The following is a 144179-nucleotide window of genomic DNA, read 5'->3' on the forward strand; positions in this document are numbered from 1 at the left end:
ACTATTTTCGCGGAGTTCTTTGAAGCGCGTGGAGGGATAATGATCGCAGTGACACGTGGGCCGAGGAGGGAAAACGACCTGCTCCGCACTCGTCGGTTATATATATATAATCCCATAATGGTTTTAAATTAATCGAACATTAACACGCGCCCTTTGATTAATATACTCACTCTTCACACTGCAATGTGTGTGTGTGTGTGTGTGTAATATTACGCATATATTAAGCAGTACGTGTTCGCATAGATTCACATACTACATCAGCAGTTATAAACGTATACGCGCGTTGTTCACTATTATTTGTAACGCGTGCGTCTTTGATCCCTAAAGTCTCCCCTCGCACGTAGGAAAAAAAAACAAAATTAAATAAATGAAAAAAAAATGGCTCACACCACGTGGCCGCCACACGCGCCACCCTTTTCGTCGTGTTTTCATCCCTTGGGACATTGCGGACGCGATACCCGCACGTATCACTGTGTTATACACACACACACACACACACACACTATTATATATATATTGTACATCGTTCTCGTTTTGCGATGAGTCAGATATACGCCGTCGTCGTGTTTGTTTTTCATCTGCATCGACCAAAGGTCCTTCACTGTAACTATATATATTTATATAAATATTATGTATTTATAGGGGAGATTGAACCCGCGGACGAATTCGCTTTTGATGTTTCCGTCGATCTCTTAACTGCGCCGCACACAATGATCGTCATCCCGTTTTCTTTTTGATCATTTTCAAACAAACACATAGCTTCGTGGGCACCACAAGGGGGGGGGTTGCACTTTTACTTCAGTGCATTTTTAAAAATAAAAACCAAATTCAAAAATCTAAGATAGAGGCTGTTATTATCATTATCGAATTTCAAATAGCCCGCATTATTCTGTAGCCGTCGAAAAAACTATTATAACTTTGCACTGTCGTAATAGCAAATATTCTCCTGCAACTTACATAATTTTATCATAATTTCGAAATCAACGTATACGTTATGTAACCTCCAGACGAAATTCCTGATATCGCCAATGCTTAGCCTAGAACCGTACGCACAAGTCATTGCATAAATCTACGTTTAACATTAGATCTACGGTTCAGGGCGTATTTTAGACGCCGATCGTGTGCTGGCTCACACCTCGTGGCCCGACGACGAGCGGTTGGTTTTAACGAAATAATACGTATTATAGTTATACATTCATACGATAAAATTTATAATTATACATTATTTTATTTTATGTTGATCCTCAAAAATTTGCCGCACCGGGGGGCAATTGTCCTCCCCTTGCCACACGTTGAACACGGCTCTAACCACATGTTACGCGCGGATTCTACACAAATGGTTTGCCACGTCGATCGGAACGCGTTCCGCGGTACTGACTTCGCACGCCGCCACGTAAACGTAATCGAATGCATATATTAGATTTTAACACGAAATGAAACAGACACGTAAACGAAGTTACCTACTGCGCTGAGGTTGTTGTAGACCAAGAATACTTGTCAAAAACAAATCGTAGCCCGTAGCGACGAGAAAAAATAAACGTATATATAAAAAAAAAAATACTTCTCGTGCTCGTCCCTCGGGTCGGTGTAATTTTATTCGCGCGATTTCCAAATCGTTCCCGACGCGCATTCCTTATTTTTTGAAAGTATTTATAACGCGTGGAAAAATGATTTCAATGCACAGTTCGTCCGCGTGCAGCACGTAGATTACAGGAGTAAGACTTATGTTTTATACACCATGCATGCAATACCAATTTTGTCCATGACAAACAAATTGTTGATATTCATACAATAAATCATATGGTATTATAGTAATCTCGTGTTCGTATATGTAATTCAATTTTTTTCATTTTTCCCCCCGACATTTTGGCAGTTGTATCACGAATTTTTGCGCACGAACGGTTCTTTTATTGAATCGCTAAAAAACCAACAGGATACGAAAAGACGAATTTCCCGCATTCGTTCCTGATCTGTACACATATATACGAGTATAAATACACCTACACGTTATAAATGTGCGCGTGCGTGCATATATTTACGATGGAAACGTAAATACATTCGGAATCCACGCCAAATATATGACTTATTTTATGAAAACGTCTTTGTTTGCGTAAAAATACATAAATGCAAACGACGTGCTTTCAAGTGTATTCCATTCTGTACAAACCGCAAGCTTGTGAATGTTAGGGTGTGGTAAATTATCGCCACTTGTTGTTCATTATTGTTTCTCCTTCGTGCGGAAAGGGTGAACTAACTCGTACGCATCTTAATGTGCTGCCGGGAATAGGTTAAGGTCATAAATCCGCAGTTATCGCACATCGAATTATATAATATGTGTGTAACGTACATTCGGAAATATAAATTAGAATATTTCTGCTTCAAGTCGCTTCTGCTGTACATTTTTTTGACGTTCAAACATATGTTTACAACCCTCTAGCTGTAGTTTTACGTAAATATGAAAAAACATAACTTCTTGAACGGACAGTTTAAGCATTTAATCTCTTCCTTTGACTGAATTTTTTTCCAATGCGATTGGTATACATCTTCATTTTTCTATGTCTGTTCAAAAATTACCATTCAACTCTATCATTTCATATCAATTCATATCCAAAATATCAGTTACTACTGTACCAAAATAAAATAAAAAAATAATATATTTTTACGCTCATTTAATATGCTAATATTAATTACATTTTAACTTCGTGTAACAGGCTCTCGTGCACGTACGTTTGCGTACTTCATACAGGGTATAATAAGGTGGTGTCCGATGCGACATCCAATTATTTGAAAAACATAGGCGCGGAGGTAATTTCGGCGCATCCGAAGTTTTACTCGCGAAGCAAAAACCCGTTAAAAGTTCGACGCGAACCAGAGTGTAATGCTCGTCGGCGGTATTCGTCGCACACCCGTCCGCGGGATTATTACCCGTAATATATATTATTTATATATATATTTCGTACGTGCATCATATATATGCGTGACGTGTAGTATCACGGAGGCGTGTGGTCCGTCCCAAAAACAACGTACATTTTTCATTACCCGGCACACGACAACAACCGCCGTTAACTCTTACCGGGTAACCAGTAATAACAAAACAGTGTACGTACGCGCGCGCGCGCGCGCGCGCGTGTGTGTGTGTGTGTGTGTGTGTATGTGTGTGTATACGTATCACACACGCATACTCGCAACAAAATATTTCGTACGTATACCAATAATATCGTGTACGTGTGTATGCAGTTGTAGTGGTGGGTAAGTTCATTTCGGTTTCGGACCGACCAGACGAGAAGAGTGTTGGCCGGAAATTAGAAAACTTGTACGAATGCACACGCATTAACCGTGCGGAATAGTTCTGCGGGACGAACACGAGCGCTCAACAATCACCTGCATGCATCGCAAGACTTTACCCGTGTTATTTTTCACATGATTTCTTTATTACCCGTTCGTCGGCAGTCGTCGACGGCTTACGTGACAAAAGTAACCAAATGCCCGTGTGACGTTTAACGATACATTGAAATGTAAATGCCAAACACGCGTAATATAAGTAATAAGTAATATATAAATATTTAACTTGTGTAGGAGATTTTATTACGCGTACGGGTACGCGAAACCTTTGTGCGCTGTACACGCTACCTGCACGTGTTGTACACTACTACGTGCCCGTGGAGTTATACGTTCGATGACTGCGACGAACGGTCGTGATTGTGTTATTATCATCGGTAAACATTTGCAAAACCGTGGTGCACAAAAATCAAAGGGATTTATTGGTTCCGCAAAAATTCCGGTCTCGAAAAGAACTGTCTATCGACTCCACCGGTTACAGTTCGTAAAATTAGAACATATAAGACCGAATAAAAATTGTCAATAATTAATCAATAGTAAAAACATTTCTATGTTAAATATGTAAAAAACGTTTTTATATACTACCAAAAGTAATTTATCATTATTAAACTATAACATTTTAGGTATTATTATAATTATACTAAACAATTTTTAAATTTTTTTCGACGTTACAATATATAAACATTTCATAAAATTAGGTAGATCGATTTTCTACAATTTTGTATTTATTATTTTTTCCCTGTAAATATAATCATGTGAAAATAGAAACCGCCGGAATCGATAGTTAATTTTTATGAATATTAATCGACGGAGTCGATATTTAATAGGCGAAATCGATATATGCTCATATTTCAGTACCTACCCGTCCACTTCTTTCTTTATCAAACCGTCGTTGCAATTTTTTCAAAAAACATTAACTGAAAAACTATTTAATATTAAACTACCTATCCAATTATATTTTACCAACTCAAACTAAGAATTAGCAAACTCTAAGAGGCTTTTTTCTCCTTTATGTTATAGTTAACTAAAACTAGTGTATGTCATTCTTATTTTAGTATTATATTTTTATCAGCTATCGTGTTTTGTGTTGGTGATATGTTTAAACTTAGAAGTTTGCTATGTGTTTATTCATCCAAAATATTTACATATCTAAATCCAACCACACACCCACCATACAGTTTTCGCTATTACGCCATAAAAACCTCTTCACCACACCATACCACTGATTATCATTATCATATCACGTTTTATATTTTGTCATATTTACGTATTATCGCTTCATTATAAAAACGCAAAGTTATTCGTTATTCGAAAATGCGGCCATTTTCTCCGCGATTACAAATTATCTATTTCTTCGATCTCAATTGTATAGTAATATAATAAATAAATTATAAGATCAGTGATCGACTTGGCAAAATTAAAGAAGGGGACTCTGTTTACTTTTTAAAAAAAAAGCGTCTCCAAAAAAGCTTTATAATTATAACGTAATAATAATAGGGGGACGAAATTTCTGAAAATTAGTTAGGATACTCCGTCCCTCTGCATCCTTTCACAAACCGAGAACTCTATCGATATATTATATTATGTGACACGAACCGGATTTCTTATTCCAAACACTGTGGTCAGATGGATAAGCAAAAATTACATCGAATGATAAATAAAAAGAAAACACTGACAGGGTAGAGTAAACGATTTTGAATATGTTCATGTTATTGTGTAAAGTAATTAAATTTTTAAAATCGATATAAAACATTAAATCATTGTTTAGTAAAATATTTTTGGAATATAAATTAATCAAATCCGCAAAGATTTTTTATACATTCTGAGTGTTTGTGAAAAAATAATCATTAATTACGATATATTTTATTATGACAATTAATGAACAACATTACTGGAACGTGAAACGTTTGTGCAATTCTATCTAAAAGAAAAAAAAAATGCAATTTATTCATACTTCAATAACAAATACATTGTTCATCAAGATGAAAATATTCGCTCGCAGTTCAAACTGTTTTATATTATAATTCTATAATAAAAATAATACAAAAAAACTATTAGATTTGCAATAAAGTGTATATTCTCATCTTATTTACATTATTTTATCACTCAACGAGAGAACCTCGGCATTTTGAACATTTGTCATAATTTATTATACTTCACTTGGTACCAATTAGCCTAGTTCTGTAATGATCATGATATTAATCCTTCGGGATGGTGCACTTTCACTTTACAGGATTATCTGGAGAATATAATTGCAGATCTGTCTGTCCTTTATACATAAAATAATCAAATTTTCAAAATCCAGATTAATCGTTATGGTAAAATCAATTTTCAGAGATTGCACAGCAGATGCCAGCAGCAATATATCTTTAGTACAAATTACCATATTTCGTTTTTATGACTATTATTATTAATTATTATAAATTTGATAATATGTATATTGAATTCACTGAGCATCGAACAACATTATTTTCCAGATGATGGATCCGATGGATTGAATGATAATCATTTTTGAGACCGTTCGACTGCCAATGGTGAAAGTCTGTTTATAATACTTTTATTACCAACAGCAATGAGTTATGGCCCGATTTAACTATGTCATTTCTGATTTTGTTGCGTACAAATCGTTGTTGATAAGTTAGTAGAAAAAAATTATTTCGCATCACACGATAAGACCAACGCACTTGTCCGGTTTTAAGTAGACGCCTATGCGAAGGCGTTTACTATTTACAATATATATTGAAATAATGATGTCACCTATATGTACATAGTTTATGACAAAATCGTAAACATGATTTATGTCTGAGACCATAAGGACGCAGCTCGCCTTAATAATTCTCCTGAGTTTCACAGATTGAACTGTAGAGTTTTGCCATATAATCTCGCTAGAAGCTTTCACCACTCAACGCGTCTAATATTCATTCCGTATTTCGCTCTAATCAAAATGAAAACACCATTTATTTTTAGAGGACTTGAGTATATCTCAAGGACCTAATCTCTTGACACAAACCCTAAATACACCTACGGCTAATATAAATTGCGTATAAATAAATATATACATATATATTTGTATAAATGAATACATTTGGATACAATGTAAATTACCATATATGATAGTCGAAAAATATGTAATATAATTTTTTTTTTTTTTTGTTATTGGATACGATCAGAGTTACAGGAAAAAACACAATGACATATGTGCGGACATGCAGACATTTTCCATGTTATTATAGATAAGAGCGTAGCCAATTTAAATAATACATTTTTATAATTCAGTACGAACATATTATCTCCGATCACAAAGGCCATAAAAATACGAACGGTATATTTTGATAGACGTCAGAAGTATGCGCTTGATTGTATCGACCATTTTTATTTTATTTTCAATAACCGCGATGACGGATCGAAATACCCGATTGTTGATTTTTTATAACAATATTATGTCATTCACGGTACCTACTTGTTGGGTAGCTGCAGGTGATTGATTATCCAACGGAATAAAACTCGCATCGCAGTATTATAATATAATATACGTATAAATATTAAATATCCTCGTGTATTATGAAAAAAAAAAAAAAATAAATGAAAAATAAGCTATTCCGTTTTAATAATATGTGATATATCATTACTCGTATGAGTTCTGAAAAATAATTCGCCTTCTGCTACTTTTCGCGTTCCGTCAAAAACGTCATAAAATGTAAATTACTTTGATCCGACCGTTTTGCCATAGGTGTTCGTATAATACGTGTACACGTTCATACGAGTACGCGATAAAAGGGACGCGCGCGTATTCTTTGAAACTAAAATAGCAAGAGTGAGTATGAGTAGTGAGGGGAGAGAGAGGTGGAAATGCGTTATGTGAAAGACGTCGCATATGTATGATGATACCGAATCGTGAACAGCCCTGTAAGTGCTTTGTTGACGATTCTAAATTAATTACTGAAAACTCTGTGTACACAATAATAAACTACGTCGGAGTAGATTCGCATAAGTTTAATCGGATTGACTACGCACTAAATGAAATTGGTATTTGACAATGGTCGGAATATACTGTACCGTTCGAACGTTATGGAAAGGTCTCCAAAAATGTCTAGAGCGTTTTTGGTACACATGTTATTGTTTCGACCTCATACATAATATATGCACACTGTTGTATACCGCGGTACCTATGTAAACAATATTTATATGGTTGCGAAATCTGTGTTAAAATAATTGTACACCGCGATGTTTATTTTGGAAATTTTTCTCGGACCGTGCACCTGAGTAATAAGACATAATTCTATGATATAATGTAATAAATTAGTGTTATGACGCATTAATATGATCACGAACGGAAACATTATTGGCTTATCAAAAAATTAATTAAAAATTCGTTGAAAATATTTAACGTTTTTTTTTTTTTTTTCTGACCGTTTTCTTAATTAATAAAAAAATTATATTGCAACGTTCATGTTGTACGATGCTGCGTTCGATTTCTAATACCGATCATCGATTGGACCAAATTGAAAATGTGTTCCCAACCGTTTTTACTGGCTTGAAAAAAGTTTTTCGATTGTAAAAATTGGAAAATTTAATCGTAAATAGCCGCAACAGCTCCGTTCTGAATCTAATAAACACAAAAAGAAATGCGGTTCGGTAACAATGTTGTTATAAAATGTTGAAGAATGACAAGATAAGAAACGCGAAAGTGCGGTTTAGAATTTATCGCATTTCCATTCCAGTCGGACGCGGTCGTCGACTACGCGTATTGTGAATCTTGTTTATTCCGAGACGCGCGAAATCTGCATTACGGGTCGAATACGATAAATGAAAATTAGAGTGGAGTTGATGAAAATTAAAATGTCTGTGGAAAAAACGGAAACGTAATTGGATTTACGCCGATTTCGATATATTGTTATTTTTGGAGTTTACAACCGTATATATATATATATATATATATAACGTAAAGATTCTGCAGGTGTATACGGTGTTGAAGTGTTGAAATTATTCGGCATATCATTATTTCGTGACATCGACGACTTACAGATAATCGATTTATTGGTATCGTCATTCTTAGCGCCTATCACTTCTTAAAATAAATAAATCCTGATGAGTTATAGTAAAAACAAATACTCCTCGTACGTTATATCGAAATTGATATTTTCCAAATCATCGCGCCTATATAGAGTTGGAATCCAGAAATATAATAGTGCAAATTGAAATATTATTATTATTACTCGACATACATACAAATCGTCATTCATTATTATAACATAGGATATACAAGTACGCCACTGTTTAACGCACATCATCGACGTTTGATATTTTTCAAACGGTCACGATATACACAAATATTATATTTTGGACACCCGATCGGTGTACACATTAGTGATAGAAAAAACACGGGCTTCCAAAAGTTTGAAATATTCTGGAATTCGAAATCCGAAATCGGAATAGTACTCTAAAATCAGATTTCGGTTTTTGAAAAATTTGATTAGTATTCTTTTGCGTATGGCTTATAATAAAGTTTTTTCATACTTTGTAATAAATTGATTTTTAATTATAAAACAGAATTCCACAATGTTATATATTCGGATGTTGAAATCCGTAAATCCGCAAACCTGGATTTCGGATTTTCAATTCTGAAATCCGAAATCCTGATTTATCGTATTTTTGGACAATCCGGATTTAATTCTCATCACTAATACACGCTACATCATTACCATTTCATTATAAATTATCATTATTATATGTATCATTGTATATTATGCACGTGTGTAACACGTACAAATTTACACATTCATATTACGACATGACCACATTTCTATGTATACGCCCATTGTATATCTAATGTAATGCAATTCTACTCGTTCACTAGACACGCGTCGGTATTATTATTCCGACGACACGACTGCGACGTGTCTGCAGAGTGCGTTTAACGTCATCACAACAACGAATACATTATTAAATAATAATAGTAATTATTATGCGTTTGTTGTTCGTTTATTGCGTGATAATTATTCACCGTACAACAATATTTCCACGCCTGAATTTATCTCAGCCTCGGGGCTGCAGAAGAGACCAAAAATCTAGCGCTTTTACGCGATATCCGAAACCGCGCTCTAACTTCTATATCCTAATGTCCGTCTGTGTTGATCGCGTGGACTTGTGGACTTAATGAGGGCCCGTCCATCTTTCAAATCATTTACTCGTTTCGTTCGCATTATTGATCTGGCCACGCATCGGTCATTATTACAGCCTTAGTGACCGTCCCATCCCGCAACTGCAGTGACAACTAGAGCCTGGAATTTCGGTACGAATTATATTTTATCCAACACGAGTACCTATTTAACGGTTTGTTGAGTTCGTATAAAAATGCACGTGAGCATGAGAAAATTGAAAAATAAAATTCCAGATTGTGATTTTAGATCCAAAATTTTTTTAAAAATGGTAAAATAAAACGGAAAAACGTAATACAAAACCGAGCATTGTATTAACAGGTACACGGAACAAATTCGTAACGATACTAACGTGGCACGAAAAGCTTAGTCGAACAATATGGAACACATAGAATCACAGCCGGTGGCGTGACCAAGGGGGGAGAGGGGCGAGGGGGTTAGTCCATATTTATTTTTATAGCCCTTCCAGATTAAAAATAATGAATCTCAGAATATTGTGTTTAAGATTGAGATAAAATCCATGCCTATAATCTCAACACGCGAAATAACTAATAAGTATAACAATCCTTGTTGTTCAGTGTGTTATGGCTTTACTAGTAAACATCCAAAATAAAAAAAAACGGTTCACGCTTTTTCGTCTTCTTATTGTTATCGTCTTGGTAAAATCCGAACCGAACCTTATAGTACATAAGTATGTACAGTGAGTTAGCGACGGGTGTTGTCTGCGTATAGATTAGTAGATGCGGTTTGGATTCACGTTATCTAGGCGCTTATAACACCGTCACCTCCCGAAACGTAAGCTCTGTCCGCGATGATAAGAGAATAAATGTGTTGATGACCGCCGCGGTATAGCGATGCCGTACCGACGATAGTAGTACCAATATAATAACGGTAACACGTGGTTTGATGCAGGTAACCAGTTCGAATGCGACTGCGATCTGCTGTGGATGAACCGGTTGGCCGCGGAGACGATCAACGAACAGGTGAAACGGGTGCTGTCCGAGGCGGAGTGCACGATGAACAGCACGGCGGCCGACGGCGACGACGGGTCGGTCGAACAGCAGTTCGGCAGCGGCAAGCAGCGGAAAGCGTTCGAGAACGGGCTGGACGACGGCGTGCCGGGCGTCGGAGTGGGGGGCTACGGTGAGCAGGCCGGCGGGACAGGATCAACTGGTGCGGACGGTGGTGGCAGCGGCGGTGGAACAGGAACCAGTGATGGTGCGGACGCGGTGCTTATGAGGTCCGCGGACGAGTCGCAGCTGACCAAGGTGAGCGCTTTGGACGAGGATACGTGCCCGGGCAAGGAACCACCGGTCGTGGACGGGGCACCGGACGCAGCTCAGAACTCGGACCGCGTGCTGTGGGAGTCGACCAAAACGTCCGGGTCGGCAGCCGCCGCCACCGCCGCGCTCTTCCGGACGCCATCGCCGTGGTCGTCAGTGTCACCGCTGCTGTTGCCGGCTCTCGTCTTCGCTCTCCGTTCCCGTTGCTGTTAAGCTGACCCGCGTTCCCGTATTTTACATAATAATAACGATAATAACGATAACAATAATAATAATAATGATATTGTTTGATACGTACCACTACTCAGATGGATTACATTTGCATATGTATTGCACGGTGATCAAAACGATCCATTGGAAATGTGTATGTGTACAAATTCGTACTCGAGCGTGCGCACACACTCGCACACACTCGCATACACACGAATACACACGCACGCACACGCACACACATACACACACACACATACACATACACACACGCTCGCTCGCACGTACTCGTCTTACGATTACGCGTGTGCAGTGGTCGCGTTTCTTCAAAACCGGCCCGAAACGAAAAATCCTGACCGTCCCCGAAAGCTACCCCGATTCCAAAATCTCTCAAATCTCACGAATATTTCACCGGCAATCATCGCGCGCTGTTTCAGACGTATCCTCCCCAGGACGCCGTACGCGTAAGCTACTCTCTCCCCCCTGTCACCCTGTTCCCTCTTACTTGTCCAACAGTACGATACACGTGTCGACGGTGTAAGGCGCCAAAAGATTTTCACCCCGAACGTTTTTCTAATCGATCCGAACGACGAACCGCCAAAAACGTTGGTCCTCCGTTGCCAAAGTGTCGCGAAGTTGCGCGTCACTGCACACACAGTTTTCATTGCGATAGATTTACTAACGATTCATTACTATTACTATTATTATTATTGTTATTATTATCATATTCCGATACCATCGTTTCGTCAAGTAACGTATATATTTATCGATTCATACGTAAGTCGTATGAAAGCGAAGAGTACCGTTCGCCTATCGAACACGCACGTCTACGGCATCGCATTTTATAGCCGTCGCGCGGCGCTCGATTTGCGTGACAGTAAACGGATCCCGGAAGTGACGAAAAACGGCACTGAGCGCGACCGGTGAAGTTTCGCGCGGTTATCGGATTACGGCGATATTGTAATGTTGTTTCCTGACGAAAACGCTGCAAAAACATTCCGATTGAAAGCAATAAAGACGATTTCGCGCAGAGAAGTCGTTATTGGTTGTTGTGCAGTAATTGGCTTAGGGATTCGACTTCGCGGTGGCCGTACGCTGTATTATTATGTATGAGTAATATTACTGTAAACGTTCGTTTTCGTACAGGAATGTATCCGGTTGCAATTTCTTTTTTCCCGCGTCATTTTCCTTCGACTTGGTTTTACATCGCCATAATATTGTATTCTATTGAAAACTATATCCTAAGCCACAAACATAAACCGATTATGATTAAGTAACATAATCAATCTCGCATAAATCATGTCCGTAAAGTTAAAATGTCTCTTACAAATATAACATTTATTTAAAATAAAAAAAATAAAAATTGAAGAAAAACTTTATTAATATGTATAAATTATTAATATTATAAAAGTATAAATAATATATCAAATATTATTCATGTAAAAATTATTAATTATAAAAATACTTTATTGGTGTTGTTTTAAAATATTTACGTGGTAGAAAAAAAACCGATGAGAATTTAAATCAATATTCTAACACGTATAAAAATTAAAAAATTTGTGATTTTTTTTTTTTTAAATATATTTAAGCTACTAAAAATAGAGATTAGAACTGTAATTATATTAGATAACCAATACAGTATTTTTATCTGCCACATAATGTGTACTTATTTGTGTTTGAGTTATTTTTTTTTTTTTTTTTAATTACAATTATTCATAAGGTTAATATACGTACTGTGTAAAACATATTATTATATAAATATTGTATCACAAGTCTTACATTCATTCACTGATTTTATACTGTTTAATTTTGTACTCGTGTACACGAAAACTTAAAACAAAACAAATATGTTGGAATTGCTGCAAATTAAAAAAAAAAAAACCTTTATATCTCTATATATTTAGTAAGTCGTACATTGTTTTAGTTTCCAAAACACGTAGTATACGTACCAAGCGCTGTTAAGAACTTAATATCCGTTAAAACCTATTCTTTTGTTATGTATCAAATAAAATCGTATATAATAATATATAAACACATATATCTATACATAATTCACCGTGTTTACATTCAATCGTTTCTCCTCGAGCACAATACTCTTGCACGTTGGAATACAATCGCCTTCATATAATCATATTTATAAGTTCATCAACAACCGATCACCGTATCCGATAAACTTATACCCTTTTGGTAAACATTTGTCTGGCAGTCATTTCTTACTCGACGTTTTATTCGCCGTGATCGTTGTTCCCGAAGGGTGTAATATTTGACTAGATTTTACAGTTATATGGAAACAAACAAACGTGTAAGGGTTGCAGACGGCGCATAAGTATACGTAACCCTTTCGTTTAAGATTTTCCTTTGCGGCGATAAGGAGAAACGCACAGAAACGGAGCGAGACGAAGTAGTATACGAACAACACCTTTATCATAATACTTCTCGGATGCACTACCAAGTATTTTGTATTTTGTATTTGATCACAATGAAATGCTTGGAGTCTTATTATAGAGTCGACTGTGAAAAACTGCGCACAACATTACGTTATTAATTTATATTGTTTATTCTAAACAGTTTTGACGTAATATAATACTACAATACGCACTTGTATGATAAACGATTGTCCGAAAATCGAACGGTGGGGATGCAACGTCGTGATTTTCACATTTCCTGAACTTTATTTCACGGCAGCTGCGGTGCGTTAAAGTTCGTTCACACGATCCCGAATGGGCGGTTTTGCTGTATCGGTGATTTTACCGTATAAAGCACGATTCACACCAGTCGGACATCGTACCGTACCGTTCCACAAAATATTTTATCATGTGTTTTAATTAAGGTAAGTAATTCACATTTGAACGTTTCCGCTACATATACGTTCATATACGTACCGCGATCCGACAGAGTCCGTCTGGCATTCCTCGCCCAAACAGACTGTATGAACAGTGTGAATGAACAACAGACATATTATGTCCGTCTGCCGTCATACAAGCTGGAACACCATTCGGCGTTCACATTTTTTAAAAAGTTCCTACGTGTAAAAAAAGCATAAACTTTTAATTTAATTTTAATTTTTATGGACTTAAGAGTCATCAATTGAACTTGTTAGAGGCCGAGAACGCCTCTATGCATTTTCGCACAATATCTGTAGACATACCTGGTAATATTAACTAATTGTTATTGAAACTTATAAAAGTTTATTGTTGAAACAGAAACAATGTTGGAGCGCAAAAGTGAGTATGGGAACAGAACAGTTTGTCTGCATCGAGACGAAACTATTCGATATCTGTATGCACGTCAGATTAGTGTGAATCATCCTTAAACTATTGACAATGAAATTTGAACAAGCATATTCAGGCGACACGGTATCGTACTTTGTTCGGTAAAATTATTGATTAGGTCGATTTTGTCATTCGGTTGTATCACTACAGATTGTTTTCGATCGTACGGCAAAAAACCCGATTCGGTTTATCGAGAAAATGTATTCATATAAAACATACTATTCGGTATTTTGACCGATAGCTCAGGCATTTTTCAAATTTCCCATCTGCCCATCAACATTGTTGTATTCCAAGTGAAATTTTTATTACAATTAGTATAATAATTATACTAATTGTTATAAAAATTATTAACAGTGGTGATAAAAAAAAAAAAAAAATTAATATAATTTTATTACAATTGCACAACGAATGGTATAAATACAGAGTATTTATGAGTAACGTAAATCCTTACGTCATTTATTCAAGCAATACCCAGCAGTACCGTGGGATAAACCGCGTTAAATGAGTACAAGGACAAAACATTTGAAAGAATCTGCACGGAGGAAAATATGTGTACCAATAACAAGTATAGTTATATCGTTATAAATATATTCGGATCCATCTTGCGCGTCTACGTCTACGTGCCATTGCGCTACAAACAAAATCGAAAACGAGCGCGTGAAAAAGACCACGTGCACAGCTAATTATTAAATAATTTTAACAAATTTTGTTGAAAAACTATATACAATTTTTAATAATTTTCATTTCGATATTATTGATTTTACTTAATGTACACTTATGATAGATTGTAATTCTCAAAATTAAAGCTAATTGAAAAAAAAAATACATAATTTACGAAAATCTATCTTTTCGAGCGAAATCTTAACCACCTCGAAACACGTCTTAGTGTTAGGGTTAAGGTATAGTTACCAAATTTTCAAGATATTATTATTTTATAGATTATAACCGAATTTTAAGGTGGCACGTAAAAAATTATGAAAAAAAAAAAAAAAATGTCCTCCATAACTAAGGACCACCCTAGTGCGCACGTGGAGTGGCAAGAATACCGTACCGTTACTGTTGTGCGGCAAGACCGAAATTCACCGGTAAAGCATCCGGTGAAATTTTCGAGTCGCGCGAACCGCATTCGATCTCCGGAAAACGCGTGAAACCGCTCGACCCGAGAGATTAACACCCCCTCACCACAACCACTCACCCGTATTCATTCGCGTATTCACCCGCTCGCATTATTTTGTACGTTCGAAAACGGATATAATGCACGTACGGTATTACATTTGTACGCGTACGGATAATAATTTTGCGGAAATTTTTTTTTTTTTTTTTATTCTGTTTTATTCGTACGGCCAATTATACGGGAATTTATTACGTTCGCGTTCGTTTTAGAAACAACGGCGTTCATTAAAACATTTACCGCACACGAGGCCTAACGTTCAGTGCGCGCGCGCTCGCGTTTTATTTAATCGTGTGATATTACGCATCTGCCATACGCCATAGTAATACGGTGCGTACACACGTACGTATCGTATTCGCACGGCTAGTGTATATGATAACGATAATAACAACCCGTACGGAGGATTATTTTTTTCTTTCTTAAAATTCAAAACCATAAAATAAAGTAGATATTCATTTTTATTGTGCTCCCGTCATAAATCAAAAAAAAAAAAAACATAACGTACACATAGGCACCTAACGTGAATGCGAATTGTTTCTAAAAATTCCACTCGAGTCGGTACGCATAACTTCGCAAACATACTGAACAATAATTGTATACGTTTCGTATATTATATTTATTTAAATTCTCCCGGTTTCCCGACGTTGGTCCGTGGCAGGCTGTAAATATTATTATTAATAATATAAATATTATGAAAATTACTTTGCAGTTAATGAACCAACTGAATATTGTACCTGCTGTCCCGTTCGTGTAGAGTAGATTTTTTTTTATTCTGATTTCGTTGGACTGTTGAAATTTAAATTCGAACTGTTGAATATTTGATTTTACCAAATTTTTTAGTGATTTGTTTTAATTAATTTGCTTTACTAGGTGGGTAATACGAAAACCAATCTAAAATTAAAAAAAATTTAAATACAAAATACATAAATCAAAAACATAACTGTTCTGCATTAATGCACATAAATATTATTTGAATCATATAGATACGTAAAAATGCACAAAACAACAATACACATATAACCTATCTTATGTGAAATTGCATAGGTTCAAAAAAAAAAGGTTCATTTTAAGCAGATTTTCATATAACTGAATAAAAAAGATAATTTTAATTTTCTTTTTCGTTATGTTATAAATTTTAATTTTCTCATATTTAAAAATATTAATGATTTAACGTTATTTACTTTTTCACTTTCATCTATAACTTTCATTTGCACTTAAACAAATCTTAGCATATATTGTGAGAAAAAGTAAGACGAAACGTATCGACAGGAAAACTACGACTGCGGTGATTATAATAAAAACTGTTAATATTTATTCAAAATAAAATGTAGCGATTCATCGATGACCTTAATAATTGTTTCATAGACAAATAAATCTGGGTACTAAAAATATATTTGTTCATATTATGCTATGTTTTCCGTTTGATTAAGGTTTATATGATTTACGGGACCAATAGTTTTCCATTTTATTAATGCATGGTTTAATCCTATGTTAAATTATAGAAATCTGCTGGGACCATAGTAAAATTTCTGTACGTAACAAGATTTCGTCTTATCAAGTATTTGGATAAGACAGAGTTTACTGTATGTTTACCAATAATACGTTATCAATATAATATAATATATTTAAAATATAATATAATATAATATGTGTTGCGTTTAAATATTTTTAAAAGAAAACACAAAAAATACAATTATTAAAAGCCTACCGCGATAAAATCATCGACGTATATCGCAGTTCGATATCTTATCTTCAATTGATGTCTACTAAAATTAGAGGAACTGATTATCTTTCCAACAATCTAACGGGGATTTATTGATCCCACCGAAACTTCCGGTTTCAAAAAAAACTCTCGATTAACTCCGTCAGCTATTGATTCCACCGGCTACTGTTCATAAAAATAGAGCTTCTAAAGAAAAAAAACAAATTGTTTGATAATTTATCAATCGAACTAAATAATAAAAATATTTCTACGTTTACGTATGTAAAACACGTTTCTAAATATTACCAAAATAAATTTCTCATTATTAAATTATAATATTATATTATTATTATTATTATAATTATACTAAACAAATGTTTAATTTTTTTCGACATTTGAGTATATTTATATTAATTTATATTTTATAAAATTAAGTAAATCGATTTTTTACAATTTTATATTTATAATTTTTCCCCCATAAATATAATGTAAAAATAAGAACCGCCGGTAGTTTATTTTTATGAACAGCATCCGGCGGAATCGATATATGCACAATTCGATGCACTTCGGAATATGATTTTAATTTGTATAAATAATTTATATTATATTTATATTTAAATAAATAATTTAAAACTATTACTCAATTTTCGATTCTGAATAATTACTGATATATTTGATTTAAAAATAGTTAAAACTCCAACGCGTGTTATCTGCACGCTATATACAAAATAATTTCAACTGCTATTTGCTCCGATCTTGATAATAGACTCGTTTTTGTCACGGATCATTGATTTCCAACCTTATTTAAGATAGATACAGTATCGGAAATCTACATCGCCCGGCAATATATTTTTGATTCCAATTGAACTATATGTTGCGTGCTATAATAATAAGTGCCAAGTAAAATAAAGTTTTATTTACCAGATAAAGAACTGCATCTGGACACGTAAGGGTTGTTTCTTCCCTCCTCCCACGAAGACAAACAACAGTTACCGATAATATTACTATAATTTTAAACTTAGAAGTCAAATATATTATATCACAAGTAGTAGGTAAGCACTTACTCTTCTGTTCCTGCGATACATAAACGTCACTATGTTCTACATATTATACCATTGCTACAAACCAACATTAAGTTTTCGAATTTTTAATTAATAACATACATATATATTAACAAAGAACGTAGACAAAGTGTATTTGACATTCACAAAAAAAAAAATTATTCGATTTATTTGCTTTTTTTTATGTTGTAACACAACGGTATCCAAACTTTTTTTTCTGTGGTGCCTTTTTTTGAACACAATTTAGCCATGGTGCCCTGCTGTAAATAACATGAAAGACAGGACAAAAAAAAAAATATTCATTGATAACCAATTTTATTAATTTTATTAAAATTTAACTTAATTATAAATTATTAAATTTTTAAACTAAAAAAAATTAATAAATAAAAATTATTTTTATCATTATTATAATTATTAAATAAAAATATTTTAAGGTTAAAATGAGAATTTCCGAATATACAATAGAAAATATTCCAAACAATTAGGAAAAAAAATTCCATACATTTTAAAAGGTGCATGTAATCTCCGCCAGAAAAAAAAAACAGGTAAAATTAGGTGCATGTTAACTCCGCCAGTGAAGAAAATCAAGTAGTAATGTAAAATTAGTATGATATATTATTAAAAAAAAATTATAATGTAATATAATATCATATTGTGAACAATAATAATCGTTATACCTAATAATCCAAAAATATATAGTTATGTCAAGTATATAAACAAAATTATGTGATACAATTTGTAAATATTCTAAGTCTTATATTACTCCATTAGTGTACCTATTTATAGTATCCTGTAACACTGTCATTTTTCTTTTATTTCAAATTTTTTAGTTTATTTACTTTAGATAGGTACCTATGCTATTTAGTTTTATATTAGTATGGGTTTGAAATTCGGTAAGAACTTTACTAAAAATATGAACATTCGGTTGACTTCTATAAAATGAATTTCTTAGATGACCATGAAAGGATATCCATGAAGTTCCCCCCCCCCCAATTTGACCGATTGACTTCCAAATACCGTCAAGTAATTGCAAATAATTGCAAATAATTGCAAATCATATTTTAAGAATTACAAATTTCTCAAATAACGTCAGTACTTTTTTTTATTTGGGGCCAACTTCATACTGCCCCCCCCCCCCATCTTGACCGATCGGCTTTCAAATTCCATCAAATAATTGCAAATAATTGCAAATCGTGTCTCACTAATAGCAAATCTATCGAAGTATTTTTCGCCAATTTTTTAAAGAATTTTCCTACCAATGTCAATAAATATTAAATAAATACAAAATAATAAAAATTAGTTTCCATGATTAGAAAACATATTTTTTATTGTTGGTGAATATTTTGCAAATCATTGTCAACCACTCACTAATTCACTCAATTTATCCTAAAGGCTTTAAACAAATTGCAAATAATTGTAAATAAAATTATAAATAAGTAGTTTCAAAATTTGTAAATCCCCAGAAATTTTTTGAAAATTGAAATCAAATAATAGTTAGCTAATAATAGCATTTTATTTTTTTTTCCTATAAAAATGTAAATAAAAAGTTTTACTCATATAGTATTAAACATAGTTAAGTAATTATTAACTAATAATGTACATAAATTTTTATATTATAGCAAGAATTTATAATTTATACTAATTTATTTATAGTTTAATATTATCTGTTAGTTAGACTTGTAATATGTATGTAGTATAGTTTATTATATGATTATAATTATAATAATAATCTTATTTCATGTTTTCACCATTCAGAAAATATTGGAAATATTCATTGTGACTAAAATAAATTTTAAGTATATTCCTTCCACATATTCATTTATTCTAATGGTTCTTTGCTTTGTTTCTAAACTTAGAAATTATTTAATATTAAAATATTTATTTAAGTTAAATTTGATATATTTCGAATTATCTATTTTGATAATAGTTATTCGGTGCTCTGTGTTTCTATTGATATAGTCGTGTCCTATCTTCTGTAAGTAAAATAAAGAGTTTTCTTGATTTATTTGACATGTGCCTGCGAGTGCGTATAGTGACCCATGCTGCATTCTCAACCATCGTGTCGCCGTCCTCCGATGTTGCACAAGTGAGCCGTAGATAAGGATAAAAGATATTTTGTAATTTGTTGTACTTTGTATTTTAAAATTCTAAAAATTTAATAATTATCGTTTATACTATCAATGATTATAAAAATGCAGTCCTTGGACAATCGTCCAACGTAACGGTCTTCACTGTTTGATAATTTTAATTTGTAAACACCAATATTACTTTCTTGTGAAGTTTTGTCCATGTGATCTTTATAAATTAATACATTTCGGAATACAATCTATAACATAAATAGCAAATATAAACCTAAGTATAAAAAATTGTTATCCAACAAAAAAAAAAAAAAAAAATAAAGGAAATCTAAAGACATTTACTAAAACTACGTAAGTTGCTATATCACTATTCTAATAAAAAATTCCTAGGTCGGAAAACAAGCAAAAAGGTAACTTTTTAAGCGGGAATCCCTATACAAAATATTAAGTATTGATTGTTATTTTATCTAAATTTAAAATATCTATAAAAAGCATAAAAATGGTTGAAATATTTTTTAATTTACAAAATCTTTAGATAATTTGTATATGAGTGTTCTGTAAAATGTTCAAGTCCCTTCTACTATTATATCCCCTAATATTGATAGTATAATTTTTACTAATAAAAATCATGTTCACATACACAACAAATAAAAATACGTTTATTTAAAAAAAAAAAAAATAAACAAATAATCAACTTTTAAAGTCACAAAAAACAAAAAACTCAACATGATATACATGAAATACATTCCTATTTTCACGTTAATGTTTATGGTACTATTATATTAGTATTAAAAATCATTATACATATTAATTTGTAATATTTAAAAAAATTTCTTATTTTTCAAAGCTAATCATAAGTATTATAATCTATATCTATATCCATATATTCTATAAATAAAATAACAAGACTTTTTTGTGTACCAATTTTGTACCAACACTAATTAACATTTTTCCAATTTTTTTTTCACAAAGTTATTCCAGATACCCTCCTGAGTGTCACTTCGTTGCTCGATTTTTAATTTTTTTGTTGTCAAAGGAGAAGAATAGGAGGGATTGTATTATTATGTTCCAATTTTGTGACGACACTTTATAACAAGTTTAATATTATGAGAGTTGTATGGAAAACACAGATCATTTTACCTTTACACCATGACTAGCTCAAATATAACAATTGCATTATCAAAAAATTATTAAACTCTTTTTATCGATATGCGAACAATAATTCAATGTATTACAATTCGCCAGGTGCTGAACGCGCGCCTATCTATTTCCAGTTTTAGTTCTCAGTTTTAGTGCATCTACATTTGCTGTAGGTGCACTAAAACTGAGACACACCTATATAGCGTTTATACTATATACAAAATTCCTATAGAGTTTTAGTAGTAAATAATCTATAGTTTGTGAAGTAATTTCCCAACAGTTATCTTAATAATTATGTAAAACTTGGTCATCGAAAGTGAAAAAGAGGACAAAAAATAATCTGAGATGGTTTGGGCATGAGATGAGGCGAGAGGAAACAAAAGCAGTAAGAGTGGTTATGAATATGAACGTTGAAGGGAGAAGAGGTAAAGGAAAACCAAAAAAGAGATGGTTGGATACGATTGAAAATTATATGAGGATTGTTGGTGTTGACGGTATTTGAAAGTCGATGGGTAAAGATGGGGGCTGATCAAATTTTTTAAAAAATCGGTAAAAAATACTTAGATAGATTTGCTATTAGTGAGACACGATTTGCAATTATTTGATGGTACTTGAAAGCCGATCGGAAAAAATGGAGGGGAGGGGCAGTATTAAGTTAGCCCCCCAAATAAAAAAAAAGTGCTGATGTTTATTTGAGAAATTTGCAATTCTTAAAATATGATTTGCAATTATTTGCAATTAATTTGCAATTACTTGACGGTATTTGGAAGTCGATCGGTCAAGTTGGGGGAGGGGGCCAATTTCATGGACATTATGAAATGATTCACAGACAAAACACAAAAAAACTGACAGAGTTTACATTAAACCTTTTATTAACTTTTTATTTTAACCGATTATTGGCGGAGTTTACAACCGATCATTTTAAACTATTTATTATGAACCGTAAACCATGGTCCCCTTAGAAAGTGCCTGCGGTGCTCCTAGGGCAACACGGTGCACAGTTTATGAACCACAGAAACCGTTTGGAGATCTCTCAATTCTTGTCAGAATCAAAATCTCAGCCAATCGAAAATTTTAACAATGTCTTTCGTTTCTAGGTCAATGATTTCAATACGTGTATGTATGTATCCATTTGTTTTTTTCCATATTAATTTTCTTCTGAGGTAATTTAATGTTACATTGAAAAATAAATGTATACATACGCGTATTTGAATTCTTTCAATAACATGCATGCCGTTTTGTCGAACGAGATCAAAAATAGGATTGACTTACACACCATACTTAATCTTTGTTCTATGTAATATTATTAACATCAAAGACCGTTCTTCTGAGTGCTTACAGCATATGAACATATAGTAATTTGCTGTCTGCTGAAATGAAAATTAATATGAGTATGTATACCGATACGATTGATGAAATTATCAAACACAGAATCGTACTTATTCGTTTTAGTATCATACATATTTTAATTGGAATAATGATTTTCGTTAAAAGATGACATTATTAATTATTAATTATTTCAATAAAATCAATTAAAATAGTATTTTTTCCGCAAAACATATTAGAATCGTTCACTGCGTGAAATGAACCGATTCCAGGATAATTATATATATTTAATATATGAAAAAAAAAACTATTGATGATAACAAGTTAAGTAACGAGTAGGTAACTGAATAAAATATTTTAATTTCCTAGCATTGTGGTTAATTTTCTTTTTTAATTAATTTCAGATTTATTATTTATTTTCTTTTGATTATATGATTAATTTATAGACTAAGTCACTTAAAATGTCCACAATGAAACAATAACCATGATTTTTATATATCGGTGTTGTAGTTCATAAATTACATCCCCGTGCGCCATATAAATTACATATTGTATACAGTATAGGTATATACAACTACTTCATTACAAACTTAACTTCGACATTATTATTATTATTATTATAGCGAGAAACCCTATTTTTATATTGGCGCAATTCCACGACACATAATAATCTTCCATACGGGTAAAATGTTTTCTGACGTTTTCAGAAACAGTCTTTTGTAAACACAAGATAAGACTTAGTACTCCAAAATTTTTAGTTTAGAGAATAACTCATTTTCTGTCATTGAACAAGCGTACAATAAAAATGCAGTACATGAACACTTCTGAAATACACTCCCTCCGGTAACTTTAAGTGAAAACTCCAACTAAATATTGTACAAGGAATTGTTAAAATACATCTTATACATCGTATAAGTGCACATAAAAAATGCAAACTCATTAAATGTGGTTCTGCGTTAATTTTTTATTATACTTTCAACAGGCTAAACGTGTAAATAAGATGTAATTAAAACGGATTGTACACCTCAAAAATAAAAATAGTAAAACTACGTAAAAAAAAAATTTTAAACAAATGACAATATTTTTAAATAATAAAAATTTTAAAACGATTTAAATATTATACACTTATTTTTCTAAGTATGATCTGTAACATATTGGAAATTTTTCTACTTATTTTTCTTAAATAAAATGTCCATACCCATTTTTCATTTTTACACAATATCTTAACGTTTATAATTAATAAAAGTACTATTTGTTTTTACGCGTTTGCTAGACATTTTTAAAATGTTTCACTGATAACTCGAGGTTGAATATAGGTGTACTTTAGTGACTTCAAATCAAATGTAGTCACAACTATTATACAATCGCATCACTTGAACAACTTTAACCCGGAAATGATAAAAAGAAGAACTTGAACAACGAATTCCATTTCACTTAAAAACGTTCGAGATTTTGTTTGAATACGGCCATACATTTTACATAAATATTCTTCCACTGACTAAATAATATTTTTAAATGTATAGTTGAGTCGATGATAAGGCCACATCACTATACCGAAGTGTCACACGTAATGTATTCAAATATTGTGGGAAAAAATGTATACGGAAAAAAAAAAGTAACCGTTCGCCCTGCATTTCATAACTGATAGTATTCGCTCATCGTTCAATTCGAAACCAATTATAAGTTGATTAAATCAAATATTGGCCCAATACCCGCGGTGTATTGGTTCAGTGAAATGTAAATTTGCCACGTTTCGCGCGTGATAAACGCAGATAATAAATCGTTACTAGACGTCCTCTTAATTAATTATTTTACCGGCACTAAATCGATCCAATCATCGGCTTTCAGCTATTGTACTAATTGCGGCTACTATTATATTATAATATAATGTCTATATAGGCTATATTACATAATAAGCTTTTTAATAATCACGCGTATTGTTTTTTCTATGCGTTTTTTCATTTACGTAACGACAATAATGTTGATTTATTTATTTCAGATTACATGTAATATAATATAATATAATATAATACGTTTAACTAGAAATTTAGGTCCCAAACCTGCAGTGACTGTTCATTTGATTTAATTTTTATCGGACATTTTTGTAATATTCTTTCCCCAAGAGTATAAATATTTATTAACGGTGAAGAATTGTTCTTCAAAATTTAAGGGATCGTATACATTTTCTTTACCATTTATGAAAATACACGATTCCGCCAAATGATATATGAACGAATCCACATGATTTTCCACTTCCAACAATTCTGAGAATCGCCTTATTATCTTTTTTTTTTTATTGATAACAATTCCTCGGCGACTAGGGCCATTGGTTACAAAAATACTACATAATTTTGCATTAAAAAAAGGTTACATATAACATTAACAAGAATACATTAAATTTAATTATATTCAATTTTTTTATGAAGTTCTGTACCCCTTAGGAATTTCTGAATATTGTGTCGATATTGAGGTTTTCAGCAAGATGGTGAGTTAAATTATGCTTTAGACGTTGCATTTTGTACTTTCTGTAATCCGTAAGGATGTGTTTAACTGTCATAGGATAGTTGCATGTCGGGCAATTTGGTGTGGCCTATTCTAAGCATATTGACCGTATTATCTTTATTATTGGAATATAAATATATATACTGGAATATAAAAACAGCATAGTTAACAAAACTTTTCAAACACCTATCAATATAATTATTTAATCATCGTAATATTTGTATGATTGTATATTTTAAGTTCAAAGCGTAATAATGAAACTACGTTTACAAAACTTCTATTACATGTCATCAATAATAAAACAATTTTTTTTTTTTTTTTGGCCCTGGGGGTTTTGAACCCGGAACCTCCCCCCCCAACCTTTATGTATGCCACTGATTAGGCTACATACCTATTTTCAATATATTTTATAATCTGATGGTTAATTTTGTGTTTTTGATACTAATGCTTAGCTGCTCTGCAAAACACATTTTTGGTACATGAGAATACGAGTCAAATCCATGCGACGTACAAAATCCTGTCATCTCTCGTCTGTATACACTTCATAAGCATTTATCGAAAACATGGATTTTAAAATTATACAGAATCTTGTACAAATACGCGAAATTTATGGAACCGTATATACGTTTATAAACGATTGTAAAAACTTACACAATCCCGCATATTTTGCGTAATCGTGTTGTAGCCTTTATTGTAATACGTAAAATATGTAAATACGTTTAACTACATAATTATTTCAACGATGTCGTTGAACTAAACGGAATGATTTGAAAAATGTTTTAAATTAATTTAAAAAAATATGAAAAATATTAGTAGATCATGATTGAATAATTTATGTTATAACAATGATTAATTGTTTCTTTTGAAAACGAAAATTCGTTTTTAGCTATTTACATGATAGATAATCTATACTTGAATAAACATAAGATACGGATACATCAAGTGAACGGGAAAACGATTTTTGATCCTTTTTTCTTGTTTATCTTAACGAAATTCCGGTACAGAATGAACTTTCAAAACCATTTTCTTGTAAACATAATATTTTTTAAAGATATTTTACAAATTTAACAGCACCAAAGTAAGTTGTGGGATATTTATAAGTATACTTAATACGTGTATGTAATACATAGCTATTCTATAGTCGTTTATGAATTAACTGTACTGTACAAAAAACATTGGAACACGTTCTGAGAAAAAATAAATTCACAGCATTAAAAATAGCATACACGTCGTGTTTAAAAAAAAAAAAAATAGTTTTTCGTTTCGCAAAATATATCAAATATTATTATGGTAGTGTGGCTCATATTTCTTAATTATATTGCAGTATTATGTTTTAAGTATTTATACCTCGATATTGACTACTGAATAATAACTAAAGCAATCGATATACAAAAAATAACGTGACGAAATGTCATAAACGAACATATGGTAAACATAAATACACACATTTTTCCACGGTAAGTTAAAAATTTCAAGTTTTACAAATTTATAATCGAACTAATAAATTTTTAGGCTTACATTTTTATATTTTATTGCATACCAATGTTTCATTCATAAAAAGTAATAATTTAATAATAATAATTTTTCATTGTACTTTATTCACGCATTTATTTTAATTTCTAGTTACAATTTTCCCATGGAAAAAGATTGTGTTGTTTTTTTTTTTATTTATTTCTATTGTCTATACAAATTGTTGATAATTTCATTTTTATTTTTTTTTCTATTGTAACAGTTTTGTAAATAAAAAAAAAAAAAGTTAAAAAGTTTAACCTTTTTTATTAATTTTGTTAGTGTAGGAATAATATAAAGATTGAACATTTTTTTTCTTTTTATGTACACAACTTTTAATTATAATACGGTAAACAAAACTATAAAAAAAAGTACTATAGTTATGATATTATATCTAATGTTCTACATGTTCATATACAATTTCATAAATTTAAAAACACGAACATTTTACTATGAGGAACGAGTTACAAACTTTATGACAAGTAACAATAGGTATTAATAATTGATTTACGGTTAACACATACAATATAATACTATAACTAGATATTTCTTGAGAACAATGAAATATTAGCTACAAACTAGGACGAAATATAATTTTTTAACTTCTGTTGATGAGTTTTTATATTTTTGCCATAGTAAATATTTTTTATCAATTCATTCCATAAATTAACAATACCATTATAAAATGTGAATGATAAAAATACTACTCTACTGTAGAATCTCTACATTTATTAATATCATCTAGATGTATGTATTATAAGGCTTCATAATTAGATTTGTTTTTATAAACTATCAATAAATTATTATTGAATTTCCTGGTGTATAATAAGTGTAAACCGATTGAACGAAATTATCAATTTAATAATAGTTTCATAAACATTATCCACCTTTACCAAAAAATATAATTGTGCCTTTTCCACTAAAAATACCCATGCTTGATTTCCTTCCCATTCTTCACAAAACAAGAAAAGCGTGGGCTGACCTTTGGTCTTTTCTTCCCCCTAACTTCGCCTCCTGGCACAGATCTATATCCACTTCCATCCCCAACTCCCTTTGATTCCGTGATCTGGACCTATCCCGATCCACAATCTCATATTTGTCTTGTGTTTGCTTTAGACATGATCTTCTCCCTCCTCATTAATGTCTCATTTCACTTAGTTCCTCTTCCCTTTTTATTCTCCACAGCCACGAAGTCGTATGTGACCTTCATTACATTTTCTTCTCTTACTTAACCAGAGGTTTTGCTTATCACATGTTAGGTTTAACTCTGCATGAATTAATGTGACAAATAAAAAATATATGATCTTCATTAGATAACACCTACTGCACTACTGTTCTAGTGATCCATGGTGGATAATGAGTAGTTGCATGAATGACCTCCGAGGAATAATATATGGTACGGGAAATACGTCAACTATTTATTTTGTTTATAAGCTACCAATGTGTAAATTATAAGCATTATAAGTAGGTGCACTGCACACACGTATTGAGTTGGGTAGGAATAATATACGAGTAACATCATGGCCGGTGGGTATTAATATAAATAAATTATTTTAAATATCATAATCACGTATTGAATTATTTTGTCTTTCAAAATAAAAATCATTATATTTTCTTGCAAATTGCTTTGAATTATTTATCGTTTCACGTTTCGTTGTTTTTTGTAGTGAAAGAAGTTAATACTTGTTCATCACTCCACTCAAATACCATGACGACAACTAATTGACAAACTAAATTTGTAAATGTGACTCAACATGATTTCGATCATTGTTGATAACGATGAGAAGTATCTATATATATTATCTAATTGCATTTATCGAAAAAAAAGTAATATCCTGTTTACGAAAATATACGTGACGCGAAACTACATGAAAAGACAGGAAACAATAAGAAATTATTTTTCGTGTTCCTTAATTTCATCAATTTATTACCTCAGCCACAAAACAACGCGAAACAGTTTTCACAAAAAATTGTTCGTGAAATAGTCATTCACGAAATTACACGAAACGCGAAATACGCTTAGCGTGGAACGATCTTTACACGTACCTACGTAATCTTTTATGATTTTAGCACATTAAAATAAATTCAGTCGTTTCGAAGATTATCCGGACCAAAAATGCAGGACATTTTCTTTTATAAATATGTATTATAAAATAAAAATATGAATTTATTACATTAAAATGTGTATTTCTTTATGACGATAGTAAATAATAATAAAGTTTTAAGCATAATCACAAGTAGGGTAGAAAAGTTAGAGAATTCTTGTGCTTTCTTCAGAACGTGCGATTTATAGTTGAACACGTAGATAGAAATTTGTTTCACGCTCTCACGAACATGCATACGTGTCATTGATTCGCACGTTTATCAAATATAAGTGCATACTTTCAATTTTGATATTTTCAAGAAACTTATTCAGAACAAATTTATGTATTAAACTAGAAAACTATGCACGATAGAAAACGCTCTAGATATTGAGATAATGGTGCCTATGTGTTGAAAAAAGAATCATTATAGCCACCCCAAAGGATAATCACATGTGGAATTACAATAAAACGTATTCTGATTAGAAATTTGAAAGTATTTTAGATGGACATGAACGGGTAAAAACTATATAGGATAGTTAATATTACCTGATGCGTAATCCGAGATAAAAAATCAAAATAATGGACATAGGCAACGTAATAAGTAGACAATATCTCCACAGTCCTGTCTAGACCGGTCAGGTTCTTCGGTTTTTTTTTTTTTCTCCAGACTTACATAATGGAGAAGCTTGCATCCGTCTTATTACTACAATAAATAGTTCTTCATTTTACATCAGTCTAAATTCACAGTAAATTGAGATTATTTATTATACATATATCATTATTAGGGCTAGGATTTTAATGACCCAAAAAACCTAAAAAAAAATGACATTAAAATAACCTAAAAATAACCTAAAAAAAATGATCTTAAAAAATGCACAAAAAGGTAAAAAATGATTTTAAATTATTATAAAAATGCATTATAATTATTAATTGTTATTTATTAATTAATATTTCGGTACAAAATTACTAAAATTATTAAAAAATAGCAAAAAAAAATGTTAATTTAGGATTTTCTTGATATGAATACTAATGTTTGAAGTTTGGACTTATCATGCAATGGCCATCTTAAAATTTTCTGAAATAAAAAATAAAAAATACTATAAAATAAAAAATATATAAGTATATTTTTTTTATTTTGAAAATTACGTTTGTGTTAAAGAAGTCGTTTGCTCGTTTCGTTTTTGAATACTACGTAAATGTGTATCGCATGTAATATGTTGCTGAATTGTATATCTTTTATCTGCTGCAACTTCTACCAAACCATCGGTAGAAAAGACGTCGGCGTCGAATGTCGAAACATAAAGCCACATACGACTCGATTGCGATGATTTTTGTTTCGGCATATTTCGGTACAATCATGAAACGCAATCCCGAAAGTAAAGACACTAACTAAATAGGTATTTAACAAAACTCTACGTAGGTATACTCCACACCACTGTCATATAATTTAACGATTAAGATAGCTCATGGTATCGAAATTTAAAGTTGTAATATATGTGGTTTTATTATCGATAGCAAGTATTAACACACTATCTCTATAATTGAAATATTGAATATAATATTATTTCTGTTACAAATTCAAAACTTTTATTGAGAATATCTAGTGTAAATGAAAATGTATAAAAATATTACCTAGATTTCAAAAAAGTATAAAAAATGCCCGTAAAACTAAAAAAATGACCTAAAAATGCTACAAAATGATCCTAAATCCATAAAAGTACAAAAAATGCAAAAAAAAGCAAAGTAAAAACTATATTTTTGGACTCGTATATGACCAAATCACATTTTGTACTTGAAAAACTATATCCTGTAAATTCTCAAAAAAAAATGCAAAATCCTATACTATCCTAGCCCTAATCATACAATCAACAATAATTAAATTAAAATCCGTGCCTTTATTTTTCAATTAAATAAATAAATTAACCATTATTTTTAATATATTTTATTTTAACGATCAAATTATTTATTGATTGTGTTTAACTTAAGGTACATCATTTTTGTACTATTAATAATATTTCATTTCAATCTCATTCTAAAATTAGTTGTTATTATGTACATGATATTTATCATATTTAAATGATTCATTGTCAACCTCTGTATTTTACTACAAAACTGTATGAAAATATATTTAACAGCTCATATGAACAAATATGGTTTGTCAATGAATCTTAATAATAATTTTGTTGTTGGATCAAATGGTTTATTTGGGAATGTACAAAGGAAAGTTGTTAAGTCAATTGCCTTAATTTTCTAAAGTTAGATAAATCATGAAGTAATTACTTCAACTGGTTATATATAATACATAATATAACATAAAATAACTCAGTAAGGTACGCATTAGCAAAATATAATAGTTAAAAGCCGTACGTAATATTGTTTTTAAACCTTTGTGAAATCATAAATTTAATTTAATCCTATCTGAGCGTACAGGTTAAAGAAGTTGACTAAATTATTATTTATATGAAAATTGTTCCTAAGCTTAATCTCGATAAAATTTTTATTTTTTTAAATAAAACTCATTTTTTAATCGATATCGAATCTCTAAACATATTTTTCCTTTTCATCCCTTTAAGCCAAAGGGTCTACGAATGTCTTTATTCGGTCAGTAACTATTTCTACAACAAATATAACTTGTTCATAGTATACATACTATACCTTTTTTGATTATACGGTCTAGAATAGTTCATCGTCTTCGTTTCTCAGTCGCTTCGTCGTAAAACTAGTTCTCTGTTGCTATTTTCGACATTATGCCATTTCACCGTTAAACATTTGACTCACTAATGTTATGATTATTATAATCTTTAACAAAATAGAAACCGTTGTATATTTAATTCTGTTTTTAATCGTACAAATCTAATGCAATAATATATTGGAAATAATTTTAAAACCAATTTAATGTTAAAATTTAGTAAAAAGGTATTTATAGGTAATAATAAAAATTAATGTAATATTTTAATTATTATATAATTGACAAAATTAAAAAAGTTTTACGTATGTATTAATATTAAAATCATGACAAAAAAAATAATACATTAAAATTACATTTCTAATATAAAAATATAAAATGTAATTTTAATGAAATATTTTGAAAGACATTCCTTAACCTAAATTTAGTTTTAATAATTTGTACGAGTAATTAACGGTCTTTAAAATTCTACAATCGACATTTAAATACTTATTAAAATAGTAACATTACCTGAATTTGAATAATATAATATAATACAACTTAACAAATATTTATTTTCTCACACCTACCAAAGTTGGTTTTTTTTTTCATCCGCCATGAATGCATTGAATGCGTAAGTATATATCCATTGTCATCAACAAAAAAATCACGACGGCGTATAATATTTATGCTTGATACATTGGTACTAATGTCTCTATGATTATCAGCACATCAACAATAATCATTATGGAGGTATGACGTATTGTTAAATGGAAAAATTTAGACACAAAAATTGTAGAATGAAATTTTTAAAACATACATAGCACAGAAAAAGTACAGGTTAAATTACTTTGATAATCGGAGACGTCGGTATTATATTTTTGGTTTGATTTTTCATGCTGATTTTCCATATCATTGTATTAGATGCATGTTGTTCTTATATCATTTTAATTTCATAGATAATATTGTTGTGCTTCATTTTTCACATAATTCTTAATCAGTCAACAACGGCAGAGCTGATTTCATTAAATCGGCAATCTCATGAATCCGACATAACATAACGATACAATTAGAGTAACAACATTATAAGGTTCAGCATCATTATATCAGGATATCAACTGTCGTTTTTATTTCCTTCCGTTCGTTCTTAGATTTTAAACAAATGACAAGACCTGTTTAGGTAACATTTTTATTTTTGAGCAACAAAACCGTCGATAATCTCTCCGCTAGAAAACATTTCTACATCGATTGAAAATCTAACACAGAATCGCGTTCGATGGTTGTATTTTTCGACGAGTGTCCCCAGAACCGAGGTGACCGAAAGGATGGGTTTTATTTTCATTTTATTTTTTTTCCTTCCCGTTTGAACCCTTATAACCCTAAAGTCTCTTCTCCACGAGCTAATATCATAGTCGCGTCGTGCCTGTAATGCTGCTGTGTTTCAAAATATAAAACGATTTATTAGCGTATTTCACAAGAATTTTCGAAATATGCAGAAATCCAATCGTTACGTGCCGTCGCAATGTTATATTATACGCTAACAATGTGAATGCCATCGGGCTGTAGCAATAAGCGAGCAAATATTTTCGAAGGGCAATAATTGTCAACCGTTCCCAATCGCGGATAAAAGCTACACTCGGAACGGGCTCCCGTGTCACCGACCGAATACCGAACTCGAAACTTTTGGTACCGGAAGAATTTCCGGGGCCCACTCCTCTCGAAGTTCGGAAACCCGATCGCTGAAACGTACGAATCCGTGTATATATTATACACGTTGAATAGGCATGTAAAAACCGTCGAGTTAGGTTTTACGAGCGTTGTACACTTATTCAGGGGGGAAGGGGTAGCCTAACTTATTACTGTCACGCCTTCGGGGAATTTCTTTCGATTAAATCCGCACGAACATTGTTTGCTCGCGATCGTGAAAAATCGCGGGTAATATTAAAATTATAGTCGAACCCACGTATTGTTACAAAGTAATATTACTATTTCGATGACCTAAGTTCGTCTGCTCTGCGCGTGACATGACGTTATTGAAATATAATATCGATTGGAAACCGTATATTATTTTACAAAGAACTCGCGACGAACGTTTTTACCGTACGTCTGTGTGATCAATTATAAGTAAATACAAAATACATGGGTATGCTTCGATACGGTTGTACATCGTTGTATGGTTCGTCTGTAGATGCTGAACGAGCATAAATGGGCCACAACCTACGTGGGCGTGTAAATCATAATACATTCTAATCACCGAGATCGTAGCTCGAGATTGTTTAATACGTATTATACGTATTGGTGGGTATAGTATAAGAGAGTATACGCTATGTATATCCGTAATAAATTTCGTAAAGGAATACGTGTACATAAAATAAAGTGCTGCGCATGTCTCAAAATCCCTTTCCCGTATGAATTGCATCCCAACAACGTTTAATGACTACAAGAATTGCATCCAAACATAAAAAAACATTGTTTCACTTCCTATTCCATACAGATTTAGAACTGTCAATAGCATATCATGACTATCGATAGGATAAAAATATTTATTTTTATTGTTGTTATGCTGTTAGAAATAAATAAGTAAAATTAAAATATGTAAGTTTTAATTATTGAAGTGTAATATAACAATTAAAAAAAATAATAATAAAAAAATATATAAATATAAAATTAAAAAAAAAAACTGGTAAAAACTTATATATATTATCAGTATATCAGCATAACTAAATTATATACTAAATAACTACTAATCTACTTATTGTTTTTTTTTTCGGGGGAGGGGGGATTTTATTGTAGAATATGATGTATACCCAAAATATTTTTTACTGATACATCCTAATACGCCCGACGATGTGATCCAAAGGTCGGTCATCATCAGCTATACACTCAATACATTTAAAGTTTGTAACGATCGACATTTAACTCTATTATATTTTATGGCACAAGAGGGAACGAGAAAAAAAAGTTGTATATTATTATTAAGCTGTATTCGAGAAAAAAGAGAAATCTTGGGTCCAGAAGTTTTTAATGGTATAAATAATCGACAGAATAGTGATCCTCGGCATAATACGGTGTAGTACGTTTGTGATGGGCTTTGCACACGACGACTACGACGTGGACTATGCGCGTACCTACACGATTCAATAAAAACGAACGTATGAGCAGAGGTGGAAGTAGAAAAGTTCATGCCCGAGGAAAACATTAAGATTACGCCCTATCATAGATCAATAATTAAATACACTTAGCGATAATTTTTTTCTAATAATTAACATACAATCATACTTATTGAGTTTTGAACCTAATATCAGTACTGAACAAAGTTAAAAAAATCAAACTAGTTGTTAATAACTACAAAAATTACACCTTCTAAAATTGTACACCCGGGGATGAATCCCCGTCTTCCGCTCCTGTGTATGAGAAATTACACTTCGTGTTCGTGGACTCGATAGACGTGTAGTGTTTTCGCGGTCGGTACGTTTTCGCCTCGGAAATTCGTCAACGCGTTCGGTTATTGAACGGACGAGTTTTTCAAGAAGAGGTTTCTATTCGGCAACGGGCGCAGCAATATATATACAATCGCCCTCGAGACGCATTGTCGTGTCCATTTTTCATGCTCTGTGGGGAACGCGAACGGCTACCGTCTAATTTATCAATTGTAGCCGAGAAATAAAAATAAAACGCGACGTATTATTTATGCCTTGTCGCCGGTACAGCTTCGGCACGGTTATAGTGGACCAAATAAGAATTGATCTGAGCGGAACCGTCGCGTACATACATCGTGTACACATTGTACAAATACTCGCACACAAATGCTAAAACACACCCCGTCCATTGGTGTGCCACGTTCGGGTTTTCTCCGAACAAACGTATAATTTATACGGGCGGTTAGATGTATTTTTTTTAACCGTTGGGCATTCGCGCGGTTGGATCGAGAAACAAATTGTTCGCCGTACAACCTCAACCGGGATTATATTTATAAGGGATTTACCACCCTGAGACACGTCATGCAATTAGTAGCTCCAAAAATGTTACGATCGTTGCACAGTAGTGAAATTAAAGTTTAGAGTACGTAGGTATAACGCGTTGTGTGGTACGTTTATATGGAAAAAAAGAAAAATCTAGACTTTTTCTTTGTGGATCGCTTGTACTCCATATTCGGTTCTAAAAAATATTTACGATTACTCGATTGCCATTGTATAGCTTTCGTCAAAAAAGTTAAGCCACGCTCAATGTTCGACATCGCGAAACAATTCATACGCTCGGTGAGCAGGTGAAAACGGTTAACATTCAACTGAAAAGTAATATTCAATGGAACAATATATTTGTTTCTGGCGTACACATAGTAAATTAGCGAGACAATGTCAACATAAAGTATAATGCCTTAAAACTTTCATATTTGTTTCATGGGCATTCAGTCTTTAATAATTCACATAATGATATAACATTGGATATATACCTTCAGAACATTACTTTTCGGTATAAATATCTCGCGAGTTGTATCTATACAAATACACAATATTATACCACACTTATGAATATTTGGTATTATTTCTGACTCGAATCAATGTCAAAAAGCTGCTTTTGTTTATTCAACGCTTAAAGTAGTTTTTACAGAACCACAAGATATGTGTTTACCAAAAATAAAATTCTTACAGTAATATTAAGTTCATCTGCTTGCATAAATAACTTCATAACAGTGTACGAAATAGTTTTATTTTATTCAGTTTTCTTATCTGTTTTATATTCTACAACTCCGCAAATGTTAGGGTGGCACAACATTCAAAAGTTTTAAACATATTTTTATTTTTGAAAATCTGTAGCGCTATGAGTGAGCAATTCATACAGTCCAAATGACAACCACTACGATATACCTATATATATTGATGCGTTGTAACTTTTTATTGATAACATTAAACCTCCTGAGAAGACCGTCCTAGAATATTTGATACACAAACTGTTTGAAAATATGTTAATTCTTGTTCGAAATTCTTCTCTTTATCACCAAGGTTTTTTTTAGATCCATATTTTTTCCCCTCGTTTCACATTCCAAACGTATGGATCATTATTTTATTTATTTCTGTTGAAGCATATTAATTTTACGACATTTTTCCAAGTTCACGTTTGACCGTCGATAAGTTAATGATAATAAACGATTCCGATATCGTTGGACTCGTGTCATTCGATGTTTTATTTATTGGGATAACCATCATTGTACAGTTAGCTAAAAAATAAAATAAAAATAAGCAATAACAGCTACTAGTTGGATCTACGAAATAACAAAAACATAAAATCAAGTCATACTTTATGAACTCGCATGCATACAGGACTGGACGACTGGCTTGTCATTTTCCCGTGCACAACAGAAAATCGAGAAAACACGACTACCCTTCTTGTACGGTAAGGACCTCGTTTAGTGGAATCATCCGTAAACGGTCGTAACAAATATGATAACCGTATGTACAATCACGTATTTTACTTGTTCACTCGTGTCGTTTATCATGAAAAAAGAAAAAAATAATAATAAATATAGCTATAACTTGTGTATAAAACTATAGCTGAGACGTCTATATATATATATATATATATATATATATACTGAAGGATTATTGTACATACATTCATATTTTGATCGAAAAGACTTTTGGACATGTGTGCAAACAACGCACCACCGCCACCGTCGCGTTCGATAACGAAATACAAACCAATATGGAATACGATAAACATTTCGATATGTACGACGATAAATTATTTATATACAATTTGTGGAATTGACACATAAATCTAACATGTGTTATATTACTTTAAGCGCACGCATCTCCTTCTCAATACCAATACCCATAATAATGATATAGTTTTATATATCATTATGTCTGTACACACGCCATTCCCTGATGTGTCGAACGTATCGTTATAATCATAGAACAATATTCCATTATTATTTATAAGCATATAATATCATACACGTAATGCACGTTCTGCAAATAGATAATATAGGTATAGGCGACGATAATTTATGGTGGGTCTGTCTTAGCTCACAAACGGGCGTTTCGAAAAAAATATAACATATTACTATAGGTGCACGCCGCATACAATATTATAACGCCATTTATTATGCCCTCGATATCATAATATAATAAAATATCCTCTTGACGGTATCCGGAATAACACAATTTCCGTTCAGTTGATAACAGATAGCGCCACGAAGTCTAGATGAGACTTTTTACAAAATCCATTTCTTTGGCGCCCATCTTCCGAACTTTTAAACAAAACAACAACTTCTGTTTGTGTCAATATGGTTCCAACTTTTTCGCTCTCAAATTTCATAACATATAAACTTATAATCAATGCTAAAAAGTTAAACATTTGTTCCAGATTAAAACTACTATTATTATTTATATTTATTTGTTTTAAATACAATTCATTCAATTTGTACACCAAAATGTCAGCCAAAATATATAAATTAACAATAAAATTATTATTTTATAAAATATTATGTTTTAGATCAAACAGTTGAGGTTTTTTTACCTTTCTTCTTATTCAAATATCTTAGCTGACATTAATGACAAGATGAGCAGTGTTCAAATAGCTATTGCTATATGGACTCTATTTTCTTTTAAAACAATAGTTTTCTTAACACATTTTATACACGTTGATAAACTGTGAGGGTTTATATCCCCCCCTCGCCATCATATTATTGTATTAATTTTGTAAACAGTTATTAAGTTATTAGTGATGATTATTATTTCATTAAATAAATAAATAAGTATATATATTATAATGGACCATAAATAATATTATAGCGAACTGAAAAATAAAGTAAAATACCCCTTATCTATTTTAATTATTTTTAGGCCACAAGTTTTTTCCATGTCTATTTTGTCATGAATTATCAATGATCATTATGTAATTATTTGGAATAAAACTAATTGTGGCCCCACACATCTTATGAGTAATAATAATGAATTATGTTTTTTTACTCATAAAACGTGTATATGTATGTATATGATGATACATTTTAAGGCGTTGATGTGTTTCTTTTTCAAGTAACTATGTTATTCATGATGCTAAAACTTCTCTTGAAATTGCTATTGGATTAATTGCAACCAATTATGTTTTTATGATAACAAATCAACTGGTGATAAATATTTTAAATACCTTAAATTCACGAAAACCTCGAACTAAAGATGTTTCATTGACTTCAAAAGTTGTAGCTAACCTCCTTTCACTCTTGTCTCCGTAATGAATATCAGACTTGCTAATTTTGCATATTCGGTATCTACATCCAAGTCTCATTAAATATTTCATTGAATATATTAGCTAATGTTGTTGAATGAGATGCTTTAAAAGTAAGTTAAGAACATTTTAGAGTTAAACATATATCCGTAAAACACAGTAATCATTTACAGAACTAAAATCATGATTGTAACCAATGTTTATTGATTAGCTCACGATCAATCACGATTTTTTGTACACAGTGTCGATAATCATGGATTTAAGTTATATATATATATATAATTAAATATATATATATATATATATATATATATATTTAAATAAACCAGAATTTATATTTATGCATTTAAATCATTAACAAAAAATCCAAATAAAATATTGAAATTCGATAATGGTTTAGTATTTAAATATCACTCTTTGAGTAAAATATAAATTTATAGAAACACAAAAACCAAAACTGTTGGCACAAATAGTGCAAAAACAAAAACTTTGAATTAAGCTTATACATTTTAAAGTGAGGGTGTGAGCACTAAATAAAAATCTCATATCTTATAAATTTGGAAATTATTAAAGTTACAACTATCGACACTAATAAGAACAAACGACCCACAAATAAGGCTCTTAGTTTCATTTTAAAATAAATGGTATGTTGACAGGTAAATAAAGCTTCTTTTTATATTCTTCACCGTATACTATATCATAAAACTTAACTATTGTATTCACTCACATTATTATTAAACTTACGAGTGCGTTAAGTCATTAAATCGTAGAATACCATCAACGCACAATATGATTCTTGGTTTATTATTACATGATTATTAGTTTAAAACTTAAATATACCTTAAGTGTTTTAAATGCATGTCCATTTCTCATAATGTCTAGGTTAATTATTATTATTATTTTTATTACTACAACATCTTCAACTAAACTTTTTGCTTAAATATTCTACTCCTCATTCGATTCTTTCCCGAATACTGTGAGTAATATTTTTTACAGTTCTGATACCCAGAGTTAAGTCCAACAGAGTCCTTAAGAAGTTTTAGTCTACTTTGTTTCAGGAAACTCTTATCGATCATTTCATGAATAATATATCGATCACATAGAGTGAAATACACATTTTTGACAGCTATGGTAAAAGTGATTTTATTGTTTTCGAATAACAAGGCTCACATGTCAAATAATAATAGTTATAATTCTATACACATTTTTTACAAAGAATCTCTTTAATATTTTCATCTTGAATACAACTTAACAGCACAATATCGATCGATAAGAAAACGTAATTATTGTAGTGACTGACAAAAAAACTTAGCACAGATTTAAAATTGTTTCACGAATAATTTTCTTTTAGCGTTACGTTAACAAAACCAAACCACTAAAAAATTATCTCTTCAATGCATTTTTCGTGTCCGATTTTTGAAAAATTTATACTTTTACCTAAAAGTTTGATCACAGAAAATTAAATTAAATATCATGGGATATTCGATACATTTTTTCGCTTTGTTTAAATTGTAAAAGGTTAGGAATATCATATAACACTGTACAATATAATTTTTCTTTTGTGTTGATACAATATAAAAGATACTAGATAATATTCAAGTTTAAAAATTAGAATTTAGTTAATCTAACTTATTTTCTTATGGTATATTAATCTCACTCATTAAATTAATTTAACATAAAAATTAACGTAATATTTTTTAATTTTCTCAAAGAATTATTGAATTTTTAAAATTAGAAAAATATTTTTGTCCAATACCAAGATAAATTACAATTTTATTAAATTTATAAAATTACCAAAATAATAGAAAAATATTTCGAAGACATTTGTATTTTTATTTTAAGGTACAAATATATTAACTATAGTAATAATTAATAATAAGGTCCCGGGAAACAATAGTCGAACAATCTAAAACCTATTTAAAAATAACTATGGTTTTTTATAAACTATTGTTGTTTAATTGGCCACCTATTTTTAGACTTTAATACTTTAATACATATTATAGATAAAAAATACTATAGTGTAATTTAATCTATGTTATAACCTAATATACGCTATATGTGATTAATATACGTAGAAGATTAATTTTATAAATTTCAATTTCTAAACAAAAAAAATACAGATTTATGAATACTTAAATGTACTCGTATATAAAAGTTTTCTTTTACCTATATATTTTATGATGAGAAACATAAAATACATTAAAGTTCTGATTGATTTTCTCTTGTTTTATTACACAATTATTTATTTAATTATAATCGGTTGATTCTCAATCATAAAAGCTATATTCGAGAATCATTAATCAACGAATAGTAATTAAAACTCAATAATGATACCTAGGAATTGGCTATAAATCTTCTAAACAGCCTCAATAAATTTCCTAAAAAATAACCGAAATTCCCTTAAAAAAAAAAACCCCTTAGCGATCCGTTATTATACACAACATTGCCTTTACACCTCCAACGTTGACAATTTTGTTAACTTTAGATATTTATTAAATACACAATTAGTGTAAATTATTATTCTTGAACATAAAACTAGTTTTTAAATTAATACTTTACAAATTTCACACACTTACAATATTTGAAAACTATTTAATGATAATATAAAATATTAATCAGATTAAAAACTTAATAATTTAGTAAATTAAATATATTAATTAAATTGTGCGTACGTATAACTTATTTTGGCGCTGAATAAAAACATTCTTTTGTTTTTTTTTTAATTTAACTTTTTAATTTTAACTTATTAGTTGAAGTTAAGTTAATAATATTTATTAAATTAATATCAAATATAATTAATATTAGTAATGTGTGAATACATTGAATTTTAAAATGTATTAGAATAAAATAATTAATTGAGTAAAAGATATTATTACTTGCCCTGGCTTGATAATATTCGATATATTGAATGAGAAATATTAGAAAATTACCAAAACGGCGTAATGTATAGGCAAAAGTGAGACATAACTGTGAGGGAGGACAATAATATATTTTATTTTATTTTTTAATAATTCAAAACAAATCACATTAATAAACTAAAGATCATAAAACATACAGCTCTTATCATAGATACCTCTATTAAAATAGCCATGAGGCATATCCACCAACACAAACAATTATAAGTTAATTTATCGAGACCACTAAAACATCCTTAAACTTTTCAAGAGCACGGACCAGTACAATGTAATCAACTTTGTAAATCATTCGAGTAATCGTATTGAAGTATAAGTATTTAAATTGTTTTAATACTGTTTTCAATGTTTTAATAGAATGACTTTCGCAAAAAAAAATCCACCATCGACCACAGATGGCAGCGAATGTTCTAAATTTTTTCTTATTAACTTATGGCCCAAACAGTAGAATATATTATGTGGAAAAATACATTATAGATACCCGTGTTGCGGTCCTTGCGTCAGATTTCAATGCGTAAATTACATATCGAGTCAAATGCGAGAGTTTCTGCATTTTACTATTCGATAATATGCGTTTAGAAAAAATCACAGACGAGATGTAAGTACTGGTATTCGGTGAATTCGTATCGCTTTTTCTCACTTCAATGGAAAATTGCGCGGTGGCGGCAGCGGCAACGGTATCGCAATGTTATTAATTATTATTATACACATTTGTAAGCAATGATAAATGTTTAATCATTAATACAAGAACGTTGTACCATCGAAACAATTTCGTGAACACTGCAAACGAGCCGAGAGGCAATCGAAACAACGACTTGGCATTAATAACAATAATAACAATGAGAGAACCAATCTTTTAGGTGGGAAAAAATTGTTTGCTCCTTACTTGTCTAATCGTTTAATACCACTATTATTATGTAACACTGTATGAGTTTTCAGTTTTGCTTTCTGAACATTGTTCATGTATACACGAGAGCTTTGAACGACGATAAGAATGATACTTGATAGTATCTTCGGGTAAAAATATTAGCTGAAAATTAATTTCTTCTCCCCTCGCTCTACTGATCATAGTTTAATTAATAATAAATACGAGTATTAATAAAAATAATATTATATACATAACTTGTGAATTGAATATTTGTTAAGGCTCTCGTAGTTTCTTATAATTATATTTTTTTTTTCAGATTGATCCAAGTATTTTCAGTGATTTACTAACGTTTCGGAACCCATTTTCAATTTAGTTTATGAAAAGTAAGTTTACAGAATCGCTATTGTGAGCATACAATAATATAGATGCACAATTTTCCAACAGTTAAGGTAAGACAAGATTAGTTAGGTAAACAACAACAAAATTGAATGTGCATTATGTCACCAATATTTCCAATTTAGTAGAAGACTAATAATACAAATATAAAAGTACGGTGAGTTCTAATAATGACGGTTGTATTTTAGAATTCTAAAATTTACACAGTTTCAACTGAGACGTATTCACACAAAAATTAAGAGTCTATAAACAAAGTACCTGTTCATACCTTTTGCATAGTCAATAAATTATTTTTAAATCACTAGATCAGTAATGGAATTGTGTTAATCTGACATTTCCTTGATCCAACGTATTTTCGATTTTTTGATAATCCGCGAACGTTTTTCGCGGGGATTGGAAGATCGTGGGCCGCGGAATACCGGTTCATCCTTATGGAAACGCGGACCAATAACGAATGCGAGACCCATCCGACGTTTCCATAATTTCTTGACGTACGTTTGGAGAGAGCGGTCCAATAGGACCGGGATTATTTGCCACAGAAGAAATCCAGTCGCGGTTGGGCACAGTTTCGCAGTCCACTAATCCAAATTATTTCCGGCGAAAACGACGTCGCGCGTTACGATAACTGGCATTTCGATAAAAACGGCCCTGCACACGTAGCTCTAATATCTAACGGTTCGTTCAAGGATAGAGATATTATTATTGTTGAGCACTTGAACCCTGGCTTGGACCACGAATGTTCCTTAAAAGCATATGGGTCTGATGGGCTTTACTTTTTAAATCGATTTCGGATAGAATGGGGTTTCAAAAATTAGAATAGCGCTGGGCTTTAACGGGTCCGGGCATTCCGTATCAGGACATGGACTGAGTTAGACCAGTGTTCTGCAAATTATTTTTGTATTTATACTAATGTAGCACTGAAAATGAAAAACGAAAGCCACAAATGGTGAACCCTACAATTGTATTATTCGGATTATTTTTAAATCTATGAACTTAACACGTACTACGTACGCATGAGCACTACAAGCTATTAAGTTTTAAACACGATAAATACCTAACAAACTTACAAATGATTATTCTACGACTTTTGTACATATATATTTTTATTTACTAAACAATAAACGCTGAAAAGTTGATCGTTATACAAATAACAGTTGTGTTTAAGGGACCTTTTAGAGCCGGATTGGACTGGTGATTTTATTAAAACAGTTAGGAGGTTTGGGTGGGCTTCGTTACATAGTTTTAACTTCAGGAGGGCTTGGGTTTTGTAAATTATAACAGTGGAGGGCTCTAATGGGCCAGGGTTTCCGTATCGGAATATGGACCGGGATAGGATTATGAAAATCGGCTTACGCAGAGCTCTATTAAGCATCGTCAGCACCGCGGCAATCAACTACAGTACAAATACCGCGGTAAGCATCGTTCCGCCGCTTCTTCTTCGAAAAATTTCTTACCGATAATCCGTTATCGGTGGCGCGTTCTGTACAACGGGTATGTCAATGCTTCGCGCTACGTCGTTCATTACAGTTAAAGGTGGGAATTTCGACTTAATTTAATGATCCTATTCATTTGACTCGGTTCATTCCAATGATTTGGTTCAATGCGTCGACTCAGGACCGTCACTGGTAAATATTTATAGCGGTGGTGGAGGGAGTTTATAAATACATACATTTTTACGTTAGATAATCCCTTACCTTTTTCCAAATCGATCAAGCCAACCGTTCGATATACCAAAATCCGTTACGTTCGAACGTTTCGGGATTTCGTTCAATTCTTCCGTCAAAACTGCAAAATGTACAGCCAAATTCAACGTGTGAGCTTGTCGAAACCACTCTTAACATGTTTTCTAACTGCTCGTTTTCGCCAACCTTTCGACGTATTGTACTTCCTGAAAACGATATTTTCTCAACATCACTCCCGTTCTTCATCATGGTCCGCAATGAAGAGGAAGGCAATGCCGATTCGTTGTTCATTTAACACGCCATTTCTAGTAACATTTAGTTCATCTCCAACAGACAAAGCATTTCTTTTGACTCCCGCGCGGTTTAGATGGTGTAGACGCACAAAACGATAACAATTAAAAATGTACGAGTGATGTCGGGGGTATCACTTTAACGCTCGAAAACGACAACTTATACAATTAAATAGGCAGTCGGTCGACGAGTGCGCCAGAACACACGTTCACGGTGCTGTCCATTAGTGCTCTTGTTTTGTTATGGGTAATACCCTGGTACCCGGGTACCGGTATATCCGAGTAATACTCGATTATGCGGGTAACCAACGTTTTCGGGTAGTGGGTTAGGCCATTGCCAAAATGTTCGGGTAACCAAAAGTTTTTAATACACGTAAATAGTCAAGCTAAGATCTAGCTGCTAGGAGGAAATTAGTATTATATAATAATTATACATTTATACGAATAAGAAATATTTCCTCTTTTAATTTAACAAAAACATGGTTTAAAAATAAAATGTTTAGTATTTTTTAAGTGTTTATAGTGATTTTGTAGATTAATAATAAGTTTATTCGAGTATAATGTTGAATGCCATATTAAAAGCTATTTTAAATCCTACATTAAAACTTAGTAGGTAACGGCCATAGTGGCTATAGTTATCCTTGTATGTGTATAGCTACGCAAATAATAAGTAGTGGCAATCATACGTATACATATATAATGCAGCAAGTGCGACAATATTGTTTTGTCATCAGACTGCTGGTCATCATTTATTATACAAATTTTTGAAATGACTGTAGCCTATAGGTGAAGTAAATAACGAGTACACAAAATATAACGGGTACCCGAAATTTTGTAAATTGGGTAATACCCGTTAAACCAAAGTACTCGGATAGGTACTCGTTTATCAAAAGCACTGTCCATGCTTGTGCGGTAAGAGTACTTTTTGGTATAAAACGAAAATAAGATAAACGTGTCAACAAAATCCTTATCTGGCGTATTGATTGGGATTTTTCCACGTTAAAAGGTATGAGTGGCCAGAAGAGAGCATATTGTGTGCCATTATGTACATACATAAAAATTATAAATAATTATGGAGAATTAACATAACAGTTTGAAACACTTAATATGTTATACTACATTTTAAATTTGAACAATTGTAAGAATAAAAAAAAAGTTATTTATGATTTTATTAACACTGTTACGGTTCACTGCCTTAGTGAAATTTCTGAATATCTGTAAAATCAAAATTTAAGTCTATTATAGGTTTCAAGCAACATTAATATAAAAGCTAAAAATGTGTATATAAATTTAAAAAAAAATATATATATATATATATGTGTGTGTGTATAACTCTTGTTTTATTTTTACAATTAATAATAATAATTACAGTAATTATATAAATGAATAATAAATATTATAATATATAGTAAATACAATACTATTATAAAATACTTTTTGAAATCGAAATTATATTCGTTTTACACAAAATATACAAACAACATTTTATAATCATATATAAGTTATATTTGTTATATTTTATACATGTCTATATACATACATAAATATAACTGTTTTATTTAAATTTCTTTATTATTTATTTTTTTAACTTAAATAAAGTTCTCAAAACAAAATAAAAATAATTTAACTAAGAGTTTATAATAATTTAAATTACATAAAATATAAATGATTATGATAATGATAATTATAGTAGTAATAATAATAATAATAATAATAATAATAATAATAATAATGATATAAATGTATATGTTTGATTGTTTATACAACAAAATATTTATCTTATTATTAATATGTAAAAAAATGTAATGGTCTAAGTAAATCTTGAATAATTGATGAAAAAAGGGTGTTATTCGCAATTGTTCAGAACTCTTAATTGAAAACAAAATATAATGCTTCTGCATTAAGCAACAAATAATAAAAAAAAAAAAAAAAAACATGATGATACAACTATTCAACGATAATAATTTAACGCTATACTCTCAACAATATAACGATACAATACAAAATAAACTATAGTTAAATATTCAACTATAATAAATCACAAATATTAGATGTGTACTTATTAAATATAATATGTTGATGAATACAGAAAAATAATTAAATAAATACAAAATAGTTAAGATTTACAAATCTTTATGAAAAAATAAAAATAAAAAATAAATGAAAAAATACTTAACTTTAATGGGATGTTTAAGTGCATATCTAAGTAATAAATATTGTTCAATATTTTTATTTAATTAGTTAATGGTGTATTAGATGCTCCTAAGTTGTCAATCTCTCGTTGAGCTTTTGATATTTTTACTTTATCTTTGGGTGTACCATCTTCTCCAGTTTCCATGGCAAACATTTTCATTTTTTCTTTAAAACTCAACTTCTCTGGCACTGTACCCACTTTATTAGACATTTGTTTTTGATGTTGTTCAGCTAGCAAACGTTGTCTTGGATCCCTAAATCAGAAAAATATCAACATGAATAATTAGGTATTTACTAGAAGATGGATAAATATTTACCTGTAGACTTCTTGAGCTCCTATTACTCCTGGTGTATTACCACTGGTAAACTGAATGTCAGGGCTACGTGGTGAGGCTAACATTGTTTCGGCTTGATCAATGAAATTCTGTTATACATAAAAATTTTCTTTAATCAAATATAATAACCAGCTTAAGAAAAAATGAGTAATTAACTCTAATTACATCAGGATCTTCAATAATTTTCTCCAATGTTGGAGATGGTGGTGATGGTGGTATAGATGTTGGGTCTTGGAATGACACACGTTTAGGGGTAATATTTGCATTCGATACAGTTACCACTCCATTTGGAGTAGATGAAAGAACTGGTGGTCTAGGTGGTGTTGCTTTTGTTTCTACCTGGCTCATTATAGCATATGATGATCCTCGTTCAGGTGGAAGAGGTGGATCGTTATTGTTGGGACTGCCCAACAAATTATCTAACCGTTGAGAAGGGTGGCTTCCTTGTGATGATGGACTATAACCATATCCAGAATTATCAAGAGATAAATTGTTGGGTGGATTTACAGAACGATTAATGTGATTGGGAGTGTTATTATTATAAGATTGATTTAATAGCTGTTGCTGTTGTTGATACTTGAGTTCTTCCTCCTTAAATTAACAAACATTGATTAATGACTACTACAAAATAATAAGCTACACATTAACCTAACATATTTGTGAGAGTGTGCATGTAATCTTATATAATTATAAAAATTAATATTTTACATAAAATATAACACAAATACACAAACTATTAATTTCTATGCACATTCATATAGAATAAAAATTGTATATTAATATAACATTAACTAACTTTAACAGACTATAATATATTTATATTTTTTTTTATTAAACTATTATTATATTACTACATTAGATAAGAAATAAAATAAAATATATTACAAGTTAGAATTATTTGTCTATAAAAAAAGAAATATATTATATATATATTATGTCACTATAAACCTCTAGTTAAATACTTATTAATCAATGATCATTATATACATAATATACATCAATAAAATGTACAGGAAATATAAGAAACATTTTAAAACTATTTAGAATTTTTAATTGTGAATTCATTATGCATATAAGGTAAATTAATGTATTACTTATTTATTAGAAAGCACACAAACTACAGATATTTTATCGGATTTTATAAAAAAAAATTGAAAGCCATAAAACACACCTTTCTTTTAAGTTTCAATTCTACTTCTCTTATAGCTTCCATCTCAACTTGTTTTGTTTTCATTTCTTTAAGTCTTCTTAATCGTTCTTTTTCATCACTGATTCTTTTAAAAATATAAAAGTATAGATAAAAAACAATAAAAACTCAATGCTCTTACTAGTATTTAAAGTAAATATATATATACCCATTAGAAGGTACTGGTTGTGGACCTCTAAGTGAACTATTCATATAATTATTACTTGGAGCCCTAACTGTATTTGGAGGTGGTCTCCTATCACTTTGTTGTTGAGCACTACGCATTAATTGTTGCACTCTTTCATTTGCTTCCTGAAAAATATTAATTATAATATTTCAAATATAAATGTAAATTATTTTTAGTTTTACTTGATCATCATCATCATCATCTTCTCCTTCTTCCTGGGCCCGACGTTCAAATTCTTTTTCTAATCTGAGAGCTCGCAGCTGTTCTTCTTGACTTACAGTTCTATTGGGACCAAGTGCTACAAGTTCACTCATTTGTTGATCACGCCACATTCTACCAGCTTCTCTTCTACGTTCTGCTTCTTTTTCTTTTTCTTCTCTTTGCCAAGGATTAGTGCCCTGATATGGGTATTGCTTAGATTGCTCTGTAGGTGTTTGATAAAAACCACCTCTAGGTGGTTCACCACCACTGGCCATATATCTGTTAGGTTCATTGCGCGGTGGACTTGTCTGGTAAAGTGGATGTGTTGATGTTGGTGGTGGAGGAGGTGGTGGAGGTGATTCTCTATATGCAGGTGGCATAGGCTCAGGAACTGTGGCTCTCATTGGCTGATGGTATTGCTGAGAGCGAACAATGTCTTGTTGAGGTTTTAATTGATCTGCCAAGTATGAAGTGGGTTTAGCATCTTGGTAACCTAGATATGGTTGAGCTCTATTTGGTGGTGGTCTCTGTTGTGTGGCGTATTGATGTGGAGACATAACCCCACTAGACCTTAATTCACGTCTACGCACTTCTTCAGTCATCTCTTGTAATTTTGCATCCTGCCTTAACATATCTCTTGAAGATTGAGAACGCATTGTCATTCCCTATAAATAAAAAAATAATTATTAAATTTTACTAGCCATTGATGCAATATCATAATTTTAATTTTAACCTGATTCTGTAAATTATAAGAATCTTTATTGGATATATATGCTGATGTAGGTCTATCTTTCAAATGTTGGGTGACATCAGAGCTTTGTCTACTCTGCAATGATGATTGTGATCCTCTAAAACTCTTTTGTAATTGATTAGGAGTTCTGAAAAAGAAAAGAAAAATGCTTACTTTTATTTCTGTCAATATAGTTTTATGTTCTAACTTACCTTTCGTCGGGTGGACTTGGCAGTTTTCCAGATGGTCCATAACCATTTTGATCTTGGTTTCTATATATTTGGTTAACATTTTGGTAGAAACGTTCATCAGTAGTTTCTGGAGTAGGACTGTTATATTGTTGTTGCATTAACAACTGTTGCTGTATATGCTGTTGATATGCTGGGTGCTGCTGTTGAGGTTGATATACATTTGCGTGAACAGATGGTGATCGTTCTGGATGGTAGTTACCATTTAAGAGATTTGGATTTGATGGCTGACGAAGAGCCATTTGGGAGTGTGGACGAGAATCATTAAGATTTTGGCTAGACCTAAAAATAATAATAAAAATTGATAAAATACCTTTATTAGAGTATTAAAAATAAATACAAATCATACCGAGATTTAAGTGTATTCTGATGCTGAAGATTATAAGTAGTTGAAGTGCGATTATATCCAGGATTAAAAACTTCGTGTTGAGTTGGTGGTCTACCTACTATAGGAGGTATAGTTGTGCTTGCCCCTTCAACGCCTAACACAATTAATTTGATTATTAACCAATGTCATATTACCTAATTATGTAATATAAGTCAATAAAAACTTACTGTGAAGAGAAGGGACGGATTTCGAACTCTGAATTTGTGACAGATGGTGAGGTGGTGGACCTCTGGAGTTGATGTTTTGTTGTTCGTTTAACACACGAGACGGCAAGTCCCGTTCGCTCATACGACGAGGACCTAAATAAATAAAGAATTATTATTTCATAAATAAAGTTACAGTATATGTATATGTATATGTATATATATATATAATACATTAATAAGACACATACTAATAAGCTTACAAAAAATAAGTATTAAATTTAATTCTAGATAAATTAAGACAAATACTACACATATCAATCGTAAGCATTTTCTACTTAAACAAATGAAAGCAATTAAATTAAAAATAAATTGAATAAAAAAAATGTAATAAAAATAAACAATATAGGTACTCCTGTCTTATTAAGGTTACAATTTAAGAAATAATTCAATATTTATAATTCAATTATATTGGTAATAATTAGGGACCGGATTTATATGCACAAAAAATCCTCAAAATATGCTTCTAAAAATGCTGTAATATGCTATAAAATATATATTTATTTTTAAATATGTACTTAAATATTCACTTAAAATGTTGTTTAAAATGATGTACAAATATTTGAAATGTTTAAATGTAAAAAAAATTTGGCATTTATAATACCACCAATTTTTTTAATGTGGTTTTTGCGTTTTTGATTTTGATCATGGCTTCTGATAAAAAGTAATCTTTTGATTCTATCATTTTTATTGTGCTCAGAATTATTTCAACATTTGATTTAATGTAAATTAAATTAGCTTTCAAATTAGGATCTTTTATCAAATCTTGTGATTTTTTAATTGAAATAGAGTCTTCACTGCTCAATTGAAGAATTATTTCTTTAATAATTTTCAAGTTGTCACAATAATAAAAGGCTGCGTTTAGCCATGTACCCCAACGCGTTAATATTCGTTTTGGTGGAAGTGTTAGATTAGGGGCCATATTTTAGAAAAGTGTCGTACACGATGGAACTTTTAAAAAACTTTTTTGTCGTCAGAAATAAGTTCATCAACTTGAGGAATTGATTTCTTATTTCTTCGGCAACCCTTTGTATTCAGTCGCAATTTAATCGATATTATGTGGCTATGAACGTGAAAATACGATAAAAACGAATATATGTGCTATTAATAATAATATGCATTTAATAGGTTAAAACGTTAAAATATGCAAAGTAAAATTAGTGTTATTTTAATAAGAATGATCTAAATCGGGGACAATGCTCATCAGATTTCAAAAAGCTTATTCCAATGCATATATGCATTTGCATATAAATCCGGTCCCTAGTAATAATAGTATACCATTATTACAAAATAATGTATTGATAAAATCCATAAACATAGAAAAAAAACTTATAGAAATGAAAAATATATTACATTTTAATAACTTAAAAATAAACAAAAAAAGACAATAAATAATTTAATGCTGATAAATAAATGATTCAGTATCTATTGAAAATATATATAAGAAAAAAATCATTAACTACTATTTAGTATAAAATTGAATAATACTTCATAAGAAAATGTTATATTTTATGAAATCCAAAAAAATAATATTAAATATATTATATTCACAAAAAAAAAATTATTAAATAAAAAATATAAACAACACATATTTATTTTCATTTAAATAATAGCTATAAGAAAATAAAACAACTAATGATTATTCAAATCAACTAATTATTTAAAAATGTAAATACATCACATACACAATTAAGTTAGTAAATATTAAGAATCGATTGTAGTGGCGATTCTCAAAACAGAACAATCCACTGACAGCCCGAAAAGCTATCGACCCATATCTTTACTAAGCATGTCAAAACTAACAGAGATAGTTATTCTGAAACGAATATCACCCATTATCGAAAAGGCAATACCCAGCTACCAGGCAGGTTTTAGACACTCAAGAAATTTCTGTGAACAATTTGCAGCTCTGACATCGCACAAGAAAAATGCTTTAATGACCGCCAGAAAATCGGAGCCACTTTTATTGACCTCAGTACCGTCTATAACACTGTCTGGAAGCATAGACTACTAAACAAACTGACAAAAATCATTCCCTGTAAAGGAACTAAAAAATACATACATGATGTTTAGAGCAATAGAAGATTCCACGTAATAATGGGAAACCAAAAATCTAAACCTAAAACATTGAACGGACTTGCACAAGGCTCAGTCCTGGCCCCAGTTTTGTTCAACGTATACATAAGTGACCTACCTGAGACTAAATGAAGAAAGTTTACAAATGCGGATGACCTCGGAATTGTTGCGAAGGGATCCTCTGTTAACACAATAGAAACAACCCTAACAGAAGATTTAAAGTCACTCGAGACCTACTACAAAAAATGGAGATTTAAACCTAATCCACTAAAAACGATAGTATCGTCGTTCACTTTGAATAACAGGGAATCCCAGCGGCAATTAAATGTGGATTTCTGTGGCCAACTAATAAAGAATCAACCAAACCCTTCGTACCTAGGCATAACCTTAGACCACCCGCTTACTTTCAAATCCCATCCGTAGAAACTGGCAGCTAAATTAAAAACTAGAGTATCACTAATCTAAACTAGCAGGAACTTCATGAGGCGCAAACACTCAGGTGTTACGCACGTCAACACTGGCTCTGGTGTACTCATCGGTAGAACAGCAGCCACTGTAAGCTAGTGGATACCCAATTTAGGAAAGCCATGCGCCTAATAACAGGAAGTGTCATGCCGAACCCAACTCCGTGGTTACCAGTGTTGTCGTATATAGAACCTCCTCATATCCGAAGAGAATTTGCTCTTCTAAAGCTAGTGACACGAATCAATAAAGACCCCGAACTTTCAATCCACCTGATAGAATTAAAACACCCCGCCTAAAGTATCGTAAACCTATTCTTTACAGAGCAGAAAAATTAATCAACTACCACATCAACAACCCGAACGCACTGCAAACCGAATGGCACGAAAACCTCCCGCCAAACAGAGAACTAGTCAGCTGCCCCTCAATGCCACAGCCTGGAATGAAACTCCCGCCCAAAATATACGTCCGCCTCAATCAAATCCGTATAGAACAAGGACGTTGCAACCAACTCTTAAACAAATAGAAGTTAAGAGACAACTCAAACTGTAACTGTGGAGAGTTGTAATCAATGGACCACATTATAAAAGACTGTCCGGCTCGACGATACCCAGGAGATGGAAGACTTCTTCAAAGCCACAGACATAGCCATTCAATGGATAAGTAAACTCGACGTCGCATTATGAATCAAAAGTTACCTGACAGAACCAATAATATAGTATATTTATATAGTTGTTCATTTTTCTACCAATTTTAACTGTTTTATGGGTCTATTGATTTATTTTTATTTTATCTTTTTATCTTCTTATCCCTTTACCTAAATTATATTGTATTAATTGTTGATCGTATTGCGCTTAAGATCTTGAATGTCATACGAAATAAATAAACTATTAAGGTACATCTTAGGTGAATATAAAATATAAAATTATGATGATTATGTTTATCATTTTTTTGGTTGATTACTACAAATTAAATATAAGAATTATATGGATTATTATATTTTTATCCATTATTAGAAACTGTTTATGCTTAACAAGAATAATATAAATTATAAAATATATTTTTAATTTATGATTTATGAATGATGTTAAATATACTTAAACTGTTTAAGTATGTTCAATTTTATAGAGAATACTTTTATTTTATATTAAACAATCAAAACATGCAATTAAAAAACGAAATACATCTATTGCTTCATTCAGAATCTAAAATTACTCCACAATTTATAATTTTATGAACGAAAAAAGTTTACTAAGAGTAATTAAACAAGTAATGAATAATAAATTAGTTAAATTATATCCTAAAATATTCTGTTTAGACATTCAAACAGCATATTTTATACTAAAAAAGTTCAACTTTTACTATGTTAAACAAAATAATTTAAAAATTCATAACAGTTCTTAATAGTTCCAATCGTTTAGAGCTTATTTTATATATTACATTTATATTTTAAGTAAAATCGACTAAATATAAAAAAAAGCCATGCATTAAACCAAAAAAAAAAAAATAATTAAATGAATTCCTTCCAAAAACTACATACACATAATAATTAAATAAAATTGTATTATAAAAGTAAAATAATTATGCAACACTGTTCACTAGTTTAAATTTAAACCCAAAGTAAGTATATGACGTTATATTAAACACAATTATAGCTCATTAAATAAAAGTTTATAAGTTTAAGATTAAACATTTCATATCATTAATTTTTCTTTATAACAATACTTGATCGAAATGCATACATTATTTTGTTCTATTTTGCAAATACAGAACATAATTTTAATACTTTTTATACCCTGTAAATTAACACTGGTTGTCATAAATAAAATATCAATGCAAGATAATTAATGTTAAATGAGAAGAGATATAAAATAAGATAATTATCATAAAGAAGTAAAAAAATATTTTAAATATCAAAATTTGAGTAAGTTACATAATTTAAAAAAAAGCAACAAATTTTTAAAAACAAAATAAATTCAAGAATGCAAAATTACAAAAAAATCAGTTCAATAATATAAAAGATTTTAATATAATAATAAATTAATTATATACAAATTTAATTTACTTACTATCATTTTTTGAATCCTCTTAATTTATTTTTTAATAAATAAATACTATACAATATTCATCACAATTAAAATGTAAAACATTATAATGTACTAAATATGTAAGTAATTTAGAAAAATGCAATGGAAAAAAGTGTAAATAAATTAACTAGTATGTTAATGAATTAAAAAATGTAAAAGTGTATATTTATTTAAGACCTAGACTAAACTTTTAAACCTTATAAAATACTACAACATGCATAGACATACCATAAGCAAACATAAAGCAAAGCTATAAATCAAATCAAGCAGCTTTCTATTATTATCTAAACGAGTGTTTTTCGGTGCTCACAGCATATTATTATGTTTATCGAGTGGTTCTGCAGACGAACAACCTGTACTGTGTCGTGACGACGACGGCAGTTCGTCTTTACTAACGCGCCAGAAGTCTGCCACCGAGAAACCGTTACTTCTCGACTCTAACTTTCTTAACCTTCTAATCCGCCTGCCTTTTAATCCAGTGTGCAAGACGCGCCGTAAGCCGTCCTTAGGCGATCCTTCTTCCGATGATGACGATGATCGACGGTCCTGAATCAATGGCGGTTGCAGCAACATGGGAGGCGGTGAAGGAGCCAGTGGTTCTTCGTCATCTAGCAACGTATCCTGATGCTCTTGGTTCCAACGAAGTATGCCGCCTACGCTGGCCGACTTCATTTTTATCAACAACAGCTCTTTGTTAGCCATATACTCCTGGATAGCTTCACGGCGCCGATTCTTCTCGGCCAACAGACCATCCCGAAATTCTTTTTCCGTCTTTTCCACGTCTAGGAACATATTTTTCACCTGGTCATACACATCCACGCTAGAATAACGTCTGTGGGACCGACCCAGATTCGACATGGACACCGTGTCCGAACTCTTGCTGTAATTCACGGAGGTTCGATGATGATCTTGTTGCTGATTCGATACGCTTTGCCATCCACCTTTCAAGCGTCGGTAACGTGTCGCTGCTTCATCGCCGCTGCCGCCGTCAATTGATGAACTCAATGAACTATCGAACGCCACACTTTTCCGAAAAGATCTACGTCTGTTTTGTGCCGCGTTTAAAGTCCGACGTACGTCGTTTTCCCCATCACTCGTTACTTCAGTCAACACCGCACCACCAACATTCCTATTGTTTAACCGATCGTCACTAACGCTCATAGGCCTTATGAAAACCATCCGAATAGGTTGTCGGACGACTTCGTAGTCGTCACCGCTACTGCAGGCAACTCCGTCGCCATCGCCACCACCCACGCCGAAAGACAACGAAGAGTCGTCGTCATTGTCGCAGTGGCGATGATAATGACGGGCAGACGAGGGGTCACCGAAGAAATTCGGTTCAGAGCAATAATGCTGAGAACCAATTATACCCGCCTCGCCTAACCGGGAAAACCTACGAGTGAGCTCGGCTACTTTGCCGTAGTTGACAATTTCATCCGTATCCAGCGAACTCGACCGTTTGCCGCGTAGTCTCGTAGCGGCGACATGGGTTAGCTGCAATTGATTAACACCGCCGCGATGGTCATCGCTAGAATCGGACTGCACATCTTGGCTGAATCGCCGAACTTTGGTCAAAAAATTTCCCGTGATTATATCGTCAAGTTCCTTGAGCACTTTATCACGCTCTTCAGCTGTCAGCTTTTCCGACAGTTGTCTGTTGTCAACGGGTACTACTGCCAAGTCCGCCGACGATGATGACGACGATGTCGATGCCGTCGACGTAACAGACGACACTAAGCTGCTTTTTCGGTCATCACAGAGACCACGATCACCGGGAGACAACAATGACAATTTAGGCGATTTATCACCATCTTTATCACCGACGCAACAGCACTCATTGCTACCGCTGTCGTCATACGTATTCTCGTTAGATTCGAAGCTCGGCTCTTTATACGACTCCACAGCGCTCGCGTCCTCCACATCGCAGTTGACCAATTTGGCTTGGTGCTGCTGGAATATATCCTCACATAGGCACAGCTCGTTTTCCGGCGGTATTTTATAACATTTTTGACGCACGTCCGGCACCGAAAGGTAATCGGAATGAGGTTTGCAGGAGGATATGTGACCAAAGCGAGGTTGCGTGGGATCTCTGCAGGCTAAACTTGTTCTAAGAACACCACCACCACCAATAACACCAACACCACCACCTATAACCCACACACAATTCACCTGATAGAGATAGTACGTCCGTCATCCAAGTGGTTATCACTTCTTCATCGCTACATTCGTGTATGTCATGCATCGATAAACTGCTTTGTGGGAGTTTGGCTTTCACGCGGGGCTGATAATCAGATATTGGCCTTTCCCTACGGACGGAATCTAACAACGGGTGGTTTTTAGTCAAAAGTTAATTATTACCGGCCATCGATATTTTTATTTAGTTTTGACCATTTTGGATATTCAGACGAAATGTGTCTCTCGTTTGCTTTTTGTTAATACTGATGTTGGAAGAATAATTATTTATAGAAGCAACAAATTTATGCATGTCATCAATTAATAAGCTAGTTAGTTAAATGATTTATTATTATTACTAAAAAATTACATGGACCTTAATGGATTTGTTCACAAATCACCAACCAAAGCACTTTTATTAACACCCCAGTTAAATATATTATTTTATAGAAAAAATATATAATAAATATTGCATTCAAATCTTACCTCTAGCCATAACAGGAGAAGGCTGAGAAAGCAATGTAGCTAAACCATGATGTATGGCACCTTGTTTAGCAACTTCAAGGGTTACTATTGGTCCTGTACGCACCAAATATTCTGCAGCCCTGAATTGACAATTTACAATATACTAAAGAATTTAAAAATTTTTCAGTTACTTACTTTTCTTGAGTAATACCAACAAGACTTTGACCATCAACTTTCAATAACTGATCACCAGCTTGAAGTCTTCCGTCCTAATAAAAAATAATTAATTGTATAAGATAAATTACTAAACATAATAAATATATATACTTATATTTATATACCAGTTATATAAATATAAAAATAATAAATACTTTATATTGATATAACTTGTAAATAATTTAAAAGTTAACTAATTTAATTTTTTATTCAATAAACTTACTGCATCGGCAGCACCTCCTTTCACAACGGATTTGATATATATACCTAACCGTTCTTGACCAGCACCCTGAACAAGTTAAATAAAAAAAATACAATATTAAACAACTGAATATTATTTAAAGTAACTTACTTTTGCTGCCACAATACTCAAACCCATTCCATTGTTGGATTTATGTAATCTTATGGTTTGTACATCAGGTTCTGGTGCTTGTATAGCGTAACCACCACTTCTATTGCTCAATGCACTTGGACTTCGAGCCTATAAGATATATAATTAATAACACATTTACACAATATGATATCCTGAAATATTACATTTGGTAAAAAGTACACAGTCCATAAGCCAGAAGCATTAGAATGAAGTGTTAAGCGGCACATTCCAGCTTGTTGAAGGGGTTGAATGAATTCAATGAGACCTGGAGGAACACCTCTAGCAACCTCATAACTGAATCCTTCTTCAGGTTGTACAAAAGTTATCATTAATTCATCATCTTCTTCTAGCCGTATTTCACGACCATCAGATCGAGCTAATTCATCAGCCAAGTTCTCAGCAACCTGATTAAAATAGACAATATTTTGTTTGTATTATTTTCAAAGTTTGCTTTTAGTTTGTTATAACCATACCCGTACAACATTGTCAATAAGTTCATGTGGCAGTCTAGGTTCGTCTAGAGATGGTTGATATTTAACTAATAAGGCTTTGAGCTGAAGAGAATTGAGCTTAAAACATGTAGAAGTAATACTTGCTAAATCTTCACCAGTGTATTTTGGTGCCTAATCAAAAATTAACTATTAGTTATATAAAACATATAGTTAGATTAATTATTAATAATTTACATGAAGTAGATCAGCAGCTTGAGAAATTAATGCTAATTGACAATCGGCTGATACTTCCAAACCCTGTCTTTCGGCCCATGCTTGAAGACGTCCAATGCGTGACTTTAATCGTGCACCCCACGAACGAGTATAATAACCCATATCGGCAGTGATAAGACGATTAAATGCCCAAGCATTAATAAAACGAAATACTTGATTATAGATTTGAATGGTAAGAGATGCATTAACACGACCTTCACGCAGTGTTGTCATCATCATACCCAGCTTACTAACAATCTACATAAAATAAATAATATACATTATCATATAAACATATAATAATAACTGAAACCTAATACTTTTCTTCTTCTTCTCTTGCATATTTAAAATTCTCAACTTCACCTATCACATTACTATCACATTACTGCTTATTGTCATTGGTTTCCTTATACCCTCAACTTCTTGGTATCTTTTTCCAAAGTTATACTCTATAAACTATGTTTTATTTCTATTAATTCTCAATCCCTTTCCTTCAAGGACTAACTTCCATTCATCTAACCTATTATAAAATACTTCCAGATTTTCTCCTACCAAAAGTATATCATCAGTAAACATTAAACATCACAGTATCTCACCCTGTATGTCTTTTATAGCTTCATATATTACCACAGAAAACAAATAAGGACTTAGAGCTGATCCCTGATGCACACCATCTCCTATTTTAAAATCTTCTGTTACTCCACACAAACTCTTTACACTAGTTCTCAACCTTTCATATATATCCTAAATTAAATTTATATACATTTTTAGGACCACTTTTCTCATTAATGCCTACTTTAAAACTTCTCTTGGCACTCTGTCATAAGACTTAATACATTTAAAATAATAATTATAGTTAAAATTAAATCAATTTATTCATTAACAGCTGAGTAAAAATAATACAAATTTATAACTAAAATATATATTTTTGGTAATACAAAACTATATATAATATAACCAACCGAATTAGCAGGTAAATGCTCATTATCAGCATCTGTATTTTCTGCAAAAATATCGGGTAATACTGCCATCAGTTCTTCCAGAATGCATTCAACAATAAATCTAAAAAAAAAAAAAATGTTTAAATAATCACAGAATTGTGCTAAAAAATAATATTATTAAATAACTTACCGCATAGCTGCTTGCTGGGTATCATGCAACATTTCAATAGTTTCTGTCAAAAAGTTAGACAAATGGCGATCACTATGTAAAAATTGTCTTAATTCGGTCACGATTGCAAGCCAAAATGATAACAAAGTTAAATCATTTTGTTTTCCCTAGAAAATAAAAAAAAGTTTTAATATATTCAAAATCAACTATTTAAATAAAACAATAACCATTGAATCATTAAACACCTGTATCATAGTATAGAGTATAGTTGCAACTTTGGCAAAAGTCAATGATAATCGATTGGCTCGTTCCATTGGGGTAACATCTGGTCGATATGAAGTAGATGCTCTATATCTAGCTAAAAGATATAGACAATAAGCTGGAGCATGTTTAAATGTTAATGTCGAAGGATCAATATCCATGGTGACAGCATGAATCCATGCTTCTTCAGTCTCTTCTCTTACTTCCAAGACACAGGGTAAAATATTATCTGCCACTGGGGCAGTACTAGTACGACCATATACAGCAGACAATCTAAACAAAGTTATTGGTGTTTCTAATTATGACTAAATTTTTATGAATAAAACATGGTAAATTCCATAAACAATGGTTAAAAATGGATTAAGTAATAATACCGATTGCCATCACGGCTGCTGGTGATTGACCTCTGTGATCTAGTGTCATCTTTATTTCCTTGGCTAGAAGTAGAGCGCGTTTCAATATTACCATCCACATCAAAAGTTGTTTCAAAATTTTGTTGCGTAACAACTGAGTGCTGGGTGTTGTCTACTGACCCGCTAATTAAGTGTTAAAAAAATAAAAATAATAATAACTAAGCTAAAAATCAAAAGCACATGCAAAAATTAAAATCAACCTATTAATAGTAAAACAACATGCTTAACTTTTTTCTATAAGTTATATTACAAATTTTAAAAAAATGTTACCTATCATAATAGTCTTGAACATTTCTTAATGAATTATTACGAGGTCTAGGCCGTTCATCATAACAAGGATCCAAAAACCTAAGATTGTTTAACCGCCCAAATTTCACTATTTCTCCGTTCTGTGAACAAAAAATAATTTATAACATAAAGTTCAAAACACATTCAATTAATTGAACCTACCTTAAGAATAGTGGTCTCAAATATTCGTTGTCCGTTAACATAGGTTTCGGCGTCCCGACTACAAGGCGTTACAGTGACAATGCCTTCAGTATGTGCGATCACACAATGCCGAGGTTGAATATTAGGACCACTAAGCTGTAAACATTGAGCATTACTTTGGGGCTGATTCTGTCTCTCACAGCCTACTTCCGTTACATTGGGATGAATTCGATACCGCTTAGGATTTACCATATCCATACCATCTATACATACAAATACCAGATTAATACGATTTATGTACAAAAATATTATTATAATTAGCTTATAATTTCAAGACCATAAATTAAAATGTACATAAAGGTTTAAGACAAATCATAAATAAATATTAAAAACTGTTTATGTAATAAAAATGAATGATAGACAATACAAAATTATTTTCAAAACAAAAACTAAAATGAGTTACATATGTCTAATCAATACATTTTTACGTAAAAATGTTATACACTGCCAATTTACAATAAGTGTATTGAATTATGACATGTAATACAACGAAATAAAATACTATTTTTCAAGCAGATATAAATAGTTAGATAAGAAAATATTTTATAGTAAGCACTTGACATTTCATTTTCTACATTTCATTTTGATAAAAGGCCAATTATAAACTATCAATATTAATTTTAGATATGAGGGTGGACGAGGTCGTTTTCATAGACCTTAGTATTTCATCCAGTTGATTGACAGGTAAGTTACCAAAACAATTCGTTGAAACGGTAAAGCTTCCATAATCGATAAAAATAATTTGAAAGGTTTTTTTAATTTTATTGCAAAGAATATTAGAATAACTACCTGCATTAAGCTCTAAAAAAAATGGTAATCTATCTAAACCGTCTTCATATCGATACTCCAACATTTCGCTTGTGCTGTTTTGTTGGTTCCATTTATGTGTAGGTTTCTTTTTTCTTTTTCTAGGATGGTAATCAGCCGGTCTCCGACGTACGTGGAACATAATTGAGCCTATAACAAACAAAATATTTTCATACATTAAATTTATCTGAAAAACCGAGATGAATCTATGCAATTATTTATATATATTGTGTGTGTACGTGTAAACGGTTTTTTACATTTTGAATAAAACTATAACAATAAAATTCAAAATAATTTACCACAGAGTATATTGATATGTTATTGTTTAATACGTACTTTTTTACATAAAAATTTTAACAGTTCAAAAAAAAAAAAATAATTTAAATAGGTTACAATAGTTACTAAAATATTATCTATTTTTCAGTTATATACATTTAATAAAAATATGCAGCTATTATATATGATTATATATTATAGATATCTGCATATCATTTATTACAGTTTCACAAAACGCAATTGACAATGAAAATAGTATAATATTCTGTAGTAACATAATTTTGATATTAATAATTCATGATGGTAGTACTATTTTGGACAGTTCAGATAAATGTAAATTTTTCTTTTAATACACGTACTTTGATAAAGACCATAATTTATTATTATTTTCCGTTCAAAAAATATTAAAAATACAAAATGTTTGTAACTGAAAAATCTATGAAAATAATGAAAATTATACTGCCTATTTTTGTTTTAGTTAATAAATATTTATTTAATAATTTACTGAATAAATTTAACACGATGTATACTAAAATATAAAATTAAATGCATAATATTTATACAAACAACTATAAGATTTTTTTTAAATTATACATCTCTTGGGGGAAAAAAAAACATAATTTAAAAAATTATCACAGAGTGGAAGGTATCTAAATAGTATCGTTCCTTTTGAAGTGTTATTGCGGAATAATAGTAACTAACCATAGACTATGCATATATTATCATAGATAGAGCGTAACAACAATTCACCTTTATATTAAATTACTTGAGCGTGCATAACAATGATACACACGTGTCAGGCTCAGTATGGTAAATTAATAGGTAAAGACGAAAAAAATTATTTTCGACGACACCGGACACATCATAACTCATAAATAAGGGATTTACTCCCAAATGATCATTCAATAATACAACGAATGTGTATATGCGATAGTGAAAATGTACATAACGTAGAGGAAAACCAAATCAAATCTATCCAGAGGAACGTAAAATAAAAAAATTCTGGTAGATCAGTAGCAGCAGCAACAGTAACAATAGATCATATAGTAACGTAGTTATGTTCTTGTAACCTTAATTTTAGTCATAAATGCGATTCATATGTATATTATGTTTTTGTGCAGAAAACAATGACGTCGATTTGACAAAAAAAAACATTGGGGATATGCCTGGAAGCTAGGGGTCGTCAGAGCTCATAACATAATACTCATCGTTCTCTCCCTTCACTGCACATGACACCGAGCACTCCAAATACTACGCACTATACGTATCCGTCTATGTTGATCGCCGCAGATGGTTTTTATGATACCAAAAAAAAAATCTATCGTATATTATCATCATCATACAACACTGCAAAGATGAACGTTCAAACATTTTCGTAAACAGGACACGTCACGCTATACTGCTGTGGTTAGGTCACAACAGAAGAAAGGAGTACATAAGTAATTCGACCTACATGATATAATTTTTTTTTACAAGATGAAGAATTGGAGGATATGACGATATGAAAAAACAAACCAAAAAGAAAATCCGGTATTGTTCCTACTAGATTTGAATATTTCATATTTCAATTGGTCAATCAAAAATAATAAAAATAAATGTACCAATTATATCATACAAGATATGAGTGTATATATATATCATATATAATAGTAGTACCCAACCCGCGGCCCACAGACTACACGTGGCCAACAAAGATATTCTATGTGGGTCGTTACAAATTTTTAAAATAAAATAAAAGTAAAATAATTATTAAATACCATTTTTTATTAATTTATTGATTTTATTTTCGAACATTTAAAAATACAAATTTTCGATATGACTCATACATTTAAAAGAGTATTGGATCAAAATAATAAATACCTACAGCGTGTATCTTAAATATTTTCAATAGTCATTAAAATAAATGAAAAAAAGTCCAATATGTACCAGGTATATTGTATACCTACTATAAGTAACAAAATTATATTAGATATTATATATTAGATTAATATTGACATCATTCATAATTTTATTTTTGATGGTCCACTCGAAAACAATTATTTACCTAAGTAGTCCACCGAGGAAAATAGGTTGAACATCACAGGTATATAACATTAATGTTACTAGTTATATATAATATATAAATAGTATTATTTTATTGTTTAACTAATATAATAGTCGATAGAAAAAATAAATAAAATGGTTCATTTTATGTATTGTAAGCACATAATCAGTTTCTTAGAAAATATAATGTAATATAATTATTGTAACTTTAAAACAAAAATAATCAAATAATAATTTTTATAAGAGATTACATGTATTAAAATATTTTTATATACCATATTAATTGGATATTGAACAAATATTTTATTGAATTATAATCGTTTTGATATTCATATTAAATTAGTCGTAGTAAGCATATTATTTTAATATATTTATTAAACATATAAATAATTGACATGTTTCAATGAAAAATAGTTAACTGAAATCTAGGTATTGTCGAAATCATGAAGTTTACAAAACAAAGTGCATAAGTTTTAACACCGTAAGCTTTTTATATTAGTTTTATTACAATGAATAACTAAAACATATATCTGTATATATTAAGTACACATTATTAGAACTTTCCGACGATAACAATGAGCTTGGACCAAAACAGCAAGATATTTTGTAATTTACAAAGTATGATATGAATTATAATATATTTCAGGTGGGAACGAGAAGTTTTATAGAAATTCTTCAAACACATTTTATTTTATTAATCAATTTTATACAAACAACAAGAATTTAAGTGTAAAAAGAATATTATAAAAATAAATTAATAAATATAGAATAACGTGTTTAAATAAATATGTATTATATGTATCAATATGTATAATATATATTTCAATAAAAAAATGTGGAATACGGATATAGGAAATGGACGGAAAAGGAAGTAACCGTCACACAAACGGAATCCGAATAAAATTTAATATAACGAATCGTACTACAATATTTTATAATGCGACTAGAACAGATCCGCCACCACCGATAACGTTGTTTGTTCTACAGCAATATCTTCGGTGTACCCACAGTTAAATTGTGACTGTTAATTGAGCAAAAAGATCGGTTTATTTACACAACATTCGTTTCACGCATCTGACGGGGTTGAAGTTAATAATTAAACGATATTTTACAAACAAAAAAAACATGTATAAATATTATGTGGTATTCAAACTTTGGAGTCGATAAATAATTCATATAACAAATCCTTCACAAAATAAAAAATAAAATTTTTTTCGGAGAAAAATCACCGTGATTTTAGATTGCTTTTTAATGCCATTTAAAAATAAGGATCAATATGAAACATTTGAATAATTAAAGTACATCGATCAACCTGATATGATACCGTAAATCAAAATACATTAATCAAATCAACAGAATAAAAAAAATAAAAAAATAAGCATGTAATTTATTTGATTTGTAACTAATTTAACTACTAAAATATAGAAAAATAGATAGTTTATATATTAAAAAATTAATAATATAATAAAAACTTAAAGTAAACCACTTCCTGAAAAAATCATAATCTATAAGTTAATAAAGATGTAAATAGGAAAAACTATAAACCATTTTAAAAATAATATTAAATTAAATATTTAGGTTATATTAAAGTATAATATAGAAAAATATTTATACTCGTAAAATTCGTTAGCTTTTGATAGGTGGAAAGGTGTAGGATAACCAAAAATTATCAAACATTTTTATCGAACTTCCAGATGCTATAAAGTATAGACGTACAATTTTCAATGTTAAAAATTGAAATTTCACACAAAATATAACTAATTTTTGATTACAATAGGACTATTTAATTTTTATAATTAAAACAGTACAAAAGATATTCTAATTAATATTTTCACTCTAAAAAAATTTTTTTGTTTGAAATTTGAAATTCTGAATGAAGTGAGAAATGTATTTTATTTTCATATTCTAACCTTGGTAAATACGATTCGTCAAGTTTTGTTTATATTTAAAATTGTACTCTCTATAATACTGATAAAAAAACATAAACTTTGAAACGCTCTTTTTTACTTGTTAATTCTACATGCTAATTATCAGTGTTTAAAGAAATTCATCATAATATGCAAACAGTATAACTGACTGTATAAACAGAACTGTTAAAACTAAAACCATATTTTCGGAATGTCTATTAATCAATATCCATTTCGTTTTTAGTCATAACTCTACTAGAAAGTAAAGTGAAAATATTTTGATAATTAAATAAACTAGTAAGTAACAATGACGAAATAAACATAGATCCATCACTGAAGTTTCTGGCTACGACAATGGGTGGAATATACAATATTCTTTTATCGTGAATAATACCTGTTACGTAAATACATTTCCGAATTCACATATTATACATACTATAATATACCATACGTAATTTTGGTTATATTTACTTACCTACTAAAAAGTTTCTTGTCAAAATAATAAATAAAAAAAATGATTTACTTTAATAAAAATGTTGGTTTTAATGAATTATTATTTATTATTATTACTAATCAAACCAAATACATAATTTATTTGAAATATAAAAAAAACTATAATACTATATCAAAATAAAATTGTTGGTCTTATTTTTAAGACTATCTAAAAATGTTATGGAAACCAAAAGAAAAATCCAATACGATAACGATAAAATAGTGAGCCGTTGTATATCAGTTATATGAAATATGGTCATCATAACCCATAAAACGAGTTCAATGATTTATGATAAACTATACGGGTATAGTTATACAGGGAAAGTACTTTTGTTTTATTTTAGTTAAAACTTTTTTTCTCTGAACCATTACTTCACTATGCACATACATGAAAGTCGGAAAGGCTGATACATAAAAAAAAAAACGAAAGTTTTATAAGGAAACTTTGCCAACATAGCGAATATATAAATTCTACGTGACAAGACATTGAAAATAGTAGTCTGAGAGCAAAAACATGATTATCGACTTAGTAATTCACTTGTTTATAAAATTGAATAACATAAAACCAATAAGAATACATTTATGAAATAATAATAGGTAAAATATTTAAAAATAATATGTTGAAAACACTTTTTTTTATGAAAATAGATATATGATTTAAAAAACATGGACAAATATTACTAAATTTATAGTATTAAAAACTAAAATTGTATTGAACAATTTTCATTGAGCAAAAAATTATTTTACTTCAAAATATATTTAAAATGTTTAAATAATATTACATTTATTTAGAGGCAAAGTAATTTCGGGACAGATAAATTATATTCTAATTTAAACAAATAGTCAGTAAATATATTAGTATTTTATAATAAGCACAACTATGTGCATACTCACGGAGGGTTCATGGGATTTAACTCCCCCCCTCCCCCAATTATCTTCTTTTTTAAATTAATTCGTACTATATTTGTAACGTCGAAATGTGAAAATTCAATATCTCACAGTATAATTTATATATATATATATATAATTACAATATAAATACATTTGTTGCATCAATAAAAAATATTGAAAATAGTTTACTGATTAGCGATAGTAATTAATTATTAATTTTCAATTGAATGCAATCCAGTGTCTATATCAGGGGGCAACAAGGATACCCCTCCCACGAAAATTCTTGAGAACGCCATTGAATACAACTACATTAAAATTGTAAACATTATTATTCTAAGTTACTTTTCGTTAAATAATGAATAGTAGTCATTGTCATAAAAATTAATTTTCATTTTATTACTTAATTATTATAGATTGGTAACATTTTTTAAATAGTATAAATTTATATATATATATATATATCAGTATCAATTTTATGTGAGTACTTTTATCTTTAATAAGATCGAATACTTTATTAAATTAAATAGATATTCGTTTTATTCATTCAACCTTGGAAAATCACAAATACTCCCAATAAAATAAATATATTTGTATTTTAGAGGGTAAAAAGAATAACATAAATCAATTCAAAGCAGAGAAAAAGTTAGTCACTGAAGAAGTACAATCCCATGCGATTTGTCTATTATGGAGTACATTCCTCACATCATTTGATTTCACTTACTGCTACGTGCTATATAAGTATTTTAAACGAAAAATCACCAGATTACAAAAAGCTTTTTTGATAGTCGGCCAAAAGCTATCAGTAGGAATTCAATAGAAAGAAATATGTCATTTTCATTGAACGTTACATTCAAACTGAAATATTCTTGTTATTGAATAGCAACATTAACAACCAGCAACATAGTTAGTAATAAGAAATTATAATAACCATATAACCATAATTAAATTGAGATATCATTAACAGTAGTAATTTATATGAAAAGTATCCATCAAGAAAACAATTTATAAATCTTGTCCTCAAAATATTCCAGAAAATAGAAAAATTTTAAAACTGGTTTCACACTACGTGTTTTAGACGCCTGTCTATAAAAACCATCAAGTTTTATTTTTCAGCGTTTAAAAGCTGTTTTTAAAGACATATATGCTAGCGTCTAGAACGCGTAGTGTATGCCAGTTTGATTTTTTTTTTTTTTAATTAATTTTTAACAAAAAAAAAAAAAAACACCCATTTTAATTAAAGAGCCTAATATTAAAATACAACATTATCTTTATTCACTCAACTAAAATCTTGTAAAAAAATTTGTTATTTGCGATTTTCCCGATGATTGTTGGTAAATAACTGGTTTTACAGTATTACAGTATTAGAGTGTAGGTAAATGAGATACAAGCCTAAAGAACGATCAATTTTAATCATTATCAATTTAAAATTAAAAAAAGTATATTTCAAATAAATGTACATATAATATTAAGTGTATGTATATTATATTTTAATTTTAAACAACTATGTTTTATTTACAAAAAAAAAGCTTTGAATTAAAAATAAAAAGGTTATATTTACTCCAAACTATTCAACTGTCTGTTTATAAATTTTTAGTTTTTGATTTTTATGTAAACAAACAATAAGTACTAAACCCTAAAATGATTTGTTAAAATGAATAGATTACATGATAATTGTACGTTTAGAAAATATTGTTAACAAAATGTATTTTTTTTATATCATGCCAAAATTCATTAAATTTAAATCTAAAATAAATTTTTCCACATTTAGCCAACAGAACCTAAGTTTCCTGATCATTAAAAAATAAAACGAAACTCGATAACTATTAATTTCACATATTCAATAATTAAAACCCATAAACGAAAAGAACGAGAAAAAAATATGATAAACCAATTTCATCAATCCTAATAAGTAAAACTGATAGTTGAAGGTATTTGAATTGATTTATTTACCAAAGTAAATCCAAATAAAATAAAAGTATACTTTCCAATTTAAAATTATATTTTGACTACACCAGTAAATTGAGTTGAATGTATCATTTTATAATAATTTATTAAACTATATTATGTAACAAATTAAAAAGTTTTCATGGAAAAAAAAAATGACGAATACTTTTATAATTTTTGTATAGATCTATGGAATAAATATTAACATATCATAGCTTATAGGTAAGGTAAGGTATAACTAAGCTTAAATCCCATTGCTGTAAGGCTTTGAAAAATAATATTCTTACCACACGAAAACCCTTAATATTTTTCTGGGGCACCACACATTATTTAGGATTTAAAGACTCTATGTAATTTGCTTTGTAAAATACAATTTAAAAATGAAAGTTTAGGGAATTGTTTCTCTTGAAATTAAATTTATATAGAACTCACATATGTTTTCTATAATACATCAGCAACTATAAAAGACCCTAGATTTTAAACAAGTTAAGCTTTAGTATCATTCTTAAATATTTTCCTACAGAATTGTATTAAAATTCAGGTTTCATCAATTAAATTTAAATTAAAATCGCGCTAAGATTAACTATGAAACAAATAAAATACATTTAATTATACTTAGAAAACAATATTAAAATTTATAGAGTTATTAAAAATATAAAATCTTAATGATAAATTAGATTTTATAAATAATAATTAACTAGTTAACCATCATATAAAATATATATTTTAAAAGTTATTTCTAAAAATTAATATTTACATGTATAGATAATTATTAGTGGATATAAATATATAGGATTGGGATTGCTCTAACTAAAGACTACTCAATGCATGTACAAAAATCAAAAGGTTGAAAGGAATATTCTTCTAGCACATATTATTATGGCTATAAACATGAAGTCAAACCCATATTTTTATTTCACACGTAATGCAATTTATATAAACCCTTACGTAGAGTACATAGACAAGAACCCTTTTAAACCCCTTAGTTATTTCAACTTTTGAAAAACATCAATCGAATAGAATTTCATAGTGAATATATTCAACCAAACTAGTATTAATCCCACAACGTTCAGAAAAATAAGAATATATTTTTAATTTATATATATAAACGCTATAGTTTAAAATGTATAGAAAGGACAATAATAATACAATATTATACATAAAAAATAATAAAAACACAGTCAATAATAGTAATAACTAAAATAAATTGAACAATGAATTTACTTATTTATAATATGATAATATTAAATAAATAAATACTAAAATTAATTAAATGATTATTAAAATACCACATAATAATAATAATTAAAAACAAACCACTGTTAAAAATCTTTCACTTAAACACTTAATCAAACAATTATTTTATTTAAGTTCAACAAAACCCAACAAGTATGTTGATGGAATAACTAAATGGAATAAAAAATAATAATAAGATTGTTTAAACAAATATAAATTTAAAAATTATTTAATTAGAGAAATTGGTTTTATGAGTAAATAACAATAAAAAACTACAAATTAGATACATATAAAACTAATTCATTCAATTCAAAATAATTTTCACTGAATTGTATTAAAAAAAAATCTTCAATTGTATACCTATATACGTTTAATAATTTTCCAATATTAACATAAGTTACAACTAATTAATCAAAAATATCTTACGTAAATAAAATCTTTAAAATTCAATTGGAATAGAGAAATACTGCGAGCATATGATATATAAATAATTATTGTTTGATTAATAGTTTATAATGCCTTTAAAATAAAACAAAAATACTATACCACCTAAGAGCACTTCGCATTCTTTATTTCGTAGTCGAAAATTTGTATACGACCAAAGACCAATCATAATTAAAATTATTAAGTTGCTTAAAAAATAGATTAAAAAAATTAATAACAATTTTTAAAACTCGATTTTAAGTAAACGCACAAGTCGCGTCAAGTTGGAACGCCCAATCTATTTGGTATGACTAGTGAATTGTCAAAGTCGAACAACATTTTGTGTATGAGACCTTTAAAAGCGGTGGCGCTATCTTTACTCAAAAATAAATTTATAGGACTAATTATTACGTTTTAAACATTAAATATGCAAATAATATAAGTAAAATCTTTACCATATTTATTCATTATTTGTTGACTAATTTTCAATGAAATAATTATAATTTGAATAAGTCTACACCACTTTTTTTTTTAATTTAAACCGAATAAAAATATTTGAAGTCTACTATTTTTCATTTTTCATTCATAAAATTTAAGTACAAAACTAAAAAAAAAAAAAAATTAACATTTAAAAAATACTAAAATGTGTTACGTACAAACAACTATATAATTATTAGATATGAAAGTTTAGATAAATCAAATCTTTCAAATCGTACATTAAGAGTATATTTTTTTTTTTTTTGTAAACATTTGGTAAAAAAATTCAAAAATATAATGATAAATATAAGAAAGAATAAATGTTCTAAATTGTAATAAACTAATGGACAAGTGTTTATTTCCAAGAAAATGTGTTCTACCTTCATTACTAATAGGACACAAGAAAAATGATTCATTAAATACTTTCATTATTGTTGGCACTATAATAATACCCTGAAAACTACAAAACAATGTCATTTTTGTGTTTTATTGATTTAAAGGACCAAAGCTCGTAAATAAACTATATGGACAATCGACTAGAGAATTTTTAATTTGGTTATCAATTGGCAAATGTCCTTCGCGTGACAACTATTTTCAAATACTATCTTGCTCGGGTATATCATTGTACTCTGATTTATTACAACAAAACGAATAAGCTTTAATATATTTATACTATATTTATAATAATTATAAATTTTATTGTTTTTTATTTGTTTATAATGACATAAGTAAATAATCATGTACTTATCAATCAAAAAAATCAAATAAATGTCAGCATAAAATATGTAAAGCTTATATATGTTTATATTCAAAAATAATATTTTAATTGTCAAAGAGACTTTAAACAAAAATTAAACAATATTTTCATTATACAATATAATGAAGGTATAGTTACACTATATTCCAAATTCTAACATTCCTTATATACCCAATACAAATGACATAAAATGCAATTAACTTAAAAACCAACCATAAGTTTATAATATGAATACATAAATATTTTAATACATGTAAAACTATTAATTCATATATAACCAAAATAATAAAAAAAATAAAAAATTCACAAGCTATAAAATAAAACTGAAACTGTCCACAAATTAATACAAATTAAAAACGAAGAACAATTCTTATTTACGCTCTTATTATACAAAATACAGTGTTTTAAAAATGTCAACAATAAGATCACCCACAGCCCGCGTGATGACGTCATTTTCTATGAAGCCATTTAGATTGTCGGCGACGTAAATCACATTTTCATCACGTAGTCACTTATGACAATATACTTCAAATATTAAAATTCAAATAATTTACCATTACTAGAAATAAAACTTGCGCCAAAAATTCTATTTTATTTTCGAGTAATACAAATTTATTTGATAAAACAAAATTATATATATTTTACAAACATTTATGACTTTATGATTTTATAATTTATCACAAATATAAAATTTATTTTGATTATTGATATATGTATTGCAATTTCAATAATCATTTAAAAAATTAACGCTTCGAAAAATAAATAAATAAATAAATAAATAACAATAATTTTCCACGAGTAATATTTAATCAATATTGATAAGTTGATAAGTTGTACTACATAATTAATACTTTTTTCTCATTGTAAAATCAATTTTTCGGTTTTTTTTTTTTTTAAATTTAAAAAAAGATGTTTATTTCTAAATTTAATAATTTAATGAAAACAATTTTTAAATACTTATCATCAAGAAACAATGCACAGTACACATTGGAAATTGCAAACTGTCATCATTAATCATATACTGGGAAATTACGTATGCAGTAGGATGGACATAATATTATCGTTAATTAACATTAACTAAACAAAAATAACTGTCTAATTTATTACTTCTGTAATTTGTAATCATAAATTTAGTTCCTTGATTGATTTATGTTATAAATTAATAAATTTATAATCAATGGTATAATTTTGTAAATGTACAACATAAACGTACCAACAATGCCTACCCAATGCGCCGTCAATTATTTATATTGCTAAGAACTGAAATAACGATGTAAGCATTATGATGAATTACTATAATTTTTTTTCCTTGCGTACAAGGATCACTCAAATATTACCTATGTCAGAACATTTTTTAAACCCCTCCTTCCATAACAGCGTATTTTTAGTGTCTAACCCTAACTCGTATGTGTGGTGTAGTGTATGTCAGACAGTATCATATCTTTGTCAATGTTTTTCATAGACCCCTTAAATTCTTTTATTCTTATTAATAAAATTAATTTCACCAATTATCAAAATAAAATAATAATAAAAATAATAAGATGTGCCTTCAATACTGTCGGTCATTTATCGACTTTTGCTTTTTTCGCGCGTCAATTCAAATTTGAATATATATGATGCTGGCAGTAGAAAGTTTGAAAGCCTTTCTTCCCCATGTAAGGCACTGTTAGATTTATCTAACCATTCAATTCCTTGATTTACTGACGTAATACTTAAATGCACTCACAAGTATGAATATAATAGAATCGTTTGACATAATGCAAGCAAGTTGTATAGGTTCAAAACAAAAGATTTATAAATTTTCTTAAAATAGTAATAACAATTCAGGTTTATAAATAATTTAGAAAAAATGATGATTTCTACGACTCTACTGCCTCGTTACATTCGACAAATCTACTCGCTGCTTGTCTAAGTCGCGCGCGTAAGATCGTGTACATGTCCAATTACACTCCGGCTAGTAAATTCGCTCACTTGTGCGCATGTCACAACCACAAGTTACAGCGTAATTATAATTCTTATTCTTCTCTTTCGCCTTTTTCCCAACTATTTGGTGACGGCCACCCTTGTCCTAAACTTCAACTCGTCTTGATTTTCCACTCCACCTACGCATACACCAACGACTCTTATATCATTCTCAATCGTATCTAACCATCTTTTTTGTAGTCTCCCTTTTCTTCTTTTCCCTTCAACTTTCATTTTTATAACAACTCTTACTGCTTTTGTTTCCTCTCGTCTCATCACATTACTGCATATTAATAATAATTAATACTGAATTATAATTTAGTCTTTTTTTTTAATTTTTAAAGTGTTTAAGTGTTTTTTTGTGTTTAAACAATGAAGTGGAATAGTTAAAAAATCAGTAACTTTTTAAAAATTAACGAACACAATCCACTTCTATGGAATATAAAACATAAGAACTTAACATCGAATTAAAAGATGAAATATTTAAAAAATTTTATTCAGAACTTGACAATGAAGGATTGGTAGAAGGAATGGATGAAAAACAAATAAAAGCCAAAATAAAAAAATATAAAAGATATTTATCGAAATGAACTAGCTAATATTGAAAAAAAGTAAAAAAAAAAATCTTGAAAACAAAACAAGTCGTAAAAACTCGAGAGCACACTAGCAATTTTGCAAGCCATTTTGATTACACAAAGCGATTTTAATCGCCAAAATGTAAAATAGCTAGAGAGTAGCAACTAAAGTGGCTCAACCGTCAACTTTAATCAAGGGCTAGTAGCCTCTGTTTAACACATTCCAATAAACAAATAGGTCCATTACATTAAATTAATTTATCAGTAAAGAATAAACTCACCAGTGAATAGCGAGTAAATTCACTCAATATAACCAAGGTCTACGACTTAAAAAAAAAAATCAGGGTTTACATATTTGTGAACATATAAATTGTTAGTTGATAGTTTTCAGCATGAACGAGAAATATTAAAAAAAAAAAATTTTTTTATACCCGAATGGTTTCTATGTGCGCCATCAATCGTTTTAAAAACAAACTATTAACACTTATAGTAAAAATAATCGTAAGATGGCAGCACAGTTTTCGAATTTATAAATACAAATCAATGATGACATTATTTTATTAGTCAACAATTATAATAACTTCAATAAATAATATATAAATAATGCTAAATTAATACATTACAAAATATACTTGAATTAATAATAAAAATTTAAATAGTTTAAGCACTAATTTTAATTCATAATTAAATGCTAATTCAATAATTAAATTTCAATTGTTTTTCAAACTACAGTGCACTCTATCTGCGGAACACGCTGCAACTCGTTTGCGCACATTCAACATTTTTTACCTGAAAATCGACGACTCGTTTGCGCACGACGAAATTTACCTGAAAATAAATAACACGTTTGCGCACGACACATTCACACACATGACATGTACATTTTCAGTAGGTATACACTATGGATATGTATGATACAGTAGTGACTAGTGCAGGGATTTTCAACCACTGTGCCGCGGCACACAAGAGTGCCGCGAAATTATTATTCAGATGTACCGTATAATTTTTGTAATTTTATAATTTTTTAAGCATAACTAAATATGATAATCAAAATTATAATTTATATTTATGATAGCATTGACTTCAAAATTCCCTTGAAAATAAAAAATGATAAAATGTCCTGATAAAACAGCTATAATATTATATGGGATCCTATACTACCCGATACGGGTATTACAAGCAGTTGCGTTGACTTTTACCACATACTAAAATTACTACATAAAAACATATCTGGTGCTCATTATAATGAAAATTGAGCGCGTGTAATTGTTACGCATTATACTGTATAGGTATTTTGATCAAGAAATATTGGAAGTTAAATTTAAAAATGGATAGATTTTTAAAAAAGCATAAATTAACAGATGACAGTGATGTTAGTGCAAATGACAACAATTTAAATATTGAAATTAATATTAAACAATCAGCTTTAATAAGTGATAAAAGTTTAAATTTAAAAATTAAACGTAAATATGTTGATAATTATTTATGTTTTGGATTTACGTGGAATGGTGACATTGATAATCCTTTAACAGTTTGTATCGTTTCAATTGTTGCACCCGTAATAGAGGAATTATGTAAAAAACACTAGTCTCAAATGTAAAATTAAATTTGTATTATATATATTATATTAATATAATTATTTTATAGTACATTATATATAATTATGATATTATATATATTCATTATTATTTATTTAAGTGTGCTGTGGAAATTTTTAAAATGATCAAGTGTGCCGTTAAGTAAAAAAGGTTGGGAATCCCTGGACTAGTGTGTTGACGACGTAGACTTTTGATGACGTAGAAATTTCTAATATTTTTGAATCTTGGTGAAGAAAATAATGTTTTAATATTGATAATTATAAATTTAGTGAATACCGTGTTTTAATGAGGATGTTTAAATTGTAGATGCACTAAGAAAAAATGTCCTGCGAGTGTTATTGTTAATAACTCAAACAAAATAATAAGAATAACCATCTCTCATAATCACGAGGAGTATAATAATAATAACGTGTATAAGCAAACGAGTTCTGACACTAAGGATTTTCGTCACAGATAGTCAAAATATACGAGTATGTGCACAATCGAGTTGTAGCCACGGAACAAGGTTGTGTAATATCCACGGATAAAGGAATTACGCGGATAATCAGCTAAATTCAAATTAAAACAATTATATTATTAAAATTATAATTAAATGTATATGTACATATTAGGGATAGGTATAATATCTGAAGATTTGAATTTTTCAAATATTCGGACTATCCAGATTTATGAATTTGCTTTTTATGTGACTTAAAATTATTTTTTTAATTTCTAGTAAAATGTATTTATTTAATTTTATAGTAATGCAAACTTAACAAATTAATATCACGTTCTATGAATTACATTATACTTATCATAACTTCAACAATTTTTAAAATGTATTATTATTTACCATAACAACAAATTATTAAATTGTTTAATTAAAATGCATAGAAGTATGAAAATAATATTATAGAATTAAATTTAAGAAAATATAAAAATTAGTCATTGAATAGCTAAATTGAGTTAGATAATCCGTAAAATCCAAATTATTTGGAATTTTGAAATCCAGATATGCCCATCACTAGTACATGGTTCAATTTTTTTTTTTTTATTAGAATTATTTATTATAAATAATCAAAAAAAATTTACAATAAATACTATCTACCAACTTTAAGCTAAGCTTGTGTTGTTGGAAGAGAGTTTCTAAATTACATCAGATACATATATATATATGTATATTTCTACAATGGTTAATATTATGTACAAAAGGATTAAATATTATACACAATTATAATAAACAAAAATAGACAAAAAACACACTATTCTAGAGAATCCATTAACCAATTTGATACATATTTACTACATTTATGTGTTTCAAAATCCCTGGAGTTGCAGAATACCGTTTTCTTAATATAAAGTGGTATAGAATTAAAAAATGTTGGCCCGAGATAATCCACGAATCTTTGACCAAAAGCCTTTTTTGTGAATTTTATTTTTACATCCTACGCTCTTACTTAATTCACTTTTATTGCATCTGTTTTCCAACTCTATCCACGAATTAAGATTTTTTTTTATTATAAATAAAATAGCAATTTTTTTGTACAGACTTTCAAACGATAATACATTCAATTTTTTAAAATTGTTAGAGGTTGAACCTACCAAGTTTTGTTTACTTAGGCAAACCCTAATGATTTGTCTTTGTTGTATTCTGTTGTTGTTCATTCTGCAAAACACCACAGGTTATCTACCAGCGGATAATCAAGAGTACACTGTATATCCTAGCCTAGTTAAATATCCATTATAATATACATAGTAAATACTAAGTACTTGTAATATTATTTTGTACAGTTTGTTATACAATTTTAGACGAAATCCTATACAAAATGCAATTCTTAAATTAGAAAATTAAAAAATTAAGATATAATATTGAAACTACCAACACACAACACTTATTTTAAAACACAGCTATAGTATTAAATTGAGTTATGTTTGTTGAGAATAATTCAGAAAATTTAATTTCTATTAACAACTGATTTAAATATTAAAGCAATAAATAGAAAATCAAAGAGATTATATAAGTACTTTTTTAATAAGTCATTTTTAATTAATTAAAATTTATTTAATCAATCAAAAATGCTTATGTGTTTTATCAAATTTAAAAATTGTAATTCTCAATTAGTTGCATTACTTTTGCCTAGAAAAATTACACATATACTAGTATAGTATAGGTATACCTGATATATTAATAACTAGGTAGCTATGTTAGCATAGACGACGCGAGGAAATGTGTTCATGTAGTGTATCATTCAGAGTAGCATACGTCGATTTCTAAATAATATTTAAACTATTTAAATTAAATACGTAGAAATATTTTTTCAAATCGTATGATAGTACAAAGTTATTTTTGTTTTTTTCGACGGCTACAAGGTGATGAGGGCTACTGGAAATACCGATAATGATGATATAATTAGACTCTATCCTACATTTTTAAATTTTATTCTTTCTATTTTTTAATGCCAGAGAGTGCACTCCCTTACACTCCCTCGCAGCGCCCGTGAATGTTAAATATGTTGATATGGTATAATGACATTTAATAATTTAGCCCCATTATGAATAATATGAAATGAAATACCGACAACGCTAAAATGTTAAAAAACAAATTTAAAATGTAGCGCAGACCAGATAAAAAAAGTACGCAGGCGGCCATTTTCACAACCCTGTTATAGACAAAACAATTATAATTAACGTTACAAAATGGACGTTTGATGATTTTTCAATTAACACACATTACTCAAATGTGATAATTAAATACAAAATATATACTTTACTAACAACACTTTTTCACCTTCAATGAGCAATATAAATTAGGATTTTTTTTCTACATATTTTATATTGATATTGTAATATAATTATTAAAACACCAAATATCAATAGATAATAATTATTAATACTAATAATAAAATATTTTATAATTGTTACAACAATACAGTATATATTTAATAATGACTCATGAATTAAAAAAAGAAGTTTCATAATTGTTATTATTACATTATTTTCTTTGTAATCTTTTTTTCATTGAAGTAGAAAAAATTTACAATTTGTAAACATAAGTACAATAAGTAATTTTGTTGACATTTATTTATTTAAATAGGCTAGACGGCTTGAGGGAAATGAGTGTCCATTAACACTATTTCCAATATTAACTTAATTTAGCTTGCATTAGTCACGTGACCATTTTCTTTTGAGGGTTATCGGGTAGTGTGATAGATGCTAGGTTAGCAATGTGAGGATTAGAGTGATTAAGGACGTTTTTGTGAAATTTATTATAATTATAGGATTCTAGTTAGTTATCATGGGAACGCTAAGATACAAGGATCTACTACTGACATACCATAAGGCATTAGTGAGGAGACGAAGATTTATAGATTAAAATGATTGAAAGATTTTTAAGTTTGAGTTTTTTGTAGAACCCCATAATTCAATGCTAATTGCAGGGCGTATAAGTTGTTTATAAATTAACATTTTGTTTTCAATTGAGATTGAGATTTTTGAATGGAGTAATTGTCTTAGCTTATGAAAATGTAGGTTTAGCGATTTTCGTTTTGTTTTTATATGAATTGCCCAAGTAAGCCTTTTATCAAGATAAAGACCTAGGTACTTGGTAATTACATTTAAAATCGTTGAATTGTAATATACAACAGACACACAGCCTGTTGAAAAACTGCTGGTGAACAACAAACATAATTAAAAAACAAATTTGTAAAACTCACAAAACGTTGTCTTTCATATTACTTCATAGATATTTGTATATCCTACAGGAGCGCACCCAGGAATTTTTTATGGGGAAGGGGGTCCAAAATTTTTATTTAATCTGATAATGGAAAATTAAAATACACTATATACTATTATTATACTATTTACTATCAAATCGTTGAGTATGTAGAAATTTCTATTTGAAATTTTCCGAACCCCCCTTGGGTACGCTCTTGATATCTGACCTACTTAAAGAAAAATTTAACAAAAAATATTTTACAGAAGTAATAAGTAATAAATAGTAAAAAAGAATACAAATGCATGTATAAAATTATTAATTATACATTTGACTTAAAATTGAAAAATGTCAAACAGTAAAAATATATATAATCATTAAATTTAATTATTATTTTAAAATAAAATAAAAATATTTATAGTTTGTCATAAGTAATATTATTTTTAATAATCAAATATGATATAAAATGTGTCTAAAATAATTTTTATTCTATTATTACAAATTACATATCTTTATAATTCGATTAACTTCCAATTAGGATGCCATACAGTTAAATACGTAATCAATACGTAATACGTTAAATACGTAATCAATATCCTATTATAGGAGTTTTTAAAAAATGCATTACAGAAACATAACATAGACAATTCTCCTTAACAAATTGCCTATATATTTTAAAATAATTAAATTAAAACAATATTAATATTTTATTATTATTTTCAAAATGTGTTGGTATTTGGCAAATCTCAACCAATTAAAAATTTAATCTTATTTAGATATTAGTTTTTTAGAATTTTCAACCTAAAACATTGTTACAACAGATCTATAATAGCCGAGGTTCAGGAATTTATGCGCTAAAAAGTACTAAAATATGCACTTACATAAGGGTTAAAAACATCAAAATATACGTTATAATATACAGTAGAAAATTGGAAAATAATTGCTTAAAAAATAATAGACTGACTGCTGACTAGTATACACTGTACATTGAAGTCGCTTGCATGCAGATGCATATAGTATTATAACGAATAGAAATAATATTGTGTATATGGTAAGCTGATAACTTAGTGGTTAAACATAATTGTTTACTAATTACCTATGGTTATACAATTTATTTATGTCATGTAACAAAATATTAATTCAGGAGTAAATTTGTATAAAAATAAATACGGGCCGGTCGGTGGTCACTATTACGAGTTCTTAGTACTATAGAGATTATAATATTATTGTTAGGTGTATTGGGAGCCGGAGCAATACAAATAATAGCCGTTGATGAATTAATTTATTTTGTCAAACGATATAAAACTTAGAATTTTGATTGTCATATATCTACTATTTTATTATTAAACTATACATTTTTTTTAAATTTTTTGTTAAATCCATGAAATATGCATATAAATGTTCTTACACCCAAAATATGCGAATTGGTACAAAAAATAACCAAAATGCAAAATTTTGCAACAAAAAATTTTATATCTGAAATATACATACTATAAATCAATTTTGTATCGAATTAGAATTTCAATATCCACTTTCTAGACAAATATGAAAACGCTTAAAGTTAAAAGCCTTGATAATAACAAATCATTTTTAGATATTATTCATTTTAATAATTTTATGGTATATACTTAAAATAATTATTTTTAAAAATATATCCGCATTCTGAACTATCATTTTTTGGTAAATATTGATCACCCCTGCTTTACAACCTTATGAGAAAAATTTTGACAATAATATTACCTAAGAAAACACTACATTATTTAATCAATACGACAGAAGTGACTACAAATCTCATGCAAAAAAAAAAATAATAATAATGACAGATTAACTATAGATAGAGTTTTAAGCATTTACATAGCATAAATTATAACATCAAAGCTAATACGTCCATACTTGGTTTTTTAATATGTATTGCACCAATTACGTTTGTCCGCTTACAACCAAATATGTAATACGTATGCATGCGTCATAATCGAACCAATAGACAAAAATCGAACCGTATACCAACACATGAAATTATTTTGCAATAACTTCAAATAATAATATAATTCAGAATCCAAATAAAAAATAATGAACACATGCAATTTGAATTATTGACGTCTTGTATAAAATGTACACGTGTCGAATAACACATGGAAACGCACACCAAGAAAATACAACATATACCGTCGCGGCAATAACGAAATAATATTAATACACCGGTTACATCTCCCTCTTTACCGCGAAATACGTCGAAAATATTTGTAAAATCGGAATACCATTGGGAAAAACAATAACGATTAAAACTAAAACGGAGTGTGCGTACACAAGTAAACGTAAAACATAGTAAACAATGTAAACATAACACAAAACGAAAGCGTGAGCAATAGCCGACGCAATGCAGTCTTTTTCCTTACGTCTTATACCCCAATCCATCATTTTTGAAGTGCCGTAGCCGTCGTCACTACTACCACTGTCGATGCCGCCGCCGCCGCCGCCACCGCCACCGCCGCCGCCGCCGTCGTCAGGGTACACGGAGACGTAATCGTTACATCCATATACACGCAACCTTGACCGTATAATAGTAGTAGCAACCCCGTGCCACAGTCAAACGCCACCAAATCATTGAAATTTAATGTACTAACTATATTAAATTATTACGTCGGAATGAAACGACGACGATGACGGCCAAACACACAACAAAAGAAAGAAAAAAACACGTAAACGGGAAAACTTAGGGATGCACCGGGAAAAAATGCATTATTTTTACACGCGACTATTATACATATCAGGCCCGAGAAAAAACGTTTTCAAAAACATCTCGTGATGCACTCGTACGGTCCCATCGAACTATTTATACCAGCACTTGACATTGTTCCCGTGCGCCCCATACACTATATAATACGTATAGACGAGTGGAAAACTAATTGAAAAATGTATCGACACATCACTAACAACACACACACCACGTTACGTTATCGTCGACCGACCGTTGTAGGTCAACAATAATAATAATAATAATAGTAAAAATAATTTTTTACGGAAATACAAAAATATAACGGAAAAGTTACACGTCGCAGAGCACGTGAAGTCATGCGAACCGACACAATACAACGGCGTGACTGAGATCTTCGGTGCGCGCGACGCCAGCGACGATCGACGATGGTCGAGAACACGGGCTCTTCCCACCACACACACTCGACTGTGAACACGCTATACACCACTGTTATACAATACACGCGCGAACGCTGCCATCGAACAACACCCTTGACGCATAGGTATATACACCTACGTACGTAAACATTAAAAAAAAAAAAGATGCTCGGGCACCAAACTTTACGGCTTCTGATAGGTCAATTTCAAATGATACCGAATTATTCCAATATTTTTTAACGTTATTACGCAAAATTTAATAAAAACATTACCATAATAAACATTGCCATATAACATACCCCACTAAAAACTTATAGAACACCTTCACTCTTCTTTTATTCAAAAATCGATTGTTGAGTATTTTACGGGCGTTATATTATGCAATATTTTGTAGAATTTTATTTTTATTTTTTCATTTGTCTATCTATTATGAAAAATAATAATAATTACAACTTTTATATTTTAGTATTCTGTCCATTAGGCAACGTTAATCAAATAATAAAATTGCGTGCAAAGTATACCCAAATAATAGTGATGTGACAGAATACATGACCTCATTAAATAAAACATATTCATATACATCCATACAGCACAATAATAATAATAATAATAATAATACAATCAATTAATTTATATAATTTTAATAAATTTAATTAAATACGAATAATTAAAGGAAGAGGAAAGGCGAAGGACAAGAAGAAGAAGAATTTAATGTAATAAAAATGGTTTGGTGTTAAGTTATACCTAGGTTATGTAGATTAAAATAGTATTATAAAAAATGTTAAGTAAAGCTAGAATTCTTCAACAATTGTAATATTAATTTAAAAAAAAAACTTGTCATCATTATCAACTATTATTTAATATAGTAACAATTATTTAGTATTCATGAATATTATTATTTACTATTACTAATATTATAATTATTTGATTCTGAACAAAACTATTGACTTTTATAGTTTTATAGTTAATGTTCCATAATTATCAGAATATTCTGATAACACTGTTATCCTCAGTCGCATTTAAAGCATATTTTCTATATACATTTAATTGTTATTATCAATAAGATATATTTGAGAATATTAAAATATTTATTATAAAAAAAAAAAATGATTTCCAATAATAAAAAACAACACATACAGTCTCAAATTAATATATTATATAAAGTGTAACTTTAATAAAAATATATTATAAAAGTATGATACACAATTTATAAGAAATATTTAAAAACAACTAAACATCTATCTATCTATTATTCTTTGAAATGCTTCACTCAATCAAGTAAAACATATAAGCGAAAATTAGGTGAAATTAGTGGGGGGGCTGAGCATTATTTGCTTATTAAACTTATAGGTACCCCTGTATGCAATTATTTATTTCAAAAAGGCAATTTACAAAGTTTGACAATTTGACATACTCAACAATTTAACCAAAAAAACAATTAGGTGCCTTATCTTAAACATTTTTGGAGTAGGTATTCTAAACAAAAATTATTACATATTATTAATATTACATTAATTATGATCGTTCCAAGTCATGACAATAAGTTTGTAAAATCTTATGAATTTGATTTAATTTTTATCACAGAATATTTTTTTTTAATTCAGTTATTAAAAATGTCTTTTACAATTATAAAAATTATTGTATTTTTAGTCATTTAACAATATTTAGGGCTAGAGGGGCTAAGATCTGTACTTTACATTTCTGGGGGGCTTAGTCCCCTCAAGTCTCTCCGGGTTTTAATGTAAAACATAAAGAATAATCATAGTTTAATTGACCTAATTAATAAAATAAAAACTATATTATTTTTGTGTTTACAAAAATAAGTTTTTCATGAAAGAATATTATATTTTAAAACATTAACTATGCGAAAATTCAAATAAAAAAATATCAAAAATAAAAAGTCAAGGGATTTTCAGATGGAAGCAAAATTTTTAAAATTAACAACTATTGAAAAAACTATAAACAAGTATATAACTATTTTTGTTCAGTATTAATTGAACGTGAAAAAAAGTGATACATACCACTTTTTATCTCTATACTTTTAGCTTATAAATATGTATATATTATTTGTTTGTGATATATATATATATATTACAGCTAAAATACACATTATTCATGAGTTGGATAAAGTAAACATTTAAAATTATAGTTTCGTACATTAAGGGGACTCCAGTTGGTCGTGTTTAAAGGACATTTATATAGGCAATTTAACATAATTGTATTAATGTGACTTGTGTATGCAAAATAAACGAATATAAGTGTATGTGAATCTAATTTGGTTTTGGTTATTATTTCCTAGATACCATCCGTTGTTGACACCAAACATCGTAAGCAATGAACATGCAAGTAATTAATTTTTTTTATTATGTTTGTTTTGTTATTTTAAATATTTAAATAAAAATATATTCAAGCAAAAATTATAAAAAATTATTAGCAAACACATTTTATGGCATATAGTTATAAAAATAGTTATTTACCTCTAGTCTGTGGATGATTCATTAAAATAGCTAAAGGGCATTCATCGTCATCAAGTATATATTCTCTATTATTGTTAAGTGTTTCCTTATTTTCTGAAACTCCATTGTTCAATCCAGAATTATTTTCATTTAATGCAATTGCATTATTAACCTGTAATTTTTTAAAAACAATTAAAATTAAATAATTAAGTTAAATAATTATTTATAAATATATTATGTAAAAAATTTTATAATACCTGAACAAGGCAAAAATTGTGAGGATCTACTTTATCAAGACCATATTTAGCCAACATTTCCTTAACAACTTGTTGAGCAGTATCTCTAATAGACAATAACAAAGTTTTGTAAGGTACATCCCTACAGAGAGATTCACCATAAATTTTAAGAGTGCCACCAGTATCAGGACCACCATCTTTACTACGAAATGCTTGTAATTTCCGTTCTAATTTTTGTTGACGTCGACGACGCATAACTGCCTCTGGATTAGAAATTGATCTAGTGAAACTTGTTTCTGGTAACTCTGTAAAAAAAGTAATGCCACACATGAATTTATTAATAACAAATAAAAATTCATAATTTACAAAATATTTATGTCATTCATAGTATTGCTTATCAGTGGTGCACAGTAGATTTTTTACAAGGGTGTCGAAAAATATATACATATCAAGGTAGCCAACTACCCCCCCCCCTGTCAAATATGAGTTTAGGAATATTATAACTTCTATTTTTAAGCTTTATTGGTTTTTTCTAAGAATACATACAATATTAAACAAATATTCATCAAAATTCACCCAGAATCATACACCCACTAATTCTCTAAAGGGTATCTATTGATACCCTTGAGTTTCCTAGTGTGCCCCCCTTAGCTAATACAATACATTAGGTTAAATATGGAAATTAAATAAATCAATATTATTTCTTGTATCTATAATTTTTACTTATGATAAAAATTTGTAACTTATTATTCAAAATAAAGAATTTTTGCCAGATTTTTGTTAAATATTAAGGTAATAATATTGATTTTTGATTTTCATTAATAATAATATAAGTTATCTGTAAGGATTTAAGGCAAAATTTAGCATTTAATAATTAGTATTCTTTTTTTTATGAAAGCTATATCAATGGTGTAAATGGAACATTTGATCCAAAATACATAAGTTCACATTTAAAAATATTCTCACCAAATAAATTATAACTTAGAATACTGCATGATATTTATAATTATACCTGTGTATAATTTTTCTGCAACACCAGCATCATTTTCATCATTTGGGCTTAAACCATGACTTTTGGCACGATTAAGTTTTTCTTGCTTTTTAAGCTGTTTCTTCTCTCGTTTTGATAGCTTACGTTTAAAACTAGATCCTGCTTCTTGAAACGTCCCAGCAGGCATCTTAAAATAATAAATAATTATTAAATAAACAATTTAAAAAGCCATATAATATAGTATATTAGCTTTGCTCAAAAGTTAAAAAAATATTTTTATAAGTATAGGATTATTGTGAATACAAAATTGGAACACAGAATTTAGCAGGTTAGGTAAGTATGGAGGGAAAAATAATAAGGATTGAATAAATAGCATTATCATTATTTAATGTGATTAAAACACAAATCCCCCACCCAGTACAATAAATCTTGGTATCAAAAATAAATCATAAGTTAAAATTTATTTAGCATTGAACTTCAAGTATACTATACACATTTAATTCTACAATTTCAAGTCGAAAAAAATGACTATTGAATGCATGATAAGTGTAGTTAGTTTTACTTGCTGTGAAAAAAGAGAAAAAACAAAATGCAAGTATTTGGTTTATTCTCCCTTCCCCCTATCCAACAAATATATAAAAAGTTAAGTCAAAGAACTCAAGTAGTATTTAATACATTTCTGCGTGACCATTTCTTTCTTTTATATTAAATGAACAGAAAATGTTTAAAAATAATATTCAAATACATTGAACACCCATCCCATTATGATCAAACTTTTGACAAGGTAACTTGGTGACAACATTAAGGCTGTATTAGGAACAAATCTGCAATAATTAAATTATTAGAGGTATAATTGAAAAATAAGTGTGCAAAAAAGGTCATTTCTTTTATATATAATAAGGATAAGTGATACACAAAAATATTAATCTCTAAAATATTAATATATATATATTCATATATTTTTTAATTTTAAACATAAAAGTTTATTTGCTTATAAAAATAAAACATCTTGTTTTATTTTTTAGTTTTAATAAAAATAACAATTCTTTTTAAATTTTTAATAAGATAAAATCAACAAAAATGGTCAATTTTAAAATTTTTAGTTAATTATTTTTTTATTTATTCGTTCATAAACACTAACAATTAAAATAATAATTACAAAACTTTATTGATATTTGATAGCATACAGTACAAATATACTAATAAGAATACTGAATAACCTCATCACAGGCACGTATTTCAGGAGGAGGCGGTAGGAGCCCCTACCTTAAGATCATACTGTAATAATCACGAATTAAGATATACAGTATGTAACACCCATTATTTAAGCCCCAATCATTTTGAAGGTTAAACGCAACCTCCCTAAAAAAAAAAAAGTTAAAAAAAATAAGCAACTATTTACGTGCCTGCCTTATCACCAATTAAATATAATTTATAAACAATGAACGAGTACGTTTAATAGAGAAAAAAAATCAGTCGGTGTAGTGTATTATAGCAGGCGCATACATAAAAAATATTTCGGGAGTGAAGTTAAGCTGTAAATTTTAATAATTATATAATCTATATACCACTTTTACTTTATAAAAACATATTTAATAATTTTCCTGCATATCAGGAGGGGTTTTACCCCCCCCCCCCCCCCTATGAACGCTACTGGTATATTGTGTTTAAAAATGAATTTTTAATGCAAATATTTACATTTGTTTTTTCGTCTATCCGGCGTAATAAAAATCTGCCTTCACGATCGTCTTTATGCCAGTTCAACTGTACTAATAAAGGTTTTTCATCAACACCGAGTTTTCTTTCGTCTATAAATAGAAATAACAATTTAAAAAATGTTGATTTACAATACACTTCATACAACATTAATTACCTCCATTTTCGTGTATTTCGTATAAAGCATACTCCGGTACTGATAACATTCTCATATCAGGTCGAAACTTTTCAATAAGAGTTTCAATAACTGCTTGTGACGTTGCGTCTGATGCAACACGAATGCACTTCGTAGCAACTTTTTGACCGGTGCCAGGTTCTTGGAAGTAAAACCTCATAACACCATGGAAAAGTAGTTCCTGTAATAAAATAAGAATAAATTATTTGCTAGGAAATTGTTGAAATTTATCTAAGAATATTGTCACTTAATCAGAATAAATGTAATGAACATTTCATATTAATTATGTACTGTGTAATGGTTTTCAACATAAATAAATATTTCAATAATTTATCAGATTTTAACTATCGTTACTTGATATAAAATAATGGAATATTACAACGAATAAGCCTAAACAATTTATTAAAACAGTTAAAAATTACCAACAAAACTTTAGCTATACAATTAGAAAATTAATAATACCACATCTATTATTTTAATAAACAAGTAACACTGTTATTTGTATAATTATATGTATACTCGACCACTTGTATCAGTTCCCACGGTTAAACTTAAAGCGACAAATTACTAATCAGCTTCACAGGTTCAAAAACAACTCATTATTCATTACTACCTAATAGTTAATATTGTTAAATTATATGCAATACATGAATAATTTTAAAAATCACAAAATACGTTTTAAGATAAGTTATTTTATTTTATGACAAGAATTTGTCTGTAATAACTTAAAATAAATGATAAAACTACAACAATTAAAATCATACACAATTTTTTTATTCTATGGGTGGCTTTAAATTTAAATAAAATCCTATACAATATAATTAGTAAGATACGATAATTGTTTCTAAATTTCTATTTATTTTATCAAGTTATTTTCAGAAATATGTTTATTTCAACTTTTTAACTGTTATAAAGAGATGAAAAGACATATGATAACTGCAATTGAGAGCACTTCTCTTATATTTATAATTAAATATACATGGCAATAAATGTTAAATTTACAAAAATAGTACTACCGCAGACTGACACTGTATCATTAAATTAATTTTATTGCTAAAACGAAAATGAAAAGCTTAAAGTAAAAATAAATATAGCCATGGAGGTTTAAGTGTTGGGAATTCTAGTTAAGTTTATTTAGTTATTTAGCTATTGTTTATCAATCACCTATATACATTACTTTAATAGAAAAGAGATCGGCTAATTTCAAAACCTTTTTGGCAAAACTCCATTTTTTTTTAATTAAACGCATGAGATAATGTAAGTATTATACTCCAACATTTTTGATTTTTGAAATTTAAAATATATATTAATTTCTTTTTTGAAGACAGCAAACGAGTAATAAGTAAAAATATTGTCGAAACAATTAAAATCAATGAACAATTTAGTTCATTATGAAAAAAAATTATACTTTATGGAATAAAAGATGAAAATTAAAAATTGAAAACGGCGAGTAAAAATGATCAAGATAAAAAAAAGATAGAGAAATTGCTCTAAATATATAAATTCAATTATTTTTACCAATTTGAGCATTACTTAATTAATATTTTTTAAATATTTCCTGAATAATAAAATAATTAAAATCTTCTTTCTCGCCTTCAAAAATTAATAAAAATACATATTTTAAATCAATGATACAAGTATAGAATGCATAAAGCCATGGTCTATTAAAGACCTAGTAAATCTATAATCCTGTGTTACACACAACATTTTATGTTACTGATTATATCATTTGTCTATAAGTTTATCTTTGAATTTCTTCTTACTAAATTTCTACGCATTTTTATTATATTTTAAGAACCAAAATATAAATGCTGTTCTATTTATTTTAAAATATTAATAAGAATCATTGGAAACTAAAAATATGCAACAGAACTTTTTATTTGTACAAAATAAATGATAAATTATTTATTTTAGTTAATAGTTATTAATTCATATTAATAATTTGAAACGTAAGTGATAAATAATTTAAACTTTATTTGAACACAATACAACAGTCCAGTTGGTTTCCAATACAATGGTTAGTACTTATAACTGCAGATTAGTAATCACAAAATATTCAACCATATGCAATATTTTCAATAACATTGTAATCAAATTAATACAATGCTGAGTCACTTTTATTCCTAGGATAAAATATTTTACTGGATAAGCAATATTACAAACCAAGAACATAGATCTATAATATAAAATCATAGAACATTAATTTTGAAAGTAATGATTTTATAAAACATCAAATTTAAAACTAATTCAAACCGACAAATTAATTTTATCATGATGAGCTTGAAATTATGCTTTTGTTCGTACCTACCTATTAAAATACACATTTTATATTAACTATATTAATTAAAAATAATAAAACAAAAAATGATTATCATATTGTTGGTCACATATCAAGCATATAAACTATTGACGAACCACTAACACTTCATTTTAACTGGGCTCACATGTGTTACAATTACGTAACCTCGCTAAATTCAACCGTAAAAGATTGCACCAAGGTTAAGGTGTATGATTAACAACAATGTGATTCTTATGAAATTTTTTACGGTGAAATCAATTATTAATGTGACACATCATTGAAAATCAGACAGTTGTACGGAATACATTCTATGTTCAATGAAATTAAAAGTCGGTCTTCTACATACTCAGTACAAACACTAACATGTTAAATCGGATGAATGACCTGAAACGAGAATATAGAATGTCTCTTTCACCGTTGTATTTATCCATTGAAACTTCTCTGATAATAATTAACCGTGGACGTTCCGCGAACAAATTCCGATCATCTTCATGCCAACGTGAAATATAATAATATATAACATGATGTAAAACTTATTGATGATACAGTATTAAATTAAAATAATGTTCTTAATATATATAATATTACACATTTACTTTAAACCATGTCAAGTTATTCATGATTTAATTCAAAACTAAAAGCTATACTACGAGTTTAATCTATATTTTCAAAATTAACTTTATAAATTAAGCAATTATTTATAGAATATTATTTTCTTTTATATTGGTTATTATTTATTGATTAAGTAATTATTGTATTATGCAAAGCACAAAATTATATTTAATAGGAATCTTAAAAATAGCTTTACATATTTTCTAATGGATACTTTGGAAGTAAGTAACGTTTTAAATTAATAATGTAACAAAAACCATCGTTTTTAACATGAAATTGTACAAAAAAAAAATTTTTTAATAATAATTGAAAATTAAAATAAATATTATACTAAAAAAAGTTACAGACACTTTTTAAAAGTATAAATATATAAATAAGTACCGATTAAAGTATTAAGGTATTATTATAATTAATTTATTAAAATATTTAAAATCAAAAAAAGTATACTCGTAATTAATCATTAAGTATAAGTAAATAACCTAAAATTTACTATCCAATTTCAAGTTTAAAATCAATTTGAAAAACGCCAAAAATAAATTTGTGATTGCTATTTGAATAAAACATTATCAAATAACTAATGAAATAATGTACTATGCATCAATGATCACTGACATTGTAAAATCACAACCGACACAGTTATTTTCAAATTATTGAATAAACAAATTAATTCAGTGGACGTCAAGCACGCACAAACCATGCTCAAAATACTCACTTAAACTATAGGTTCATGAATATACATTTATAACATAGAATAGGCAGTAAAAGCACGTGCTATTGAAGAGGCCAGATGTCTTATTCAAATAAGCCCGTAATGCAATAAAAATATTTTACTCCAGAAAACTGTTAGTAAAATGAAGTACACTTATTGATTCTAAATTGACGCATTTATTTTTAGACGAATCGTTTTATTTTAGAAAAAAAACTTGAATAGTTCTTTTACACTTCTTTTACGCATAATACATTGATATAACTGTTATAAATGTATCTTCTTTTAAAGTTACTCATTAAAATATTAATTTATAAAAAGATATATTTTAAATTACGCACTAGGAAATACTTTGGAAGTAAACTCAATCTAAATGCACTACATTCATCCCATATAAATATGTTAACCAAAATATATAATAATAATAATAAAAATAATATATGATTTAACTGTAATAAATGTATATGTATTATAATTCAAAACATTAATACTAAAAATAATCAGAAGAACTCAGTATACTATGATAATTCGAATTTATGTTTCTCATACATTAATTTTTTTTTTTGTCATTAAAATTTTGACTAATCTAAATAATTTTTAATAATTTATATAATTACAATACAGTTTTTGATCGTGAACTCTCGATTCCCATAATTATATCAATACGAAAAAAGTACTAAATGTTTTGAAGTTAATTATTGTACAACTAAAATAAGCCACGGATAGAAATAGGGTGTTATGCTCCTTCGCACACCCTATTATTGTATTTATTCTCATGCGCTAGACCGTAAATTTATAAATAATAAATATAATAGTACATAAATGATAAATAAAAAATAAACATCCACGTACGGTCGTGTTTTTTAATATTATACTTAAATGTATAAATAGTACAAAAATAATACCAATATTTCATTTACCTCATTTGGTTCAGAAAGTTCGAACAGATCTAGTCGATTAGCATTCCATTGCTGAATGACGCTCCTCAAAGCCTCCCGCTCTTCGTGCCTTTTCATGGCCATAGTCATTTCAGGATTCATGGTAATCTAAAAAAAAAAAAAAATGTTAAAGCTATTATATTTCACCAATACAAAATAAAGATAGGTACTATGTGTAAAACAATGCATAAGTATAATATGATCTTCATTATAAGGGCTTAGTATTATTTTAGAATACATAATGTAGGCCATTGTTTAATAATGTATAGATATACCCGAAACACAATTAAATTATAATACACAAGATTATCTACACATATAAGTTTCAAACAAAACCAAAACTTGTTGTATTTTATTTCAGTTTTTAAATTTTTATAATACTAAAATCTAAAAAGTATATATTTCTTTGATTAATTTATCTACATCAAATATCTCTTAATCACAATATTATATTAAAATCTTCAATGTATTGATATTAGAACCTTAAAAAATTCATATCAGTTTATTATTGGTGTGGCTAAAAACAAAATCCAGAACGTAAAGTATACTAGCCATATTGTCACGTCGCTATTGTAGCCTATTGAAGTGATGAAAACCTTATACTTTGTTACAAAATTCCTATACACTACATGTGTACACAATTATACATTGTATTATGTTATGTGACAAAAATCCTAAACGTGCATCGCTTGAGAACAGCTTATTCAATGAAAAAATTAAGTATACATCAGACCCATAATATTATGAGTTGTATTTATATTTATATAATATATAAATCGATGATTGCAGAAACGCCAAGAGTCACACATATTATAAAATTGAGTATTCTTTACCTATACTATTGTATACATTATACTAATACCTCAATTTCATAAAATATGTGTCTCGTTATGTTTCTGCAATCATCGACTCATATAGAACACATTATAAAATATATTCTATTTACTGTAGTCATGTAAAAAAAATAAGAACTAATAAGAAATGTATGACGGTATAACACAAAACAATTAAAAAAAAAAATTGCATTTCAACTTTTCATAGTATTAAATAAAAATACATAATATATAATATAATACGAGGTCTGTTCAAAAAGTATCGGGGCAAATATTATTACGACTAATCTAGGCATGATAACGCTTTAAATTATAAATATAGATATATTACCCACATATAAGTGAATATTTTAAACAAAACTCGAAGTCGCTATCTTATTTCAGTTTAAGTTAACACATGATTAAATCGAATCCGTTTAGCATTTTCGACATGTCTGGTATTACCGAACAACGTGTGTGCATCAAGTTTTGTTTGAAATTCTGTAAAAATGCCATGAAAACGTATGCAATGATTAAAACTGCTATTAGAGATGATTCATTAAGTCGTTCAAAAACATTCGAATGTGTTAAACAATGAAAAATGGTCATGAGTCAACTTAATACTATCCACGTTCTGAATGACCGTCGACATCCAGAAATTATGTGCCGAAAATTTGCGAAAAAGTGCTAAATGATAGTAGATTAACAGATTAATCTTAAAGAGTATCTAAGCACAGTAAAAATAAATAAAGAACAGGAGTTTTGAACAATATATTTAATTAGAATATCCTTTATCAAGATATATATTTTAAAATAAGATCAGAATCGACAAATTCCATTAGTGCCGATGATTTTTCAATAAAAGGGTTTTTCTTGTTCGTTGTTGTATGGAGTTTATGTTAAATAATTTTAAGTCTCCCCAGAATATTAACTCATAAGCCAAATACTAATAAGTAATTAATTATTTTATTTATACTAATAAACACTTTATTAACTCAATGATCTAAATGGACGCTTGTTATTGTTGAAGCGTTTATAATAAAAATTATTACAAAAAGAAAATTTTTGATGTTTCACATCTGCAAGGCGTCCCGCGACGGCTCATTTTTCAAAAATATTTATTGCAATAATTAGGACGGTATCGTACAATCGTATACTAAATATTGTACACGTGTTTAAATTTTTATAATTTTTTTAACTGTAAATAGGTACATCATCAACTACAAAACATTAGCAAAGAATTACATAAAAATTTAAAAATTAAAAGAACCATCCATCTTTTAAAACACACTTTATTTTTAATATTACAATAATAATAATTCGAATAGAGAATATAGACTTTCCTATAATTGAATCCAAAGTGTATAAGAGACAATTGTTCTAATTACACCTATTTCTATGTAACAAATAATCAAATGTTTTATTTTAGTTGTCCTTATGAAAAAACTAATTTAACCTAGCCTCATTATATGATACAAAATAATTTAACTAGTAATACCTGTATATTAATATAACATATTATAGTTGTATATTAATAAATTATACATTGTAAATGTAGGTATATACTATTTATTCATATTACATATCTTTAATAAGATAATACATAGATGAAAACATTCAAAAATACAAAACTATACTATATACGTTGTCTATATATATATATATATATATATATATATATATATATATATATATATATATATATATAAAAGTCTAATACCACTCATTTATTGATCGCTATTTATCCAAAACTACTAAACTTATGAACTTGAAATTCGGAATAGAGATTTTTCTTATACTCTAAATATTCAATAAGAATTTTAAAAAAATTTGCATAAAGAGAATTAATTTATAATAATAATTAACCGCCAATATGTATTGTGTGGTACGGCGGCCCGTAGGGTTCCAGTTAACCCGTCCTTTTTGTACATCAATTGTGTATTTGATACCGGCATGTAGTTACGAAATATTCCGAAAGTTTATCGATATACACCAATACTAGATATTATACCGAGTACTCATATTAGCAAATATCTTATATTACACAGGTTGTAGTACGGGAAAAATAGTTTTTCTATCAAGAATACCTTTGATTCCATCTACCATTTTCAATTCAAACGGCTACAGTTTCCCATCAAGTTCTGTTTTGTCATAATAATTAACAAAATATAAGGGCAGTCTTTGAAAATAGCAAGAATGGATTTGAGGAATAACTATTTCTCCCGTGACCAATTATACGATGCCTCTTCATGTGTAAGCTCTACTAATAGGTAAGTAATACTGCTGCCAGTGGCCCACGCATGGGGGGAGAGGTTAAGGGGTTGTATACCCCCCCCCCCGAAATTTTCTCTGATGTCTAGGTTAAAATTTACAAATTTTACAAGTTTGAAATATGAAGAGTTAGTATTGAATACCTAGTATCATTGATTATAGAATAGTCTATTCTATTATCAATGCGAAAAAAAATCCTGTGTGCGCCACTATCTGCTGTCTTCAGGAAGAACCAAAAATATTCTATACAAGGAAGTATTATAAATAAATAAAAAACAAAAATTACTAACTAAACGTAAAAACTATTTTGCACTCAACAATGTCACTAATAATCTAATGTAATACCGTAAATATGAAAAAAAAAAACAGAAAAATACATACGAGCAAAGCCGGGTAATTCAGTTAATTCTGAGGCTAGTTCTAGAATAAAACTCGAATCTATAGAGTATGAAAGGACGATATTTTAAAGTAAATCAAATAAATAAAAAATCATATTAATCATGTATACCGATTAGGTATAAATAAAATATTTTTTATAACATTAGCTGTATCTTTCTTTAAATGTTATAATTTATTGATATTAATTAACTACAGACACTTTTAAAATTACTTAACCAATATTTTAGATTAATTTTCTTAAGTCTGTATACAATACATCAAAATTTATTTGGGGTTTATTTCAATGGTAAAATTCGAGTTCATTACGTACTACAAATAATATCAAACGAAAACAAGTATACAAAATGTACTGAGGACAAAATTACACATACCGACAAAAAAAACAAATTGTATTGACTAAAACTATTTTATCATTAAGTTATAAATTATTTTTTTATTACTGTATACTTATAACAATCTTTAAGTTTGAAAGTTGAACATACAAATTCAACAATAAATAAATTCCGATGACAACAGTCATCATTAAGTTCTCTTAATAGGCAAATAAGGTCGAATCAATTCAGAAAATGAACACCATCTATTAAGATAAAATATGTATTTTAATACTTTACATACTACATACATATAGAGTTAAATAGAATTGTTGCTATGATAATGAAAAATAATATTTATAGACATTAATACTTGTAGATATTAACATATATCCTATAACGCTCACATTCCAAAATAAAATAAATTATGTAAGTATTGATGGAATTTCTAAAACACACATCGGATAAAAAAAAATTATAACTTAGTAATAATAATATCACGAAATGACCTAAATATTTTTTACGGTTTTACCGCGAGTTTTACGTAATACACACGTGTATTATTTAAAATTACACAAGTTACATACTAAGCGTAATAAATGATTCATTTTATAAAAACAAAATATAAATGTTAAATAATTAATGGTGAAATATTTACCAAATAATATTAAAAATATTTTAGTATCATATTAGCACCTATATTAATTGTAGGATATTATTTTTAAAGTTCATACACCAATTAATTTTAATATTCACTATATTGTGGTTCACAACATACACACTACCTATATGCAATTTTAAGCAATCCAATACATTTACCATTAAAATGATTCCACTAAAATAATATAAACAAAATATATGAGATAATAATTTAAAAAAAAAAAATGATAGGTAACATCAACAACAACAGCATGAGCAGCTACCGTTTTGGTAATCGGCGATAACCCATTACCGTTATTATGTTTCGGACACCGTATTGAATACCGTACAATACAATTTTATTCCGTGTAGAAAGATCAAAGAAAAAAAACATGGATATCATAAATTCACGAATAAAAATGTTACGGAACACCGTGTCCGGTCTAGCATGCAACCGGTCTCTGAAGACGCATCGGCTATATATATATATATATATATATAACACAAAGTAGCCTGCACACGCCTGCAATTTAGCCAACCGGCCACGCACGTATCATATCATCATAGTTTTTCTAAAACCTACAAGAACGAATTAATTGTGTTGCCAACAATTTGCATGAACACATTGTTCTCGAGCAACGGAGTGCATCATTAATGTAAGTCAATATAATAATAACAACAATAATTTATCCCTGGTGCGGAACCAAGTCCATTTGTTTTAGGTACTTTTATCCATGCAAAAAAAAAAACCTAGATCAAACATAGAGTTTATTTACAAGAATATTTCGATCAACGTTACGATGTCGAACAAAAATTGTCGTCATAAAATATTGTAGTACGAAAAATCAGTATTTTAAATTGACGATCATCACGGTTCGACTAATTCGTGAGATGACGATTTTACAACCTATATAACTTATGCTATATTAAACACACGGCGACATCGTGTTTGAGAAAACACGCCCACGGAAAAAAAAATAACTAGGAAACTCAGAAACGGGTGTCATAAATTACAGAGAATATAGTAGTAATAATATGACTCATACAATGTATTATATATAGATATACATATGTGAATAATAAAAACCATTGTTATTTATTTCCTTAATGTAGGATCGTAATTCTACACTTATTTTCTACAAAATACAAGAGCAGAAAAAATAAATATATTGTAATGAAACTCTAAATGTGACAAAACTATTTAACTCGTTAAATTTCCTAACAATAATAAAAATGATATCATTTAAATTTTTTTTAATTATTATTGAATTGTAAATATTTATCATCGACATAATACACAACACGCCTGTCATTTTCAAGGTTATACAACAGCTTTAATCTATTAATGTTCATTTGAAAAACTTGTACAATTGCTAATATCAAGGTTTCAAAAACTAACTGTTTTTAAACTATATTAAACCACATTCTTAATTAATTTTGTTATTTTCCTAAGATTATACCATATAAAACTATATAAATAACATATTTAATAAACGGTATGCCTATAATTAAACCAAAATTATGGATTGAATAACTGACAAACACGTTCATCGTATGCGCAACATAGAAATATATAGATCAGATCAATTTATAGCTTAACATTTTGTAATCATTATGAAATCTATTTAAAAACGACTATTAACTATGACATATATTAAACTTAATCCCTTATTATAACCAATAAAAATATTTAAAATTTAAAAAATCTTCATAATAGTATAACTTCCTAGAGTTCTAAAAAGTTGACCGAATCCATAGGGCATTAATAGATCGATCAGTACGTTGAAGATAGAAAATATCTAAATATATGTTGCATGTGTGCATCATGAACTGCAAAATTGCATGTGACAGAAGTTAACATTAATAATATCTTTAATAATCATCAATAAAATTAAAGAATTAGATATTCCATTAACAATAAATCATCTAACCTATATTTTGATAATTCTATAGCATCTATTGCCCCCCTAGAAGAAATTAGGAGGGTCAGTGCCCCTCTGATATTTAACATACCTTGTTTTAAAATAATTGCAAAACAGTTGGTTATAGCTATTACCTTAACATTTTTTTTTTAAATCTTAATTTTAAATTTTCGCTAATCCAACATAATTTTAGCAAATGTTAGAAATTTTATATTATTATATTTTTGCCCCCCCTCCCTAATAAATTTCCAAGTTACGCCTATATACAAAGACATTCAGGAACAAAAGAACTGATGAAAATATAAACCTAGAATGCCAAAAAATACAAAAAGTCTGTTCTGTCAAAAACATTCTACAGTCATATGGAGCGAGCTTTAAAAGATTAGACTTAATTCGAGATTTAATTGAAAAAAATGACAAGGTTTAAAAGAGCGATGTTTATATAATACTGCATTCAGATAAAACTTTTCTAGTAAGCAATTTACAATATTAAAAATAAAATGTAATAGGTACTATATCTCTATCAACAATATCAAGGATAAATGATATTTTATTTCTAAACAAATTTCTAAACAACAAAATACGGTGTTCTAAACTGTTCGAAAAGATTAATTTTAGACTATTTTTTTAAAACATAATGTATCGAACATTCAAACATATAATTTATTGATATTTGTGTATAATACTGTTATTTAAGCTTTATTTTCTGTCTTACGAGCATTATAAATTTTAAATAACAAAATTAGCAAAAACTGTTATGGATAAATTATAACAAATTTTTATTACTAAAAATATATTTGTAGAATTTAAGACAAAAATAATTAGTTGTACGAATGTTGATCTCAACTCGATTTTGTATCACTAGACTAGATAAGTTACTGTGATAATACGTACAGTTAAATATACAAACCACAAATCACAGCTGACTGATTGAAAATTAATATGGATCGATACCGAATTTACCAAAAAATAAAATATCTATTATTATATAACAACGGTTCCCAACTAATTTGAAACTATTACCTAAAAATCAGATTAAATATTAGCACATACCCCTCCTCACAGAGAAAAAGCGCTTGTGCCATGCCTAACCTACAAAACGCATCACCAGGTTATCGGTTATTGCAACCCCATTCTGACTGATTCATGGAATCTTAAAGATGTATAAACAAATGTATTATATGAAAAAAACATATTCTTATATTTTTAGTTTGTTAGTAAATCGCGAATAATCGAAAGTAGACAGTATAAATACTATTTAAAGGTAATAAAACGATAATAATTATTATTATAATAGATATAAAGTACATAAAATACGATTTTATATAATCTATACCCTTCTAAAAATACTGCATTACCCTTGTAGTTAATTACTCCCAGGTTGAGAACCACTCTTCTATTGAAACAATAACAAAACGTGCAGTTCTAAAAATTCAAATAATTTTAAACCTTTACTTATATTGTTTGGTTTTATATTCATTATTTACTTAAAGTGCAACAAACTTTATTTACTATCTCGTTTATTATTAAATTAAATTATAAATTAAGGTAATCTATAATATTCTTGGGTAATTTATTAATACACTTTTAGCAAATTAAAAGTGTCACGGTCATGATATATACTCAATTAGATAAGCTACCCTTGAACAAATAAATTAGGAAATTTACAAAAAATAATGATGAAAATAATAATAGAACAGGGACGAGCCTAGTTATTTCCTGCAATACTAAGGATAGGCGGTATAATCCACAACTGCAAGTGGTTATATTCTTTTTTGAAGCTGATTAAAAATAAATAAATAGAAATAAAGAAGAATGACTATCCTCAGTACAAGTAGGTACAATGAGCTTTCATGATTTCCTGCAATTGTAAGAATAGTTTCCGTTCAAACACGACAGATAACAATGGTAATAAAAAGAAAACATCATTATTTATCATTCGAGTATCATCATTTATGGTGTACTTATGATGTACGTACGTATGACAATTGACAAAGAATATATCATTAACACATTGAATACTGATTATATTATTACAGCGTAGCCTTACAAATTTTAATAACCTGTGTAAGGGATAATCTTTGAGAATTAAATTACTTTGGTATAGAATTTTTGCATTATTTTTAAATAGGTACACTTTGTAGAGTATTGAGCTTAAAGCACAATAAATATTTTAGTTAAATATTTTCGAAGAATAATCACTTGTTAATTCTAAAATCAATGTTATTGATAACCCGGTCTGTAAATAACAGAATATTTTTTTGTCATAGATCCACGAATACATATTTAAAATCTTTAGAAAAATCTTTTATAAATACAAAACATGGACTAAATATTCTTAAAATGCAAAATATATTTTTATCAATAAAATAATCACAATAAATAATTTTTAAACAACAAAAATATATTACAATTTATAATGCATATCTTAATAATAAAAAAACATCGTTAATGGTGCAAATAGTGATTAAGTGTTTTTAAGATTAAAAATCAAAATAAAAACAAGTATGTAATATTCCATATAATTTATCGATAATTACTGAGTACTTTAGCAATCTAAAAATAATTTATTATAAAATATTATAAAATTGATAAATTATAATTGAAAGTAAAAAAAAAAAAAAAAAAATTGGAAACTAAAAATTATAGCAGGGTAAAAAAAAGATATAGTTTAAAAATTAAATAATTTATTTCCAATAAGAATACGAGTAATTGAATAATATATGGTTAAAACCTTCAATGTGCAAAAAAAAGCAATAGGTATTAGATTTTGTACATACACTGAATGTAATATTAAAGGAATTTCACCAGAATTTAAATTATTTTAAGTAACAAAGAAAAAAAAGTAAATACATTAAAATCATAAACCTGCTAATCATTCATATTCAGTGTTAGTAGGTAAAAATACCAGTGAAATAATTCAACCAACTAATGCCCTCATGTTAAAAAAATATACTAATAACTTCTGCCAAACCTATTATTTATTACAATATCGAACTGAAAGAACCCTATAAAGAAATTAAATTTAAATAAATCATAAATGTTTTGATAACTAGTATAAATCACGAGGCAATACAGAATTTAATACATTAAAAAACATATCCTAATGAAAATTAAATGCAAGGTTCTCAAATGGATAGACAAAGGTATTATATAAATTATGATGAACTAAAAAAAACTGTTTTACATCTAACAATAAATAGTATACGTCTTTTCGTACTTCAGATATTTTTACTACATATTAATTATTATAATATAATTTATTTTATAATTTAAATTATATTAAACCGTATTTATTAAATAATTACACAATAATAAGTAAATAATATATGAATAACATCATATCTTCGTCAAAATAACAATTTTATTGTGACATAAAAAGTGACATCTGAGACATATGTAATAAAAGTTTAATAATTGTAACAAATAATATAAATAAAAGTAATTTATGTTAGACAAAGACTGGGACAAAGACAATAGTCAGTAGCATAACTTTCTTATTTGGGCCCAGAAGTGAAATTTTAAACGGGATTTTCCATTTTCAAAATCTAAACAAGTTTTACAAGGTCCCTGCATTCCTATAACTATAATATACATATATATATATATAATTATGTTATTTTATTAAAAATAATTAATAATAAAACACCTGAAGACAAAAATATAATAAAATATCAGTTAAAGATATCTGAAAATGAGTAATTGATTATAATATCGTTAGAGGTAATACCCGATGAGTAGAGTGCGGGTTTATATGTATTTGCATATGTATTCTAATAGATTGGATGAGATATGCTAAGTTAGTACAAACTTTGTTTCATGATATTACAATTTAAACAATAACTGTTTTCTTTATTTATAAATTTATATTTATTGTCTTATTTTTGCATACTTCGTAATTTACCCTTTTTATTTAAAAAGCTTATTTTACGATTTTTATTGCATATTTAATCTTTAACTGCATATTTCGATGTTTTTTTTAATATTTACTAGGTATTGTTTGGGGTAAATCTGTATATGAAAAATGTGGAAAAGTATTAACAAAAGATAAATCCTACAACACATTTACTGAAATATTAAAAATTTAAAATGGTGAAAATTAATCATTTCAAATCAGCTAAGATTTATCTCCAAATGATACGATATTTTTTTAATGTGTAACTATTACTTTTATATACGTGGAAAGGTTATTTTCAAGATATTAACATTTGTCGACCGATAAACAACGATCGATGGATTTCGAAAATGTAGCTAAAATGATTGTCACACTTACAATTCAAATTTAAGTAAGAACATTTTTTATATTAATTGATTTTTTTTTTTCGTAAATATGTAAACTATCTAAAAAATGATTTTGGTAAATAAATTTCTAAAAAATAAAAATACAAATATCTATAGTAAGATTCAATAATTTTAAAAATATTTTTTTATGTATTATTTTAACTAAATGTTAAAAAAAATTCTTGCATATTTTAACATTTAAGTGCATTTATAGGATTTTTAGCACATATTTAGTTAGTTTTTTAATGCATATTAATCCGCGCTCTATCGATTAGTAAAACAGCTATAACCTTAAACAGTATCTACTTTTTAATAAAAACCTTTACATAATTTGCACTTCTACGTAAGTAAAATAAGTATGTTATTTTAATTTAATTCGCATAAATTGTATTATTTTTCAAATCAATTACCAAAAATAATTAACTATTAATTAAATAACCTGCTACCAAGTTATTTATATTATATGAATGAAATAAATAAATTGTAGTACAGCAATAATTTTATTCACTGATAAAGATAATTAAACCAACCTATGACATTTAAATAATTAATCAATTAATACATATAGATAAATAAAACAAAATAAATATGTACCTATACCTAAATTAAATATAGAAATGTAATGATAACCCGATAACTAATTTTAAGCTATTATACTGATATTAATTTGATCCAATAAATAGTTGCTTAACTTCAAATCTAAAATAAACTTTAAAATCAACATGCTTCCTACATGTAAACATCCTGTTTTACAGTTTTATACAAAATAAATAAGTAAGTATTGCTAAAGAATGTAACTACATTATGTAACAATTAAAGAATATCATGTAAAAATCTAAAACAACACCAATTCATAGAATAACAATTACAAAAAAAAAAAAATAAATAAATAAATAATAAAAAAAAAAAAAAATATGCTACCATAATCTACTACCAGTCGAGTACATTCCACAGATAAGACACTCATCATCACCTTATCATATTACTTACAAGACATATTTCATGGTATAATCTTTGAATTGAAATATATTTGATTCAGGCTCAAATAAGACCCAAAATATAACTTATAAATATTGCATTTTTATTTATAACAAAATACAAAAGCAAAAAATCACAGAATAAAAAAGGATATAACTTTAGATAATTATTTAATACTTTTTATTGTGTTCGTAGGAATGACACTATAAAGGCTGTACAATGAACTCTTAAAAAATGGATATATCATATATATATGAACAAAATATTGATAACATGACGAAGAAAAATAATTTCAAATAACACATCACTACTATTACCCTATGCTAGTACAGAATAGATATATTTACTTTATTGTAAAAATGAAATGTTATCATAAAACCATTTACATAAGATAACAATTACAACCCAATCATCACTCAAAATAAAATAAAACGTAATAAAACGCAACTAAATAACATTAATATAATTTATGAGCTTTATACATAATATACTGATACCTACTTAAATACTTGTGTAATAACAAAATAATTGAAGAGCATATATTACATGAGTTATAACAAATATACTTTTAGCAAGAAAAGAAAAAAATAATTTTGATCAACTCCATCCAAACTATAATTTATTCAAATAGGGTTGAAGCAAAACCCCGAATCATACATTATACAATTAGTAAGACGATAACAACTCATAAAAATAAAAATAGTAAATGGTAAGGGTGATTTACTTAAAAAATATATTTTTTATTTAATTATTTGCATGACATATTTGAGAACAATATAATTTACTGGGTTACCAACTTTACATTTTTAAATAATTTTTCTAGATATTTCTATTAAAAAAAAACTACACGTTTTCATAAGGTATAACCTCAAAAATAAAGTATCACTACAATAATTCTGGACTCTGAAGATTCTACTTAACTTGGAGGGATAATTGTGTACTTATGTATGATTGTAGATGATATTCACACTAGAGTGTACCATGAATTGTACAGATAAGTTCAATCAATGCTAGTATTAGGTACTTATTTTTCATTTTTAAATAACAAGTTTCCTGAAATATATTCTACAATAATACAGATAAATTTAAGCTAGTGCGATATTGAGAGTCGATTGGCTTGTTTATACAATAAATTTAATGGGATTATTTTCGCGTTACGAATTCTATTATCTATTTGATAGATTTTTTTTATGAATTTTGTACAGACACAAAAAAATTCTGAAAAAAATCCAATCCAACTGTCACTAGCAGCAAGCATATTTCAGTTTATCATTTCTTATATTGTATAATAAGTCAGAAATGGGTTCCGCGATAAGGAAAATCAAGCAAACACGGGTTAACGATTTAAAACTCTATAATTATCAAATAATGTTGAATCATCAGAAAAATACACATTGAATGAGTTATCTTTATACCAGTAACGAAAGAGTTGTTCACATGATTATATATGATATACGTCGTCTAAGTTATTTTAATTATTTTTCAACCGACGGGAAAGAAATAACCAAGGAAATGACTCTTTTGTCGACTCGTGCACGACAGCGCTAGCAGCCGTAGACACATCGACCTTTGACAAACTAAACACGTTGCTAACGGAAACCACATACCGATGTTGTGTCCATGAGTGACAACTAGTAACAATACGAAGGGCTATGAGGAAAAACAATAATAGTCAAAAAAAAGAAATCTCATAATAATTCAACTAGTCATTTGATTTAAAAAGTAAATTTAAATTTTTTTTTTATTTTTTTTATCAAAAATTAGTAGGGGTCTCAAACGATATCGAGTACAAATATGATATGTTTAATATCGATATCTAAATAAATATCGTAATGTAGGTATGTTTTTCCTATATAGAAAAAATCACTTAACGAAAAATGGGGCATTTATTAAGGATTTGTGTGTAGGTAATTTCGTGATTCAACGCATTATGCAGTGTGTTAGTATTAGTAGTAAATTAATAATTATTAATTAATAATTATCGTTATTCATAAGTAAGTGTAAATGCATTGGGGATTAGGTACTCTTTCACTCGCACGCGCATGCATATGTGACCCCTATTTAAGGTATAAAACTATAAACTATAAACTATAAAATATAATATTTAATATTTATTATTTTCATTTACAATGTATAGGTCGATCAGACCTAGTATTACGTCATTGTAAGTAGCTCATTATAAATTCTTATTTTATTAATTTTCACATATTCTGTTAACCCACTTTTTTTAGTTTTTAATTTATTCATAGAGCACATGTGTCATATGAAAACGAAAGTGTAGAAAAAAAATAAAAATAAAATTCACGCAGAATAAATCATACCAAAAGGACATGGTGGATTTTTTTATTTTAATTAATTTACCTCATATTCATATTTATGATATTTATAATTTTTAAATAATAAATTTAAAAAAATTGATCTATACTTTGTTTTTTTTTTTTTATTATATGTTATATTTTTGATAAATTATTGATACCGATATGTTGAATTTTCGATATATACCAAGGTATGTACAATGTATAAATATTAGAAGATACTAAATACTAAATAAAAATAAATAGGTTTTTCGATTTGTCGATATTTCAATGCCGTAATAAAATATTGGTTGTATCAATTCGATATCGATATTTAAAAATATATCGTTTGAGACCCCTAAAAATGAGTATTATCATAATACATTTTTTTCAATAATTTTGTACTTTATTTCTTACTTTTTTTAAGTTCTGATACTTGAAAACCGCAATACTAAAACAGTTTAGGAATATAGACCATATTGTTTTTCCCGTAGCCTTTCATACTGCACGAGTTTGTGTAAATATAGTCTTGTAGTTAACGTTCCCAGAAAAAAGGTTGTTGTCACGTTATTTCTGATAAGAAATCGATAAACGAATAAATGAGCTCATAAAACGATTCAAGTCTATCCGTGTTCTGGGCCGATTAGGTACCCATACACGTAAGAATTTAATGACAGTTTAATTTTTAGATCCTCAACGGATTTAGTCCGTCGGACAAGGTCTTCAGTAGTGCCCACTAGCATAAAAATAAAAGTCCTTATATTTTCACGGACCGCATTATTTAGCGGACTTAGTCTTAGTGGAGGAAAACCATTAATTTTTATGCTGAGGATTAAGTCCTCCGGTTTTTTTCAGACATTCTGAAAGATTTACGAATTTATATAATGAATTACAGCTGATTTATCAGTTATTGTTTTGTTAATATGTTATGAATTTTTGTTAAATAAATGTTATTTTATACTTTTATTGATAAAATAATGAATAAAATAGTCTTCGGGATAAAAAAATGAAAGCCAATGTAGTATTGATTATGTAGGGTACCATTATATCTCAAAAAGGAATATGAGGCATAAATGGGTAGAAAACTGGCTCGCTAAAAGGGACTTATTTTGGTAATATGCCATTATTGCAAGAGTTGAACGAAAATAATTATTAATAGGAATAATAGAAAGAAAATTTATTTCCAAAAAATAAAAATTAATTGTAAAAGACTTGATATTTTTAATCAGTGGAGAAGCAAAATTTGATCAGTTGAACTGAATATGGCTGATTTTCAATTCGCAAGGATTAAATCCCCAGAACACAACACAGTAAGATTTTTAAGAGGATTTAATGCACAGCAAACTAAATCCGTTAAAAAATCTTCTTACGTATGGGCAACGTCGTGGGCGTACTGAGTTGTGAAGCTAACAGAAAAACAAACCAACGACATACCCATCATTGATACATTGTTGATGAGTAATTTTATGAAATATGACACCGACCGACGACAGAGTCTCGCCCTCTGTTACCGCCGGCCCCACCGTTTCATCGAATATATTATTGGCCCCGGTCCATATTTCATTTATTTCTTGCATCCATCGACGGTCATACGATTTGGGCACGCGCCGCGCCAACAACACACGACCAACGGCTGCGGCGAATAAAGATGCGAAAAAAATCGCAAAACCGTCAATAAGACTTGATCTCGAAAAATATTTATTCGTAGTGACCAATTGCGATTGATAATACGAAGGATCGAGCGTTGGGGACGTCTATGTTGTAGGTTTGTGTATTCGCGCGACACACTTAGCGAATCGTTATCTCATTTGGGGACTATCTCCGTGCACGTATCCTCCCGCCATCACGACTATCATCGCATAACACGAGACGTCATCCGCAATACCCCGAAACGTGCGAACCGGTCCTCGGAGAGACATACCATATTGTTGTGGCTACACATATGCACCGTAATTCCGTGGTTCGCGGGCCGAAATCCCGAGGATTGGAAATCGCACGTGAAGCGGATAAACGGATACGCGAAAAAAAAAACTAATAAAGAGGTTACCTGGTCGCCGTGTCCGACACGGCCGGCAGCCATCTTTGCACGCAATCTATACGTGAACTCCGCGGCGGCGACGGGTGGTGCGCAGGTAGCGCATACCCAACACGGGAGCCGCCACCGCCGCCCTATTCAAATGCGTCCCAACCCAACCGCCGGTTTTTTTTTTATATTCGGCCGACTGTCGTATTTCGTAACGGGGAAACGTCACGGCGATACGTTCGCTAAACATATTATATATATATATATATATAATCAACACTCACTTCGGTATGGGTATCTCCTCTGCTCCGATCAGTGTCCTCGGCAGACAGCGGTGCCGCGATCGCGGTTGCACATCATCTCGTTGACACTACCGACGTGAGAAACAACAGGTAGCTGTCGAACCAGCGGCCCCGGGGCCATGTTCCGAACTACGTCGCGGAAAACGCGGTCACTGCTGCGCGGCGCCCGTCGTCGCACAATACGCGAGAATCGAAAATTTACAACTTTAAATATTGTAAAACTATTTTCGGGAACGCTCACGTTTTTCACTGGCACATTGCGGGATTGATTATTTACCAATATTATCGTACGATGTGCGCACCAACGGTCGAACACTGACGCGGGAGGAGAAAGAAAATCGCGGAAAACGCGCGGACGAGCGCGAAACGTATTTTAATAACAGCGAGACGCACACTGCACTGCACTAGTGCACTACAAAACACGCACGTACGGACGTACACGAGCGGTGGCGGCGGTGGATTTCGACGCGACGGCAACCGGAGGGGAACCAAGAAAATAATAATAATAATATAAATACGGTACAACGTCAGCCGCACGTACAAAACGTCACGCACCAGACAACGGCCGAATGCCTAACGATAAAACTGGCGGTGGCGCGCATGCGCGCGCCAGGTGAAACCAGATTTGCGATCGTGGCGCCGTATCACGGCCAGGCACGGCAACGAAGGCGCAACACCTTACACCGTGGTACGTGCTACGATGTGTGGTACGACGACGACGACGACGACACAAACGTCACGAAAACACAAAGGAAGGACATACGGGCGACGACGGCCGACCGACCGTAATGCTAACGTCTTCGATGGTTATTATTATTATTACTACTACTAGTAGTATCGACATTACTCGATATAATATCCCGTCCAGTCGCAGCCGTGCGTGATTAATACACGATATTGTTTTAATAACGTATCGAAACAAAAAATTTCGGTCGATTCGAACGGGCGACTACTACAAGAAAGAAATTCGCGTGGTTACTTTTTAGTACGACGGTCGCCAGTTGATTGTAGTTCCAACACGGTTTTTCTACATAATTAATTCCAGAAAAATAAACAATAACAATACTAAAGACGCACCCATCACATATTTTGTCTGATCAATTATGTACGGGCACTCCACTACTTGTCTACAACAACGAACTACTACTATAACATCTTGTGATTAAAATCAATTACACATATTTGGTTTAGCTTTTTTTCTTTTACTACGATACTCAATACAACCGTCATAAATTTTGTTCGTTTGTTTATGTCGACAACTTACTATCAATATATTAAAATACAGAATATTTATGAAAACAACATACTAATGTCGATAAAAATTGAAATCATCCAAGATTAACCTTGTATTTATATTATTACTCTTTCTAAATCAGAATTTATATAGACTAAAATAGTAGGTTATACCATTGATTAAATATTTAATCAATGGTTATACATTATATTCTGTGAATAGCGATACTGGAAAAACTATATATACACCATATAAGGAAGAGAAATTTTTTTTTGTATAAAATAAAAATACTTAGGTTAGTATCTTGTATTAGTTGTATCTTGCCTTACTGTCCGATAAGGCATAACAACGTTTTTCGATTTCTCTAGATTCAATTGATTTCTTTTCACAGTAAACAACTGGAAATGTTTTAAGCCAAGTATAAAATATATACATTTTATAGTAATGTAAAATAATTTTTTCCTTGAACAAGTATAATATACTTTTACTAAAATGATGTATCTACTGTTCATGCCGTATATAAGTATAATATACATGTATTAATAATTGATAAATAAATACCGGAGGTATCATACATTTTAATTTATTAAAAGCACATAATAAACATTATCTATTTATAATAAACATTTTTTCCTTGACTCGATATGAATTAATAAATAAAATAAAAATTTCACAATTCTTGTATATGGCATAATTTAAAATTAATCTTCTTAAACAAAATGAATAGTGAAAATATTTAATAACCTTAGTATAATAGCTCTAACATTTTTATCCATGTAGATAAATTTATTTAGAAAAATATTTATGAATTGCAGAAGTACCTAGAGTAACAAAAGATGGGTGAACTGTGTCTACACCAGAGATACGAATCGTGATGAGACAACTATACTTAAATTTAATTTTAAATGGTAAAAATGCAGATTTTTAATGGTTTGTCGATGTTGAAAGCGTGAATTCCTATTTCACTATTTAAAATAAATTTCAATTAGGTACAATACATTTTAAAATTGTTAAAAAAAAATTTAAAAAGTGCAGTTGTATTTCAATTCAAACACTTTTATTGCATTCCATTAATTTTAATAGTATTCAAAATAGGACAAATTACGACAAATTTGTTTAAGTGAGTTCTACTGAGAATCAATTTAAGATATACCTAATGAGTATAATGGTTAACGACATCGTTAACTTTAAAATAATCATTATCATTTATTTAAAAACACAAAACCACATTTTTCAACATTCCTACTATACCTTAAATGAGCAAAACAAATAGGTACATTTAATGTGCCTTTGTGTCTAGTTTAATTTTCATTATCTTTTTTATAATGGCAGCAACTTAATCATTACTACTTTTTTCCTTTTTTTTTTGCTTTTGTCTAATTTCTATTTTAAGATATATTTTCACATAGGCATTAGTCTACACCATAGGCACAAATAATGGGGAAAGACCAAACCCCTAGATTAGTTATAATTCCTCTCGAAATTAAGATTATACTCAATGGCGACATTTAGAATTTTTAAATAACATAACATTTTAAGCTTTAACTCGGGGCCTCAGGGGAGTCAAGACTCTCTGGACCCCGCCGTTAAAGCACCACTGATTATACTACCAGTATATTGTACATAGGTAGAAAAATGTATTATGAATAATTTTTTAGCTCCTCTAAATCTCAAACAATATTTGCGCCTGGTTAACACGTTTTTCAGAAAACAAAATTTGTTGAGGTACCTACCTACTTGAGTTTTGGATTATGATAAAATAGTAGACAATAATAAAAGCTATGTAACATCTATTAGATTTTTTTCTAACTTATAAGGATATTTCAAATTACAACTCTTTTGTTACTCTGCTCTCTTAGTGATATTCACATTTTATGTACCTACCTGTACAGTCATTGATTTTATAATATTAACAACTATAGCATAACATTAACACCAATACTATTAACATAATAAAAAACATAACCGTAAAAAATGTAGGTTTTAAGTGAAATATTTAAATGCATTAGGCGACTAAAATAAAATAATTTAATTATTTATATTTTAAGTATTTAACATACTATATTAATCCATTTCTTAAATACCTAACTTCATATTATTGATTTTACCATTAATTGATACTAAAATATTTTAAATTCACCAAATATTTTATTAATTTAAGTAGTTTATTGAAAAGAATAAACAAAAAGCTTTTTTAAAATTATCTAGTATATATTAAAAAATTGTATATAAAAATATTTTAAATAATCAGTCAATTTATATTATAATATTAGTATATATCACACACAATACAGAAATACTTGCAATTATAAACAATATCTTTTGATACAATTAATCTAATATGACTAGTTATAACAATAATGTATGTTCTCAATGTAATATTTGCTATAATTTTAAGATTATAAATGATCATAATTACAAATTACATTTATCATTTAAATTTAAAGTCTGAAAATTCATCCGTACACCATTATAATTTGAATAAAAAAATTTACTTGTATGTGGACCAAGTGACCTAATGTATATTAATTAGGAGACTATATACCGTCATTTTAAATTTTACAGTTTATAGTATTTCATAAAAAAAGTTTAATTGATGATACCAAATCTTAGCATGTTTTATGGAACGATCTAAAGTTTTTTTCATTTTAAGCAATGAATTATGATAAAATTTTTAATTGCTACTTGTTTTTAAATTTTAATAAGTAGAATCTACAAAATAAACAATTATAATTCTTAACAATTATTTATCAATCCCCTTTATAAACACTAATTTAACTTAATATGATAATTATAATAAAATACTAAACAAAAATGACAAAATAACATTAAATATGCATATACATATGCAGTAATGTACTAAATATTGTTGTTTATATCATTTTTTAACTGAAATAATAATCAATATACTAAAAACAAAAATAATTAATTAAAATGCATTTATTTTTATTCATGTTTTAATGCACATCCATTTATCAGGAGTTGAATCTGGTTTTGACCAGGAACCAGGATCTTTTGATTCTTTGTAAGGTAAGTGCCATATACCATTTATATTATTTTGTGTTGTTTGTAAATAAGTAATAGGTGCCTGAAATCATGAACATACACAAAATAAAAAGAAACATTGAAAATGTTATATTATAATAAATGTATTTGATATGTTCTACCATGCCCTATTATGTTTTAAAAACTAACTTTAACAGCAACATGATCCCCTTTACGAAGTTGTAATACTAATCTATGTTTTTGTAACCATTTTTGAAATACACTTTTCATTTCAGTATTTTTCAACAAAAATTTGTGACCTCGCATAAGATCCCTTGTAAGAATTTTTGTATTAAAACCACTATACATTGCTGCATATAAAACAAAGGGATCATCTTTAGATCTGATTCAAAAAAATAAATAAATAAAAAATAATAACATTATTTTTAATATTGTATATTTAATTGAATACTTACACATCATTTGTAAAAAATATATGGGCATTTCTCTTTATAAAATCAAATTCATTTCCCAACATGTTAATTAAATGTTTTCTGCCAATTAATAATACTTTCATTTTATTTTCAATAAAAGTTTTCATAATAATCTTCGTCTAAAAGCAAATTGTTTTGATTATATATTAATACATAATGTATAAAATCTTTACTTAAATATTTTTAGATTGTATGTTTTTTCTTTGTATATAGCTCCTAGTTTCTCATACATATATTTGATCAATTAATAATAATAAAAAAAAATTATAAATGTTTAATTATTAAATCTTGATAAAATTATAAATCCGGTATATTTTTGTAGTCAAAATGTATAACATTTTCAATTTTTATACTTAAAACTTCCAAACTGGATACAAGAATTTTTATATGATTTAATTTGTTGTCAAAAAAAAAAAAAAATAATAATAATAATCGAATGTTGCAAAAACGATACAACAAATTGAAATTGGATATTTCCTATTTTTTAGTTAAAAAAAATCAGAGTTTCAAATTACTGACCTTTGTGTTATTTATAAGCATTGAACAATTTTGATTTTTTTAAATTTTATATGTATTTTTAATTTTTTGCATAATTTAGAAAATTTAAACTCCAACCTATCTTAATAAGAAATTTAGTTTCTCTATTATATCAACTATCTTTGGAAATACATAAAACTGTTTGACCTTACCTCTTTTACTCAATACCATTTTTCGAGAACAATCATACATTAAATTCAAGTTTAAAAAACCATTAGAGCAATATACAATAAACCAATAGTGTGTAACAATGAGACATTTTAGTCTCAACCATTTTTAATATTATCATTATGTAAATAGTTAATTATTATATTGTACTAACTATTGAATTATTAGAAATTTTTTGACGATAGGCATATGCTAAGTTTAATCCATCAACTACCACATCATATGGGGCAGTCATTTCTATATAATCTTTAAAATCATTAAATTCCTGGGGAGATGAGTTATTAAATATATTTTTTCCAATCATTACATTAGACAAAAAACATTCTTGAAGTTTCTTAAACTCAGAGTCAGTTACTTCAACTGGTTTTAAGATTTGATTACAATGTTTACATTTCCCACTAAAAAATTAAATAATACATGATATAGTCAACATGTTTCTATAAAAAAAAAAAAACATAATGAGTTTGAAATATGCACAATTTTTTTTTAACAACAATAAACACTATTAGGCACCTGATAAAACATAGTATTATTATATTTTGCAAAAATATTTTTATTTTATATGAACAAGATTATTTTTATAGAAAATAAATTACTTTATACTATCAATGCTATTCAATGTAATATGAAAAGTTATTAAATATTAAAATTTGATTTGGATGGACTTCGACCACCCGATTTATAAATAATGCATAATGTGTGCGAGTGTATAAGTATGTGTCTTATTAAACTTTAAATAATATATTATTTTCGAAAAAATTGAAAGTTTTTGTTACATCAAAGACTTGTCATAATTCTAACAGTTATATTCTAATAATTTTTTGAATTATTACAACAGGCACCTAAATAACAGTTAACATTAATCATATGAAAATATTATACATGAATAAAAGTGTCTTACTTATGATGATAAATCATTGTTGTAGTACTTTTATTACCAAATTGATTAAATTTATCATGAATTAATTTGGCTAAATCTTCTCGAACAATACATTCATTATCTCTCAAAAATTCTAATACTTTCAAATAGCTACAATTTATATTTTTTTCACAAAGATTAAACCAAGCAACAAATACTTCATTTGATAGCATTTCATACTGATCATACATATCTTGTATTAGTGTCCACCCTATATCAAATTCTTTTTCTTCAAATGCTTTTAAAATTATACAAATCATTGTAGTCATGCTAATTTCATTTTTATTTTTCACAACTTTCAAATGTTCTAAGGAATCACGCCACATATCTGTACAACAAAGTCCCATAACAATACCTAAATGCATATTACACAGTAAAATTAATTTAAATTAAGAAACTATTATTTTTTAATTATAACTATTACTTTCAAGAAGAAAACAATTCAATAAATGTGAATAATTTTTTAGCAGCATTTGACAATTAGTCTGAATTTCATTTCGATCGTCATCTGTCAATTGATATCTTGACATATAACATGAACGAAGATATAAAAGTTCTAGTGATAAAATTGGTTTAGTCTGACTACAGTCTCTAACATACTTCATGTACGACTTTGCTAAATCTAAACGCTTTTTTTGAGTACATTTTTCTAATATGCATCCATTTATATTTTTTTCGTTTATATACCCTCGATTAAGAGACAAAACAGACTGCTTCAATGCATTCCAATCAACATTTTTAGAATTTGACACAGCAATAAAATCTGATATAATAGTTTTTTGTTGATTACTAGCAAATCGACCGGTCATTTTGAAAGGCACCTTAATTTCATTTGAATCCTCTGAATACAATCTTTGAGCGCAAAAACATGTTTTTTTTTGCCACGCTAATTTTAAAAAATTCCAATGATGTTGTTTTCTTAATAACAGACACATTTTAAGATTTAATTTTTCAAAATTTAAAATAAATAAAAAAAAAAAGACCACGACTAATAATACATACTATAACATTCATGTAAACTTAAAAAGTAATAAACGTTACAATATATACCCATTTACACTAAAATTAAAAATGCAAACCGAATTTTAACTAAAAATGATTATTATTGATAAGTGATAAAGCGATAACACTGATAACATAACCTTTGATAGGGATTTCGATTCAAAATATTTAACCGAAACTATAGTGATAATATAGTCATGGAAATAAGTATATACAGTGTTACCAGCGTAGTTTTCCTTGATAATTGTGGAACCGTGGTGGCATGGAGGCATAAAAGTGTAATTGCAGCAATGCAACTGAACTTATAAGTTATAACTTATAACTGTGATATTATCACTTGTGGCATGTGCGTGTGTAGTATTTCAAATTCATATATTAAATTATGAGAACTTGTTCAGAAAAAAAATTTGAATTTATAGTAGAGAATAGAACTAAAACTGTACTTGTATGTGATTGAATAAAATAGGGGCATAGCACTTGCGTGTCAGTTTTGTCTTAATACTTTAGCCCTACCAAAATTAAAGTTGTAGTTTGCCTGTAAATCGAAATTGGCTTAGGATACGTTGTCAACTGTCTTGACATATTTCGGAGTTTCGGACTGCCTAGTTATTTAACTAGGTTACTAGGTTAACTAGGTCGAACATGTTTTTACTTATCCAGTAGTCATTAAACCCACCACTGTTAGTTTACATAATATCCATTCATATAAGTATATATCAACTATGAATTTGAGTATGTTATAATCAAATGAATCAGGGTAATTTGTTAGTTATTGATGTAATAATAAACATATTCTAGATAACAACTTACTAATACAATTAAAATAAGAATACATTACAACATTTAAAACAATTTTACTTAGATTTGATATAGGTAGGTTAGGTTAGGTCGACAAAAAGTCCAATTCAGTATTCACAGCCACGTATAATTTGATTTCGTTATAAAATGATCCACATTAAAAAAATATGAAATGTGTATCTCACATATAATCAATTCCTTAAATACGGATTCAGAACCCATAAAATATGCCCCTGGTGGTTCTCCCCTTAAACTTAAATTCAGCGATTCTCAAACTGGGGGTCACGGCCGCCTTAAGGGTCACCAGCAATCATTTTAGGATCGCCAATATATGAAATAATTAATGAAGTAGTTTTATCATTTTTGAGAATTATAATTGTTAAAAATGGAGAATTTTCCATAATAACGTTGTATTAAAAGGGTAAAAGGGTATAATAAGTTATGGAATATTTGTTGGTTAGTGTTAGTATGTGTAAAGGGAAATTTAAAATTACCTCCTTTTGAAGTCGTTTATTTGTAGCTCTTGTAGCTACTCATAAATGTAATACAAAATGTATACCTATAGTAACATACACACTCTATAATATACAAAGGTCTATAATAGTAGCCAATATTGTTGTACAGTGGTTTTGAACGGTGTAAAGAATAATATTATGTTACGAACTATCCTAATAGTTTTATTGGTTATGTTTTAATGTTTTTTCTATTTTCTATTTTAATAAAATCCATGCCAGTGGCGCCGGAATAATTTTTGAACTGTGGGGGCTGAGCACAGCTACAAATACAGGCGAAGGTATATATCAGGGTGATTCAACCTTTTGTGGTTCGCGGGAAAATTTACACTTTCTTTAACACACCGGGTGGGTTAAAAGAAAAAAAAATTATATTTTGTCTATTTATATATTATTTTATAATTATATTTTATGTGCACATTATTATATATTATTAATGCTCGCTTTCCATCGTGTCTTATCACGGGAACTATAAATATAAAATGTAAAATGTATACGATCATATCATGATTTTGTTAAAGTATTATTGTGACTGTAATTTTTAATTAATAATATAAATAATTAATTTAATTGTTGGGGGGGGGGGGGTGCAAAAGAAAGGCATCGAGGGCCGAGGTTTGGATCCCCTGGTATATTTTATAACGATTGTGTCCGATCACATCCGGTTGTTGATAACCAAATGATTCTTGAAATAAATTAGATTACAAATCTATTGTACAGTTGCGATAATGGATTTCCTAATCTGAAAGCTATTCTATTTTGGGTGTTGCGATTAAATATTAAATCGTTTTCATTTTCTAAATAGGGGGTAATTGTGTCCGTGTTATCTGTTTCTTATATACATACCTCATAATATGAGCATATTATGCTACATAAAATATTAAGGCTAGGATCATATTATGCGTTTTGTCAGTTGCCGACTAACCGGAGACGATTGGTGACGAAACCGCAACAGTCAAAATATAATAGGTTTAAATATACTTAAAACGCGTTATCAGGGCCAGACTAGATCGATTTGCGGAACCGATTAAAAACCGTCGGGAAGCGACCACAACGTGTTGCGGACGTCCATGTTACCGTCCCCCCACCACGAAAACTTAAAAAAAATTTTATTCGGTATTTTTGATATAAGTCAAATAACAACGTCGTACAAATTCTGAAAACTGTCGTATAAATTCATACAAATTACGTACAAAATATTTGAATAAAATTTTTTTAAAATTTTCGTGGTGGGGCCGCCGGTGGCATGAACGTGTGTTGCGGTCCAACCGTGCAGTTACGTTTCTTGATGTAAAGCACAACACATGCAATTCGGTTCATCCGATCACAATTGCCCGGATTATCGGTGACCGAAATTGATAATTAATTAATTATCATTTTTAAATTTTAATAATTTTAGCATTTTAAAATATATTTGTAATATACTATATATGTATATATTTATTTTATTATCTATACATTATATTATGTTTGATACGGAAAATTGATTTTGGAGATCCAAAACCTTCCAAGTCTCTGGGACATGAGTTCTCCTTCATATAATGATAGGAATTTAAAAATGTCATATTGGCTCAAAATAGCAGAATGTATGAACCTCGAATTGGGAGAAAGAAGAACAAGGAAAAAGAAGAAAAAGGTAAGAGTGACCGCACACTAGTATAACAAAACTACTTTAAAGCGCCTAAAAGCGCGAAAAATTTTTGACTTTAGTCATAACTAATATTGCTTTATTGAAATAGAACGTGCACTATTTTGATTAGTTATAATTAAGCAATCACTGGATGGTTATATCAAAATAATGCCAACAATTATTTATTTGTGCTAAATTGTCTACAATATAAAGGTAATTATATTATATTTATACATGTACATAATTTTGACATATACTATATACTATACGTATCACCTGAAAAGTTTTAAAAATTAAGTAAATAATTAGAAGGTGCCATTTATTTCCCAGAGCATACTCATTCTGTTGCGCTTCGTCAATGTCGTAATTTATAAAATTTACGTGTACGAGTATATGACAATTTATCTTCATTTTGTTTTGTTGTGCTATTTTTTTAATACCTATTGTTTATTTAGTTAAATATTATTTAAGTAAGTGTTATTATATATATATATATATATATATATTAAATTAAAGTCTTATGAATAAATTAATACAAATTTGTGTATTATTTATTAATTATAAATAAAATGTAACTATAAAACATTATGATAAATGAGCATGCCCATACATAAGAGTCAGTATTCACCACTGATATATGCTAAGCATTCACCCAATCACCCACCACCTAAAAAATGATCGACTTCTTGAGTTAGGTTATTTTACTCTGCACTTGTGATACATTTTCGGCGTCAAAATAACTTGTTGCAATTAAGTTGAATATTGAGTATCATTTTGAAGCGAAAATGTTATGAGTGTGATAGCGTAAATTAGATTTATGGGATCGCGCGTGGAAATCAAAAACCGTTACAGGCAAGGCTGATTTGAGTTAACTATTTGGTTGACATCATAAATTCATTGTAAAATCATAATATTAATTAGTATTATATTAAGTGATTATGTATTTATTAAAAAATGTACAATCCACTATAAATTAATTATGATTTTACCATGAATTTTCTATGACAACCAAATCGGTTGCTCCGGTAACTCCGGTCTATTTATCTATTACGTTTCATAATCGTGAATAAATGTCACTTCTATTTTATTCTATCGCGCGATTTTGCAAATTTTTTTTTTTTTTTTACATAGGAAATAATAGCAAACCTATAACAAGTAATTTATAATAATTTTAAAATTGAGACCCATTACCTCTTACCACAAGCCGTGATACCCGATTAAGCAAGGTCGTTATCGGCCGACCTTTATGACGATCCGATTAAGCACGGAAAAAAAAATTATTGTGTACAACGTTGTTAGATTTTTACTAGTATGTGTAGATTACTAATATGAAACTATTAATTTCGCTATCGATTGATGGGTACCACGGAAGTTTAAAATAACTTTATAGAAAAATAATTTTATAGGAAACCAGAATTTTATCTACAACTATTGCACTGTTATTGTATGTACCTACGCTGTTAATAATAGTCTGTTCTGTTGTCTCGTGTACTAGTGTTATATTCCTAAATAACGTGTATTTTGCAAATTGAAATGGAAAATAATGAAAAAAACATTATTTTATCTGAAAGAGGTAAAGAGTTAGCTAATGTCGGAGCTTTTAAGTATAGGTTTATTGGGATTAGAAAAAATGGCGATGTTTTTCAATTGGAGAGTTATTTATTTTAGAAAAACTAAGCTGTAAAAATTTTAAATTATGAAATAATCGTTACGAATCTAAAATTGAATTACATAATAATTATAACAAAATCTTGCAAATACAATAATACGGTGCACTGAATAATATTCTACGGTACAAAGCGGCAACGTCTCACATATTCTCGTGCTCAATCGTGTCGTTTTTTTTGGTTCCTATTATTTGATTGCAACCTTGCTAAATCGGGTTATGAAAAAGATCAATCGTGCTCAATCGGGTTCCAGCCACCACAAGTCACGACTGTATTTTAATATTGATGTGAAGGTATTATTTTTGTCAACACTTCTATTGTATGTATTTTGTTAATATTATTTTTTAAATTATTTTTAACAATAAGTAGTGATCTATAAAATGTATGTAATTAGAAAGTTTATACACAAGTATCTATCTACCTATACTTTTAAATTATTGAATATTTTAATTAAGTTCTTAATACCGAATTACATTTCCTTACAGAGTTTTTAATTCACAAACAAGATCCAGTATGCCTCCTCATAAAATATGACTAAAGGTTGGAATTCATCACCAATCATATTATCATGATATTCGATATCTTCTAGGTTATGTTATGGGAATATTCTCCGTGTCATCTCTCTTACAAACCATGTAATTGAAGTAAATGTTGACAGAATGTGTTAAAAAAGAAAAAATATTTTTATAAAAAATTCCTTTAAACGTCAAGGATTTTCCAGTTCACTTCAAAAGAGTCCAGTTTCCAATTAAATATTTTTATCCAATGACAATAAATAAAGCAAAGCATCAGATTTTAGCTCATTGTGGAGTAAATTTAGAAAATAATTGTTTTTCACACGTACAATTGTATGTAGTATTTTCTAAAGTCGGAAGGCCTGATTTATACGTTTATATACAACAAAATATAACTCCGAATGTGGTGTACCATGAAATTTTGATTTAATTCATTTAAGAATTGAGTAGCACACTAATGAATTATTTTTAAATATTTAAAATCAAGTTAAATTACACAAATTATAATTATAGGATCCTTTATAAATATCATAAATAAAATTTAGAAGGATGTCACACCAAAAATGAAATGTACATAACGATCAAGAGAAAGCACTGTTTCCACGTGGCGCATGCTTGTGTCACGCCCATTATCCGCAGTCGGCCACCGCGGGCCGATCCGACAAACGCTAATTTGGGAGGACAAATTATTATTTTATAAACCTTTGTCGTGTACCGTGTACGGAATGCATAAAATTTATAAAACAAATAAATATTTACAAAATGTACGCGTGTATGCATATTATATTTAATATAATATGCTTACACGTGTAATACGTGCATAGTACACACATATATATACTACCGCAATATTTTTAATTTGTTTCTATAAAAACACATGACTACGTGCCTGCCATAGGCGCAACTAAAGCCCAAATAGCTGGAGGTGCTGAAATTACATAGCTCACACTAACCCCCCTCCTCCCCCCAGGTACCATATCTCAATTTAATCTCTAAATGTATCATAACAACATACTTACACTAATATTTTAATTTATAAATATTAACAAGCCTAACCTATATTATTTTATTTAGGTCATACAGTACTAAGAAATACACAAATTAAAAAAATATTATACAATATATAACTTGTTGATTTAAAAGTAAAATAAAAATTGGGAATAGTTCCTTTCAATGATTAACATATTTTAAAAGTCATACTAAAATACATTGGCTGAGTAGTTTTGGTTTATATCGTTGTATTGTACACAACCCCGTTTATGATTTAGTAATTTTATTTATGAAAAAAGTTAAGTAACTTATTGTTTATGAAAATGGTCAAAATTGTTCAATTTAAATTTACGTTATAAGTTAAAAAAGAAATTTGAAAACATGGTATTCACATATTTAATTAATTATAGTAAAAGGAAATCTAAAATATTTTTTATAATTTTTTTCATCCAAATTTTTATAAGAAAAATAATTATTTTTAATTTCCCGAAATATTCACTTTTTGGACTTGGCCCCTTTCTAAATAATCATTTCAGTTGTTGTATACTTTATGAAGACATGAAAAATTTTAATAATGCATCGGAAAGTAAGTTAAGTATTGTAATGAGCTAATTATATTTATTATAGATGTTATTTTTCTATGATAAGACACTATTTTCTTATGTTTAAGTTTCATAATTTATGATTATTTTCGTCAGATTAAATCTAAAATAAATATTGATACTTACTCCATATCAAAAATTATAATTTTTTTTTTCCATGTTTTCTTCGTTTGTTTTAATAACTACTATTTTAATGACCTAACCTGTATGTCCATATATTGAATATTAAATTTATTAGGTATGTATTTATATTTTATGTTTAGAATAGCGTACTACAATAGCATACTGAAATAAACAAAACATAATAAACTTATATCCAAATTTTAAAAGTTTTTACTTAAGAGTTAAATAATCTAATAAGTTCATATTTAATTGTTTGTATATTGTTCATACATCACTATATCCTAAAAAATCTTGAATTTTTTTAATGTACCTAAATAAATATATTATTGACTTATTAGTTTCAAAACTAATTAATTTTTTTCAGATTAAAAAAAATGTCGTAGTGTTGTAGTTTACATGCTGATTTCATTTACACTACAAGTTTTTCACTGATTTAGATGGGAAAAAATATTAACATACATTTTCAAATAAAATTCACAGAAAACGTTTATGATAGTTGCAAATGCAGCAGTTGAGCTAGAGTAAATGATGAAGTTAAAAAAAAATGCCTATTATTAGGTTTGATTAGTGATTGTGTATATATTTTCAAATCCATTGCAAATCATGGTTTATTTTTATGAATCAAAATATGTATTTTTTCTATTATCAAAGCCTTGGATATGTGTTTTAAAATTTACTATGTGTTTAACATAGAATATCCTTTAGTATTATCTATTTAGTTGTTTATTTAATGTTTTTTTTATAACATTAAAATACAGTTTAATAAAGCATGTCCACTAATTAAATATATTATATCTGAACTTAAATAACCATATTTATAATAAACAATTAATAAATAAACTTATTAATTTTACCTAAAAAATGTATTTTGTTATTTTTATCTTACCTATGTTATTATTTTAGCATAATTTTCCAACTTGTAAGTATTAGATAAAACACAAAATATCCTCATGTTGTATAATTTATTTAATGATACAAAATTGTACAGACAAATAGTAATGGTCACTGCTAGAAGTTGAATAAAAATAAAAAAAGAATATAGCTTATATTTTAAAGTATTTGAAAGCTTAGTGATTTTATATTTTCTAAACTATATACAGCTCTGTAGGAATGTATTTTGGGGAGGGAATGTATCATAAAAAAACTTCAACATAAGAAAAATGTATGTTTATAAGTTTCATTTTATTGATTTATGAACTACAATTGATTTGTTAGTTAGTTTAGCGTAATCCATTTGGTTTAAATCTCTTACAAGTTTTGAATATTTAAAAAATAATAATAAAGTATATACAGTTAAAAGTTTGACACCATAGGCGTCACTTAAGTCAAGGATCTGAAGGGGGCTAAATTTAAACAAATGTTTTAATAAAGAATCAAATTGCTCGAGGATTATTTATTGTTTATCGATTTTCAGACCCTACCAAATTGAGTTTTATAATACCCAACAAATTAACTTCTTTAAATTAACCATTATTTACAGTTGAATTAATAACAATTTAAATGGCAGTTATAATAATTGCACAAAATGTTAACTGTTAACTTTATACAATGATTTGTTAATAATTAATAAAATTCTAATTATTAGACTATATAATTTGTTAATTTAACCAAATAAAAAGTCTGTTGACTGAAAAATTAACAGGTAAATATAATTTAATCAGACAAGATTTTGAACAAATGACATTGCTGTTTGTTTATCTGGTAATAAACAATATTACAATTTTGTTATTAACAATATAGTTTTTTGAACCTATATTAACAATGATATAGTTGATTTATATATTATTTTTTTAAATTTCTTTATGAGGTTTTTCTTTATGTGTATAAATATGATAATATAATTTAATGCACATCAAAAGTTATATAATTTTAAAATATTAAATATAAATATAATATGATTATTATTATTTTTTAATTTAATAATATTTTCAAATACATGTAGAGTTATTTTATGTCAATTAAAATTAACCGTTTGCTATATTATTTCTGGTACTTACCTAATAAACAAGATATATATAAACTAAAAAGAAATGGAATAATATTTATTAACTAATATTCTCTACATTAAGCTTAAATATTTAAAATTAAAATTAAAATTTCTCATGTTTCTAATTTTTCAACCTTTTTTTAAGACCAAAATGAACAACCATAAACTATTTTCTGAATTTCAATTTAATTAGCCGAATGTACTACAAAACAAAGTTTTTTTTAACAAATAAGCATTTGACCTTGCACTTGAAAATAATGATCCAACTGAATCTGACTGTCAGATTTTAGTTTTATTTTATATTACACAATTTGGAAATTTTTTAAGCTAAAATAAAACATATACTAACACGTAAAAAAAACCACAGAACGGAATTGAATTCATTTTACTTGTAATCTACACGACTTAAGCAGACACACTAACTGAGGAGGTTATGAGAAAATAAAAATATTTTTTTTGTTTTGGTCTTTCGATTCAAAATTTATTTTATGAATTAAATATGCATAGAAAGTATATTATATAAAATAAATACTTAGTGTAAAAGGCGATTAAAATTAATAAGCTAAAACGGGTATTTTAGTTTTTATTTTTTTTTATCATTTTACCACTATGCTGTTTCAATCGATTCACCACACACAGTAACGGATTAGGTACCCATTAGGCAGAGTAGGCGCCCGCTTTAGGGCCTCACTCATTTAAGAGGCCCTATGAAAACGGAAAACTATATTTTTTTTTATTTACGAATTTATAGGACTAAAGTCATTATGAAATATAAAAATAAAATTATTTTGAAAAAAATAGAAATATTATAATGAATGATTCATTCATTTTTCTTGCAAATAAAAAAAATAAATAAACATGATTTTATTTAATAATTATAGTTGGTTACTATTAAAGCTATTTATTTTAATTATTGGATAGTAATGTTAAAGATGTATGTAAAAAATAATTTTGTGAGACCAAAAATTTTAATTGCCTAGGGGCCTACAAATGTTTAATTTGGCACTGACCACACATAATTTTTGATCGTTAATATTTTAGTTAGATATATCACATAAACTATATTATAGTCTCTAAAAATATGGCCTCAAGCCACACAAAACCTTTTCTATAAAAATTTTTTTTATAACTTCATAAAAAAATTCATTATAAAACCACTCAGTAAGTTGTATTATTGAAACGCATAAACACGTTTTTGTACCGTGCTTTTTGCTAATGGTTGTCTTCATTATAAAAATGATATATATTATATTGATTTAAACAATTTAATTATAATAAAAAACCAATGTATATACGAATCAATTATTTAACACACGAGTGAAGCCAACCTATTCAGTTTGTAGTTTATAATTTACCTATTCAATGTTAAATATATATATTTATTTTATATGGTCTGCGTAGGAAACTTGTATGAATATAATATACCTACCATTTATTATAATCCGTTCATTTTTACCCGTTATAATCATTGACATTAAATGTCTCAATTACCGTTAATTCGTATACATTTGTTTATCATATATATATCATATCATATCACTATGTTCATGGGCCTTGCCCTGAATTATTTTATAAAATAAAATAATAGGATGTCAGAATTTACCAAGTTGTTAGACTAATTTGGTCACAGAGATAAGGACATAATACTATCTTATCACGTTTCATATAACTATTTTATAATTTATAAAGAGCTGTTTGTAATACATGTACATTTTAATTTGTCCAGATGTCTATGTTTGATTTTCAAGTTTACCATTATCCCAACTCGAATAGCTAAGCTTGGACATTCTATTGACACAAATAACATACGTACAGTTATAGCTCAAGTCGAATGGCTGATTTTGGACGTTCTATTTATGCAAAGGACACACCTCCAGTTCAACTTACTGTAAGTTATAAATTATTTATTTTCATTATTAAATAAATGTAATAAAATATAAAATGCATTTTGGTTGAACAATTTAAAAGATTCATAATTTAGTACGAGAGTAAGTTACTTACTTTTCCTTTATAGCAAACCACAAAATATTTTTTAATCTTTGTTTTTATATTCTCTTCATTACATTTTTCCTAAGAACAAAACATTAACTATGTTAACATGGTTAAACCAATCATGTTACGTATCTTAGTGATACGACGAGATATTATATTTCATTAATTCGTCCACAAAAAAACTTAAATTAAAATCGAATTGGACAAAACATACATTTATTAAAAATGTAGCCATAATTAATTTAATGTAATTACTTATGGACAGGAACTTGCCCATATTATACTTTATAATAATTTATTGAAAATTACATTAAATTAACTATGGCTATATTGTTCGAAAACTCAACTATAATAAACTCGAGTTAACTCTAGTCAACTGCGCGTCGTTTGAAAATACTGAGTTAACTCTACGATTTTCGTTCGGAAACATGTTCTATACTTAGAGTTAACTCTTATTACCGCGAATGAAAAAGATAGGTTATTCGTTAATCTACTAATAATAAATCTTATCATAATGTATAAATAACAAGTATGTGCATAGGTATATTTCATTTTATTTTCAATGCTATCGTTTTTATTTTGTAGTTTGTGGTAACTTTGAAATTATAGTTTTTATCATACACATTTATTGCAGTGTTTGCCTAATACCACACTTTTTATTGTACACAATTTTAATCTCACTTGAATGCATTTTGTTTATATTATACTTACTATGATAATAATTTTTCCATTGAATCGAATAACAAACAGGTTTTCAAATCATCTTGTACCATCTTGGAATAATTATAACATATAATTTAAACAAATTGTAGAATACATTTTCTTAAGATTTTCAATCGTTTATAAAAATGTTTTTATTATATAAAAAAGTTCACTGTTCACATTTTTGGAATGATCTTGATTAAATTCTACTTTACTCTAATTTCAAATATTCGAATGCACCCCACGAATATAATAACGATAGTAGTAAATTATATATTTCGTGACCTTATATATGCGTTCATATCACAATATTTACGAATAAAGTAAAACCATTAGTGGTACCATTGATTATAAATATTCATTGATGGTACTTTTTTACATAAACATTACAGAGTATGTCCATATCTTTTTAAGTACTGCTTTATATCCATTGACTAGAGAAGTTAGTAATAATGTAAAAAAACATAAAACAATGTGTATACTTGTTGTGTAATGGTATGTAAAATTCGCTTAGCTAAAGGAGGTCGAAGATTTCATAGGTAAAATATTTTCAGTTGCATTAAGAACTTTATTATGAAAATAGCAGTCTACAGTTTTAAACACTCATATATTCAAAAATGTTGCGGAGATGCCCTTCAATAATTGATAATATGGTCCATCATATCTAGATGAGGCACCGAGAGTCTACAATATTATCATCATTATAAGACGAAATTCAAAATGCGTAAATCATAATTGTGTCGACGTTTATACCTCGTTTCACGTAACGAGTGCTTGGCCGAGAAACTTGTTTTGTTGGTCGGTCTAGTAGGTACTGAAGTTTGTCGAGTCAGCGTTTATACGCCTTTTATTTGCTGGGCCGAGGGACTTCCCCCACATCCAAAATTAACTGTACTTGGCGTGTCTAAACCGCCAGCCGAGTGTTATCGCGTAGTCACGCAAATGTTTAGACACGCCGAGTAGTTACAGTCAATTTTGGTATGGAGGGTAGTCGCTCGGCCGAAGGAATAGAAACCGTTTCTATTCACCCGCTTGTTCATTTTACAGTGCCAAGTAATTGTTTCTTGAGTTCACACGGGACAGCATTCGTCACGTGTAAACGAGGCAATTCGCAAGTATTAGTGTAATATTTATATTTTATATATAATCTGTATTTCATTATTATTATGTATATTCCAAATTTTCTTATCATTCCAAATTATTTATTACCATAATATCATAGACATTCATAATATACAGTGTACAAAATATATTATATAAAAATTTAAATAATTTATATAATCAATACCTAGTAAATATATAAATATAATTAATTTTTTAGGTATATTATAATAAAGTGCTGAAATACATAATGAAAACATCAGTGTCTGATTTATGTATAGATGTTTTGTAATTATATGTGATTATAATATAAAGTCTTAATTAATTAAGGAACTTATTTTAAAGGGTATTATAAATAACATTTGACATTTAAGAGAAAAATTATTTGAGTATAATAAAATTATTTATCATTTTTATAATATGTATTTTGCTGTAATGTGCGAACAAAGGAAAATTAAAAATATATTTATATATAATATGTAACTGATACTTTATCTTATTATCTTAATTACTTATTTTTTTCATAAATATACTGCATATTATGAAATTATATAATTATTTATGCAGGGTTTTTGAAACATCAATTTTATAACACAACTAATATGATATTTCTCTTAAAGAGCATTCATAAATACTACTGTTATTTAAATATAGTATATCATATATTTTAAATGTTACTATGTAAAATATTTTTAGCTAACATTTATATTGTATATATATTATATAGCTAACATATTTTAAGCCCATGAACTTATTCATCTATTATTCCCCTAGTTTTGAATTGAAATTTCTTCTCAATATTAAATTTATAAAATTTTAATTTAAGATGGGTTCCAAATAATTGAAAAGTATTTTAGCCTTATATTAGCTATTAATTAGGCGCAAAAATCATCTATAATGATCATCATATAAATGTCATTAATTTGAACTATGCATTATGAAATTATACATTAAAAAATATTTTTATATACTTAATTTAAGAAGATATAATATAATTATACCTATAAGTTTATATTATATTAGAAACAAATTTGTTATTCAATAAAAGTGAGTTATGACTAAACATTTTTTGATAGATATTTGTCTAATATATCTATTAGTAATTTAGACTAAAAGTTTTCCTATACTATATATAAAAATAATTACAGTAATATACTACCTATATTATAGATTAGTCAATGGAAACTGTCTATTTGTCCATTTCTATAGAACCATTATATGAAGAGAAAAAAATTGGTTATAAAAATATATACTTCTGGGGATTAGCTAATTTATGATGAACTATCCAATTAATATTTGAAACAAAACTAAATAATTTAACGCATTCATTAGCTGAATAATTGTCTGTTCAGTTTATTTACTAGATTTTTTTCAATTGGGAGTATTAAAAAAGTTTATATCTATTTTAACTTAGTAATGGCGTAACTTTGTTTTTATTTAATATTATAATTCTTAATTAAAAATTATTTTAATTGTTTAATATTTTATTATAAACGACTCGGACAGTAAAACCTTCTAATAAGGCGCTAGAAAGGCAGCTACCCACTCTGCTATCCCCGTAGACACAACTTTGTATATACAGTAGATTCCCTCTCGTCCGCCACTTCAGTTATTCCGACCATAGTATTATCGATATGAATTCTTAATGAGCATTTGGATTTTCCTATTTATAGTATGTAGCTAGATATATTTATAAAATTAATTGCCAGTTTACTATTTATTTATTTTTTATTTATTTTATTTAATTATTTATTGAATTTAATATATGTATGTAATTTAAAATAATATTTGAAATAGTTAAATAAATAAATTTAATAAAAATTTTTCGTCAAATGTTTCTGTATATTCTGATAATGCGACTTTTTTCGCGTTCCAATCACACCCCGAGTCACGAAGGTGACGGATTAGAGGGGTTCTACTGTATGTTACCATTGGCGCCAAAGTTATATAATAGGTAGTCGGAAAAAAAAAAATTTAAAAAGGCCACAATATCTGAATATTGTCTCCTGGGGTACCAGGGGGAGGGAGTGGTAGTTTTAACCTAAAAAATATTTATATTCAGTTTATAAGAAAATTTAAATTTTATTTAAATTACACATTTTTTGTACTTTCCGCCAACCAAGAGGGTCAAGAGCGATGGAACTCGAAAGAACATTTTGACAAAAAGTGGAAATATATTTCATCAATGATTAACTTTCTTCATAATAATAATATGGAAAATCTGTGAAAAAATATTATATGTATATATTATTAAATTAATGGTCTTTGATATTCACGTTTGATATTTATGTTTTAAATATTAGTTTTAACTGTGTATAATATATTTGTGTGTATATATACAATTATATATAATTATGTATAACGTATATTATAAGATATGATTACCGGTGTCTATTTAATTGTTATCATTTTTTTTTTTTATTGTAATATTTAAATTAAACGTTAAAAATATGGCTTATACATTTTAAAGATGAACAATATGAATATAAAATAATTATCCGCGTTAAAATTTAAATTCAACATGAGAAAATGATATGTTGTTTACCACAATTCTCAACAGTGTGTTCACTACGGCGACGTTAGTGATGCGATTACTTGTGACCCTGCGGCTCCGTCGTATTTCGTGGTCATGTTGTCGTTTGGACGTGTTGAATATTTCCAATTTCGATTTTAGGCCTCCGAACCTTCCCTCCTCTCAACTTCCTCAGATAACCTTTCGTTCTGGTTGGACAATAATGTTTACACTAAAGGTCCACAAGTGTGATCGATACACACGATGGGACGCCGATTGAGCCCTCTGGCGGATGTTTTATTCACCCTCGACTCCTTAGCGTCGGTCTGATCATTCGACTACCTATAATGACATTGTTACTCATTACCCATGCGTCCATATTTTTTGTGTTCATTGTGAGAGATAGGGAAAGTCTATCATCTTCATAGTTTTTACTCTTTTTTATTAGTTTTTTTTTTTTCAGTTAGTTTTAATTAATCACCGATATCTCGCCACAGCAGTATCAGTTTTTTTTTTATATTTTTCGTGCGTTCAGTTAAAGTTCTAATTAAACATCGATATCTTGACACAGCAGATCCGTGATCGCCTACAATTTCATCATCGTCCTCGTATGTAGTTGTTGACGAAATATTTTTTCGTAAGTTCAATTAAGTTTTTGACAAACACTCGGCATCTCGGGATAGCAGACCTTTAGCCATCTGCTGCTTAATCGAAGTCTTGACAAGTGTCAAAAGTATGTAAGTAACATTTTATAATAACAGTTTATGATATCGTTTTTGTGCCTGAGCAGAGAAATAGAAAGTGTAATGTGTTTATGGTTTGTACGCCGAAAAACGAAATTAGTACTACGAAACGCAGTGGACACCGTTCGTATTAGTTCATCATTACAGTTATCAGTATTTTTTATTGGAGTTTTTTTTCTGTTCGCGTCTATTAATATTTAATGTGTAGCAAGCTATTAAAGGACGCGTAAAACCACCAGCAAACGTGTCGTAAACGAATGCCGTTTTGGGCGCCATTTTTTCTCGGCGCAAACGGCATGCATACCACCCGTCGAGATTGTCTTCGACCGGAAAGAATCTCGTACAATGTACGTATTATACGTTATTTCGTGTGAACAGGAGTGGGGCGGCGGTCGTAATTCGTTTGTCCGACATGCATGAATATGCCGTTTTTCTCTGAACCCTACATCTGCAAAGAAAAGGAAACTCGTATGGAAGCGTGTGTTGATATGGGCGTTTTTGTCGACCGGCGTGGAATTTGACGTAATGCATTATGATAACATAAAATAATAACATAATTATGTATGAAGTGTAGTATTACACGGTGGTATGGGATTACTTTCAAAAAAATTGCTTCACATTTATTTTATCTGGATAAACTTCTTAACTTTACTGGTTCAATATTCAATTTTTTTAGAATTGAAGATTTCATAATTATATATTTTATCTACAAAATTGTCAAGTGCATGATGACTTATCTATATTTAAAAAAGTGATTAAGAGTAACAGCATTAAATTAAATTTATAAAAATAAAAATCTTTTTTTCGCAAATAATTAATAGTTCATATAGTACACTACATTAATAGTTAAGGATTCGAGCATTTAGAGAAATAGAGAGTAAAGCATGTTTTTAGTTTATATTCCGAAAAACGTAGTTAGTTAGAAACGCAATAGAATTAATTGCATTATTTTATCATTAGAATTTTACTAATATTTAATGTATAGCAAGCTTTAAAGGGACAGGTAAAATCGCCACCCCACGGATGGTAAACAAACGCCGTTTTGGGCGCCATTTTTTTAGACGTAAACAAACCTTACGGCTGCAACGAGAAAGAAATTCGTACGCATGCGTATCATGATGCGTGCGTTCTTGCCGGCTGACGTGGATTTAAGCTTACTACACTATGATTCGTAATGTATATTCATAATTTATAAATATGTCAAATAATGATATAATCATGTATGGAGTACAGTACTACAGTAGTACATAATTTTTTACAAAAATTGCTTATCCTTTCTTTTATCTGAATTTTAACTAATTAACTATACTTGCTATTCGATCAAGAAAGAGAATAAAGGAAGTTCCTGTTAAAATTGTGGTAAATAAATAAGTTAAATCAAACCTCATAATGCTGTGCTTAAACTTGCAAAATTGAATAATGAAGAAAATTCGATGACATGACATTTTCTTCAATAGTCAATTTTGCAAGTTTTAAGATAAAATTATGAGGTTTGATTTTACATCTTTATTTACCTTCAAATTCGAAATCTTTTTTTTCTTGTGTTATGGTACTCTGTCTCTTAGACATAGAATTTTGATATTGATTTCAATTCTTTATTTACCACAAAATTCAAGTACTCCAATCCATTTAAGTAATGTCTAGAACCTTTTTTACCGTATTTACCTAAGTTACTTACTAAGTTTTTTTAGGAGATGGCTATTAACAATATTTATGTATTAGCTAATAAATATTTAAATTACAAAATTATATACTTTTTTGTTTTCATATGAATGTTACATAAAAAAAAAAAGGTCTAAATTTCAATGTATATCCCGGTTTAGTTTATGCATTTTAAAATTTGACAACCCTAACTATACTGATTTACAGGCCCGTACTGGCTGCTCTTATGGGGCGGTTACGAAAATATTTAAGGACACCTTAACTTTTGTTATATAATCCTTCAGGTTACCTATGGCCCAATAGATTACACATTAAATAATTATAATTTAGGTTTAACGCTTATCTTCACAAAAATATAAATGTTTTTCAATGACGTATTACTGAAGACCATCGGGTTGTTACATGTTAATGAGAAACAATGGATATTTCTCCAAAATCCTAATGTAGCGTTCATTTTTATGGGCGCATCGAGCATCTGCCCGGTCGCCCGGTGGGCCAGTACGAGCCTGTTGGTTTAATATTAAATTTTTTATAATTGATGTTTCCCATAATAATATATTGTTCTAAAATGTGAAGTGTAATAATATTATTTAACTATATTAAAAGAGTAATAAAGAGTAATGGCATACAATTAAATTTATCAAAATTAGTTTTTTTTTTTTACAAATTCTTTACTTGCCCGGTTTCTATATTTTAATAATTATCAGGATAGTTATAATAATTGTTGTAATTTATTTAATTAATTTTATTGTGAAATTATATATGTTCCTATGTTTTATAAATACGAGTACAATTTCATATAAATCCATACGATTCCTTTTTAAATAAAAAAATAAAGTCAAAATACAAAACTATATGTATATTTTTCACCCATGTAGGTAATCTTGAGTGGGCGTCACGGAATTAGACATTAGTACTCAATGATTACTTTATACTATTAATTATTTATTATATTATTTATAATGCATAGTTATATTATATAATTTTTTAATATCATAATTCTTAATAAAATTAATATTATATTTTTTTATTGAAAACATACAATATTACATATAAACTATAAGTATCATATATTTTGTTATAATATATGAGGTTTATTATTCTAACAGGATGCATCATTATATGTTTTAATTTATAAAATTGAAAAAGGCAAACATTTTTTTTATTTTTAAATAAATATATTTTAATTTTTGAACAATTTATTTTATTAAAAAGTTTATCATTATTCAAATGATTTGAAAAATAATAAAAAAAAAAAATTGTAAGACTTGATATTTTAAAATTTTGAATATTTGACTTTTGGTGAAAAAAAAAATATGAATGCATTTTACTAAATTGTTTGACCTAAAAATATTAATTGATTATTAAATTAATATTAATATTAAATTAATTAATATATTAATTGAAATATTAAATTGATTAATTTCAAAATCAAAAAACATAGATAACTACAGATAAAACAAATTATAACCATTAACCACCATATTCCTAGCTCAGTATTATAAAATAAAAATGTTAAGTATTGATTAATAGCCGATTTTTAATGCTTATAAATATAGACTGTGATAACCAAAAATTAAACTTTTTAAAGTCTTATTTTATAATCAAATTTTATAAAAATAATGAACTGTCAAACTTATTAACTTATTTTATCAATACATAATATTTCATTAAATTAATTAAATTTCTATAATAAATGATTTAAAACTGAATCGCGTATATCTAATAAATTTATAAAAATCGGTAAATGTAAGTTCCGTCTCAAAAAAAAAAAAAATGTTCCAATAATAACATACGTAAGTTTGCGGCCCGTGTTTCAGAAAATCCTTAAAACTAACACTTATAATGTTTATAATAATTATAAACATTATAAATTATAAGAGTTCTTCTTCTTCTTCTGCTTCTTCTTAGCTTATCGGCCCATTAAGTGCCATCGCTGCAATCACAAAACCTCTCCATTTCTATCATATGCGTCGTTAAAAGATCACTTTTCTTCTATATTTTTGATATATTGAGTTATAACGTCTACCTATCGGGTCCTTGGTCTTCCTAATGGACGATTTTTATTTATTTTCTTGACTAAAACTTCTTTTATTACTTGTCCATCCGCTCCCCAAACATGGCCGAACTATTCTAGTCTTTTGCTTTTTATATATGAAATGATATTTGGCCTGTTAATAATGCCTATAGTTTTTGATTTTTTTTTTTCTTTCGTAAGTTTGTGATTTTGCATTGAATTTCGGACTGTATATATTTCTCAGTACTTTTCTTTCGAAGGTCAATTAGTCGTTTGTTGTTTCCTTTGATCAGTGACCATGTTTCACTCGCGTATGTGATTATTGGTCGTAGGTAGATAATTATGGTACAGTAGTGTCTTTGAGTTATGAGACAGTAGTTTTGATTTAAGAAGTCTTATTATGCTATAGTAGCATCGATTGCCGCATGCTATTCGATCGTTAATTTTTTCATTCTGTTTATGTTTATTATCTATCTATATTTATTTATACCTAGGTACTTAAATACCTCCACTTTCTTGAAACTATAGTCATCTACTGTTATGCAGTCTTTGTTTGGTCTTCTTCTTGCTACCATTGAGTATTTCGTCTTTTCCTCATTTACATGCATCCCTATGGTTTTACTTGTTTTCAAGAGTTTAGACGCAGTATGTATGACTTCATCTCTAGTCTCTCCCATTACTACAATGTCAACTGCGTATGCCAATATTACTCGTTCCTCACATATTTCCACTTTTCGACCGTCCCGTACTTCTCTCGCTGCTTTTTCTAATGTTAGATTAAACAAGGTAGGATAGAGCATCACCTTGTCATTTTTATAATTAATGACCTATATTTTTAACCATACCATCACTACAACAATAATGTTGACAGTCCTAAGTCTGATAAAATGGGAATGAAAATATCGGTTGTATATTGTTAATATACATTTTAATATAAAAATACACGGGACTCAATTTACAAATGCACAAAAATACACTGGACGCAATTTACATATATTCGAAAAATACTGTTGACACAGTTTACATCAAAAAGGTGCATTGAGACGCAACTTACAGTCGCCCCATAAAAATATATAAATTTGAAATTATAATGATTACGAGAAACACTTTTAGCAAATGTTTCAAACCGGTTTTATACAGCTGTCACGCGTGTTAAACTGTGCAAATATATACGAAACTGGTGGACGATCATTACCTTAAATTGCCGGTGGCTATCGTAAATTTGTTTACACTTTTATATTACACGTCATTCTATTGTTAAAATTGGTAGCACCTACTAACATATTTATGATAATCGTATTATTATATAATTATATTTATAATTTTGATCTTTTAGAACTCAATTGCTTTTAGGTTATGTTTTTTTTTCAATATGCTCTTTATTAACAACCATATTACACTCAAATTTACGATTTTTCGTGGAGCTACTCTTCTGTGTTTGTATTTTCTTGTTGTTTCAATTTTTTAATTTCTTTTATAAACAGTCGAAACAATGTTATACTATTAATCAGTGGCGTATATTCAATGTTGCTCTAGGAGGAGGGGGGGAGGTTAACAAAAATAATCGTTATCTTTTTTTCCGTTGCACAGATAAATAAATGCTATAAATAGATATTATTTTATACAAATTTTTTTTAATAATTTAGAGATTACTTTTACATTTCAGTAAATTAGTAGTTATTGGAATATAAAAACAGCTTAGTTAACAAAACTTATTATTATAATTATTTAATTGTTAAAGTATTTTTATAGTTGTATATAATATATACATTACAATACAAATATTCATATATACTATATATGAGCACCGTTGCAAACGCATAAAACGCATAAACAAATTAATGTTAACGCACAAATGTAGAGTATAAATACATTACTTATAAAATAATAATATTTATAATTTATAGACTCAAATACGCGGTAGACTCAAACGTAAACGCTAACGCGAGGACAATGAAATATAAATGCAATAATTGTTATAAATATTATTGTTGACCTTCTAGTCCAATACTGCTTAAACTTTTTTATCCTGGAGCCCCCTAAATTTAATATAAAACTTTCAAGGCTCCCTTAATCAAAACCATTAGTCATTTTTTTTTATAAATCAAGTATTAAAATTACATGTACCATTTCACACAGATCAACTATTAATATGTACCTGCGGTAAATTAATGTTTTTTAACAAAATTTTTTAAATAACGTTATTATAGTATTAAACTTTATACGTGTACAAACACATACATGTAGAAATAAATTAAGGCCTGATGAAAATAGTAAAGATAAAATAAATATTTCACAGCCGTCCAGTAATAATAGGCGGGGCTTCCAGTTTGAGAAGCACTGTTCAAACGTCAATAACGACAGAGCCTGCAAGGTTAGCAACCCGTTGCTTAGAGGGAGAAATTCGGGTGGCTAGATTGTTCAGCGCGGTGCCGTGGCAACGGCACATCACGCACCCCACGGGGTGGTATACACGTTCAATAATAAGTTGCATTTCAATCAATTTTCGTGCTACTGTTTTTGCATATTTTTCGAGTTGTAATCTTCCGATAAACTTACATTTTTCACACAATCATGTACACACCAAACTGATCATTCATGAAGTCAATTGGTCCATTAGTTTAGGCTACAGAATAGCTGATATGATTTTCGTAAAATAACAGTAATATAAAGTTGGTTCTCTCGTGTAATATACATCCCGTCATCGCGCGCTGTTTTATTATTTTTACTTGGCTCTGCGCCGCGATCTTGGCTTTGGATACGTTAATTTTTAAATAAGGCTTAAATTAGTTAAATTTAATACTTATAAATGTTTTAACAATAAGATGGTGTGTCTGCGTAATTTAATATAACGTTCCTACTGAGTTATCTATGATTGTCTATCAATACATTTATTTATCTATTTGATAATCTATTCTATTATTATTTGATTATAAAACTGAATTAACTTCTGTGTTTTCTTAGTCTGCTGGATTTCTAAACTAATATCTTTAAAAATATTTTATTGACTTAAGTGGTGTACAAGGGCCGCTCTCCGCCAGGACCTCACTAAGGTGGAGTTTTCGGAAAATTAATGCATACTAGAAAACTAAAATTATTTTTAAGTTCAGGTTTTTAAACTTTTCTTAAATCAATCCACAAATTATTATTGTATAATAAATAGTTCTTTCCATCTTAAATATTACCCTTGTGCTTGATTTCAACATAATATAAATTATTGAACTAGGTTATTAAACCATTTTTTAAAAATAAAAAATAAGTTTCCCAATCTAGTGTGTATTCCTTTTGGACATTGTACAACTTCTGCAATGGCTACAGTGATAACACATAAAAGATAATATAAAATATAAAACCTATAAATAGTTATTTCGATGGCAACACTATTTTAGAAATTTCGACGACGGTCGCCGTTTCAGTGAAACTGACGTCCGAGTTTCAACCGTAAAATGTAATGTTTATGCTTGTTGGACGGAGGGAGGAGAATAATTTGTGTATTACAGATACTTTTGGGATTGGGTTCGCGACAATAATTTCCGTGTCATCGCGTCGTCGTTAGTCGCTGTACACCATCTACGAATTCGAAGATAAAAAAAAATTGCAGAATTGAATTAGTTTATAAAACAATTTACCATTAAATCCAGTTAAATATATCAACTTTAAAATTAAATATCAAGTATAATTAATTTTCCAATAAAAAGGGTTTTCTTGTTCGTTGTTGTATGGAGTAAATGTTAAATAAATTAAGTATCTAGAATATTTACTACGAGTCGCTACTGTCATCAACCTTCACAAAATTAAAAATTGAATATTTCAACGAAATACATTTATGAATAAAAATAAATTACCATTTTAGCTCTAAATTCTGATACGGTTGTTTATTGATTGTGGTGTGCTATCGTAACAACTCATTATTTTATGTATTATTCTTAAACTTAATAATAAATAAAAATAATAATAACAATTATAAGAAAAATAATTAATTATATAATTTTTAATATAAAATTTCGATGATCTATAACTAAATCCTCTTTTTTAAATATAATTTATTATTACATTGAAATAGTTTTGATTAATGATGACATTTATTGTTTGAATATTTTCTTGTATTTTTATTGTATTGAGTTTATTACTGTGTATAGTAAGTTTATTTTTAAGTAAGTTCGGCCCTGTTTACTATGGTAATTATTATGGTAATTATTATTATTATTATTAACTAAAGTAGGTACTTAAATACTCTTTTAGGCTATCTATAGAAAAAATAATTGTTAAATTTTAATAGTAAAACTATTTATTTTAAACATAGAAAAATATATGTAAAATAGATCCTATACTTATAACTAGAATACTAATGTTCACAATAAAAATGTACTTGCCCGTTAATCACAGACGTACAGAATTTAACGGAAGTCGGAAGTTGCAATGTGGATTAATTAATATAACTTAAATTTAAAATAAGACAATGCGTGTCGGCGAAATACGTACTATACAAGTACGGAGTACCAAATGCCGATCGATGATCAACAATAAGGAATATCAATAAACTTATTCAAAAATCCAGAAAAAAGACTCAAGACAGAGTTGTCAGACCAGAAAATTCATAATAAGAAATCAATGATGAAGAGGGACACGTATCAACGCAATGTATCTGTGGAACTGAAAACTCAGATTAATATAAATCATCAATTTTAAATTAATTATTTGACTAACAATACGGACTATAAATAATATATTTTTTGTAATATGGTCTGTAATTAACCATCAAACTGCTTTAACATCGAACATCATTTTTCGAGATAAAGAATTATAAATTGCACTTAGTAAATTTATTTATTTATTCATTTATGGTAAACGAGTAATACCATACTCGTTTACTAAAATATTTACGCATTTACGATATTTTGATGTTACGTTATTGGAGTAATTTTTGTCTTGTATGAGCTCGTACGATAACGTACGGTGACGGAGACGTGTGTGTATCGGTCAATTGAATTATACATATAACGCCTCGCAATTACGATGACGCAGCGGTGCCGCACGTCAAAATAACGCACGTGTGTACTGAGCCTTATAATTTCATATGAAATAAAACTCCATACAATAAATAGATTACATTTCTTCTTCTTCTTTGGGGTTTGTCGGCCATTAAGACCATCCCGTCACACATCCGATTCTCCAGCCTTCTCTATCCAAAGCTCGTGCTTTCCAATCCGGTCCTCCATTCAGTGCCAACACGTCTTTTTTTATCATATCTTCCTACCTTAATCGAGGTCTCTTACCAACTGGGTAATAGATTACATTTATAAAATGTATAACTTTCTTTGCCTGACATGAAATCCATAACTCATCATAGCCATTATATTAAAATATTAAGTTATTTCGGTCTTGATAATTAGGTAATTATTTCAATATCTAAAGGATTATTATACAGTTACGTTAAAATATTATTTTGTTATTCCAACTATAATTGTACATGTCTTTATAATGTTTTAAGATTGATCAGTTCTGAGTTTGATCTTTTATGATTATTATTTCCAAAATATTATCATACTATATCGAATTAATGATTATTAATATATAATTATATTATTATTAAATTGAAAATTTTATTTGAATAATCCAAATTGAATGGTATATGATTATTATATTTTTTAAAAATTATAAACATAAAAAACATTTTATTGTTATATCGTTTTCATAATTAAATTTAATGATTAAAAAACATTATCATTATGAAAATGATATCCGGGTAGTGATGGACAATTCTTAATAGCAGTGATGTATTGCTAAAATAAATCACGGGTTTATACCTTATTCAGGGGTGGTGGGAGGTTTTACGAGGCCCAAGGCAGATTTTATTACGGGGCCCTAGAAATTTTTTTCGTGAAGCCAAAATATATTTTATTGGACGTTTTAATACTCGTACGCCATATTTTTCTATAATGCATAAACTATATAAAAAATATTTTTCATCTGTATGAATTTTAAATTTTATCATCAAAGCGTCAACAATATATTATTATTTATTAATTTATTATTATTATTATAATATTGTACTACAATAAAAGCACCTAATAAACATAATGTTGAAGTTAGAGATTAAAATACCATGTACATTTTCACATGACAAGGGGAACTTGTTATTTAATTTTAAAAACGATTTTATATGGAAGACCAGGCGTGCCCAACCCGCGAAAGTGTTACAACCGGCCGTGACCATTTTATAAAAATTTAGAAATCTGTATAGGTGTAAAAAAAAATTATTATTTAAAATTTTTTTATTTTAATAAGCTTTTAAGAATTAAAAAATATTTTATAATTTTTAATTTTAATATAAATAAATGTATTGGATTTTAGAGTATTAATAGAATAAATTAGTGTGAAATTTGGGCTTGTTTTTCTTTAACCAGTCTTTCAATATTCGGAGTGAAATGTGTAATGCCAATTCTTATTCTTAATAAGAAGTGTAAGTGTTCATCAGTCAATCTTTCTGAACATTTTACGTAATTCATGCGTGAAAACGTTTGTTCGGCAGTGTAAGTAGAACCAAATAATATAAATTTTACAAATTTTGTTTTAATATTTGCTTTTTAAAAAGTTGTAATTTTATTTCAAACGATTTTACATCACTTTTTAGCTCGAAAATAGTTTTAGTCATAAATTCGATAAGTGAACAAAGATAATATTATATCCGATAAAATGTACAATAGATATACCTAATGTTTAAATATATTGATTTACTACTGTATATTTTATCGAGATGAAAAAAAAAAAAATCCGTATAAATATAAATTTCGAATGTGGCTCGAAAGTTGAAAAAGGTTGGACACGCCTATAGTGGGCTTATAAATTGTTTAATTCCATGAAAGGCACGGGGCCCTGGGCAGCTGCCCCTTCTGCCCTGCCCTTCCGCCGCCGCTGGCCTTATTTCATGTAGTAACTATCATATAATAGGAACCAAAAAATGTTTTTCTCGTTTCGCTCGAACAATATTTACTCTACTTACTTTTATATTCAGGGGCGGTTCGTCAAGGGAGATTTGAATTTTTTATTTTTTATTTTATATCACGTATATTACTTTCATGTTGACAAAAAAGTTTTAACAAAAAAAAAAAAAAAAAATTAATTAAAAAAAATAGATCATTGTTACATTTTTTTATGTCAGTATTTTCCAAAGATTTGATTAGTAAAAGTGTTGGATCATAAATTAATTGTTTGATTCCATTAATTGCACTTTCTGAGTTGAGAATAAAGCGCTTACATAAATGTTAAACTTCGTTTTATCTGAACTGTAAGTTAATATTTTTTGGCCAGTTAGTAGTATCCATTATTTTCATATCT

The 144179-nt window shown here is 28.7% G+C and overlaps 3 protein-coding genes and 1 long non-coding RNA gene across 10 annotated transcripts in view; 1 reads left to right on the plus strand and 3 right to left on the minus strand.

The window, feature by feature from the left end:
* Positions 1-12353, plus strand: part of LOC112688809 (connectin-like) — a 195446-nt gene extending 183093 nt beyond the window's left edge. For both annotated transcript variants that reach the window (XM_025562186.1, XM_025562187.1), the window contains exon 3: positions 10410-12353. In XM_025562186.1, the coding sequence (XP_025417971.1) occupies positions 10410-10993 (584 nt within the window). In that variant the 3' untranslated portion in view covers positions 10994-12353. The remainder of the gene's footprint in view (positions 1-10409) is intronic.
* Positions 12354-47027: 34674 nt separating this feature from the next.
* Positions 47028-110518, minus strand: LOC112688810 (afadin). 6 transcript variants are annotated; one of them, XM_025562188.1, is made up of 32 exons: positions 109932-110494; positions 93700-93825; positions 89145-89343; positions 88970-89079; positions 87293-87458; positions 86302-86585; positions 86066-86216; positions 62167-62334; positions 61339-61580; positions 61159-61277; positions 60850-61011; positions 60460-60748; positions 60236-60381; positions 60067-60166; positions 59087-59362; positions 58874-59023; positions 58565-58804; positions 58380-58508; positions 58251-58316; positions 58007-58080; positions 57833-57951; positions 57344-57493; positions 50514-50645; positions 50308-50440; positions 49923-50240; positions 49714-49858; positions 48962-49645; positions 48762-48904; positions 48578-48680; positions 47572-47997; positions 47389-47495; positions 47028-47325 (listed from the first exon to the last, which is right to left on the minus strand). In XM_025562188.1, exons 2-32 carry the CDS (start codon positions 93817-93819, stop codon positions 47112-47114), a joined length of 5865 nt encoding a protein of 1954 aa, XP_025417973.1. In that variant the 5' UTR covers positions 93820-93825; positions 109932-110494; the 3' UTR covers positions 47028-47111. The 6 variants fall into 6 exon arrangements, with proteins under 6 accessions (XP_025417973.1, XP_025417975.1, XP_025417979.1 ...); XM_025562190.1 differs by lacking the exon at positions 60850-61011 and having other exon boundaries at positions 109932-110495; XM_025562189.1 differs by lacking the exon at positions 57344-57493 and having other exon boundaries at positions 47029-47325; positions 109932-110493.
* A 3587-nt stretch (positions 110519-114105) lies between these two features.
* On the minus strand, positions 114106-117377 carry LOC112688811 (mitochondrial ribonuclease P catalytic subunit). The gene is made up of 6 exons (XM_025562195.1): positions 116711-117377; positions 116269-116641; positions 115522-115765; positions 114645-114781; positions 114379-114571; positions 114106-114271 (listed from the first exon to the last, which is right to left on the minus strand). The coding sequence occupies exons 1-6, from the start codon at positions 117219-117221 to the stop codon at positions 114134-114136; spliced, it is 1596 nt and encodes a 531-aa protein (XP_025417980.1). The 5' UTR covers positions 117222-117377; the 3' UTR covers positions 114106-114133.
* A 10549-nt stretch (positions 117378-127926) lies between these two features.
* Positions 127927-128533, minus strand: LOC112688812. The gene is made up of 3 exons (XR_003149082.1): positions 128452-128533; positions 128114-128182; positions 127927-127998 (listed from the first exon to the last, which is right to left on the minus strand). It is a non-coding gene; the product is annotated as an uncharacterized LOC112688812 (long non-coding RNA).
* Positions 128534-144179: the final 15646 nt, after the last annotated feature.

The sequence above is a fragment of the Sipha flava genome, unplaced genomic scaffold (assembly GCF_003268045.1).
Source record: "Sipha flava isolate LNK unplaced genomic scaffold, YSA_version1 40_pilon_pilon, whole genome shotgun sequence".
Taxonomy (NCBI): domain Eukaryota; kingdom Metazoa; phylum Arthropoda; class Insecta; order Hemiptera; family Aphididae; genus Sipha; species Sipha flava.

Bases quoted from the DNA above. Each gene is read 5' to 3' on its own strand.
- LOC112688810 (XM_025562188.1), bottom strand. From the start codon at position 93,819: ATGAATCCTGAAATGACTATGGCCATGAAAAGGCACGAAGAGCGGGAG. The intron at 60,749-60,849 runs GTATTATTACTT...AACTTTGTTTAG, and splicing joins AGCAGCCGTGATGGCAATCG to ATTGTCTGCTGTATATGGTC. The intron at 50,646-57,343 runs GTGAATTGTGTG...TTATTTATTTAG, and splicing joins GGACGTACTATCTCTATCAG to GTCCTCGTCGTATGAGCGAA.
- LOC112688811 (XM_025562195.1), bottom strand. From the start codon at position 117,221: ATGTGTCTGTTATTAAGAAAACAACATCATTGGAATTTTTTAAAATTA. The intron at 116,642-116,710 runs GTAATAGTTATA...ATATGCATTTAG, and splicing joins GAATTGTTTTCTTCTTGAAA to GTATTGTTATGGGACTTTGT. The intron at 114,572-114,644 runs GTAAGTATTCAA...TTTTTGAATCAG, and splicing joins ATATTTTTTACAAATGATGT to ATCTAAAGATGATCCCTTTG.